Raw genomic sequence first — 144,179 nt, 5'->3', positions numbered from 1 at the left:
GTCCTTGGAGCGCAATATTGCGGATCAAAACACCGAACTCGCCAAGGCTCGTCAAAGCGCACAAGATGCCCGGGTTGAAGCCCAGGGCGCTCTCCAGGAGATTCAAGAGGCCAAGAAGATTGCGGCGGGTAAGGCCTTCATTATGTAGAGCAAATACCTGAAGAAGAGGTATCTCTTACTAACCCGGATTTGGAGTTCTCCAAGAGCGTTTGCGGATTTGCCGCGCAGTGTTGCCGATGCTGTGGAGTTCTTCCGAGCCGAAGAGGGGAGCTCGACGGAGAAGCTGTTCTGGTCGCAATACCTTGCGCCAGAGCATCCGGTGCCCTTAAGTGACCAACTAAAATAGCTGGTCGAACTACATAGGGTGGCCGAACTAGCCATGAAGGATTTAACAACCCGGCTGTGGCCTGCCGAAGCTATACCCAGCGGCTACTTCGGGCTCGTGAAGCGGCTGGTCAATGCCTGCCCCCGGCTTGACGTCATCAAGCGGTCGGTCTGCATCGTGGGTGCGCGGATGGCCTTCGCTCGCGTCAAGGTGCAGTGGGCAAAGATGAACGCCGTCAAGCTCGCGACCGAGGGACCGCCCGCTGGCAAGGAGCACCGCACGCCCGAGCGGTATTTTGAAGATGTCCTGGAGGGGTCCCACATTGTGGCGGCGCAATGTGCAAAAGACATTATGTTCGAATGAATATATTCGTGTTATCTTTGCTTTGTATGATGAAACGAGATCGTTATGTAATATAATGCTTGTTATTATTTATTTAAAATTTTACCTCCCGTGTGGCCGTTTTTATTGAATCGGAGAGTTGGCCAGTCGTCGGCTTCAGCCCCCACGTGGGTAGCACGGGGGTGTTCGGGATGGGATCTAAACAATCTTGATCCAAAATTTGGTCCTCGAAGGAGGTGTTTAGCACAACGAACCAGGCAATCGGACTATGTGGCTTTATCACCCTCACTTAGCCATAGGAGTTCGACAATAAAAATGTAGGTGCAACCCCTAGTTAGCATTTAATCAGGACTAGGGTGTTGTAAACACCTGATCGGACTAAGGCCGATCTGTCGCATAATGCCGAAAAAATCGCAAAAGATTTGTAACCTTCGAACAGCTGACCGGCTCACGCCACATCATGATAGTCAGTTTTCGGCTTTCTCTACTAATGTGCTCATCTGGATAAACCAGGACACAATCGCAGTAGTTCTTACTTTACTACCCTAGCCGATAGAACGGAACGTAAGGTAGTAAGCACAGGAGCCGGGCAACCCAACTATTGACCAAAGACATGATTCGGAGGCAATGCATATAATGCTAAAATTCGGGGCCCCGAACTGTACTGTAAAAGTGTTCGGTCTTTGTTGCCATAGTATGGAGCGTAGTGAAGCCCCTGGTAAATTAAAGCGTACGAAAGTGTATGTGTGCAATCGAGAAGAATAACAAAATAAAATGAAGTTGTAAGCTAGTGCCACATAAGTTGGGCCGCAAACAGTGTTCATTATAGTTATATTAGTACGTCAAAGCGTATTTGTACAAATAGTGCGAGAAGCACCCGGGCTATTTGACATGCCAAGATCAAGGGGGGAGCTTGCATGTGGGTCCTAAAAACAGATAGAATGATCGTCGAGGTCGACATCCAGAAATCCCCCCACGCGTCTGTGCTACTTGCCGGCTTGGTGTATCCATCCTTCGAAAGGACTGATTATCAGACCACTGCTAGGGGCCTATGGAAAAAGAAATCTAAAAGAGATAAAAATAAAAGTGAAAATATGTCTGTCCAGGGAAGGTCGAAGCCATATTGTGGACCACAGTTTGGTTATGCCTCCATCTCTGCCCATGGTATATTGAGTGCGTAGTTATGTACGCGCGGTACGTATGCCGCCATTTGGTCAGGATTGAGATGGAGGCCGGATTGCTAGTCTGACTCCTGACGAGTCGGACTGTCAAGCTGCGGAGTAGTCCGGGCTCGTTTGACGGTGTCCGGGAGCTTGGCCGCTGAATTAAAATTCTGCTTTAAAAGGCCGCGCTGTACTTCCCCTGCCAGGGCCGCGGTGTGTTCTTCAGTACGAAGGGAATGCTCCGTGTTTCCATTGACTGTTATGACCCCACGTGGTCCGGGCATCTTGAGCTTGAGATAAGCATAGTGTGGAACCGCTTTAAATCGAGCGAATGCGGTTCGTCCGAGCAGTGCGTGATAGCCACTGCGGAAGGGGACGATATAGAAGATCAACTCTTCGCTTCTAAAGTTGTCTGGGGACCCGAAGACAACTTCCAGTGTGATTGAGCCCGTACAACGGCCCTTGACACCTGGAATGACTCCTTCAAAGGTAGTTTTGGTGGGCTTGATCGTTGATGGATCAGTGCCCATTTTGCACACTGTATCCTGATAGAGCAAGTTGAGGCTGCTGCCACCGTCCATGAGTACTCGCGTCAGGTGGAATCCATCAATTATTGGGTCGAGGACCAGTGCGGCCGAACCGCCATGACGGATACTGGTCGGATGATCCCTGCGATCGAAAGTGATCGGGCATGACGACCATGGATTGAATTTTGGGGCGACTGGCTCTATCGCATAGACGTCCCTGAGCGCGCGCTTGCGCTCCCTCTTGGGGATATGGGTAGCATATATGATGTTCACCATTTTGACCTGAGGGGGAAACTTCTTTTGTCCCTCTGTGTTCGGTGGACGGGGCTCCTCTTCATCGTCCTCGCTTTGCGACCCCTTCTCCTTGTTCTCGGCATTTATCTTGCCGGCCTGTTTAAAAACCCAGGAACCCCTGTTAGTGTGATTGGCTGGTTTATCGAGGGTGCCGTGTATCTGGCATGGGCGATCGAGTATGCGGTCCAAGCTAGATGAGCCCGAATTGTTCCTTTTGAACGGCTTCTTCCGCTGGCCGGACTTGGAGCCAATGAATCCGGCGTTGACCGTCGTGTCGTCGATATTATCACCGTTGCTTCGACGCTTGTGTCTATTGCGTCAGGGCTTGCCGTTGCTATTTCTGGCTTCCGAAGTGCCAGGTTTGCTTCCATTGTTATTGCTATGGGCTAGCCAGCTATCTTCGCCCGCGCAAAAGCGGGTCATAAGTATCGTGACGGCTGCCATGGACTTCGGCTTTTCTTGGCCGAGGTGTCGGGCGAGCCATTCACCCCGGCTGCTATGTTTAAAGGCCGCTAGGGCTTTGGCATCCGAACAGTCGACGATCTGGTTCTTTTTGGTTAAGAACCTAGTCCAGAATTTCCTGGCTGACTCTCCGGGCGGTTGAATTATGTGACTTAAGTCGTCGGCATCCGGAGCTCAGACATATGTGCCTTGGAAGTTGTGGAGGAAGGCTTCTTCCAAGTCCTCCCAGCTGCCAACGGAGTTTTCGGGCAAACTGTTCAACCAGTGCCGAGCTGGTCCTTTTAGTTTTAGTGGGAGGTATTTGATGGCATGGAGATCATCACTGCGGGCCATATGAATATGGAGAAGAAAATCCTTGATCCATACCACGGGGTCTGTTGTCCCATCATATGATTCGATGTTTACGGGTTTAAACCCTTCTGGGAATTCGTGCTCCACTACCTCGTCAGTGAAGCAAAGGGGGTGTGCGGCACCTCTATATCAGGCCACGTAGCGACGTAGCTCGGATGGAGTTCGTCTGCGTTCTCGGCCTGGGCGTGATTATGATTGTTGCGTGCGGCAAGGTAGCCGTTGTCGCGTGTCGGGGCACGCCCCCGCGATCCATAGATCGATCTGTTCTGACCAGCTCTACTGTCCATGTCCTACCGCAGGTCATATATATATCCCCGAGCTATTTTATCTCTGCCTTTACGATGAGGTAGTATGGGCTGGTGTTCGGCTTGAGTTACCACTTTGTCCCGGCCACGTCGTGGTCGGTCAGCCGCATTGCATGATGATGGTACGGGCTCCAGCGCGCTCGTCATCGAACTGAGGTAGCAATTTGCGCTTCGGATAACTTTTGGCTGGGCGCTCAAGGCCGTATTCTTCGGCTGCCAGGACATGAGTCCACCTATCGTTGAGCAGGTCTTGATCAGCTTGAAGCTGTTGCTGCTTCTTTTTTAGGCTCCTTGAAGTGGCTATTAGCCGGCGCTTGGAGCGCTCCTGCTCGAGAGGTTCCTCAGGCACAATAAAATCCTCGTTGCCGAGGCTCACCTCATCCTCGGAGAGCGGGAGATATTTACTGTCCTCCGAGTCTTCGTTTATGGCCTGTTCATTAGGGCTATCTTGCACGTCTTCCCTTTCGTCCTGTTTGGAAGTTTGCTCAATGGGGTCTTCATTGTCTTCGGCATCGTCCGGAGTATTCTTTTCTCCTGTGCCGGTATTGTTGTCTTTTCCACGGCGTGACTTGGAGCGGCACCGCTAACGTCGGCGCTTTGGCTGTATCTCAGGAGGTTTATCCTCAGCTAGGTCTTCCTTGTCGTTGCCGCTATTCTCTTTGGGTTTATCTACCATGTACACGTCATACGAGGAAGTGGCCGTCCAGCGTCCGGTAAACGACGGGTTTTGGGCCTCCTCTTCTCCGGCATCGTCGTCCATACCGTCGATGTCTTTGGAGCCATAATCGAGCATGTCGGTTAAGTCCTCGACAGTGGCTATGAAGTGGGAGGTGGGTGGAAGCGAAATTCCCTGTCATCAACCCCTAGTTCGAACTGGATATAATTCAGCTGTGAGTCCCCTGCTAAGGAGAAGGTTTTTAATGAGTTCAGCACATCGCCTAAGGGTGAGTGCCGGAAGATGTCTGCGGCGCTGAATCTGATGCCCTATGCCTGATCGGGCTCGACGGACGCGAGCGTGCATGGTTCGGAACCTATGGCCGGAGATGAATCCGAGGTTCCAGCGACGCAGGTCACGCTCGAGGTTGGGTCTGTGTGCGGCTCCAGCGTCGCTGATTCTGTGGCTCCCGTGGCGGGGTTGAGCTTCCCGAGCTCGGATGGCGCAATCTGCTCCGGATCTAGGGCCGGAGCACTTACAGGTGCTATCTCCTGGGTATGTTCCGATGACAGATTTAGGTCATGCTCATCGCGGTGGCAGGGAGCGGCTGCCGTGGGCTCGAATCCGTCGAAGATCATGTCTCCACAGGCATCAGTGACGTAGTTCAAGCTTCCAAACCTGACTTGATGGCCAGGGGCGTAGCTGTCGGTCTGTTCTAGATGGCCAAGAGAGTTGGCCCGCAGTGCGAAGCCGCCGAATATGAAGATCTGTCCGGGGAGAAAAGCTTCCCCCTGGACAACATTGTTGTAGATGACTGACGGGGCCATCGAACCTCTTGAAGACGACGCAGCAGAACTCTCAATGAAAGCACCAATTTCGGTGTCAAAACCGGCGGATCTCGGGTAGGGGGTCCCAAACTGTGCGTCTAATGTCGATGGTAACAGGAGACAGGGGACATGATGTTTACCCAGGTTCGGGCCCTCTCTATGGAGGTAATATCCTACTTCCTGCTTGATTGATCTTGATGAATATGAGTATTACAGGAGTTGATCTACCACGAGACCATAATGGATAAAACCCTAGAAGTCCAGCCTGTCTGATTATGATTGTCCCTATGGACTAGATTCTCCGGTTTATATATACACCGAAGGGGACTAGGGTTGTACAAAGTCGGTTACAAAGAAAGGAATCTTCATATCCGAACGCCATGCTTGCCATCCACGCCAAGGAGAGTCCCATCCGGACACGGGTGAGAGTCTTCGGTCTTGTATTTTCGCAGCCCAACAGTCCGGCCCATGTCCAACAGGCCGGACGCCCGAGGACCCCTTAGTCCAAGACTCCCTCAGTCCTGGCGGACTATCTGTTCCGAATGACGCTAAGGGACGCGCACCCATGTGGAAGAAGAAATCTATATTTTGGGACCTACCCTACTGGAAAGACCTAGAGGTCCGCTCTTCAATCGATGTGATGCACGTGACGAAGAACCTTTCGTGAACCTGCTAGGCTTCTTGGGCGTGTATGGGAAGACAAAAGATACACCGGAGGCACGGGAGGACCTACTACGTTTGCACGAAAAAGACGGCATGCCTCCAAAGCAGTATGAAGCTCCTGCCAGCTACGCTCTTACCAAAGAAGAGAACAAAATCTTCTTTGAATGCCTGCTCGGTATGAAGGTCCCGTCTGGCTTCTCATCGAATATAAAGGGAATAATAAATATGGCAGTGAAAATGTTTCAGAACCTAAAGTCTCATGACTGCCATGTGATTATGACGCAACTGCTTCCGGTTGCATTGAGGGGGCTTCTACCGGAAAACGTTCGATTAGCCATTGTGAAGCTATGTGCATTCCTCAATGCAATCTCTCAGAAGGTGATCGATCCAGAAATCCTACCAAGGCTAAGGAGTGATGTGGCGCAATGTCTTGTCAGTTTCTAGATGGTGTTCCCACCATCCTTCTTCAATATCATGACGCACATCCTAGTTCATCTAGTCGACAAGATTGTCATTCTGGGCCCCGTATTTCTACACAATATGTTCCCGTTCGAGAGGTTCATGGGAGTCCTAAAGAAATATGTCCGTAACCGCGCTAGGCCAGAATGAAGCATCTCCATGGGCCATCAAACAGAGGATGTCATTGGGTTTTGTGTTGACTTCATTCCTGGCCTTAAGAAGATTGGTCTGCCACAATTGCGGTATGAGGGGATACTGACTGGAAAAGGCACACTTGGAGGAGACTCAATAATATGTAGGGACGGGCATTCTAGGTCTCAAGCACACTACACAGTTCTACAGAACTCTACCTTGGTGACCACGTATGTCGATGAACACAAGAACAGTCTGCGCTCCAAACACCCGAAGCAGTGTGATGACTGGATTACATGTGAACACATCAGGACTTTCGGCAGTTGGTTGGAAACACGTCTCAGAGGTGACAACATTGTTTCCGATGAGCTATACTCATTGTCCAGGGGACCATCTTCGACTGTATTGATTTTCAAAGGATACGAGATAAATGGGAATACATTTGACACGATTGCCCAAGATCAAAAGAGCACCAACCAAAACAGCGGTGTCCGCTTTGATGCAGCAACCGATAGGGGAAAGGACACATATTATGGTTACATAGTGGACATATGGGAACTAAACTACGGACATGATTTTAAGGTCCCTTTGTTTAAGTGCAAATGGGTCAATCTGTCAGGAGGCGGGGTACAGGTAGACCCACAGTACGGAATGACAACAGTGGATCTGAACAACCTTGGGTACACAGACGAACCGTTCGTCCTAGCCAATGATGTGGCGCGGGTTTTCTATGTGATGGACTTGTCTACCAAACCGAGAAAAAGATAAGATAAGGAAACGAATACATCATACGATGAGCCAAAGCGCCACATAGTTCTTTCAGGAAAAAGAGACATCGTGGGATTGGAGGGCAAGACAGACATGTCTGAAGATTATGAAAAGTTTCATCAAATTCCTCCCTTCAAAGTCAAGGCTGACCCAAGCACCCTGTTAAGTGATGAAGAATATCCATGGTTACGGTGCAATAAGCAAAGGACACAAGCGGAGATGAGTTTGAACACACAAGCGCATATCCATGATGTGGCTTTGAATGGTGCATTTTGAACACACAAGAAGTCTGGAGTTCAAATAAGTTCAAAAAATGAAATCCCTTTGTAACAGATGAGTTTTCGTCTGAAACCCTGATACTTCGGAAGAGATTGTCCGTTTTGTACACGAAGTGCATCCAGTTTTTGCTGTAACGCTCTCAACTTTTTTTCACATGCTATGCGGGTGAAATGATGATACCATGCCAACTTTCAACCTTTTCAGAGTTCATTTGAAATGCTTTTCAATTTCAGGGTCTTATAGCTCGAAAAATCAGTAAATGCATGAAAAATAACAATGAAGTCACAAAGGGTTGAAAATTGATGATGTGGCTTTGAATGGTGCATTTTGAACACACAAAAAGTCTGGAGTTCAAATAAGTTCAAAAAAATGAAATCCCTTTGTAATAGATGAGTTTTCCGTATGAAACATTGATACTTCGAAAGAGATTGTCTATTTTGTACACGAATTTGTACACGAAGTGCATCCAGTTTTTACAGTAACCCACTCAACTATTTTGCACATGCTATGTGGGTGAAATGATGATACCATGCCAACTTTCAACCTTTTCAGAGTTCATTTGAAATGCTTTTCAATTTCAGGGTCTTATAGCTCAAAAAACAGTAAATGCATGAAAAATAACAAATGAAGTCAAAAAAGGTTGAAAATTGATGATGTGGCTTTGAATCGTGCATTTTGAACACACAAAAAGTATGGAGTTCAAATAAGTTCAAAAAAATGAAATCCCTTTGTAACAGATGAGTTTCCGTATGAAACCCTGATACTTCGGAAGACGTTGTCCGTTTTGTACACAAAGTGCATCCAGTTTTTGCCGTAACCCTCTCAACTTTTTTGCACATGTTATGTGGGTGAAATGATGATACCATGCCAACTTTCAACCTTTTCAGAGTTCATTTGATATGCTTTTCAATTTCAGGGTCTTATAGCTCAAAAAAAGCAGTAAAATGCATGAAAAATTACAAATGAAGTCGGAAAGGGTTGAAAAATGATGATGTGGCTTTGAATGGTGAACTTTGAACACACAAAAAGTTTGAAGTTGTAATAAGTTATTAAAAATAAAAGAGAGGCGCAATGCTCACCGGCACGTTGCTTAGCTTCAGGCCTTGAGGAAATAGTGTAGACTGCACGGAGCTATGTGTAGTTTTCGTCCGAAACCCTGATAGATCCGTGCAGTCTACACCACTTCCTCAAGGCCTGAAGCTAAGCAACGTGCGGGTGAGCATTGCGCCTCTACTTCATATCGCCTCTGCACTCAGGGCTTATAAACCGCTGTGAGTGCCTCTTGCTTGGCGAGCTGGGACTAAAAAACAGCTGCAGAAAGAATCAACTAAAAAACTCTATTACCGGTTGATGCACGACCCGGTACTAAAGGTGCTCGTGGGTAGCCTTAGAACCGGTACTAAATGAAATGCCTTTGTAACAGCTTTAGAACCGGTACTAAAGGAATCAACAAGAAAGCTTTCATAAACCTCTAGTATTATTGAAACTAAAATTATATAAAATTTATGCAACTAAAATTATCAAATATTTTCTGTTCAAAACATTAAAAGCAAAAAGAATTTTACTAAAATAAATAAAAAAGAGCAAAAAAGAAAAGAAAATAAATAAATAGAAACAAAATAAACTTTAATAAATAAGTAGAAACAAAATAAAATAGAATAAAATAATATAAACTTTAATAAAATAAATAAGTAGAAACAAAATAAAATAAAATAAATAAAAATAGCAACAGTAAGTATTTTGTTGTAAGTAGAATCAAAATAAAAAAAATAAACCTACAAAGAAAACAAAAAAACTGGAAAAAAATAAAAATAAGTGCCACCTACTGGGCCACCACGGCCTGAATACAACTAGAAACACAACCATGGGCCAGGATTCAGGCCCGCAGCAGGCCCAGTAGGCCCACAGGCACATAGTGAAAGATTAGGCCCGAAAGCCTGTAGTTGAGAGGAGCTCGAGAGGGTGGGCGCAGCAACGCTTATAAACCACTCTCGAGCTCTCTCAACTAGCGAGGTGGGACTAAACTTTTGGCCGCGGCGCCGGCAGCACAAGGCCTTTGGTCCCGGTTGGTGGGACCAACCGGGACTAAAGGGGTGCATTGCTGGAAGTAACAGGCGTATGATGCTACGAAGCTCTTCAAAGTTGTTTTGGAACGGAGTTCCTGATAGAATAATTCGCCTTTTGGTACGAATTTCAGCAAAGGCCTTCCAAATGGCGATATTCTGAAGGCTCTTGCTGAACTTTGTTCCAAAAAGCAAATTATTCTATCGGGAACTCCGTTCCAAAACAACTTTGAAGAGCTTCGTACCATTATGCGCCTGTCATTTCCGGCTAATGATGAAGTCATGGTTTTCTTGAATTCTTTGACACTAGACAACGTGACATATAGAAGGGTAGATGAGATCAGGAAAAATATGGACCATTTTCTGCACATCCTAAATGGCGCCATTTTGTTAAATCCCTTGTCGGTCCAGACGTTGAACAATCATGAGAGAGGCGGTCCGCCCAAACCCTAGAAGCGCTGCCGCGCCACCCAAATTTACCAAGTTGAAAGAGCGTTGTCGTCGAGGCCACCCCGAACCCTAGAAGTGTTGCCGAGGCCACCCCAAACCCGAGAGAATCTTCGAGGCCACTAATATGATTCCTTGTTGTGATTAGCTAGCTAGGTCTACGTTTGCAACTAATATATCCATCTGTCATCTTTTGTATAATAATTGCCATGTTGTAATATTTGCACAAACTATGGAGCACTGAGACTTGGAAGCAGAACAAGTGTTGGGGGACATAATCACAGCCGGAGGTGATGTCTCATACTATCTCAACGACACCGATGGTCTGGAAGGAGAGGTTGAAGCAGGCTACGGTGATCGATCAATGGAGGAGGAAGGACATGATTATGATGGCTCCGGTGACCGAACGGAGTCCAGCCAGGTATATATATATATATTAATTAAGCCGGTGCTGACTATAGCTAATTGATGCATTAATTGTTCTGGTATGTACACATATTAACTCTCTTCTTTCTTGTTTTCTAGCCCTCCGGATCGAGCACTCCTTCGGTAACGAGACGAGGCTCAAAGAAAAAGTTGTGCGAGGATGAAAGGTTGACGATCACAGCAATCGCATGGCCAACCAATTGAACCCATCCGGACCAAGGATGCATTTTCTGCTCAGTGCGGGGTTCTTGTTAGGGACATGATCCCGATCAGCATCCACCAATGGTATAAGCCTAAGAACGCAGACCCTGAGGTGTCTTATGTCAACGATAGGCAGAAAGATGATCTTTGGAGCGCGCTGAAGGCAAGTTTCATCCTACCGCCAGAGGAGGATCCGGAGAAGCCAGCAATTATAGAGCCATTGGTCAAGTCTCATGCTCTTAAGAAGATGGCAGATCTATTCAGGAGGTGGAAGAATGAGCTGAAAACAAAGTTTGTCAACAAAGAAAAGACACCAGAATTCACCGGCCGGTTTGAGAAGATCAGATATCACTGGGATGCATTTGTGGCCCACAAGACATCGGACAAGAGTAAGAAGATGTCAGCGACAAACAAGATAAATGCTGCGAAGAAGGAGCATCACCATCGCACAGGGTCAGGTGGCTACCTCAAAGCCCGGCCGTTGTGGGAGAAGGCTGAGAATGACCTGCTTGATAAAGGGGTCGAACCAGAGACATTGAACTAGCCAGACCATTCAAGGACTTGGTTCTTCGGGGTTGGCGGAACCTTGGACCCTGAAATAGGGAAGTGCGTTTGGACGAACAAGCAACTGCGAATACCCGTCACGAAGCTTCAAGACTATATTGCCGTAGCGCAGGAAGGGACGTTCGTTCCCGATAGAGAGAACGATGAGCTCACAATGGCCCTTGGGAATCCTGAGCACCCTGGACGGACACGAGGCACGCCAGGCTCCGTTCCATGGAAGGCTGGCTTTCTGGACGCAGGCGGTTACAAAGGCCAGGAGAGGAGGAGGAAAGTGGAGCAGACCCAACTGCAGGCGCTGCACGCAAGGGTAAAAGCGCTAGAGGAACGAGGAGCAGTTCACAACAAGCGACCTGCCGAAGCTACCCCGCCATCTCCGCAGAGAAGTGAAAGTGCTAGTTATCGACTAGAGGGGGGTGAATCGGCGATTTTTATGAATGTCTTCAAAACATGTGGGTTTCGAAGACAAACGGTAGAAATGAACCTATTGATATGCAGCGGAAGGTAGACTACACTATACAAGCCATAGTCAAGTAAGCAGTGAAGTGAAAGCACGAAGACTATTAGCAGCTAGGTAGTATGGATCAGGATGGAAGATAGTATGAAGCCAAATGACAATAGTCTTCACACAGTGAAGTCAATCAGATTATGCAAGTAGGCAATGACTTCACGAAGACAAACTGTAAGTAAAGAGAGGTAAGAGATAGAACCAGTTGCTTGGAGAGGACAAGGATTTGTTGGCCCAGTTCCAGTTGCTCTGACAACTGTACATCTGGATAGGGAGGCTGAGATTCAACTCAGAAGACCGCGTCTTCACCTTATTCCCCTTGAGCGAAGGACACTTAGTCCTCGCTCAATCACTCTAGTAAGTCTTCAAGGTAGACTTCCAAACCTTCACAGACTTCGTTCACCAGCAATCCACAATGACTCTTGGATGCTCTGAACGCGACGCCTAACCAGCTGGAGGATTCACAGTCCTCAAGTGTAACAAGTCTTCAGATCACGCGGATAGAAAGACTTCAGTGATGCCTAACACTCTTTGGCTCCGCGTTTTTTGGGCTTTGTCCTCGCAAGGATCTCGCTCTCTCAAATGCTTCGGAGGTGGGTTGCTCTCAAACGACAAAATCCGTGCACTAACTCTGAGCAACCACCAATTTATGGTGTAGGGGGTGGGCTATTTATAGCCAGGAGGCAACCCGACCTGATTTGTCCGAAATGACCCTGGGTCACTAAGGAACCGACACGTGTCCAACGGTCAGATTTCAAACACATGCGGCAGCTTGACTTGGGCTACAAGTAAAGCTGACTCATCCAGCTCTGGATAAGATTTGCTCTCATAGTCTTCGCTCGAAGACATAGGATTTGGTTGAGCATCACTTCATTCAATCCGACTTTGTTCACTTGGACCCCACTTAACAGTGCGGTGGTTCCTATGACTCAACAAAGAAGAAAAGGAAACTACGAAACAACTATGTCTTCGCACTCCATAGTCTTCATGCCCGATGTCTTCTCATGTCATAGTCTTCAATGTAAATCTGTTCACATACCACCATTGTCTTCAATGTCTTCATACATTTTTAGGGGTCATCTCTGGTAGGTAAACCGAATCGATATGGGACTACTACCTGTGTTATCCTGCAATTCTCACAAACACATTAGTCCCTCAACCAAGTTTGTCTTCAATACTCCAAAACCAACTAGGGTGGCACTAGATGCACTTACAATCTCCCCCTTTTTGGTGATTGATGACAAACTGGTTGATGTTTTCAACGGGGATATAAGTATGTGAAAGTTTAAGGATTAAGGCAATGTCTTCATAGTTTGCTTTTGAATGCAAATGCACATGGCAGGTTTTACTTTGTGGAGATCCTCTTCAACTTATGAAGACAGTTCATCATGCATAAAAAGATATAATAAAGATAATGACATGCATAATGAAAAATGGACGTCTGCGAAATGACTTCATGCGGAATTTATCATCGCATCACAAAGTAGCAGACGATCATCAAGTTTAAGTGTTAGAACCCAAAGAACCAAATGTATCAACAAAGAGAGTTGTAAACACTTGGAAAATATAGCAACCACCCATAAAGGACCCGCTTGAAGACTATCAACTCATATGCTTCTCCCCCTTTTGTCAGTAAGGACCAAAAAGGCTTGAAGACATAGAGTATCTACTCGTTCCCATCAGGAGTAGATGAAGGTGCAGGGTCAACGTTGGAGTTCGGTGATGCAGAGGGGCCTGGTGCAGTGTTGAGACGCAGTGAAGCCATGGTTGGTGACGTGGCATCGTCTTCTTCATCGACGACTCTCGCAACAACTGTTGTAGCCGAAGATGAATACTCAGAATCTTCTATGGAAGGAGTCCGATGCCAGCTTGCATTCTAGGGAGGTCTGGAGTCAAATTTGAAGTCCTCAGTGAAGCCATCTTCGCAAAGATCGTCTTCAAGACATAGCAGGGTGAGAATCTTCCGGGACCGCCGACAGTCTTCATGAGCAACAAACGAGTTCTTGGTGGCAAGGTTTCGAATGCGATTGACATCCACCAAGATGCTCTGCATCTGACGCTTTAGCCAGTCATGGTGCTTATCATGTTTCTGATGTAAGGCCATAAGAAGCTCTCGGTCATTGAGTACACGAGAACGCTTCCGAGGCCTTTGAGCAATTGTACTCTCAGTAGCTTCGGTGCTTGCATGATGAGGCACACGCATATTGCCAGCCAGAGGATAGACTCGAGTTACAGCATTTGGAACAAGAATACCCTCCATTGGTTGCGAGAAGCTTTGGTGATCAGCATTATGAAGATAAAGTGGCTCCTTGGCAGGCTCGGGGTAGATGGCTTCAATTGATAGATCAACCTCAGGAAAAAAGACAAGATGATTGCGTGCTGAGGGCCGATAGTCAACAGAAGAGTGAAGCTTGATTAGGCGCATCACCCATGGAGTAGAAAACTTCAAGCCAAACAGATCAATCCCGGATGCAGCAAGTTGTCTGATGAAGAAATTCTGGGAGTTGAATCTGATGCCATTGAAAATATAGAAAACGAAATTCTTCATGGCTCCTTCAAGTTTGGCTTCAGCTGAGTGTCCCTTGATGGGCCATAGAGTACGCCTCAGAATGTGATAGACTGTGCGGGGCAGGTACTCAAGGTCCTTGACAAACAATTCCTTGGGAAATTCAGCATCTTGAGGCAATGGCTTCATCATGCTGAGCATCTAACTCATATTTGGTTCGGGCCGCTAAAAGATACTTTGCAGTTCATTATTCTGAAGCTGACAACCAGGCTCATACAATTCACCTGGAGTGGGCGGGGAAGTAAGCTCAATAATGTCTTGAGCTTTGGCTTCATGGTGCACATCGCCTGACATCCACTCAAGGATCCATGTCTTCGGATCCCTGTTGTAGCCACGAATGTGAAGTGTGGCGTAGAACTGCAGCAGGAGCTCTTCATTCTAGTGCTCTTTGTCAGTGACGAACTGTAGAAGACCAACCTCCCTGAAGCAGTCAAGAGCTTCTTCCAGACAAGGCAGCCCAGCAATAGCTTCACAATCAAGATGGATGTGTTGAAAGATTCGCTCTTGATTGTATAGGATGCAGGAGTAGTAGATGTGCTGCTGATAGCTCCTGAATCTATCAGAAGTGATCTTTGGCTTCGAGTATGAATTTTTTGCACTCTCAAAGAAAGTATTGTGTGCCCTGAAGCTATTCACGTTGAACGATCCTGGGGAGGTTGCAGCACCTAGAAGCCTTGGTAGCCTGGGATTTGGCTTCTGGACCTGAGGCCTCTGCTCCACATGGTAGTCATACTGTGGTCCGGGAGCAGTGGGAGGAACCATGATAGGCCACTTCACGGTGACCAGCTGTCCATGATCGAAGGCCTGTTCAATGGTGTGAGGCCTCGGAGATGGAACAGTGGCTTCAGCATTCACTGTGGCTTCAGGTACCACATTAGCTTCAGGCACAACATTGGCTTCAGGCTCCACATTGTCTTCGGCCATGACCACGTCATTGGTGCCATAGCAGCAGTGTTTGTGGCAGCCTCAGTGTGTTCAACCTCCGCGGCTTCAATGATAGGTGGGTCGGGCATAGTCACATTCTCCTCGAGAATGACTTCTTCAGTGACAGGGGTGTGGCAACTCTTGATTTTCATCGGTTGATGCAGCCGGAATCTCTTCAACAGCTTTTGCTTCAGACTCAGAGACATTCGTAGTAGGAGTGGCTTTAGGAAACACTTGGCGTGCTACTGAGCTTTGCTACACTTCTCCTTCTGGAATGCTTGACACGGTGACCTGTGGCCTAGGGCCTTTGCGAAGCCTGCGGAATGCGGGTGACGCCTGTGGTGATTTAGTGGTCTGCACCATGTAGTCGTCATCAAGCACCGGAGTGGTGACTTGAGGTGGTGGAGTTCTGGGAGTCTCATCATGAATGGGGGTGTCTTGTTGGGGGCGATCATCCCACGAATCATCCTGAGCAATTGGCGTCAAAGGACGACCAATGCTGATGAGTTTGCAGTTCATAAGAACAGGCGATGATACCAGTTGCTGCTCGAGTTCAGGAAGGACTTCAGCATCTTCAACATTGTCTTCTCGACCAATGTCTTCAGCTGTGATGGGGTCAACAGCTGGTACTTCTTCATTTTCAGGAGCCTCTGTGAAAGCAGGCTCGTGGATCACAAGTTGACGCTCTTGGTTGGTCGAGGCTGGATGAGCAACAGAAATGGGCTCGACAACAAGAGGCTCAGAGGCCGCAACACGCTCTTGATGGGGAACGTAGCAATAATTCAAGATTTTCCTACGTATCACCAAGATCAATATAGGAGATGCTAGAAACGAGAGAGAGGGAGTGCATCTTCATACCCATGAAGATCGCTAAGCGGAAGCGTTACAAGAACGTGGTTGATGGAGTCGTACTCGCGGCGATTCAAATCGCGGAAGATCCGATCTAGCGCCGAACGGACGGCGCCTCCGCGTTCAACACACGTACAGCCCGGGGACGTCTCCTCCTTCTTGATCCAGCAAGGGGAGAGGAGAAGTTGAGGGAGAACTCCAGCAGCACGACGGCGTGGTGGCAATGGAGCTCGTGGTTCTCCGGCAGAGCTTCGCTAAGCACTACGGAGGAGGACGAGGAGTTGGAGGAGGAGAGGGCTGCGCCAGGCAAGGGTGTGCGGCTGCCCTCCCACCCCTCCACTATATATAGGGGCAAGGGAGAGGGGGGCCGGCCCCTTAGATCCCATCTGGTGGGAGGGGCGGCGGCCAGGGAGGGTGGATTGCCCCCCAAGTCAAGGGGGGCGCCCCCTCCAGGGTTTCCCCCAACCCTAGGCGCATGGGCCCTAGGGGGAGGTTGGTGCCCAGCCCACTTAGGGGCTGGTTCCCTTCCTCCTACAGCCCATAAGCCCCTCCGGGGCAGGTGGACCCTCCCGGTGGACCCCCGGAACCCCTTCGGTGGCCCCAGTACAATACCGGCATACCCCCGAACACTTCCGGTGACCGTATGATGACTTCCCATATATAAATCTTTACCTCCGGACCATTCCGGAACTCCTCGTGACGTCCGAAATCCTATCGGGACTCCGAACAACCTTCGGTAACCACATACTATTTCCCATAACAACTCTAGCGTCACCGAACCTTAGGTGTGTAGACCCTACGGGTTCGGGAACCATGCAGACATGACCAGGACACCTCTCTGGCCAATAACCAATAGTGGGATTTGGATACCCATATTGGCTCCCACATGTTCCACGATGATCTCATCAGATGAACCACGATGTCGGGGATTCAATCAATCCCTTATACAATTCCCTTTGTCAATCGGTATGTTACTTGCCCGAGATTCGATCGTCGGTATCCCAATACCTCGTTCAATCTCATTACCGGCAAGTCTCTTTTACTCGTTCCGTAACGCATGATCCCGTGGCTAACTCCTTAGTCACATTGAGCTCATTATGATGATGCATTACCGAGTGGGCCCAGAGATACCTCTCCGTCATACGGAGTGACAAATCCCAGTCTCGATTCGTGCCAACCCAACAGACACTTTCGGAGATATCTGTAGTGCACCTTTATAGCCACCCAGTTATGCTGTGACGTTTGGTACACCCAAAGCATTCCTACGGTATCCGGGAGTTGCACAATCTCATGGTCTAAGGAAACGATACTTGACATTAGAAAAGCTCTTAGCAAACGAACTACACGATCTTCTCCTAATGATGTGATCCCGTTATCAATGACATCCAATGTCCATGGTCAGGAAACCATAACCATCTATTGATCAACGAGCTAGTCAACTAGAGGCTTACTAGGGACATGTTGTGGTCTATGTATTCACACATGTATTACGGTTTCTAGTTAATACAATTATAGCATGAACAATAGACAATTATCATGAACAAGGAAATACAATAATAACCATTTTATTATTACCTCTAGGGCATATTTCCAGCAGCTCTTTCTTTGAAGACTCCTTCAATTTATTCTTTGATGGTGCATCATTAGAAGCATTCTTGTGCTTGCGCTTCTTGGCTTCGGCTTCAGCTGCCCTTGTCTTCTTCAGTTCTGAAGCTGCTGTGGGGACCTTAGGCTTCGAGCCTGTCATGATGGCATGGAAGACAATGTGAGGTGCTTCCTGCCTTTATGCTTCAGCTTGGGCCACAACAGGCTTCTTCGTTTGTTTGGCAACCATCTTGGGGTCAATGCCAGGACGCCCTAGAGCCTTGCGCTTCTCTGCCTCATTGTGTGCTTGAACACATTTCTCTGCAAATTATTTCATCCGCTCTCTTGAACCTTTTGCTTCTTCACGCTTCTTGTGATACTGTTCTTTAAGCTCAAGCATCATTTTCTTGAAGACTTGAACATCTGCCACACTGATCTTGGCCATGTTCTTCTTGAAGTGAGCCTTCTCATAATCAATTTTGTTCTGCAGCTCGACAATCTTCTGTAGTGACCCGACCTGAATGGATCAAGTCTCTGTGCTTAAGTGTCATCCCTGGATCGGTATGCTGACACACACAGTACTCGAGGATTTATAACAGAGGTAAATCACATGTATAAAATAACGTAAATACTATTACCTCAATCCAAATAGCGGAAGTAACAAGGTTGTGGATTCCCATCAACACCAACGGCAAAGTTGAGTGTAGAAATCGTAACCCTAACGAATCACTTACTCGTCGTAAGATATCCTGCAACATGAAACGTTGCAGCCCGAAAACGGGTCAGCACATGGAATATGCTGGCAAATTCACATCATAGAGAAATGATGAACAAAGGCTATCACTACATGCATATATGGCTGGTGGAAAAGCTCTATGGTTATAATGTTTTTTGCGAAAAGCCAATTTTTCCCTACTTCAAAGGAATAAATTTTATTTAACTATCATGGTGGTTGAAACATTGAGAAGGTACCTCCAACTCAATCCCAATTAAGTATCATCATTAACCCAACAAAATTAATTATAAGTATCACGGTGATGAGATCAAATGATAATCCAGATACTAGATACTCAAGTTGTCCATAACCGGGGACACGGCTAATCATGATCAGTTTGTACACTCTGCAGAGGTTTGTGCACTTTTCCCCACAAGACTCGATCGCCTCCGCTTGATTCTCGCACTGCATGATGTTTGAGAAACGGATGACCGAGACACAGTCTTTCAGAAACAATCACTCTCTACTCTGGATGGACCGGTACACCTACTTTCCCCTACATCTGCTAGTCCACCTCTTCAAGAGATCCTGTAACCTACTCAGCTATGCTAGAGCCCATAATAGCTTGTGGCTGCACACGGAAGTTTCTAGCATGAATAATCTTATGATCCCTTTGAGCCTGGGTGGCGGACCTTATACATACAGCAACACTGGGTTCTCCAGGTGCCTCAATCCACCCAGATGTGAGTTTTAGTTGCCACCTTAAGTTGAACCATTATTAAACATCTCACATCTGTCATGAATATCACTCAAACCCAATCCACGTCTACGAGCATAGCATGGCAATATAATAGCAACGTAGAAGTAACTACCAAGGGTTTGATAAGAAACAGGTAATAGGTACTACCTCAACTACTTCCCAATACCCACAGTTTAATTAGATCCTAATCATGCAATGTGTTTGAGGAAAAAGATCTAATGCAATAAAACTGCGTATGAACGGGATATGATCAAAGTGTTACTTGCCTGCAATGATGATGAAGATGATTCGCACTCAAAACTCATGATAGATCTACTCGTCACACTCCGGTCAATCTATCGCAAGCAAGCAATAGTAACCACACATAAGCAATCACTCAAAGATCAGGAAGAACGAAGAAAACAATTCGGAAAACTTCAAAACCAAGCAATTAACTCTTGCAACATAAAACAATTTCTAACAGTACCAAAATTATGTGAATTTGGCCTTATCAGAAAGTTTAGGTCAACAGCTTCGATTTGCAAAAAGAATCAACTCAAACGGAGCTTCGGAACTCAAGTTATGATCAAAAGAAGATTCAAATTCAAATCTGTTTGAAACAAATTTTAAAACTTTCAAAAACATTTTTAAGTTGATTTACTGGATAGAGGAGATCATAAAGAAGACATGGGCGTTGGTTTCGTTGGATTTGGACAAACGGTTGAAAAGTTGTGATCATTTGAAAACCAGGGGCTAATCTGCAAATAAAAAATTTACGGATAGGTCCCTGACGTAAAACTAACAGAAAAAGAAAAGGACTAAATAACGAACGTTCGTTTTCTAACCCTAACCAGCGAACGTTCACTAAATAACTAGATTAAAAGAAAAACCGGGTTTTAAAACAGAAAACCGAAAAAAAACCTAAACCCTAAACGAAATAAACCGGGCCTGGCGGTTTACCGGATCAGCGGTTCAGGCAAGAAAACCGAACGGCGACGGTTGACGGCAGCAGCGGCTCCGGCGACGGTTGGCGGTGGCGCGGCGGCGGAGAGGTGCGGCGAGGTGGCTCCGGTCGTCGAGGAGGGCAACGGAGAGGTCGGGGAGGGGCGGCGCAGTGCGGCGGAGCCGATGGTGGCGACGGCGGTGGTCCACGGCGACGGGGCGGCGGCTACGGCGTGCGGCGGCAGTGAGATGCGGGAGAGGCGGCGGCGGGGCAGAGAGAGAGAGAGGGGGGGCCCGGGGCGGCGCTATTTAAGGGGGGGAGGGGCGGCGCGGTGGCGTGCGGGAGGGGGCAGGAGAGGAGGAGTCCGGCGGGGAGACGGCTCCGACGAGCCGTGGCGGGCGTCGGGCTGGGCTGTGGCCTGGCTGGGTGCTGGGCCGGCCCAGTTCGGCGGAGGGTTTTAAAAAAAAAAACTCCGACAAACAAAATAAAAACAAATAAAAGTAAAATATTATATAGGCATATAATATATCAAATTTTTCAGAAAAAGATTTCCTACAACGTGGACATTTTGTAAGGTCAAATAAAATTCACACAAATTTTAATAAATCAAACAGTGCTGCTGCCTTATTAAAATCCAATAAAAATCATTTTAAAAATACCAAAATGATTTCAAATTTATTTTTCTCCAATTTTCTGATGTAGGGAATCATGTTACCCTATTTTCTGTATATTTTGTTTTTGGAGAAAAATAATTTGAATAAAACTCAAATAACTCCAATATTGAAAATAATTTCAATGGGACTTTGATTAAATCCTTTGAAACTCCCAACTCATATTTCATTTGTTTTGAAGAAGTCATATTATCTTCTCTCGTGAAAATCATTGAGTTGCCTACAGTTTCAGAATTGGAAAATATTTTCAAATAAAATTCAAATATTTTCAACACCCCTTTCATTTAAATAAATGGAAGAAGTCATGTCATCTTCTCTCGAGGGTTTTGTGATGAAAAGAATTTGAATTCATGGAGATCATAAAAGCAAAATGAAAGTTTGGGAAAATCCTTTTATTCCCTCTCATTTAATTTTCAAAAGATTTCGAATTCCACTCACTTTCAGTCAATCAATCAAACAATCAATCCAATCTATCTGTTTATTATAACATTCCAAAATTTAGAATTTTGGGATGTTACAAACCTACCACCCTTAAAATGAATCTCGTCCTCGAGATTCGGAGAGGCTAGAAAGAAATAGGTTAGGGTTTGGGGGTCTCCTCAAAATCCATCGATCACCACCGGGGTCTGGGGTGCTACCACCCTTAGAATCATTGTTACGGTTCCATCAAAACTCGTATACTCCATCCTTGTTGTTGACAGTGTCAGTCTTCTCAGATTCTCGGAACTACTCTGTCTCTTTGGGTAGCGGCATAACCTTTTCCTCAATATTCTGTCTTTCATCTCGGTAAGGTTATTCCGAGACTGGGTCTTCATAGCTGACGGGTCAGGCGCCAATACTAAACAACTATCGACATCTCATGGTGGTCAAAAATTTACGGTTTCTCCTGCAGGAAATGGGTCTGGTTGATCTTCACCGTATAACCTACGATTGGCAAGAGCTGCCTTGTACAAGGGAAAAAAATACTTACACCATTCTAAGGTTTAAACAAGGTTTAAATCGTCATCACTCTACTATAGGCAAGTCACTCAGATTTACCATCCCGTATAGCAAAGCGAATAATAAGAGTAAGTCGGTATAGTGATCAATCCATCCCGCACCCAAATCATTACCTTGTATATGGTTTAGCGAATCTCGCATTCTAACACTCAGTCATCCTCGCAAGCATTGCAGAATTTCTCTTGTCGACGAACCAAGTTCGGATAAATCCATGGATTCTGCAAGCCAAACAAACATCTATCGTTTCTTCACAACTCTCAGTTTTTGCGTTACTCCTATAAAATCGTCTGTCGATAAAATCGTAACTTCTTCCAGGGTTTTGCCTTCAGCAAGAATGTGCTTGCTTCTTGGCAGGTCCTGGGGCCTGTGGGTTATGGCCCATCTCATCACTTGTAGTTCCTTGAACTTATCATCGGGCAACTGATCCTTAATCCAACATCCAACTTCCTAGTATTCTTAAATCCATCCAATTGTACTGTCTTCCTTCCTTCTATTGGCACCAACTAGGACATGATTACTCAGACTCATCATGGAATTTCCATTGATCCATATTTCCAACATCATACCTCCTTTATATCCAATAGTAATTCATCTCTTCATCCTCGGGGATATCCCACATACCGAGATAAAAAAACTTATACTTATGAAGTCCATACTCCACTTCGTGGAACATCATTATCCTTTCCAGGGTCAAGCGTCCTTACAGGGGAATATTGGCCATCTCTGCATGGCACTTCTTCAACTGGGAAACGTGAAACACATCATGAACTCCTGACAGTCCTTCGGGTGACTCCAACTTGTTGGCCACTTCTCCCATACGCTCCAAAACTCGGTATGGTCCTACAAATCTCGGGGCTAACTTTCCCTTAACTCCAAATAGTTTAACTCCTCGCAGAGGGAACACACGAAGACATGCTCTGTCTCCAATTTCATAGACTACCTCCTTTACATCCAATAATACTCCATACCCTCATATTCTTGGGGTATCCAACATATCGAGATAAAACTCATACTTATTTTGTTCGAAATCCACTTCGTGGAATATCATTACCTTTTTCCAAGGGTCAAGTTTCCTCACAGGGTACTACCACCTTAAAATGCACAATCTTCCATAGACCATATTTCTCATATCCTCGAAAATGGTCAAAATCTTTCTTCATAGAGTAACAACTCATAGAATCCAAATCAATACCAATGATGCTAACTTTATTGATTCTCAAATTATTACAATCTCCTGCATTCCATTACATGCCTCAATCCGACACCTCACTAATAAAAGAAATGTCCACACTACTACTACTATATTCTCGTTGCACTCAACTATTTATCACAAGTCTCCGTCTCCTTGGGGCATTCTCTGGCAAAGTGCCCTGCTTCATCACAACGGAAACATATTACTTCTGACATATCTCGAGGTTTCCTTGTGATTATATAGCCTCCTGGGGTCCTCATCTTCCCTTTTGGGCAATCATTGAAGTAGTGTCCTGAATTTTTGCACCTGAAACATGTGATATGACTCAGGTCTCTCTTTGTAGAAATTGGGTTGTTCCTGGGATCCAATCTATTTCTCTTCCTGGACTTTTCCGTTCCAATCAGGGCTTCTATTTCCTGTGGGTCATACTCTACTTCCTCTGTCGGGAATTCTACTAAATCCCCATTCAGACAATTTTGGGAGATGTGTCCTTCTTCTCCACATGAATAGCATGACTTGGTGCAGGGTTTATTTGGTTCTTCTTTGGGTGTGTCCTCCACCTCTTCCTTCATCACAGATTCCTCTAAACTTTCCATGAGGGCTCTTTTCATTGCTTCTTTCTTCTGCTGGACGGTCCTTTGTACCATGGGGTAGATGTGACACTGAGCAGGGTAGTGGGTAGTCCCTTCACACAAGAAACAAGTGATCTGCCTAGTTGGGCATTCTTCAGCTGGGTGACTTCCTTCACAATTAGGGCATTCATCCTTGTGTTCCTTATGGTTGTGGCCTATTTCTCCACAAGGCTTGTATGCACAAGGTTTCTTCATATCCTTTCCATAAGGCTTCAATTTCTGGGACACAAGACGAGATCTTTGTAGAGTCCACTTAAATTCTTTCCAAGTGGTTACTTCTTGCCATCCATTGATGGTTTGGTACATCCTCCACCAAGTAGCAGCACCTCTTTCAAAACATTGAAGAGCATGCCGGGTCATATCCTTTCCGACTATAGGGTTATTCTTCATGTGATCCTCCATGTTCTGAATCCATCGGTCCGTCTCCAATTGACTCATCGGTCCAGAAAATACAAGCTCATCTCCATTCATCCTCTATTGGGTCCATGGGTTTGGGGTGAGATAAGAGAGGTCGAGAGGGATACACACAATACAAACAAAGTTTTGAAAAGACAGATTTTTTATTGTGGCTGTCGGAAAAACAACAAACAAATGACAGCTCACAAACGTCGCATCTAACGTAGGCTATAACAGGGGTTTGGTCTTCTAAAGGTCAATAAGTCTTCAACGTCGCCAAACTCTTCAAGTCTTGTTCATGTCTCCGATGGCTTCTTCCAATCATGCTTGTCCTTCTCAAGTTCTTTTGCCAAATCATCTCTGTTGACGCGAAGTCTCTCGTGACGTCCTTTAAATTTCGGGAGTTGCGTTCCAAACTTCTGGCTTTCAACATCCTTGACATGAACCATGATCCTACTGTCCTTCAGTTCCTGACGAGTCTCCGTTATCTCGAGTTTTTGCTTTCCCTGCTTGGCTACTTTCAGTTTCTGGGTTCTGAGTTCTTCACGAAACACTTCTTTGTCCAATACAGCTTCCTGCAGGTCCATCCTAAACTTCTTGATGTAATACTCCGGATCCTGGTGATACACCGGTCTAAAGTTAAAACTTCATCTTGCTGATAGGTGCTCCATCAGCCTTCTACCATCCAATCCTTCCATGCATATGCATGCTTAACTCGGCACGGTGACAATAGCATAAGCGGGTAATAACACCATGGTCAGCCGTGTCTATGCCCATGTTACTGCCATGAGCTTTCATTCCATAACTGATATCTCCTGTCTTTGGGTTTTCTTAACAAAAACTTTGAGTTCTAATGCTCCATGTTCCGGTCTTTCTCCGATACACCTTGATCTCGGGCATTGACGGCTTCCATAGTCTGCCAAGTTCCATTAGGGTAACCTTCCTAGGTCATAAACATCTGGCAATTCTTCAGAGCCTTCAAATTCTCCCAGTCTTCGGAGTCTTCAACCGTTGTAGTTCCATTATCATAATGCACGGTAAAATCCTCTTCATTCCGAATGGTCTTAGTTGTCCGATATCTTGTACTTCTTGGAGTGGTCTCATCAGTCGAATCTTCGAGTGGTCAAAAGGGGAAAAGGGTATGGTCTCACTAAAAGGGAATATTTGAATAAGACTCAGAAAAGAAGAGAGGTAAAAGATCTTTTTGAAAAGGAAAGTTTTAGAGAAAATCCTTCCTATGGGCTTGCCAGTTTCTAGGGTCACGTCCTACAGTCAACATGTGCTCTGATACCATCTTGTAGCGACCCGACCCGAATGGATCAAGTCTCTGTGCTTAAGTGTCATCCCTGGATCGGTATGCTGACACACACAGTACTCGAGGATTTATAACAGAGGTAAATCACATGTATAAATAACGTAAATACTATTACCTCAATCCAAAATAGCGGAAGTAACAAGGTTGTGGATTCCCATCAACACCAACGGCAAAGTTGAGTGTAGAAATCGTAACCCTAACGAATCACTTACTCGTCGTAAGATATCCTGCAACATGAAACGTTGCAGCCCGAAAACGGGTCAGCACATGGAATATGCTGGCAATTCACACCATAGAGAAATGATGAACAAAGGCTATCACTACATGCATATATGGCTGGTGGAAAAGCTCTATGGTTATAATGTTTTTGCGAAAAGCCAATTTTTCCCTACTTCAAAGGAATAAATTTTATTTAACTATCATGGTGGTTGTGAAACATTGAGAAGGTACCTCCAACTCAATCCCAATTAAGTATCATCATTAACCCAACAAAATTAATTATAAGTATCACGGTGATGAGATTCAAATGATAATCCAGGTACTAGATACTCAAGTTGTCCATAACCGGGGACACGGCTAATCATGATCAGATTGTACACTCTGCAGAGGTTTGTGCACTTTTCCCCACAAGACTCGATCGCCTCCGCTTGATTCTCGCACTGCATGATGTTTGAGAAACGGATGACCGAGACACAGTCTTTCAGAAACAATCACTCTCTACTCTGGATGGACCGGTACACCTACTTTCCCCTACATCTGCTAGTCCAACTCTTCAAGAGATCCAGTAACCTACTCAGCTATGCTAGAGCCCATAATAGCTTGTGGCTGCACACGGAAGTTTCTAGCATGAATAATCTTATGATCCCTTTGAGCCTGGGTGGCGGACCTTATACATACAGACAACACTGGGTTCTCCAGGTGCCTCAATCCACCCAGATTTGAGTTTTAGTTGCCACCTTAAGTTGAACCATTATTAAACATCTCACATCTGTCATGAATATCACTCAAACCCAATCCACGTCTACGAGCATAGCATGGCAATATAATAGCAACGTAGAAGTAACTCCCAAGGGTTTGATAAGAAACAGGTAATAGGTACTACCTCAACTACTTCCCAATACCCACAATTTAATTAGATCCTAATCATGCAATGTGTTCGAGGAAAAAGATCTAATGCAATAAAACTGGGTATGAACGGGATATGATCAAAGTGTAACTTGCCTGCAATGATGATGAAGACGATTCGCACTCAAAACTCATGATAGATCTACTCGTCACACTCTGGTCAATCTATCGCAAGCAAGCAATAGTAACCACACATAAGCAATCACTCAAAGATCAGAAGAACGAAGAAAACAATTCGGAAAACTTCAAAACCAAGCAACTAACTCTTGCAACATAAAACAATTTCTAACAGTACCAAAATTATGTGAATTTGGCCTTATCAGAAAGTTTAGGTCAACAGCTTCGATTTGCAAAAAGAATCAACTCAAACGGAGCTTCGGAACTCAAGTTATGATCAAAAGAAGATTCAAATTCAAATCTGTTTGAAAACAAATTTTAAAACTTTCAAAAACATTTTTAAGTTGTTTTACTGGATAGAGGAGATCATAACGAAGACGTGGGCGTTGGTTTCGTTGGATTTGGACAAACGGTTGAAAAGTTGTGATCATTTGAAAACCAGGGGCTAATCTGCAAATAAAAAATTTACGCATAGGTCCCTGACGTAAAACTAACAGAAAAAGAAAAGGACTAAATAACGAACGTTCGTTTTCTAACCCTAACCAGCGAACGTTCACTAAATAACTAGATTAAAAGAAAAACCGGATTTTAAAACAGAAAACCGAAAAAAAACCTAAACCCTAAACGAAATAAACCGGGCCTGGCGGTTTACCGGTTCAGCGTTTCGGGCAAGAAAACCGAACGGCGACGGTCGACGGCAGCAGCGTCTCCGGCGACGGTTGGCGGTGGCGCGGCGGCGGAGAGGTGCGGTGAGGTGGCTCCGGTCGTCGAGGAGGGCAACAGAGAGGTCGGGGAGGGGCGGCGCAGTGCGGCGGAGCCGATGGTGGCGACGGCGGTGGTCCACGGCGACGGGGCGGCAGCTACGGCGTGCGGCGGCGGTGAGATGCGGGAGAGGCGGCGGCGGGGCAGAGAGAGAGAGAGAGGGGGCCCGGGGCGGCGCTATTTAAGGGGGGGAGGGGCGGCGCGGTGGCGTGCGGGAGGGGGCAGGAGAGGAGGAGTCCGGCGGGGAGACGGCTCCGGCGAGCCGTGGCGGCGGCGGACTCCCGCCTGGAGGTCGGGGAGGCGCGGGCGTCGGGCTGGGCCGTGGCCTGGCTGGGTGCTCGGCCGGCACAGTTCGGCGGAGGGTTTTGTTTTTTTTTTTTAAAAAAACTCCGACAAACAAAATAAAAACAAATAAAAGTAAAATATTATATAGGCATATAATATATCAAAATTTTCAGAAAAAGATTTCCTACAACGTGGATATTTTTGTAAAGTCAAATAAAATTCACACAAATTTTAATAAATCAAACAGTGCTGCTGCCTTATTAAAATCCAATAAAAATCATTTTAAAAATACCAAAATGATTTCAAATTTATTTTTCTCCAATTTTCTGATGTAGGGAATCATGTTACCCTATTTTCTGTATATTTTGTTTTTGGAGAAAAATAATTTGAATAAAACTCAAATAACTCCAATATTGAAAATAATTTCAATGGGACTTTGATTAAATCCTTTGAAACTCCCAACTCATATTTCATTTGTTTTGAAGAAGTCATATTATCTTCTCTCGTGAAAATCATTGAGTTGCCTAAAGTTTCAGAATTGGAAAAATATTTTCAAATAAAATTCAAATATTTTCAACACCCCTTTTCATTTAAATAAATGGAAGAAGTCATGTCATCTTCTCTCGAGGGTTTTGTGATGAAAAGAATTTGAATTCATGGAGATCATAAAAGCAAAATGAAAGTTTGGGAAAATCCTTTTATTCCCTCTCATTTAATTTTCAAAAGATTTTGAATTCCACTCACTTTCAGTCAATCAATCAAACAATCAATCCAATCTATCTGTTTATTATAACATTCCAAAATTTAGAATTTTGGGATGTTACATCTTCTGAGCCAAGGCCAACTCATTAGCAATGGCTCCGTGGAAGGTGACGCTGATGTCAACTGGTAGCCGAAGATCATCAATGCTGAGGCTCGGATCTTCAAACCACTCGTCGATGAAGTTATTCAGAATATCCACGTCAAAGAGGGGCAGATCCTTGAAGATCTCCGCCTCTTGCTTGCTCTTGATCAGTAGCTCAAGGGCATCATCACCAAGATCTTCGTTGCTTGACAGATCAATGGTTTCATCTTCGTTCCGCAGAATGGCAGTTGGAGTAAGTTCATGCCCAGAAATCTTCATGGGCTTCTTCTTGGGCTTCTCCGTCTTCTTGGAGACACGAGAAAGATCTTCAGATTGCACACTGGGTTCAGGAGGTGCAGTTGCCAATGGCTTCACATGTGAAACTTTTCGTGCGGCGGAGGGCTTTGAAGCCTTTATCTTCTTCTTCTTTGGCTTGGGTGGAGCAGGCGCATCTTCAGAATCTGCGTCATCAGCTGAGTGCTCCACTGTGGCCCTCTGGGCTGTGATGTGAGAGAGAAGGCCATCAAAGTCGTCGAAGGGGCCGATGAAATTGGGATTGGCATCGCGTGTGCCATCAACCCGAGGAGCAGATGGACCAGGGTTGAAGTTGAGGCCCATATCCTTCGTGTTCTTCACAGCAGAATCTTTGGCGAACTGATAGTTGTGCTTGAAAAGATTATATTCACGACACCATAACATACATGATGGGTCGGCATTTTCTGGCTTCGGTCCTCGGACCATTCATGGGTAGAAGCCTTGAGCAATGACTTCAGACTGGGACTTGGGCTGCAGATTTCTGTACAGAATATCTCCCCATGGGCGCTTGATTGCATTCTTCTCTGCATATTCAGGGGTTACGAAGTTGTACTTGAACCATTCCTCTGCCCAATATCTTCGAATCCATTGGATTCGAGTCTTGCGCTGGCCATAGCTCTCTTCAGGATCTGTCTTGTACATTTCAGATAGATCTGGAGGCAAATCCTTAGCAGTATCACCACGGCACTGCATGCCTCCCTTTCTAGCTGACTTCTCTGTTGCCATTATATTCAAACTGAATGGCTTCAAGACAGTGAATGGCTTCCTTTTGCTGGCCAGACAAGAACTGGCATCAGGAGAGTTGATGTGATGCTGTAAGAACTCTGCAAATGAATGTAGACTATGAGAACCAAGGGATTCTCCCACTGACATGTACCTGTGACAACATTAGAGGTGCGAGGGAAGGGGAAGAGGTCATATGCATTCTCAGAAGATTTTGAAGATAAATCAGTTTGAAGACATTGACCTCATAGTGCGAAGACATTCACTTATTTGATGAGAGTTGGTTCCAGATTTGTACGAATCCATGAATAAGTACAAGTGAGGAATCTAACTAGTTATGAAGCATAAGTGAATATACTTGGCATAATATGAGATGCAGATAAAGGCAGATCCAGATTTGGAAGTGAAGAAACCACTTTTGGTTGAAGTGGATGGATTTGACGGATCAAAAGGCAGTAAAAAGTAAGTTTTATTTACCGTTGATGAACTGCTAGACGAGGTGAAGAGAGAGACCGGGTAGTTCAATCTCCCGCGCCCTAACCGGCAGCGGAAGACACCTACGGCGGCGGCGGAGAGGACGAGGTCCGCGGCCGGCGTGAGGACGGCGTCGAAGAAGTCGCGGCAGCTAAGCGCTTCGTCTCCGGCGTCGATGCGAGCTAGCGGAGCCGCTAGGGTTTGTGCGAGGTGGCAAAGTGGAAGAAGAGATAATGACAGCGGTGAGTTGCGTATTTATAAGGAAAGGGACAGCGCAGCATAATTATGCAGGTGCCCCTGGCGGTTCACATCTGAAGGACACGTGGCATGCATGCAACTTATTGGAAGTTGTTCCATGTTCCCACGCACGCCTTTATTGTCGGGTGGTCATTCCGTCTTCTCCGGTATTCAAGCAATAAGGATATGGCATTAAAACAGATTTAAACTTTTGTCACTTTGTCTTATACTGACAAGGATTCAGAGAAGACAATCGACAGGTTTCAATAGAATGCATATGATTTGGATAGATAGAATTTGAGGTAGAAGCATAGAAGGGGTTAGGGTCCGATCACATTCACTTAGATCAAGAAAAATTCAAATATGAAGACATAGCTATAAGTGAATGTTGTAGAGGACAGAACATTAATATATGTATATATCAGCATAAGACCAACTCAACATTGTTGTCACAGCCCTAGAATACCTAAGTGTAATAGTTGCATCAGTGAGCATGCATCATGTTAAATCCAATAAATTGAATTGAGGAATATGCAAAGCCTCAGAAATTACTTAAAAAAAGGACAAGAACCCGTAAAATTGCATTCAATGAAACCAAAATGGCTTTCATTAATGTTCGGTAATTTTGGAAAGGGTTTGGGTCCAAACCAAAATTAGTGAACATTTTTAAGGAATAATTTTGGCATTGAATTTAAATCACTATGGTATTTGAATTTGAATATATATTCATATTATAAGGAATATATTTTCAAATGCTTTGTTATATTTTATGTACATTTGGAGAAGTTCTTTGAGTGACATAAAATATTCAGAGAAGTCTTTGGCATTGTTTGAATTTAAAACAGTGGCAAAATGAATTAATAAAAGGGAAAGAGAACAGAAATAAAACAGAGCAGAGAAAACTTACCTGGCACTTTTTGCCCAACACTGTGAGGCCCAGCCCACGCAGCCATCTACCAGTCATCTCCTAGCTCGCGCCAGGAGGACGAGCGCGTGGCTAGCGCGCGCGAGCACGCTCCCCGGCCACCTCCTGCCTGCTAGCCTGCGTGGACGCCGCGGACGACCTCATTGTTGTCGTCCGGATCCGTCCGACCTCCTCACTCTCCCCCTCACCCTCTCTCTCGCATCCCCGTCGTCTTGGCCGAGGCACTCATCGCCACCGATGCCGTTCGCCACGGCCACAACCATCCCCTCACCCCTCTGTCGTGTCCACCAGCACCGCCGTCGAGCGCCGCCTCCCCAAGCCGAAGGAACCGAGCCCGGACGCCCTGCATCGCCTCCACGCCATCGTCTTTAACCTCGGGCGCCGCCGAGATCGCCGGCGACTGCACCTCGTCCCCAGCCCGTCCCCGAGCCTGCTGAGACCAGCGTCCGACTCCCTTGTGAGCCCTCTGTTGTTTCCCTCGCTCCCCTCTGTCGATCCCGACCCCTAGCGCTGATCCCGACCCCTAGCGCCGATCCCGTCGTTGTCCGAGCTCCGGCGGCCGTCGAGGTCGACGCCGCGCTCAACTCCGGCCGCAACAGCACCTCGCACCGCCACCACTCGATGTGCCGCAGCGCACTGGTTCCACAGAGCTTCTCCGCCGCTCAAATGGTCGTCGGAGGAGCGTTTCCGATACCCTATGGTGCGTTTGACCCCACCGGCGGCCAAACGCCGGTGGGTTTGACCCACTTTGACCACGGCTGGACCCCCACGCCCCATGTGTCTATGACATGTGGGGCCGGCCACTGACTGAATTAGTTTAGGGTTATAATTAGTGCTAATTGCCACTGTTATAGGTTAATCACCCCGCCAACTAACCCTGTGCCACTGACACTGGGACCCACTGCCCAGTGAATCCACGGTTTAAGTCTAAACATTTTTAATTAAAGCTACAGCAACTGACATGCGGGCCCCATGGGCCAAGTTTGACCCGGACCGGCCTTGTTGACCAGATGACGTCAGCATGACCTAGTGCTGATGCAGTAAATACTTTCTGGAATTTTACATCATAAAAATCCAATCTATCCATCTGTACCATTTTCATGAATGTTAGAACAACTTATGGCTGCTGTTTAGGACAAATCATATAAATGGCATTTGAATTTCACATGTGGAGTTTGAATTTGATTCTTTGACTCAAACCAACTTCATTTAATCTGGTTGCTAGTTGCATTAGCTCAAATCACATCATATTACCACGTCATGATCATGCATCATATTGTTGCATTGCATTGATTGTGTTCTTTCTCTGTTGCCGGTGTTTGTCCCCTCTCAGTAGACGACGTTCCGACGATATGATCAATGACACTGATGAAGAGTTTTACTATCTTCAGAAGTGCCAGGCAAGCAAAACCCCCTTGTTCATTCCGATACAATCCCACTCTCTCGCTTCTGCTCTCTTTGACTGCATTAGGACAACAACACTTCAACTGTGACATGTTGCGGTAGTTGAACCCCTTTCCTCTACATGACCTGTCATTGCCAAAGTAAATAGATGAAACCCACTAGCATGAGTAGGAGTTTTTTTAGCCCTGATGTGCCTACTCATTCATGCTTGTTGTCATGCCTGCTACTGCTTAGAGTTGAGTCAGGTCTTATTCATCGGGGATGAATTGGAATGTGGTGAACATGTCCTACTGTTGAGAGCTAAGTGTGTGAACATGATTTGGTAAAGGTAGCGGTGAGAGGCCATGTAGGAGTACATCATGGGTTGTGTCATTGAAAGCGTCCTCAGGAACTGAGTTCTGTGTTTGTGATCCATGAACAGCTACTACCACGCATTGGAATGCTTAAGTGCCCCTCTCGACTTATTAATCGCCTTGATCTCTGTCCAGGAGTTGGAACTAGTTTCTGGTGTTTGTAGGATATGTGTTGGGGGCCGTGCGTAGCGCTGACCCTAGGGTTGGGCTATGATGTGGTAGAGACACGAGGCACGGTGTACCGGGATGCCCGTTTGGTGCCTCGGGAACCCTGCTCTCATCGTTTGGGGCCGTGAGTGAAACCTCGGCCGAATATCCTTGTGGACGAACCCGAATAGGCGATAAACCTGGACTAGAGACTTGTGTGGTTAGTCAGGTCATGGCCGACACCCTCGCTGGGCTTCCGCTTGAAGGTTGCCGAGTACATGTCGTGTAAATGGCGATAAGTGGTCAGAGCGTGTGTGAAGAAGTACACCCCTGCACGGCTAATATGATCTATTTGAATAGTTGCGTCCGTGGTAAAGGACTTCTGGGTTGCCTATACAGTTCATAGACAAGTGAAAGTGGATACTCTAAAATGCGCAAGATAAGCGTGAGTGCTATGGATGGCCTTCTCGTAGGGAGACGGGAGCGGATCCATAGTGGTGTACTGATTAGTGAATATGTGGACTCGTGTGCGCCACCTCAAAAGAGCTATCAGCAGTCGTAGTATAGGATAGCCACTGAGTCAAAGCTGGCTTGTTGTAGTTAAACTCCGCCATCCCTTTGTTGATACTGATGCATATGTAGATAGTTCTGATGTAAGTCTTGCTGGGTACATTTGTATTCACGTTTGCTTAATTTATGTTTTTGTAGAGAGACTTCAGTCTCACTAGTAGTTCCGCGTGGACTTCGATGTTTAGCTTGTTACCTCAGCTATGATCTTGTGCCCTCGGCAGGGTCTTGTAGATAGTCAGGCTTCTCAACCTTTTTCATTTGTAGTTGTCTGTACTCAGACAAGTTAAGCTTTCGCATGTGCTTATTGCTTGTATGACTTGAATGCTGGGTCATCAGACCCATGTTTGTAATATCTGGCTCCTCGGAGCCTAATGAATAAATACTTTGAGTCATAGAGTTTTTTTGTGATGCCATGTTGTATTTGCACATATCGAGCATATTGTGTGTATGTTATTGAAATGCTTGGTATGTGTGGGATCCAACAACCTAGTTGTTTATTCTTGGTGGCCTCTCTTACCGGGAAATGTCTCCTCGTGCTTCCACTGAGCCATGGTAGCTTGCTACTGCTCCGGAACACTTAGGCTGGCCGGCATGTGTCCTTCTTCGTTCCTGTGTCTGTCGCTTCGGGGAAATGTCACGTGTTGTTCCTTTACGTCCTTGTAGCTTGCTACGACTTGGGTTCATACGTTGATGATCGACACGTTCGTTGCTGGGTCATGTATGCCTGTCCCTGTAAGTTAGTGCCACATTGGATTCACGACTAGTCATGTCGGCCCGGGTTCTCTGTCATATGGATGCTAGCGACACTATCATATACGTGAGCCAAAAGGCGCAAACGGTCCCGGTCCAGGTAAGGTGGCACCCGTGGGGATACCGTGCGTGAGCCCGCAAAGTGATATGATGTGTTACATGCTAGATCTGTAGCGACCAGACCTCAAACAGTCTGTGCTGCTGTGCACCAGTGTCATCCCTCGATCAGTAATGCTGACACGCACAGTACAAATGGAGGATTTATAACAGACTAGCAATCACACACTTATTACAACGAATATCTCAAGAGAGAATAAGTATGATAAATATAGCTTAAGGCCATCTAAATGCGATAACAGCGGAAGGCTTCGAAGATAAGTGAATCCATCAACTCCAACGGCATCACTGAGTATAAGACCACGACCTAACGCACCTTACTCATCGTCTGAAAAGTCTGCAACATGAAACGTTGCAGCCCGAAAACGGGTCAGCACATGGAATATGCTGGCAATGTAACACATAGAGAATAATGAACATAATAAGGCTATACTACATGCATATATGGCTGGTGGAAAGCTCTATGGTTACAGTTTTGCGAAAAGCCAATTTTTCCCTACTACAAAGGAATAAATTTCATTTAACTATCATGGTGGTTGTGAAACATTGAGAAGGTACCTCCAACTCAATCCCAATTAAGTATCATCATTAACCCAACAAAATTAATTAAAAGTAACATGGTGATGAGATTCACATGATAGTCCAAGTACTAGATACTCAAGTTCTCCATAAGCGGGGACACGGCTAACCATGATTAGTTTGTACACTCTACAGAGGTTTGTGCACTTTTCCCCACAAGACTCGATCGCCTCCACTTCATTCTCGCACTACATGATGTTTGAGAAACGGATGACCGAGACACAGTCTTTCAGAAGCGTAAACTCTCTACTCTGGGTAGACCGTACCACCTACATCCCCTACATCTGCTAGTCTACCTCTTCAAGAGCTCACACAACCTACTCAACTATGCTAGAGCCCATAATAGCTTGTGGCTGCACACGGAAGTTTCTAGCATGAATAATCTCATGATCCCTTCGAGCCTGGGTGGCGGTCCATAGGATGATCACACGGGTACTCCGGGATATCCAAAAATATAGGCAGCACTGGGTTCTCCAGGTGCCTCAATCCAGCCAGATGTGAGTTTTAGTTGCCACCTTAAGTAAACCATTAATTAACAATCTCAAATCTGTCATGAATATCTCTCAAACCCAATCCACGTCTACAAGCATAGCATAGCGATATAAGCAACGTAGAAGTAGCTCCCAAGGGTTTGATAATAAAACAGGTAATAGGTACTACCTCGACTACTTCCCAATGCCCACAATTCAATTAGATCCTAACCATGCAATGTTTGAGGATTGATCTAATGCAATAAAAACTGGGTATGGAAAAGTATGATCAAAGTGTTACTTGCCTTGCTGATGATCCGGGGAACCTAGAGATTCGAAGTAACAAGCGGCGCACTCCGGGTACTCTATCGCAAACAAACAAGCAAACAATAAGTACTCATCTAATGCACAGGTAAAACTCAAATAAAGATCCAACCAGAAAGTTCAACTTAAGAACTCCGGTTTGCAAAAAGAATCAAATCGAACGAAGCAACGAAAATCAAACGGAGAAAGAAACAAGCCTCGTTTACTAATCTGGATCTAGGTCAAATTTTACAGTAGCAAAAACTTGTTTGAGTAGATTAAACGGAAAGAGAATTTTGAGACGAAACTCTAGGCGCTTGAATCGCCTGATTTCGATAAACGAGCGAAAAGTTAAACGAAAACGAAGATCTGATCAGAAATCGCGATCTGGAATAATCGCGGAAAATCCGACGAAAAAAGAAAAACTGACGAACACGTTCGTTAAAACGAACGGGTCGGTGAACGTTCACTAAGTAATAAAACCGAAAAAATAAACCGATCTATAAAAAACTAGGGTTTAGAAGAAAAAAAATAAACCGAATCGGTTTTTTTTTTAAACCGGAATCGGCGGCGGCTGCTTCGGCTACCTCGGCGGGCAGCTCCGGCGGGGCTCGGGCGGCGACGGGGCGACGGCGGGAGGCGGCGGGCGGCGGCGCTCGGGCTCCGGGGCGGCGGCGGCGCGGGCGCTCCTGCGGGCGGCGGCGGGTGCGGGTTGGGCGGCGGGGTGGGGAGAGGTGGCGGGGCAGGGGGTATTTAAGGAGGGGGAGGTGGCGTGGAGGAGGGGGCAAGGCGGCGGCGGGGCGGCGTGCTCCTGGCGGACTCGGGCGGCGGCGCGCGAGCGTGCTCGGGAGGAAGACGATGCGGGACGGGCCGGCTTGGCTCGGCTAGGCCTCGGCCCAGTCGGGCGCGGGAATTTTTTTTGAAAATATTCGCCGAATCTAAAAAAATCGTAGAAAAATAAATAAAAATCCAAAATTGTTAAAACAAATTTTCCCCGTCTAATTAAAATAATTAGAACAAGGTGAACATTTTCTTGGCCCAAAAATGCAGTTTTGAAAACGTGCAATTTTTTTAATGAAATTAAAATTGCAAATAAAATCCGAATAAAATCAAATATTTGATTTTAATATTTTTCCTCCAATATTTCAATTGTTTTGGAGAGGTCATATTTTCTCCTCTCATTTATTTTAATATAAAATATTTTCGGAGAGAAAAATAATTAAAACCAAAAATCCTCGTTTTATTATTTGATAAAAATCAAATATGAAAAATCGGGAAAATCCCCAACTCTCTCCGAGGGTCCTTGAGTTGCTTAGGATTTATCGAGGATTTGCCAAAATGCAATAAAATATGCTATGCAATGATGATCTAATGTATAACATTCCAAATTGAAAATTTGGGATGTTACAGACCTACCCCCTTAAGATGAATCTCGCCCTCGAGATTCGGGTTGGCTAGAAAATAGGTGAGAGTGGTTCTTCCGTAGATCTTCCTCTCGCTCCCATGTGGCTTCATCTTCCGTATGGTGACTCCACTGGACTTTGCAAAACTTGATAACCTTACCGCGGGTGACTCGGCTGGCATACTCAAGAATCTTAACTGGTTTCTCCTCATAGGTCAAATCACTTTCCAGCTGAATCGCTTCCAGTGGCACTGTATCCCTTAGTGGTATCTCAGCCATCTCTGCGTGGCACTTGTTCAACTGGGAAACATGAAATACATCATGAACTCCTGACAATCCTTCAGGCAATTCCAGCTTGTAGGCAACTTCTCCCATACGTTCCAAAACTCTGTATGGTCCCACAAAACGAGGCGCTAACTTTCCCTTAACTCCAAAGCGCTTCACTCCTCGAAGTGGTGACACTCGAAGATAAACTCTGTCTCCGACTTCGTGAACTGTCTCCTTACGTTTAGAATCCGCATAACTCTTTTGCCTGGACTGGGCTACCTTGAGCCTATCATGAATCAACTTCACTTTCTGTTCAGACTCCTTAATCAAATCTGGTCCAAACAACTGACGGTCTCCAACTTCGTCCCATAACAATGGTGTTCTACACCTCCTTCCGTACAAAGCTTTGAAAGGGGCCATCTTCAAACTGGTTTGATAACTGTTGTTGTAAGAAAACTCTGCATATGGCAAATTGTCATCCCAGCTAGATCCATAATCTAGCGCACAAGCTCTCAACATGTCTTCCAAAATCTGATTGACTCTCTTGGTCTGTATATCTGTCTGTGGGTGAAAGGCTGTACTGAATTCTAGCCTGGTTCCCAAAGTTTCATGTAACTGATTCCAAAACTTCGAGGTAAACTGGGTTCCTCTGTCTGATACAATGGTCCTCGGAACTCCATGCAAACATACGATTCTGGTCATGTATATCTTTGCCAACTTAGCACTGGTGTAAGTGGTCTTCACTGGGATGAAATGAGCTACTTTCGTCAAACGGTCGACTACAACCCAGATTGAGTCATAGCCTGAACGAGTCCTAGGCAATCCTGTGATAAAATCCATGCCTAGTTTATCCCACTTCCATTCGGGTATCGGCAGTGGTTGTAGCAATCCCGCTGGCTTCTGATGTTCTGCCTTCACTCTCTGACATACATCACAAACTGCTACATACTCCGCAATATCCTTCTTCATTCTGGTCCACCAGAAAGTATCCTTCAAATCCAAATACATCTTGGTATTTCCTGGGTGAATCGAATACGGTGAATCATGGGCCTCTTGCAAGATCAACTTCCTGATCTCCGGATCATTGGGCACATAAACGCGGTCCTCAAACCATAAGGTGTCGTACTCATCCTCACGAAATCCCTTGGCTTTTCCTTTGCTCAACTTTTCCTTTATCTCATCAATCTCCTTGTCTGTCTTCTGAGCTTCTCTGATCTTTTCCATCAAGGTAGACTGAATCTCCAACGTTGCTAAATAGCCCCTCGGTACTATCTCCAAACATAGCTCGCGAAGATCCTCGGCTAACTCCTGGGGTAACTCTCCTGTCATGAGTGTGTTGACATGGCTCTTGCGGCTCAACGCATCTGCTACTACGTTAGCCTTCCCTGGGTGATAATGCAATCTCATATCATAGTCCTTAATAAGCTCCAACCATCTCCTCTACCTGAGATTCAACTCCTTCTGCGTGAAAATGTACTTCAAACTCTTGTGATCCGTGTACAACTCACAATGGTTTCCGATGAGAAAATGTCTCCATGTCTTCAACGCATGCACTACAGCTGCTAATTCCAAATCATGTGTGGCATAATTCTTCTCATGGGGTTTAAGTTGTCGTGAAGCATATGACACAACTCTTCCTTCCTGCATAAGCACTGCTCCAAGTCCTCGACGAGAAGCGTCACAATATACTTCATAATCCTTGCGTTGATCTGGCAGAATCAACACTGGTGATGTAAACAATCGTTTCTTCAACTCTTGGAAACTAGCTTCACATTCCTCAGTCCAATTGAACTTGGTGTCCTTCTTCAATAGCTCAGTCATGGGTTTTGCAATCTTTGAGAAATTCTCAATAAACCTCCGGTAGTATCCTGCGAGTCCAAGAAAACTCCGGATCTCTCCAACTGACGTGGGTGATTCCCAACTTGTTACTGTGTCAACTTTTGCGGGGTCTACTGCTATTCCTTCTCCGGATATAACATGTCCGAGGAATCCAACTTCCTTCAGCCAAAATTCACATTTGCTGAACTTGGCGTATAACTGATGTTCCCTGAGCTTCTCAAGTACCAAACGCAAATGCTCCTTATGCTCTTCTTCATTCTTGGAGTAGACTAAAATATCGTCAATGAACACCACGACGAACTTATCCAAAAACTCCATAAACACTTTGTTCATCAGGTTCATGAAATAGGCAGGTGCGTTAGTCAGACCAAATGACATAACGGTATACTCATATAGCCCATATCTGGTGGTAAAAGCCGTCTTAGGTATATCCTGCTCACGAATCTTCAACTGATGGTATCCTGATCGTAGATCGATCTTGGAAAATACCTTAGCTCCTTGTAAGTGGTCAAACAAATCATTGATCATCGGCAGTGGGTACTTGTTTTTGATGGTCACTTCATTCAATCCACGGTAATCAACAACCATCCTCAACGATCCATCTTTCTTCTCCACTAGAAGTATTGGTGATCCCCAAGGTGACGAACTTGGGCGAATATAGCCTTTATCCAATAACTCCTTAATCTGCTTCTTAATCTCCTCCAAATCTTTTGCGGGCATCCTGTACGGTCTCTTAGATATTGGCCCTGTGCCTGGCAAAAGTTCAATCAAGAACTCAATGTCTCTATCCGGTGGCATGCCTGGCAACTCTTCTGGAAATACATCCGGGTAATCCTTCACCACTGGTACTTCCTCCTGTATAACTCCTGAGAAGGAATTCACTTGAGTCCTCTTCGGCACATGCCGGGATACATACTTAATCCTTCTTCCTTCTGGGGTGGTAAGCAAAATCGACTTACTGGCGCACTCAATGTTCCCTTCATACTTTGATAACCAATCCATGCCTAATATCACATCCAATCCTTGCGATTCCAATATTATTAAGTCTGAGGGAAACAGGTAGTTACCAATCCTTAATGGTAACCGTTCACACCATAAACTAGACATATACTCTGATCCTAGCGAGGTTACTAACATGGGTGACCTAAGGGCTTGGGTTGGCAGTTTATACTTATCCACAAATCCCCTTGATATGTATGAATGCGATGCACCAGTATCAAAAAGAACGAGTGCAGTAAATGACTTAACCATCAACTTACCTATTACTGCATCAGGCTGTGCTTCAACCTCTTCCACGCTCACGTGGTTCACTTGTCCTTTGTTGAAAGGGTTCGGCTTCTTCCCAGAGCTTCCATTGCCATTTCCATTCTGGGCTTCAGGACAATCAGTTGCATAATGTCCAGTCTTCTGGCACTTGAAACAAGTAATGTGACTTAGATCCCTCTTGGCTGGGGTAGATGGGTTATTACGGTTCTGCCCGTTGCTTCCTCCATTCCCATTACCATTCTTGGGTCCACTATGGTTGTGCGAACTACCTCCTCCATGGGTATGCTGAAACTGTCCTCCCGGTTTTGGGGCAAAACGTGGCTTCTGCTGAGCTCCAGAGTTGTACTTCCCTTGTCCGTACTTCCTCTTACGGTTTTCAATCTGCTGTTGCTTCCCTTCAATCATGAGCGCTCTATCTACCAACTCCTGGTAGTTGTTGAAAGTTGCTACCATTAGCTGCATGCTCAGCTCATCATTCAATCCTTCGAGGAACTTCTCCTGCTTGGCTGCATCTGTAGCAACGTCATCTGGTGCATAACGTGCTAACTTACTGAAATCCTCCACATACTGGCCTACGGTGCGTCCTCCTTGGCGTAGGTTACGAAACTCACGCTTCTTCATAGCCATAGCTCCTGCTGAAACATGGGCTATACAGAAAGCTTGCTGAAACTGGTCCCATGTGACAGTGTCAATAGGATGTGTGGCTGTGTAATTCTCCCACCATGATGTTGCGGGTCCATCAAGCTGATGTGCGGCAAAACGCACTCTTCCGCATCTGTGCATCCTGCAGTGGCCAACTCCCTTCCAACTTTGCGGAGCCAATCATCTGCAACAATCGGCTCGGTGCTGCTGGAAAACACCGGCGGATTTAGCCTCAAGAAACGGGCTAAGTGATCAACAGGTGGTGGTGGTGGGTTGTTGTTGTTGTTGTTGCCTTGGTTCTGTACTAACACTTGCATCAGGGCATTCTGTTGCTGAATCAACTGGGTGATCTCCGGTGGGAAAACAAATCCGGTGTCACGTCTCGGAGGCATATGATAGGTTAGAAAAGATGAGAGTTTAGAATAGAATGAGGTCTAGAGGGAAAACACAACCCATATGCTCATGAGACAAACACAATCAATATCACTCAATCAATTCAAACAAGGCATACAATCGATCTAACTGGCGTTACAAAAGTGCTTGAACTATACTATATAAATGGGGGAAAACTACTACTGATATGGTGGTCTACTAGAAATTTTGATCAGTCGAAGACTCCATGATATCTACTCCAGCTTCATCAACAAAGTCGTCTTCACAGGGGTCCGAGTCGGTGTCGTCGATGATGATGTAGTTATCTGGGCAAGCGCATTCATCATCTTCTGCTTTTGGCACTGGATTTCCCATGAATACTCCAATCTTCTTCTCCAGGTCGTCATTCTTCCCTACTAGTGCGACGATTTCCTCCAAATAATCCTCGCGTGTAGCCTTGAGTTCTTCCTCCAGCTCCTTGATCTTCGTCAATGCCTTCTTCAGATCTATCTTGTCTGAGCACATCTGGTTCTCCTGACGACGGATGTGTTGGTTTTGCTCCTGGATGAAAGCTGCAATTGATCCATCCTTCTTGGTGCTAATCATCTCCCATTGCTCGTCTCGGCGTCCACAAATCTGATAAATAGTATCCTTAAGCTCCCTGTGGTAGACTTCTCCAATGCGTCCCATAGAGATGTGGGCTGCCATGCTCTTCCCTAAACTACAGGTTGGTGCTTCAAAAGCCAATTTTATAGGCTCAGTGACTGGCGCAAACGTCCTTCCTGGAACTTGAACTTGAATCTTCCAGCTCTCCTCTTCAGGTAATGTGGTGTTGTAGGTTCCGGTGATGCTTGGTGTTCCTATTTTCAAGTACTTAGTGACTTCCTTCAAGTGTCGTCCAAAAGGCGTATCTTCATCTGGTTGCATGAACTTGCTCCTTGGATCCGCCATTCCTAAAAGAGTAGAAAGTGGAAAGGAGTCAGAAATGAGAAGAGAGAAGTGTTCTAGGGTTTAAGCTTAGTGGTCGTGTGCTACAGTCAGCGTGTGCTCTGATACCACCTTTGTAGCGACCATACCTCAAACAGTATGTGCTGCTGTGCACCAGTGTCATCCCTGGATCAGTAATGCTGACACGCACAGTACAAATGGAGGATTTATAACAGAGTAGCAATCACACACTTATTACAACGAATATCTCAAGAGAGAATAAGTATGATAAATATGGCTTAAGGCCATCTAAATGCGATAACAGCGGAAGGCTTCGAAGATAAGTGAGTCCATCAACTCCAACGGCATCACTGAGTATAAGACCACAACCGAAGGCACCTTACTCGTCGTCTCAAAAGTCTGCAACATGAAACGTTGCAGCCCGAAAACGGGTCAGCACATGGAATATGCTGGCAATGTAACACATAGAGAATAATGAACATAATAAGGCTATACTACATGCATATATGGCTGGTGGAAAGCTCTATGGTTACAGTTTTGCGAAAAGCCAATTTTTCCCTACTGCAAAGGAATAAATTTTATTTAACTATAATGGTGGTTGTGAAACATTGAGAAGGTACCTCCAACTCAATCCCAATTAAGTATCATCATTAACCCAACAAAATTAATTAAAAGTAACATGGTGATGAGATTCACATGATAGTCCAAGTACTAGATACTCAAGTTGTCCATAACCGTGGACACGGCTAACCATGATTAGTTTGTACACTCTGCAGAGGTTTGTGCACTTTTCCCCACAAGACTCGATAGCCTCCGCTTGATTCTCGCACTACATGATGTTTGAGAAACGGATGACCGAGACACAATCTTTCAGAAGCGTAAACTCTCTACTCTGGGTAGACCGTACCACCTACATCCCCTACATCTGCTAGTCTACCTCTTCAAGAGCTCACACAACCTACTCAACTATGCTAGAGCCCATAATAGCTTGTGGCTGCACACGGAAGTTTCTAGCATGAATAATCTCATGATCCCTTTGAGCCTGGGTGGCGGTACATAGGATGTTCACACGGGTACTCCGGGATATCCAAAAATACAGGCAGCACTGGGTTCTCCAGGTGCCTCAATCCACCCAGATGTGAGTTTTAGTTGCCACCTTAAGTAAACCATTAATTAACAATCTCACATTTGTCATGAATATCTCTCAAACCCAATCCACGTCTACAAGCATAGCATAGCGATATAAGCAACGTAGAAGTAGCTCCCAAGCGTTTGATAATAAAACAGGTAATAGGTACTACCTCGACTACTTCCCAATGCCCACAATTTAATTAGATCCTAACCATGCAATGTTTGAGGATTGATCTAATGCAATAAAAACTAGGTATGGAAAAGTATGATCAAAGTGTTACTTGCCTTGCTGATGATCCGCGAAACCTAGAGATTCGAAGTAACAAGCGGCGCACTCCGGGTACTCTATCGCAAACAAACAAGCAAACAATAAGTACTCATCTAATGCACAGGTAAAACTCAAATAAAGATCGAACCAGAAAGTTCAACTTAAGAACTCCGGTTTGCAAAAAGAATCAAATCGAACGAAGCAACGAAAATCAAACAGCGACAGAAACAAGTTTCGTTTACTAATCTGGATCTAGGTCAAATTTTACAGTACCAAAAACTTGTTTGAGTAGATTAAACGGAAAGAGAATTTCGAGACGAAACTCTAGGCGCTTGAATCGCCTGATTCCGATAAACGAGCGAAAAGTTAAACGAAAACGAAGATCTGATCAGAAATCGCGATCTGGAATAATCGCGAAAAATCCGACGAAAAAAGAAAAACTGACGAACAGTTAAACGAACGAACGTTCGTTAATAGCGACAATCCGACGAACACGTTCGTTAAAACGAACGGGTCGGTGAACGTTCACTAAGTAATAAAACCGAAAAAAATAAACCGATATATAAAAAACTAGGGTTTAGAAAAAAATAAACCGAATCGGTTTTTAAAAAAAAACCGGACTCCGCGGCGGCGGCTTCGGCTACCTCGGCGGGCAGCTCCGGCGGGGCCGGCGAGGGGCGGCGGGGCTCGGGCGGCGACGGGGCGACGGCGGGAGGCGGCGGGCGGCGGCGCGCGGGCTCCGGGGCGGCGGCGACGGCGCGGGCGCTCCTGCGGGTGGCGGCGGGTGCGGGTTGGGCGGCGGGGTGGGGAGAGGTGGCGAGGCATGGGGTATTTAAGGAGGGGGGGAGGTGGCGTGGAGGAGGGGGCAAGGCGGCGGCGGGGCGGCGTGCTCCTGGCGGACTCGGGCGACGGCGCGCGAGCGTGCTCGCGAGGGAGACGACGCGGGACGGGTCGGCCTGGCTCGGCTGGGCCTAGGCCCAGTCGGGTGCGGGATTTTTTTTTAATATTCGCCGAATCTAAAAAAAATAGCAGAAAAATAAATAAAAATCCAAAATGTTAAAAAAAAATTTCCCAGCCTAATTAAAATAATTAGAACAAGGTGAACATTTTCTTGGCCCAAAAATGCAGTTTTTAAAACGTGGAATTTTTTTTAATGCAATTAAAATTGCAAATAAAATCCGAATAAAATAAAATATTTGATTTTAATATTTTTCCTCCAATATTTCAATTGTTTTGGAGAAGTCATATTTTCTCCTCTCATTTATTTTAATATAAAATATTTTCGGAGAGAAAAATAATTAAAACAAAAAATCCTCGTTTTATTATTTGATAAAAATCAAATATGAAAAATCGGGAAAATCCCCAACTCTCTCCGAGGGTCCTTGAGTTGCTTAGGATTTATCGAGGATTTGCCAAAATGCAATAAAATATACTATGCAATGATGATCTAATGTATAACATTCCAAATTGAAAATTTGGGATGTTACAAGATCGGTGTGACTTAGGATCGTGGTCCTGACAATTGTGAAGATAAACGTGAAGTCAAATCAATGTTGAAGACAAACCAAATGCGAATATTATGCAATTGTGACGCCAATTAAAACACTTCAAACAAGAGTTTGGTGGTGGCGCTACCCATCGTATAGGAAGTATTAGACCCAGAAACGGCGCACAATTATCGTGGCACTCCGAAGTCAAATTCCGCAATAATGTATTCACACTTAGAGTGTATGTCTTCATTGATTGAAGATATACGTTACTTCGTGTGTTGCACATCTAAGTCATCAACATGCATAAGCGTTAGGATGTGTGTCCAATCACAGGACATTTGAGGATTCTAAGATATTTAGCTCACACCGCAACTTGCAAAACCTTTTCTCATCCGAAGGCTCGTGAAGACATCTGCCAATTGCTCTTCAGTGTTGACCTGAATGATATCAATATCTACCTTCATGACATGATCTCTGAGAAAGTGATGACGGATCTGAATGTGCTTTTTCTTCGAGTGCTGGACTGGGTTGTTGGCAATCTTGATGGCGCTTTCATTGTTGCAGTAAAGTGGAACTTGCTTCAGATGGATGCCATAGTCCTTGAGAGTTTGCTTCATCCATAGAAGCTGAGCACAGCAAGAACCAGCATCAATGTATTCAGATTCAGAAGTGGAGAGAGATACGCAGTTCTGCTTCTTTGAAGACCAACACACAAGGGATCGTCCAAGAAAGTGACATGTGCCTAATGTAGACTTGCGATCAACCTTGTCACCAGCATAATCAGCATCTGAGAATCCAACTAGATCAAACTCTAAGCCCTTTGGATACCATAATCCTAGTGTTGGGGTGTAAGCAAAAAATCGAAGAATTCGCTTCACAGCTAAGTGATGCAACTCCTTTGGTGCCGCTTGGAATCGGGCACACATGCAAACGCTAAGCATTATATCTGGCCTAGATGCCACAAATAGAGTAAAGAAACAATCATGGAGCGGTATACCTTTTGATCGAACTCTTTACCATTGTCGTCGGGACCCAATTGACCTTTGGTTGGCATTGGTGTCGTGTACCCTTTGCAGTCTTGCATTCCAACCTTCTGCAGGCAATCTTTGAGGTATTTCTCTTGAGATATGAAGATGTCGTTGCTTTGCTGATGGATTTGAAGACCATGGAAGAATTTCAGCTCACCCATCATGGACATCTGATATTGCTCTTGCATCATGTGTCCAAACTCGTCACTATATCTCTTGTCAGCGCAGCCGAAGATAATATCATCCACATAGATCTGGCATACAAACAGTTCACCATCGTATGTCTTCATGAAGAGAGTGGGATCCAAGGAACCAGTTTTGAAGCCTTTGCTCTTCATGAAGTCTTTGAGTGTGTCATACCAAGCGTGAGGGGCTTGTTTGAGGCCATATAGTGACGTATTGAGCTTGTATAACATGTCAGGATGTTTTGGGTCTTCAAAGCCAGGTGGTTGTGCAACATATACTTCTTCTTCAATCTTGCCATTGAGAAAAGCACTCTTCACATCCATTTGGTACAGAAGGATGTTGTGGTGGTTGGCATAGTCTAACAGTATGCGAATGGCTTCAAGCCTAGCCACCGGAGCAAATGTTTCATCAAAGTCAATCCCTTCAACTTGAGTGTATCCTTGAGCAATGAGACGAGCCTTGTTTCTGACAACTTGACCGTGCTCATCTTGTTTGTTGCAATAGATCCATTTGGTGCCTATGATATTGTGCTTGCGAGGATCACGACGCTTAACCAATTCCCACACATTGTTCAGCTCGAACTGTTGAAGCTCTTATTGCATAGCTTGAATCCATTCCGGTTCCATGAAGGCTTCAGCAACTTTCTTGGCTTCAGATATAGAGACAAATGCAAAATGCCCACAGAAATTTGCTAGCTGTGTTGCTCTTGAACGAGTGAGTGGACCAGGTGCATTGATGCTATCAATTATCTTCTCAATCTGTACTTCATTTGCAACACGAGGATGAACTGGACGAAGATTTTGCCCTTGCTGATCATTGTCTTCGTCTTCAGCAGTGGCGTCAGGCTGAGCAGTGTCTTCAGGTTGGTTAGGTGCAGAAATGATGATTTTTTCTTCAGCCTGTGCTTCTGAAGGTATGATTTCTCCAGTACCCATAAGCTTGATCGATTCACTTGGTGGGACTTCATCTATACATTTGGCAGGTGCTCTCTTTGCGAGCCGTTAGTCTCATCGAACCGCACATCCACAGTTTCAACCACTTTATAGTGAAAGAGGTTGAAGACTCTGTAGGAGTGTGAATCCTTTCTGTAGCCAAGGATAAAACCTTCATGTGCTTTCGGTGCAAAATTTGAAGTGTGATGTGGATCCTTGATCCAGCACCTAGCACCAAATACTCTGAAGTAACTGACATTTGGCTTCTTACCAGTTAGGAGCTCATAGGATCTCTTCTTTAGAAGCTTATGAAGATAAACACGGTTGATGACGTGGCATGCAGTATCAATGGCATCAGGCCAGAACTTCTTTGGAGTCTTGTACTCATCAAGCATCGTCCGAGCCATCTCAATGAGTGTTCTGTTCTTGCGCTCCACGATGCCATTCTGTTGAGGTGTGTAGGGAGCAGAGAACTCATGAGTAATGCCCAATGTATCAATGTAAGTGTCGAGGCCAGTGTTCTTGAATTTTGTGTTGTTGTCACTTCTGATGTGCTTGATCTTGATGCCATAGTTCGTCATGGCACGATTGGCGAATCGTCTGAAGACATCCTGCACTTCATTCTTGTAAAGGATTATATGCACCCATGTGTATCTTGAATAATCATCAACAATGACGAAGCCATAGAGGCAAGCAGTGGTAGTAAGTGTAGAGTAGTTAGTAGGGCCAAATAAGTCCATGTGAAGCAGCTCGAAGGGACGAGATGTCATCATGATTGTCTTCGAGAGATGCTTGGCCCTTGTCATCTTTCCAGCTTCGCAGGCACCACGTAGATGATCCTTATTGAACTTGACGCCCTCGATGCCTACGACGTGTTTCTTCTTCGCGGGTGTGTACAAGTTCCTCATGCCAGCATGCCCTAGCCTTTGATGCCAGAGCTAGCACTCTGAAGCTTTTGCTAGAAGACATACTTCCAACTATGGTCCTGCTGAGAAATCTACCATGTAAAAAACGTCTTTTCGATATCCTTCAAAGACTCGATGTCATGGATTTGTCACGGTAGATGTCCTAGTGTGAGGACTTAGTCGTGAGGCCAACGCATCTACGTGGTAGCTTGAGAGGGGTTGAGCGGAATCGAGAAGCGCAACACAAGACAAGGGTTTAGACAACTTTGGGCCCTAGGAAACATCATCCGGTAACAACCCTACATGCTGTTTGTGGCTAGGTCTCATTATCATCACGAGGGAGTCGCCGTAAACCGGCTCTCCGAGTTATGCCTAACCCTTCAAATTGTCCCGCCCTCTTGGGGTGCCCTGCCCCTCCTTATATATGTTGAAGGGGCGGGTTACATGTAGAGTCCAACTCGGATTAAGACTTAAACTATTCTGACTTCTCTTCATGGGCTTCTTAACATCTTGGGCTTCATAACGTCTCGGGCTTCATAACACCAGGCGATTCTATCTGCCGGGTTATGAGTGTCAACCGAGTTATCACTGTCTGCCGGGTTATGACTGTCTGCCGGTTTATGATGGTCTGCCGGGTTATGACTTCCTGCCGGTTTATGATTGTCTGCCGGGTTATGACTTAACACCTGCTGGGTTATCATCTGACTTAACACCTGTCGGGTTATCATCTAACTTAACACCTGCCGGGTTATCATCTGACTTAACACCCGCCGGTTTACCAAGTCCCAGCCGTGTTATAACTCCGGCCGGGTCATACCGCGGGGTATATTCCCAACATTGGCCCCCAGTTTAATTTGGATTTATCCATGTTAAAGTGATCTTGATCATCCTTAAGTCCTTGTCATTTCCTTCTTCTAGAAAATCCGGGTCAACAGGCCAGCTTCATAATCAATTTGCTGACATTGGTTTGTCACAGAGAAATATTGTGAAGAATAATTCATTTGATTCAGCTCCCAATGCTTAACAAAAATGTTGGTCCTTGAAATACTCATCTGATCTTCAGCCGGCTTAAGGATGTAGAACTTGCCGGTTTATCATTGCCAAAATTGCCGGTTTATAAATATTGATGGCACCGGGTCATAACTATTTGTTAACATCAGCTTTGAAAATATACCTCTTATATGCCTATCACTTGTAGCCCCCAAGTTTTAAGAAGGTGACGTAGTAACAGCTTAAGAGTTGCTTCAATATGAATGTGACAAGCTTGAAGAAATCCAGGTTGTTCATCTCAATCACTAGTCAGAACTGAGTATTTCACATATGTAGCCCCCAAGTGTCGGGTTGTCATGCTTGCAGCAACCTGGGACTTGTTAATTGCCTGATGCTCATAAAAACTTCAACCAGTGTAGCCCCCAAGGGCCGGGTCATTATGCAAATAATGAGCAGGGACTTTGAAAATATGATCATGTAGACTTTAACTACAACGTGTAGCCTCCAAAGGCTGGCTCAGTAAGATAATACTGAGCTGGGACTTTATATATACTTCATTGAAAATAACATCATATGATGTAACTCCCATCATGGGGCTTGAACCCACGTCCACAAGGTTAAGAGCTTTGTGCTTTACCAATTGAGGAGTGGACCCTTCAATATAATGGATTAAGACTTGTGTACCTTGAATTGTTGACAGGAGCAATTGGTAGCCCCCAAGGGCCGGCTCATTACAATGTGATGAGTCGGGTCTTCAATAAGGTGATGAAAAAATGACTTTGCATTAGCCCCCAAGTGCCATGGTGCATGCTGGCAGTGACATGGGACTTGCATAGTTGTTGTAATCTCAATTTGAATAATGTAGCCCCCAAGTGTCGGGTTGTAAGCCTGCAGCAACTCGATACTATTCCTTCCATTGTAGAATAAATCATATCCATCGATAAAATAATAGCCATTGCGCTAAAGCGACTTTGAAAACCTCAATCATAATACTGGTTATTGATAACCATAATAAAAATCTAGCCATGTTGGCTATTAAAGATGTGAATAATATAACCCAGTTTGAATACCGGTTCCTGTGATATTTGATCACATTGTTGGTTTTACCAACCCAGTAGAGTAAGGGTGATAACCCAAAACTTGAATACTGGGAATTATCATGTATTACCGGTTTATGAATAAAACCGGTCCGGGTCAGTAAACACCAGATATTAGTGTACCTCTTACTGGTGATGTATAGTCAAAAACCAGGCTGGGTTAGTAAACACCGGTTTATCTTTACCTCATCAAAATAAACCGCCAAAAGAAAGATTTCAGAAGAAAACATGCAAAAAGGCGAGGCTTTTCATGGGCTGCCAGGCCACTGAGTTAAACCATTTTACAAAGCCTTATAAGATGGCCCTCACATTAACCAATCATCATTTTAACTATGACAAGTTCAGGGTCTTTATAAGATTGACTTGTCAAACGTTCGACTGGTCTTACCAAGATTACCTGGGCGGAGTGGCTTACTTAAAAAGGCAGGATAACCCGGGGTTTTAGGTGAATACACCTGGCTTCCAAGACTGGCTTTTATAGCCTATTACAAGGTTATAGACTCTTTGTTCTTGTATAAGCAAAGAGCCCCCGAGCAATATTTTTGAGCTGTGCTCAATGGGTGCCTATGTTTGAGTTGTGCTTTTGCAACACTCTCTTTGCCCCTTTGACTTTGGGTAACAAGCCCCCAAGTTTTTTTTATGTGGCCTATAAGCCGGATTAAAGGGTAATCATAACTTTCCTCTATAAAGCAGAAGCTACCATGTGATCAATAATATGATAAGCCAATAAGGAAGGATACCCATGTTGAACCGCGCACCATGGCAACAGGTCCTCTTCGGTAACCTTCAACTTTTCGTAAGAGATAAATTCTTCTTGAACCGGGATTTTGAACCGGATATTGAGAGCGTCAGAGCTTTGCAAGAGATAGTTTCCTCTTAAACCGGATTTGAACCAGATACTAAGGACTTCAGCGATGTGTGGGAGACGGGATTTCCCTTAAACCGGACTATAAACCGGAAGCATCATTGTGAGTCGGAATATTTCTGACGGCCTTTAAATTTTCATCAATATAACAGTAGCCTCCGGGACCGGGTTATCTTTCCCTTCAACATCCTAGGGCACTTGAATTTGCTGAAACTAGCAAGACTTGCTGAGTCATATCATCGTAGCCCCCGAGTCTTAAGATGACTCAAGGAGTTGTCTTGAGATTCTCCGTACTTGACAATAGAAGAAGGTATATATCATTGGTGTTGATAACGCGATGTAAATCCACAAAAGGTTGAGGTGACTGCGGCGGGTTATAAATGATCCCGTATGAGCCGTGTCAGCAACTCGGCCAATGGTTCCTTCCAACTAGCTGTTTGAAGTTAACCAAATTATAGTGGCAGCGATTTGTGCGCATGTCCATTGAGCCATCCAGCGGCGGCTGATGATAATTTGCCCCCAATTTGTTGGAAGAAAACCGGGCTACCCAAGCAGTGACTTGCTCATACTCAATAGACAACTCATGCAGACAGGTGCGGCCTGGTGTGTTGATGTGGACCAGACCGCAAGGGCGGTAGCGTAAGCGCTTCCGTTGAGAACGGCAGCACGGATAAATGTTAGTGCAAAATGACGATGCTATGCATTCCATATTCGCGATATAACTCCACTTCGGCGGTGAATAATTGTCCTGATGTATTTGGATGACAGATGATCTTGTCGTCTCTGCCATGATCATGGAACAAAAAATATTAAAAGGAAAATAGTTGTTCTCGGAGGAATTTTAAGGTACATTGAAAAAATAAATAAGGTGTATAGCACCTGATATTTTCCCGGGACGTCGAGCTAGCAGTGTACGTCGTTGGTTTTCCAACTGGTCCGAATTTTACTGCTTCCACGATTTTTTTTAGCTGCCATTCCTTGACTTTTCCTTCGTTTCCTTCTTTTCATCCAGAACGAGCGCAGAGGAAACATGGCTCCTTCTCTGGCAGAGCGAACGACGAGAGCCCGCGGGGCCGTAACTGGTCATAGCAGAGGCGGCCCGGGGCAGAACCGGCGCGGGCGCGGGGCGGTCTAGGCCACAGCAGCGGGGGCAGCGAGGCCATGACGAGGCGGCACGGTCGGTCCAAGGCGGCAGCTCAAACAAACAGGGCCTCACCGGGGCTTTGACCCGGCGGCCACTCAGTGGCGACATTGAAACGGCGGCCGTAACAGTGCACAGCAGCAGCTTGTAGAAGATGAAGATCGAGGCGGCCGGCGGTTTTTGAAGGTAGCATGGCGACTCGGCATGAGCTCGCAACAGGGGCGGTTCAAAACGAGGTAACGGTGGCTCAGCATGGTGCAAGGCGCGGCGGCTCAGGGAGGCCCCCAGTGAGATGGAGCACGGCAGCTAGGTGGCAAGACGACAGCGACGATAGCGTCCGGCGGTTTAGGGCGGAGGCGGCCGAACAAAGGACCGCTCAAGGCCATGTGAACAGAGGTGAGATCCGGCGGAGCACGGGCTGGTCGTGGTGGCTCAACCGCAGTAGAAACAGGGCGGGGTTGACCCGGCGACAGAAATCGGGCAGCGGCGATTTAATTTGTAGCATGAGCGGTTTAACGCGGGGTGGAGCCAGCTTGGTGCAAACTGCAAAGGCGGAGCCAGCATGGGCAGGTCACGCGCTGCTGGAGAGCGGGCGGGAAGAGCCGGGTTATAAGGCGGAGGCGCGCTGCTGACCCGGCAGCGATGGCGGCGACTGCTGCGGCGAGGTGACGCAGCCACGGCGTCAGGTACCGCGGTTTAGCATGCTGTGAACCCGTGCAATGAGTCGTACAGCACATCCATCCCCACCTTTCGGGTCATAGCTGGCGGCGCTGGATGAGTCGCGGCGAACCTCGGCGGAGGCAGCGGTTCATCGGAGCAGTAGGCCCTGGCTCAAGCGGTGGCTCAGGTAGGGCAGAACCGGCGCCGGCCACGGGCAGCGGTGACCCGACGGGGCAGCTGCTGAAGCGGGATGGGACAGCAGATCGGTGTCGGGCAGAGGTGACCCGGCGCGGAAACAACTCGGCGGATCAAGGTGCAGTCAGGCGGAGGTGAGCACGACGGCGGACCGGCGCGAGGGCCGCACCAAGCAGCTCTTTGGTGACGCAGGGCCGGCGGCCAGTCGATGCAAGGGCGGCCTGGGGCCGCAAGCCCGGGCCACTCGGAAACGGCTCCGAGTCGGGGCGACTCAGCAGCGGTGAAACGCGGTGTAGAAAAAGCAAGGCCATAGTGGCGGCGGTCGGAGGCGCGCCTGGCGATGGTGACCAAGCGGAGGCCGGCTGGTCGTGGCAGAGGCGGAGTCCATGTCACGACCGGGTTTTCAATAAAAATATTTATTGAGAAACCGATCCCTTTTACGGACCAATAGAGAAGAATCCTTCTCACTGGTAGACAATATCTTGATCACAAAAGAGAAACCAGGAGTACTAAATATAATACAAGGTTGAGCGGAGACTGCTCAACAATTTATTACAAACGCGCCAATAATACACTTAAAGGCGGATAGGGTGGCATAACTACTAACTCACGATAAAAGCGGTGGTGGAAATATCACAGCGAAGTGGGTGACATGACTCCTGAATCTAACAGCTCTTCGAGCGTCGGAGTGAGGCTCGAGGATCCTTATTGTGGGTGGCGGAAGCGTATATAATACAAGTGACCAATATCCAGGATCGCACGGGACTGACTGGGATTCCTCTAGGCGTCGGACTCACTATCAAACTCTTCATCCATGAGATCGCCTTCGTCAACATCTGGCCAAATCAACAAGGCAGGTGAGTACTATGAAAGTACTCGCAAAACAGTTCGGACATAAGATATAACAAATGTAAACATGATGCATATGAAGAGATTAATAGAACGTACTCAAACAACGAGATGGCAATGCATGGGAAAATAAAAGGGAAGTCGGGCGGTAGTCCTCCCGAAATCCCAATGCAGTACTGAAGGCCAATCGAGTGTCTGAATGACTCCTCGAAAGGATACAAATGAAATAGCAATGCCGCAGTCGGGCGTCAAGGCGACACCACATAAAGGGCTTATAATAGAAAAATAAATAACAGTGCGTGCCACAGTCGGACGTCTGAAGCGACATCACATAAAGGGCTTATAATAAAAAAATAACAGTGCGTGCCACAGTCGGACGTCTGAAGCGACATCACATATAGGGCTTATAATGGAAAAATAAATAACAGTGCGTGCCACAGTCGGACGTCTGAAGCGACATCACATAAAGGGCTTATATCAAAAGTAAATGACTGGCGTGCCACAGTCGGACGTCTTGAGCGACATCACATAAAGGGCTTATACTTCACAACTTAATAATTCAGTAGCTCATGAATTTAATTCATTTCAAGGGAATATTCAAGTACGAGATAAACAAAAGGTTAGTCCATCCACAGGAATAACAATCCAACGGGTATACTACTCAAGCTTGTTCACCGGGGATTTACCACGAGGACTGACATAGATATGGATATGTGGGCCATGGTCCTTGACCATGGACACGATGACTCGGAAGGATTTGACTCTGCAGAGTTTGTACTTTAACCACAGCCAATGGTCTTGTCCGCACAGACATGGATGCCCCCTGATAGCCGTGGAGGTGGCACAAGGTGAAAAGTTGTCTAACCAATCTGCTAGTTATTTTTTTGACCTAGTCTAGAGTATTGGCATATGCAAATATCGATTGTTCAGTCTTTAAGATGTTGATTGAGACACCAATTCGTTTCTGGGTAAAAATTCTTGTCCTTTACTTTATTTGTTGGGCTCAGCAGCGTCTGAATTGCCGCATTATCTTGTTGAAAGCATTGTCTCTTTGTTGTCGGGTTAATTTTCATTGCCTGGTCTTGCCAAGTAGGACGAAAATCCTTGTCTAAGTCGTCTTCGACCGGACGTGCGATGATGATGCGAGGACGTTTATCCCTTCTTCGAGGCGTTGCTTCGAAAGAAGTCTGACTTAGTCGTAGGTATCTATTTCATGTCTCATAATGGTCCATTTATAAATTGTACAACTTTGTGCTAAATTAGCGACACTTATTTTTTAATGGAGGGTGTAATAAATAAAAATGGATGTGTGCATTACGATGATGCAGAGGCCTGTTGGAAATATGCCCTAGAGGCAATAACAAATGGTTATTATTATATTTCTTTGTTCATGATAATTGTCTATTGTTCATGCTATAATTGTGTTATCCGAAAATCGTAATACATGTGTGAATACATAGACTACAACGTGTCCCTAGTAAGCCTCTAGTTGACTAGCTCGTTGATCAACAGATAGTCATGGTTTCCTGACTATGGACATTGGCTGTCATTGATAACGGGATCACATCATTAGGAGAATGATGTGATGGACAAGACCCAATCCTAAGCATAGCTCAAAGATCGTGTAGTTCGTTTGCTAGAGCTTTTCCAATGTCAAGTATCTTCTCCTTAGACCATGAGATCGTGCAACTCCCGGATACCGTAAGAGTACTTTGGGTGTGCCAAACATCACAACGTAACTGGGTGACTATAAAGGTACACTACGGGTATCTCCGAAAGTGTCTCTTGGGTTGGCACGGATCGAGACTGGGATTTGTCACTCCGTATGACGGAGAGGTATCTCTGGGACACTCGGTAATGCATCATCATAATGAGCTCAATGTGACTAAGGAGTTAGTCACGGGATCATGCATTGCGGTACGAGTAAAGAGACTTGCCGGTAACGAGATTGAACAAGGTATTGGGATACCGACGATCGAATCTCGGGCAAGTAACATACCGATTGACAAAGGGAATTGTATACGGGATTGATTGAATCCTCGACATCGTGGTTCATCCGATGAGATCATCGTGGAACATGTGGGAGCTAACATGGGTATCTAGATCCCGCTGTTGGTTATTGACCGGAGAGGCGTCTCGGTCATGTCTGCATGTCTCCCGAACCCGTAGGGTCTACACACTTAAGGTTCGGTGACACTAGGGTTGTAGAGATACGAGTATGCGGAAACCCGAAAGTTGTTCGGAGTCCCGGATGAGATCCCGGACGTCAAGAGGAGTTCCGGAATGGTCCGGAGGTGAAGAATTATATATAGGAAGTCCAGTTTCGGCCACCTGGAAAGTTTCGGGGGTTATCGGTATTGTACCGGGACCACCGGAAGGGTCCCGAGGGTCCACCGGGTGGGGCCACCTATCCCGGAGGGCCCCATGGGCTGAAGTGGGAAGGGAACCAGCCCTTAGTGGGCTGGGGCGCCCCCCATGGGCCTCCCCCTGCGCCTAGGGTTGGAAACCCTAGGGTGGGGGCGCCCCACTTGACTTGGGGGGGAAGTTTCCCCCCTTGGCCGCCCCCCCCCCCATAGATAGGTTCTTGGCCGGCGCCCCCCTCCCAGGGGGCCTATATAAAGGGGGGGAGGGAGGGCAGCAATACTACAGCCTTTGGCGCCTCCCTCCTCCCCTGCAACACCTCTCCCTCTCGCAGAAGCTTGGCGAAGCCCTGCCGAGATCCCGCTACATCCACCACCACGCCGTCGTGCTGCTGGATCTCCATCAACCTCTCCTTCCCCCTTGCTGGATCAAGAAGGAGGAGACGTCGCTGCTCCGTATGTGTGTTGAACGCGGAGGTGCCGTCCGTTCGGCACTCGGTCATCGGTGATTTGGATCACGGCGAGTACGACTCCATCAACCCCCGTTCATTGGAACGCTTCCGCTCGCGATCTACAAGGGTATGTAGATGCACTCCTTTCCCCTCGTTGCTAGTATACTCCATAGATGGATCTTGGTGATGCGTAGGAAATTTTAAAGTTCTGCTACGATCCCCAACAGTGGCATTATGAGCCAGGCCTATGCGTAGTTACTATGCACGAGTAGAACACAAAGCAGTTGTGGGCGTAGATGTTGCCAATTCTTCTTGCCGCTACTAGTCTTATCTTGTTTCGGCGGTATTGTGGGATGAAGCGGCCCGGACCGACCTTACACGTACGCTTACGTGAGACAGGTTCCGCCGACTGACATGCACTAGTTGCATAAGGTGGCTAGCGGGTGTCTGTCTCTCCCACTTTAGTCGGAACGGATTCGACGAAAAGGGTCCTTATGAAGGGTAAATAGAAATTGGCATATCACGTTGTGGTTTTACGTAGGTAAGAAACGTTCTTGCTAGAAACCTATACAAGCCACGTAAAAAAAACTTGCAACAACAATTAGAGGACGTCTAACTTGTTTTTGCAGCATGTGCTATGTGATATGATATGGCCAGAAGATGTGATGAATGATATATGTGATGTATGAGATTGATCATATTCTTGTAATAGAAATCACGACTTGCATGTCGATGAGTATGACAACCGGCAGGAGCCATAGGAGTTGTCTTTATTTTTGTATGACCTGCGTGTCATTGAATAACGCCATGTAAATTACTTTACTTTGTTGCTTAACGTGTTAGCCATAGAAGTAGAAGTAATCGTTGGCGTGACAACTTCATGAAGACACAATGATGGAGATCATGGTGTCATGCCGGTGACGAAGATGATCATGGTGCCCCGAAGATGGAGATCAAAGGAGCAAAATGATATTGGCCATATCATGTCACTATTTGATTGCATGTGATGTTTATCATGTTTTGCATCTTATTTTCTTAGAACGACGGTAGTAAGTAAGATGATCCCTTATAATAATTTCAAGAAAGTGTTCCCCCTAACTGTGCACCGTTGCGAAGGTTCGTTGTTTCGAAGCACCACGTGATGATTGGGTGTGATAGATTCTAACGTTCACATACAACGGGTGTTGACTAGCCTAGCATGTACAGACATGGCCTCGGAACACACGCAATACACTTAGGTTGACTTGACGAGCCTAGCATGTACAGACATGGCCTTGAAACACGGAGGACCGAAAGGTCGAGCATGAGTCGTATAGAAGATACGATCAACATGGAGATGTTCACCGATCTTGACTAGTCCGTCTCACGTGATGATCGGACACGACCTAGTTAACTCGGATCATGTTTCACTTAGATGACTAGAGGGATGTCTATCTGAGTGGGAGTTCATTGAGTAATTTGATTAGATCAACTTAATTATCATGAACTTAGTCTAAAATCTTTACAATATGTCTTGTAGATCAAATGGCCCACGTTGTCCTCAACTTCAACGCGTTCCTAGAGAAAACCAAGCTGAAAGATGATGGCAACAACTATACGGACTGGGTCCGGAACCTGAGATCATCCTCATAGCTGCCAAGAAAGATTATGTCCTAGAAGCACCGCCAGGTGAAGCACCAATCCCAGAGAACCAAGACGTTATGAACGCTTGGCAATCACGTGCTGATGATTACTCCCTCGTTCAGTGCGGCATGCTTTACAGCTTAGAACCGGGTCTCCAAAAGCGTTTTGCGAAACATGGAGCATATGAGATGTTCGAAGAGCTGAAAATGGTTTTCCAAGCTCATGCCCGGGTCGAGAGATATGAAGTCTCCGACAAGTTCTTCATCTGTAAAATGGAGGAAAATAGTTCTGTTAGTGAGCACATACTCAGAATGTCTGGGTTACACAACCGCTTGTCTCAGCTGGGAGTTAATCTCCCGGATGACGCGGTCATTGACAGAATCCTTCAGTCGCTTCCACCAAGCTACAAGAGCTTTGTGATGAACTTCAATATGCAGGGGATGGAAAAGACCATTCCTGAGGTATATTCGATGCTGAAATCAGCGGAGGTGGAGATCAAAAAGGAACATCAAGTGTTGATGGTGAATAAAACCACTAAGTTCAAGAAAGGCAAGGGCAAGAAGAACTTCAAGAAGGACGGCAAGGGAGTTGCCGCGCCCGGTAAGCCAGTTACTGGGAAGAAGTCAAGGAATGGACCCAAGCCTGAGACTGAGTGCTTTTATTGCAAGGGAAGTGGTCACTGGAAGCGGAACTGCCCCAAATACTTAGCGGACAAGAAGGCCGGCAACACCAAAGGTATATGTGATATACATGTAATTGATGTGTACCTTACCAGTACTCGTAGTAGCTCCTGGGTATTTGATACCGGTGCGGTTGCTCATATCTGTAACTCAAAACAGGAACTGCGGAATAAGCGGAGACTGGCAAAGGACGAGGTGACGATGCGCGTCGGGAATGGTTCCAAGGTCGATGTGATTGCCGTCGGCACGCTACCTCTGCATCTACCTACGGGATTAGTTTTAAACCTCAATAATTGTTATTTAGTGCCAGCTTTGAGCATGAACATTGTATCTGGATCTCGTTTAATTCGAGATGGCTACTCATTTAAATCCGAGAATAATGGTTGTTCTATTTATATGAGAGATATGTTTTATGGTCATGCCCCGCTGGTCAATGGTTTATTTTTGATGAATCTCGAACGTGATGTTACACATATTCAGAGTGTGAATACCAAAAGATGTAAAGTTGATAACGATAGTCCCACATACTTGTGGCACTGCCGCCTTGGTCACATTGGTGTCAAGCGCATGAAGAAGCTCCATGCAGATGGACTTTTGGAGTCTCTTGATTACGAATCATTTGACACGTGCGAACCATGCCTCATGGGTAAGATGACCAAGACTCCGTTCTCCGGAACAATGGAGCGAGCAACCAACTTATTGGAAATCATACATACCGATGTGTGCGGTCCAATGAGTGTTGAGGCTCGCGGAGGATATCGTTATGTTCTCACTCTCACTGATGACTTAAGTAGATATGGGTATGTCTACCTAATGAAACACAAGTCTGAAACCTTTGAAAAGTTCAAGGAATTTCAGAGTGAGGTTGAGAATCAACGTGACAGGAAAATAAAATTCTTACGATCAGATCGTGGTGGAGAATATTTAAGTCACGAATTTGGTACGCACTTAAGGAAATGTGGAATCGTTTCACAACTCACGCCGCCTGGAACACCTCAGCGAAACGGTGTGTCCGAACGTCGTAATCGCACTCTATTGGATATGGTGCGATCTATGATGTCTCTTACCGATCTACCGCTCTCATTTTGGGGCTATGCTTTAGAGACTGCCGCATTCACTTTAAATAGGGCTCCGTCGAAATCCGTTGAGACGACACCGTATGAATTATGGTTTGGGAAGAAACCTAAGCTGTCGTTTCTAAAAGTTTGGGGATGCGATGCTTATGTCAAGAAACTTCAACCTGAAAAGCTCGAACCCAAGTCGGAAAAATGCGTCTTCATAGGATACCCTAAGGAAACTATTGGGTATACCTTCTACCTCAGATCCGAAGGCAAGATCTTTGTTGCCAAGAATGGGTCCTTTCTGGAGAAAGAGTTTCTCTCGAAAGAATTGAGTGGGAGGAAAGTGGAACTTGATGAGGTGATAGTCACCCCTTCCGAACCGGAAAGTAGCGCAGCGCGGGAAGATGTTCCTGTGGTGCCTACACCGACTGGAGAGGAAGTTAATGATGATGATCATGAAGCTTCGGATCAAGTTACTCCTGAACTTCGTAGGTCCACAAGGACACGTTCCGCACCAGAGTGGTACGGCAACCCTGTCCTGGAAATCATGTTGTTAGACAACGGTGAACCTTCGAACTATGAAGAAGCGATGGCGGGCCCGGATTCCGACAAATGGCTAGAAGCCATGAAATCCGAGATAGGATCCATGTATGAAAACGAAGTATGGACTTTGACTGACTTGCCCGATGATCGGCGAGCCATAGAAAATAAATGGATCTTTAAGAAGAAGACAGACGCGGATGGTAATGTGACCATCTATAAGGCTCGACTTGTCGCTAAGGGTTATCGACAAGTTCAAGGGGTTGACTACGATGAGACTTTCTCACCCGTAGCGAAGCTGAAGTCCGTCCGAATCATGTTAGCAATTGCCGCATACTATGATTATGAGATATGGCAGATGGACGTCAAAACGGCATTCCTTAACGGCTTCCTTAAGGAAGAATTGTATATGATGCAGCCGGAAGGTTTTGTCGATCCTAAGAATGCTAACAAAGTATGCAAGCTCCAGCGCTCCATCTATGGGCTGGTGCAAGCATCTCGGAGTTGGAACATTCGTTTTGATGAGATGATCAAAGCGTTTGGGTTTACACAGACTTATGGAGAAGCCTGTGTTTACAAGAAAGTGAGTGGGAGCTCTGTAGCATTTCTCTTATTATATGTGGATGACATACTATTGATGGGAAATGATATAGAATTCTTGGAAAGTATAAAGGCCTATTTGAATAAGTGTTTTTCAATGAAGGACCTTGGAGAAGCTGCTTATATATTAGGCATCAAGATCTATAGAGATAGATCAAGACGCCTCATTGGTCTTTCACAGAGTACATACCTTGACAAGATATTGAAGAAGTTCAATATGGATCAGTCCAAGAAGGGGTTCTTGCCTGTATTGCAAGGTGTGCAATTGAGCACGGCTCAATGCCCGACCACGGCAGAAGATAGAGAAAAGATGAGTGTCATCCCCTATGCCTCGGCCATAGGGTCTATTATGTATGCCATGCTGTGTACCAGACCTGATGTAAACCTTGCCGTAAGTTTGGTAGGAAGGTACCAAAGTAATCCCGGCATGGAACACTGGACAGCGGTCAAGAATATCCTGAAGTACCTGAAGAGGACTAAGGATATGTTTCTCGTTTATGGAGGTGACGAAGAGCTCGTCGTAAAGGGTTACGTCGATGCTAGCTTCGACACAGATCTGGATGACTCGAAGTCACAAACCGGATACGTGTATATTTTGAATGGAGGAGCAGTAAGCTGGTGCAGTTGCAAGCAAAGCGTCGTGGCGGGATCTACATGTGAAGCGGAGTACATGGCAGCCTCGGAGGCAGCACAGGAAGCAGTCTGGATGAAGGAGTTCATTACCGACCTAGGGGTGATTCCCAATGCGTCGGGCCCGATGACTCTCTTCTGTGACAACACTGGAGCTATTGCCCTTGCAAGGAGCCCAGGTTTCACAGGAAGACCAGGCATATCAAGCGTCGCTTCAACTCCATTCGTGAAAGTGTTCAAAATGGAGACATAGATATTTGTAAAGTACATACGGACCTGAATGTAGCAGATCCGTTGACTAAACCTCTCCCTAGAGCAAAACATGATCAACACCAGGACGCAATGGGTGTTCGATTCATCACAATGTAACTAGATTATTGACTCTAGTGCAAGTGGGAGACTGTTGGAAATATGCCCTAGAGGCAATAATAAATGGTTATTATTATATTTCTTTGTTCATGATAATTGTCTATTGTTCATGCTATAATTGTGTTATCCGGAAATCGTAATACATGTGTGAATACATAGACTACAACGTGTCCCTAGTAAGCCTCTAGTTGACTAGCTCGTTGATCAACAGATAGTCATGGTTTCCTGACTATGGACATTGGATGTCATTGATAACGGGATCACATCATTAGGAGAATGATGTGATGGACAAGACCCAATCCTAAGCATAGCTCAAAGATCGTGTAGTTCGTTTGCTAGAGCTTTTCCAATGTCAAGTATCTTCTCCTTAGACCATGAGATCGTGCAACTCCCGGATACCGTAGGAGTACTTTGGGTGTGCCAAACGTCACAACGTAACTGGGTGACTATAAAGGTACACTACGGGTATCTCCGAAAGTGTCTGTTGGGTTGGCACGGATCGAGACTGGGATTTGTCACTCCGTATGACGGAGAGGTATCTCTGGGCCCACTCGGTAATGCATCATCATAATGAGCTCAATGTGACTAAGGAGTTAGTCACGGGATCATGCATTGCGGTACGAGTAAAGAGACTTGCCGGTAACGAGATTGAACAAGGTATTGGGATACCGACGATCGAATCTCGGGCAAGTAACATACCGATTGACAAAGGGAATTGTATACGGGATTGATTGAATCCTCGACATCGTGGTTCATCCGATGAGATCATCGTGGAACATGTGGGAGCCAACATGGGTATCCAGATCCCGCTGTTGGTAATTGACCGGAGAGGCGTCTCGGTCATGTCTGCATGTCTCCCGAACCCGTAGGGTCTACACACTTAAGGTTCGGTGATGCTAGGGTTGTAGAGATACGAGTATGCGGAAACCCGAAAGTTGTTCGGAGTCCCGGATGAGATCCCGAACGTCACGAGGAGTTCCGGAATGGTCCGGAGGTGAAGAATTATATATAGGAAGTCCAGTTTCGGCCACCTGGAAAGTTTCGGGGGTTATCGGTATTGTACCGGGACCACCGGAAGGGTCCCGGGGGTCCACCGGGTGGGGCCACCTACCCCGAAGGGCCCCATGGGCTGAAGTGGGAAGGGAACCAGCCCTTAGTGGGCTGGGGCGCCCCCCATGGGCCTCCCCCCTGCGCCTAGGGTTGGAAACCCTAGGGTGGGGGGCGCCCCACTTGACTTGGGGGGAAGTTTCCCCTCCTTGCCCCCCCCCCCATAGATTGGTTCTTGGCCGGCGCCCCCCCCCCCCTCCCAGGGGGCCTATATAAAGGGGGGAGGGAGGGCAGCAATACTACAGCCTTTGGCGCCTCCCTCCTCCCCTGCAACACCTCTCCCTCTCGCAGAAGCTTGGCGAAGCCCTGCCGAGATCCCGCTACATCCACCACCACGCCGTCGTGCTGCTGGATCTCCATCAACCTCTCCTTCCCCCTTGCTGGATCAAGAAGGAGGAGACGTCGCTGCTCCGTACGTGTGTTGAACGCGGAGGTGTCGTCCGTTCGGCACTCGGTCATCGGTGATTTCGATCACGACGAGTACGACTCCATCAACCCCGTTCATTGGAATGCTTCCGCTCGCGATCTACAAGGGTATGTAGATGCACTCCTTTCCCCTCGTTGCTAGTATACTCCATAGATGGATCTTGGTGATGCGTAGGAAATTTTAAAATTCTGCTACGATCCCCAACAAGGCCTTAGATTTAACCTCCTTTCAAAAAAGAACTTGCAATGCAAACATGGCAACATCAATAGTCTATCGCAACACGATGGCACGACCGCTAGCTCCCTAACCACCATCCCTCAATCTCTCACTAGCACCGTTCAGGTTGAACTTGATATAATATGTATGGATGGCTTCCAGGGATCAACCGAACATCAGGTTGCTTCACCTTTTTACACATTCCTTAGGGCTCCTTTGATTGACCCCTTCTTAAACATTCCTTAGGGCTCCTTTGATTTATCCCTTTGGTATCTTATTTCTTATCCCTTATCCCACTTTGGATAAGAGATCAACCAAAGGAGGATGTAAGTATTTGGCAAACGTTTAACACCGGCTGACCGGCCGAAGCCAGCGCCGGTCTCCTCGCGTAGTGGGCTCAAAGCAGGTGGCCCACGCACCGCTTTGCGTTGCCCTTATCTCATCCACGGGATGCTCCTCCACTCATTTTTCCAACCCAAACACAATCTATCTTCCTCTTTCTCTGTGCTTCCTCCAAATAACACAAATCCATGGCAAAATAAATCACGCACAGCTTGCAGCTCCGGCGAGAGCAGCATCTGCTGGTCGCAAACACGCGCCACTCGCGCTCTGCCCCAGTAGCACGCCGCGTGCAGCTCTGGCGAGGGCAGCATCTACTCGCCGCGGCCTTCCCCAGCAGATGGCTTGCTACAGACGAAGATATGCGCGCCCCGCTCCGCTTGCAGGAGAGGGCAACCTCCAACAGAAGATGATGCAACCTCGGCTCGGCAGAGCTACAATCATAGGCTCGCGGAGCTGCAACCAGCCACACAAATGCTGGAACCGGCGACGGCCGTGCTACAACGGCTTCGGCGGCGATCCAGCTTTGCTGGAACCAGCTACTTTTTTTACTGGAACCATCATTAATTTTTGCTACCACCCACCCACCCAAATTTTTGCTACCAGGTGATTTTTGCTGCAACCGATGAACCATTTTGCTACAACCGTTTCGATTTTTTGTTACTACCGTTGTTTGTCAATTTTTGCTACATCCATCTTCTGTTTTTCCTGTCTTTTTTGCTACAACCATATTTTGATTTTGCTGGAACTGAAGACATTTTTTGCTACATCCACCCATGGCGGTGTTGCTCAACGGCGGCAATGGATTTTTTTTCTTGCTACAACCGTCTCGGATTTTTGCTACTACCGGAGATGCCATTTGCTACCACCGGAGTTTTTGCTATTACCAGTCTTCCTGGAAGCATCAGGAGTTTTTGTTACCCCTTTATTTTTGTTTTGTTTTTGCTGGAACCATCCTAAAAATTTGCTACCAGCGTCTTTTGATTTTGCTGGAACCAGCATTTTTCGCTTCGGTGTCGGCGGTGAAGGCGGGTGGTGTTTTGATTCGCCGCCGGCAGCGAGGCTGCGAGCGCCGGCGACGAGCAGGGGCAGTGGTGGTCCAAGCGAGAGCAGCGCAGGCTAGCGTGCGGGATCCCGCGAGCGGCGGCGGCGCTTGCTTTTTTCTCCTCTTTTTTCCCGTGGGGGAGGATGACGATAGAAAATGCGGGGCAGATCTGACGGTTTCGTGCGTCCAGATCGAGCGGCTCTAGTTTGACCGGCCGAAACGTTCCGCCGGTGCGCCGGCGCAGAGTACTGCCCTAAGTATTTTGTGAGCCCATTTTAAACATTGTTATTTCTATTCCATGTCTATTTTATTCCCATAGTTTCCATGAAAAGAAATAAGATAGTTTGGCTTTGTTTTGTGCCTTCTCTCAGGCCAACCGACTGCTCTATGAAGACCTGGCCTCTTTTATGGGTTATGCTTGCTCTACCTTGCATCGACCAATTCAGTCGAAATAGAAATAACAATGTTTCCTTGTAAAACTCTTAGGGCTCCTTTGAATCAATGGAATTTAATAGATTTTTCGGAGAGAAATCCTTTGGAATTTTTCTTATCTTGGCCCTTTGATTCATAGGATTGGATCCTATTGGAATTTTTCCTATGAAATCTTTTGTACTAGATTGAAATATAACATCTAGTCCAGCATTTTTGTACAATTCCTTTGTTTTTTCTGTACAATCAAACATTCCTTCCTAATCCTATAGGATTCGAGTGGACATACCTCTCCAATCTTATACTTTTCCTATTTGTGTGTTTTCGAATCCTGTGATCCAAGAGACCCTTAAGAAACACTAGTATACATAACTTACAATGGACACATGATGGTTAGCCTGACACCCTACTTAAGGCTACAAACAATCCTTGTGTTGAGTTAGCGGTAGGTGTTACTAGTACGATGCACAACCTTGGGTTGGGTCGTGGAGCGACTGGACAGCAGATTGGGGAGCTTGTACTTGTTTCACATAGCCGCAGGACTACAAAGGCTTCCCATCCGAGGCAACTGCCACATCAGTTAAACTGACAGGCCAAAGAGATAAACTAGCCACATACAACCTCTCAAGTTGGGATGTGTGTTTCTCACCAAATAGCAGATTATGGAGTTTGCACTTGTTTCCCGACACCCGCATCACCACCAAGGTTTCTTCCCATTCGGGGCAATCGTTATGGCAATTAAAGGGAGATGCCGAGTAGATAAACGAGTCACATGACTATTTGTATGGTTTCTCACTAGTACAAAACAGGGCTTTCGTCACAGGGCAATATTCACATTAGTCCCGGTTCAGTCACGAACCGGAACTAATGTGAGCATTGGTCCCGGTTCGTGCGGCTAAGGCATTAGTCCTGGTTCACCTGGGCCCTTTAGTCCCGGTTGGTGCCACGAACCGGGACTAAAGGGTGCGATGCCCATTAGTACCGGTTGGTGGCACCAACCGGGACTAAAGGTTAGTCCTTTAGTGCCGGTTGGTGCCACCAACCGGTACTAATGGGCTTTGAGGCATTAGTACCGGTTCATGGCACGAACCGGTACTAAAGGGCCCATCAAACTCTACCCCCCCCCCCCCCCCCCCGCGTTGACCGCCTTTTCAGTTTTAGAAAAAACAAAAGAAAATGATGGAAATGTCAAAAAAGTAAAATAAAATAAGTTTCCCATGTGATATGTGGTCTAATTGTTGGGAAAATTAACAAATATGAATTTCGACTTTATTTGCAAAATCTCTCTGGAATTTCTTAAAATGGGCATAACTTTTGCATACGAACTCGGATGAAAAAGTTTTTTATATGAAAAATCATCTACTCGAAAAGTTACATCCGAATTTAACCGGGGACCCCGTTAAACATTTTCAAAATCCTCAAAAACCTAACAGAAAAAATATACGGGGCTTTTAAGATCTGGAGAGGCAAAAAAATTCAAAAAATTTCAAATTGTGGTCAAACTGTGGTCAAACAATGGTCAAACTAATTATTCTAGAATATTAGTGTTACTAAATAATTATTTCAGTTTTTTTGAATTTTGGTCAAATCTGGTCAAACAGTGGTCAAACAATGGTCAAACTAATTATTCCAGAAATATTAGTGTTACTAAATAATTATTGTTTTTTAAAACAATAGTTTCAAACTCAAACAGTGAAATGTGTCACTTCATGCTCAAGCTAAATTCCTGAGGGTTAATAGAATTGACATCTTACTATTGTCAGGAAAACAACAAGTGCAGACTTGGAAACAAGGGAGAATAGAACCCGGAAGTTAAGCGTGCTCAGGCTGGAGTAGTGAGAGGATGGGTGATCGTTCGGGAAGTTAGATGATTTGGAATGATGAGGGGTGGTTAGAGATTAGAGGATAAATTGAGCAGTGATGAGGGGTGATGATTAGAGATTAGAGGTTAAAATAATTCAGAAATTTGAAAATCAAAAAAAAATTAAAAAAGTTCGCAAATAAAAATTTCAAAAAAAAATCATAAAATTTCCTTTAGTCCGTCCACGTGGACGGCATTTAGTCCCGGTTCGTGTAAGAACCGGGACTAAAGGGGGGAGGCATTAATAATGACCCTTTAGTCCCGGTTCAAAAACCGGGACTAAAGGCCCTTACCAACCGGGACAAAAGCCTCCTTTTCTACTAGTGTCTACCGATTTTCTTATAGTAAAATATATCCCATGTCTTTCAAGCCTCTGCAAATTGTATCGGCACAACACATGCCTCCAACTCTCTGGATGTATGGATTGTCACCATTCATCGTTGCTAGAGAAATGAAATTGGATCTAAAAGGCAAGGGAGATATTGATATTTATTGGTTGGGATTTAGTGACATGAAGGTGCCTCACTAGCTCACCGTACTGCTTGACTTGTATGCGCTTCTACTATTCCAGCATATGCAATATCTTTTTCTGGTGAGCTAAAATTTGCTATCATCACCTTTATGTGTGGTAAAACCACATATTTACTGGCTTGTAGGCTCTCAATTTTTGCACACTTCCCAACCACAACCATGCATATTCATATAATGGGTTTAAGCCTACAACCAATCTACCGTATCATGTTGTGGTGAGCTCTTGGGAGGTTTCAGTGTTATGTACCACCCCTTCGTTTCAAGATGTTTTGGTATACCCCATTGATCATATTGAAGAAAATAGGATCCACACCAGAGATACGAAAAGATAACCCACATCATAGTGAAATAACATGAGAGATCTATTCTTCATTAGATCAGATGTAGGGTGTACAAAGAACTAGACGACAAATGTTGACGAATAAATGCAGGTGTAAGAGAACATAAAAATCTAGTAAACCAGATGGGTTAGGGGGTGCAGATAGATTATGCTGCCCATTGGCTGCAGGGAAAATGGCATCAGTTTACTCGTTGCAATCAGCAGCACTAAGGGAGGCCAGCTGAACCAGCCACTGAGCGGACACCCGGCACAGCAGCATGCATGAAGGATAACAACTAAACAAGCGATAAATCACGACTCACAGGCTGTGTAGTGCGTCAAATGCCTTCTGGGTGGTTGGACTTTTGTACGGCGACCTCTCTCTATTAGGCCTAAGAGAGGTTGGTTGTAGCGCCTTTCAATACATATGCCTACCTTTGTTGGGCCTTCTCGCTTAGACTATAAAAGGAGACAAAATCCGTACTACGGAGGACCAAGATGGGAAGCATTCCTCAAATGCCAGACCCTAGCTATGCGACCATAAAATTGGCGCAAGTTCTCCTTCTGGGAAGATCGCCGTGGAGGGCGTTGTTGCCGCAGCCAATAGCCTGTAAGACACACTCTTCGAGATTTTGTCATCGTTGATGGCTTTGATGCCATGGAATAACAAACTTAGGTCTCGTGCCCAAAAGCTTGGAATAATTGAGCGAGAGAATGCCTGTGTCGAAGCATGAGTGGTATTTTAGGCCTGTAATAATCAATGCATTTTTCATTTGCCTTGTCTTATACATTTGACATGACTGCTTAGATGATCCGTGAAGGGCGAGCCTGATCTAACCGAGGCTGGTTTTTGTGTGGGTGTGTTTTACATTGAACTGATAGTCATGCTTGTGATGTTCCATTCTCCCCCGAGATCACCGTCTCCTTGAATTTATGCTATGGTGCTCCCTTAGTCCCTGTAGTTTTCTCCTCCTCTCCCTCTCCCATGCAAAAGGTTTTTATGCCTACTATCACCAGTGTAATAAACATAGTGTTTGCCGTTAGCTTGTTGTGTTGCTCTAGTCATGTGAAATATCTATGAACTGTCTTGTTCTCCATTCGTTCTTAGAAGCTGGAAAACCATAGTTTTCACTTCCGACGAAGTTTCCGAAATTTCTCGAAATTTCGCTCATTTCGAGCGTCCTCGAAACATTTACGTTTCGTTTAAATTATTTCAGTATTTTAAAATTAAACGTATAAGAAAGAGCTGGAATCTAAGTTAGTTGTATCCATATGCTTAGCAGAGTGGTTGGCTGGTGTTATTGCACCACTTTAGGGCCTTGTTTCGAATCCCAGAGGCGCACAATTTTTTTACTACTTTACTATTCCTGCTATACGAAAACTTAACAACAAAATTATGTCACTGGGATTCGAACCTGGATCTACAAAGATCTACAAAGACTGAAGTAGCGATCGCACCATTCGGATAGACGAGTTCTGGTGAAAAATTCGTGCTAAAAAGACACTTATTCAATACTTTGTGTTCGAATTTATTCAAATTTAATTAAAAAATTCGTTAATTTGCTCGAAATGGTTTTTGAAATTTCCGAAATTTCGGTGCTTTCGAGGGTGAGCGGAAAAAAATTGGTTTCGAAAGTGAAAACTATGGCTGGAACACAATTTGGTAGCAATTTCCTGATGAAAGTGTTGCTTTGTATGGTTGGTTTATGCACTCTACTCTGCTGATTTGGGCTGCCCTGCATCACCCAAAATGTGTGGAAGGCAAGGAGCTTTGAACCCTTCATGTGGCTAGCTACATAGTCTCGGCTGAACAGTTGGAGGGCCATCCCGCACGGCTAGGTTGAATTCTCTTGTTTTGGATGCTGGCATGTGTGTCTTTCTGCCCAGGCCAATTGCCTTGTCCTTCACAGCGTAAGGTCGAAGAGATAAAACCGATTAACCCAGTTCTTCCCTTTATCGTAAAATGGTTCCTTATGCCTTTCAAGCCTACGCAAATTGTGTAATATATAGCGGATGCTTTCCAGGCTCTGGATATATGGACTATCTATGTTCATCATTGCCACAGAAAACTGGAACTGGAACTAAGAGGCTCGGGTAGACCAATATTTGTTTGTTGAGTATGTGTGACATGGAGGTGTTGCTGGCCCACCGCATTACATGGCTTGTGTGCGCTTCTAGTACCATGTTAGCACATGGGATGCTCTTGTCTATCCAACTTTGATTTTCTATCCTTATCTGTGTGTGTGATAAAACCATATATTGATTTTTCCATATATATGCTCTCCTCTGTTGCATGCCTTCAAAGCATAACCCGGCACAATAGGAAAGTGAGAACAAACCTCTGGAATTTTAGTCTAGACGTCAAACACATTGAGAAAATTATTGCTACGTATTCCACCATAGATGCGCGCAAGTGCACATGCACACCTATCCACCCACACACGCGTGTGCCCTCACATGCACGCCCCACACCCCACTCATGCCGCGGAATAGCGAATGAATAAGAATCCAGTAATAGACTCCATCTCATTATGTAGAAAGAGCAAAGTTTGAGAAGCAAATTGCGACTAACCCCCCCCCCCCCCCCCCACCCCCCTATCAAATGTGGTACCAAACCTCCAAGCGTGACAACTTTCTTAGCTCTATTCAAAATTGCAGATAGTTCATAACCTAGTAAGTGAAAAACAACTTCTTTTGCAAAATATCTGTAAGTTTGTAGTTGAATTTAATTGAACGCATCAAGCCACTCTATTTGCTCACAATCACAAAAAAATAAAAATTGTCCTCTGCCTCATTTTCTTCCCCATTGATTGTCCGCTACTCAATTGCATCTAAGCACGCGAACCAACCTGTGGTTGGATGGTTAGAGGGACTGTGGTATCCCCAGCCCACCAGGGTTCAAGTCCTGGTGCTCGCATTTATTTCTGAATTTATTTCAGGATTTCCGGCGATGCGCAATCAGTAGGAGGAGATGTTCCCTTGCGTTTGTACTGTGTTAAGAAAAAATTGAATCTAAGCACAAAGAAAAAAAATCCAAGAGATAAACCTTATGCGTTTAGCAGACTACTATGAACATTGCAGAGTTCAAATTTAAATAGTGATTTTCTTAAGAGACTGTACTCGGTGATACACTGATACAGTTAGCATAAACAAGTGACACGAGTTTGTATTGTGAAGTGATTAACAGTCCTTGTCCAACAGCTCATCCGCTGACTTTTATAGCTAGATTTAAAGCAAAGATCCAGCATGTATCACATCACACATGCATACTGCTTCCTTTGAGAAGCCAACCCGAACGGTTGGAGCGACGGCTCAGAGCAACAGCAGCCAATGGAGGTCACCAAGGTGGACGTCCGCAGGCTGGAGCCTGGCCGGCCAAGCTGGGAGCAAGCCCGGGAGGCGGCAACTGCGTCTGCTGCGTGCATGCAGCCGCACGACTCGCTCGACCAGAACAAAAGACCAGGACTCCGGCGCTCGTTGGCTGCCCTCCCCCTGCACCTAGAAGGCCAAGCAGCGGAACGCCTCTGCCACGGGAGGCCAACCAAGGCTACGATCCATTCTGACTTCCTTGCCGTGAGCCCGTGACCATGTCCATCCGTGTATGTGCAGCGACAGTATCGTGTCGGCGGCCAGGGACGCCTTCGAGCTATAGCGGACGGCGGAGAGAATGGTCATCGAGGGCCTTGGCGTCCAGGAGGAGCCCATGGACGCGCACATGGGCGTGCTCGCCCGCGTCTTCCGACTGTCGCGCTACAGCATGCCACCAAACGCAGAGACCGGCGTGTCTCGCGTGCCCATACAGGCGGACCGCAACGACAATGTGATCACCATGATCATCCAGCACGAGGTGGAGGGCCTCAAGGTGACGCGAACGGGAGCTGGCTTGGCGTGCCGCCCGATCACCATCGGGCGACCTTCAGCTTCGTGGCCGGCGAGAGAAGTTCACTGTAAGACAAGAGCCCTTCTCTTGCGGTCCTACTGTTAGAATGGTCGCATGCAGTTCCGTATGATCAGAGGAGGAAGCCTACATCGGTTACATCTCAGTTGGTATAAGCTTAGATAAGAGTTTCTTATCTAGGAGTATGTTACATATTGGTTGGAATCAGCAGCAGTAGTTGCCTTCCGCAACAGAGCAAAATGATTTCGGTGTCCAATAAGTGCAATCCAAACAAAGTAGGTGTACTACTCTAGCAAGTGGAGGTTCGGATCACAAAGTTTTACAGAACCATAAGGCGGGACTGTACTTGTTTACCGCAGCTGCTGGCCCATAAAGGTCTCTTCATGTGCAGGCCAAACGCCATCCTCTCCACTAGGTGAGGTTGTACAGATAAATCTGGTTAACTGAGTTAGTCCAACTGCTGAACAATGTGTTCCCGATGCCTTTCAAATCTACACGATTCTATGCGTATGAATTTGATAAACACTTTTCACTCTTCGGATTTGTGGACAGATCTCTATCCATCTTGCTAGAGGGAACTGCAAATAGAACTGAGAGGCTCTAGAGAGATTGATATTTATCAATTAGGGAGACATGAAGGTGTCTCGCTGGCCCACCACATTATTTCAGCACATGGGGTACTCTTCGCTAGTCGATTTTCATATGTTATGTTCACCTTTATATGTAGTAAAACCATATATTGAGTATGTCATAAGCGATTCAGATGGACCTTTTTTTGAAACGATTCAGACGGACATAAAAAAGGTCACCTATTCTTGTATTTTAGCCATGTGCTTCCCCCTTGGTGCTTAAGAGCATCCACAACAGGACCCCCCCCCCCCCCTGCCCGCCCCAAACGTTTGGGCGGACTGCCTGGTCAGCGACGGACGGAAATTTCATACCCAACCAGGCTCCCCATAGCTGGCCCAAACGTCCGGACTGACCGGAGACGAGGAGGCCGGGAGGAAGACGGAGAAGAGGGGAAATAACGTGTGTGACTGACCAGTGGGACCCCGTCCACGTCCACAAGTCAACACATTGACTAGGACTAGTTTTTGCCACATTATCCCAACAGATGGGTCATGCCCGTCAGGTTTGTTATTGGACACAACTCATTTCTGAATCAATGTGTTTTGTTACTCATAATGCGGAGTTGGTGGTCTTTTGTGATTTTCGGTAAAAATGGTGGTAAACCATTACCCTAACCACAAATGTAGTGGTTTTCATCAATTTACTCTGTCGATGACAACAGTGGTGAAGACTGGTCAAGCAGACTGTGGCGGAGACGACGACACACGATGTTGCCTGACTTCGAAGGAAGACGACCCGTGTTGACGAACGTGAGCTGTTGCGTGGCACTTCCCAAAACCTTTAGTCGAGACCAACGAATGGGAGGAATGATTCCAAAGACCTGCTCTCCCGCTCGTCGGAGTATTTGGCGGTGGTAGGTGAGTCATATATATCAGAGAACCCACGCGTTATCGTCAAGAAACCGATGCCCGGCGCGATGAGGCGATGTGAGCGCAAGCGTGTTGTGTTCTCTTAGTGGAGTGGGAAAAGTCCATTATTCAAATTGGTTTCACACCAGCATTCTCGGGGTGGGACTAAAATTTGCACCTCCAATTGCCATCTGTTCATGGGCCTTTGAAATTTATTTGGAACTTTTTGAAAATTCAGATGGGCCAAGCCCATAATAATTCTAACACGAGCTGCAGCGAACGGTGGAGGGGATGATCCTCAAGGCATTGGCGTCCGGGAGCGCTCGGCCACACGGTTCTGCTCTGCGGCTCACAATGAGACTGGTGTTTCCATGCAATGCAGGCGCAGGGACTCGAGGTGAGGGTCAGGGACGGGAGCTGGCTCGCCGTGCCGCCAGATCCAACGACCTACACCTTCGTGGTCAGTAAGATGTTCACGGTACCGCCCTCTCTTTCGCGATTGCAGCCTCATGTCGGGATGTGAGTAAATCCGGCCAGAGAGTTACACTCGTGTAGCTCAAGTGCTGGACAGCGAAGGTCTCTTCCGCCGGGGCCAATCGCCATGTTGGTTACAAGGTCAGGTCGGAGAGATAAAACAGGTTAACCCATTGTACCCCTTTGTCGTTAGACAATTCCTGGTGCCTTTCAAGCCTACGCAGTTCGTGTAACTAACTAAATATGACGAAAGCTTTCCACTCCCTACATGGCGGGATGCATATGGACGATGTATGTTCATATTGACACAGAAATTGGGCTTGGAACCAAGACTCCCGGGAGGTCGATATTTATCGATCGAGTATATGTGACGCTACATGGCTTGTGTGCACTTCTTGTAATGTGTTAGCACATTGGGTTCTCTTTCCTAACCAGCTTTGATTTTCCTTTTCATCTGTATGCGTGATAAAGTCATATTTTTTATTTTTTGCGAGTATGATAAAGCCATATATTGACTGCGCCATGTGCTCTCATTGGTTGCATGCCTTCCAACCAGAATCCGACACAATTGAAAAGTGAGACCAAACGTATGGAATTTTATTCTAGACACCAAATATGTTGCAAAATAATTACTAGGTATTCCACTAAGACACGGCTAAATCACATATTGGCTTAGACGTCTTGCTATACTACTAGTAGTAGATCAGGGATATCCCTTCATCGCCGCTGTCAGAGGCTGGCGTCGGGCAAGCCCTGGACGCAGCCAAGGAAAGTGGCGGTAGGGAGCTTGCCGCGCTCACGTGGGTGCCTAGATGGGATCCGCCTGATCCGTCCGGCCGCTCAGAGGAGCTCTGCGCCTACGCATGGATACGGGGCGAGCTCCTGGATTGGATCTGGCCGTCCCGTCTGATCCATCCGGTGGATTGGGACACTGCGGGTGCTCGACGGTCGGACTCGCCTGGAGGTGCCTGATCTGTATCGGGGCACCTTGTAGCATCGTCCCCTGCTCGGTGTGCTTATCCGTACGGATTTGGGTTGCAAGACTGCCGATCCTCGACGCGGTTGGAGCTAGAGGTGGGGATTCAGATAAGGAAAAATCCCTAGCCGACATGAACTCAAAAGAAAAAAAACAAGTTGCGGACAACAGAGGACATGATATCACGTAATGAATGAGACCAAACTATATCTCATCGAAATGAGTTCTAAGCGCTCCCATAAAAATAAAACAGATATATACTACCGGTGTACTAGGCTAATAATTTTTTTTTCTGAAGTGTTACTAGCCGAAACTAGAACGTTAAACAAGTGGCCCGAGTTGGTGTTGCAAAAAATGACAAAAAATATTGTTTTGCCCGGTGAGGTGCAAGCTATCCTATAGCTCACCCGCTGATGGTTACATGTCTTGATAGTAGAGACAAAAGATCCACTACCACTAGTAGAAAACAGAGCAATAGGCCCGGCATGATTTTGGCCGGGGACTAATGGGACCATTAGTCCCAGTCCCAAAGGCTACGAGCGGACGATGTCACGGCCATGTTTAGTACCGGTTCGTTTGTGACCTCTAGTCCCGGTTGGATATACCAACCGGGACTAAAGAGATGATGGCAGGCTGGTGTTAGACTGGGATACAAACCGGGACTAAAGACATTCCTATATAAACCCCTGCTTTGTCCAGCTCTCTTTTTTCTCCTTTCTTTCCTATCTGTTCTTCCCCTAGCTCGAGCTCATCCTTCATTGTTGCCAAGATTTGTCAAGATTTGAGGCGCCACATCTATCCAAGTGTTTAAAATGTTAGCAACTTTGTTCTTTCATCTCTCACTGCTCGTTTCATGCTCTATATGTAGCGTTATTCGTGGATTTTGGTTTGGGAGTAATTATGTGGTAGTTTATTTGATTTGTATGCAATATGAGCTCAAATTAATTTCTTAGTTTGCATATGTGTAGTTGTGGTTTACCTAGTGCCTTCCCATCCTGACCGCCGTCGATCATCCGTGCCGTCCAGTCGCCGGCACCACCTTGGTGAGGCTCTTGTACTTATCCATTTTGTGGGAAAAAAATCTTATTTGTATGATTTAGATAGTTGCTTGTATAATTTTCTTACTTGTATGACTGTTTCTTATATGGAGTGTCATGGTTTTGATATCCATCCCCGTCGGCCCTCGTCCGGTTTATGATTAGGATGTGGTATAATATGTTTTATAACTATTTGTTGCATTTCGTGTTTATGACAATTGTGCCCATCAAGTTGACATAGTTATTTTTATCTAGGAGGTATGTCAACCCGAAATTGCAACCGACCCTCTTGTCCAGAAGTTAAATTTATGTGAAAAAAATGAGTATTTGAAAGAAAATTTGAAAAGAATTCAAGAAGAGAAGATGAAATTGGAGTTGTATGTTGCCGATGTCGTCGATGATCACAAGATCAAGATGCATGCAATGCGCTTGAAGATTAGAAAGATTAAAATATGCCGTTAATAAAGAGGCTTGGTATCATTATGTTGTTGGGTCAATTATTACCTTAGTTGTGATTTTGATCCCATTTGTTGTTGCATTTAAATGCTTTAGCTAGATAGTTGTATGTTGTTTTATGAGAATAAGTGTGTATGAACTTTATGTATGTACGATGACCGACGCTCCCCCAGTTCATTAATGACGTGCATAGTTTTCTGCATGCGGCTGAGGCAAACCAGCGGGATGGTTTTATGTGTTGTCCATGTGGCGTCTGTAAGAATGATAGGAATTACTCTAGCTCAAAAGTCATTCACGTCCACCAGTTTACGTCCGGTTTCATGTCTGTCTATAACTGTTGGACCAAGCATGAAGAAAGAGGGGTTCTAATGGAAGAGAATGGAGAAGAAGAGGTTGATGACAACTATCCTCACTAGTAGAAAAAGGGCCATTTGTCCCGATTCGTAAGGGCCTTCACTAATGCCCTAGGCCTTTAGTCCCGGTTCTTACACGAACCAGGACAGATGGGCCTCCACGTGGCCGCTGCGGCGAGCCCAGGCAGGAGGGCCTTTGGTCGCGGTTGGTGACACCAACCGGGACCAAAAGGCATCCACGCGTCAGTAGCTGGCAGGAGCTGAGGTTTTTGTTTTTTTAAAGGGGCTGGTTTAGGGGTTTTGGGGGTTAATTTAGGTTGTTAGCTAGCTAATAGAGAGAAGTGTCCTCTCTTATATCTCCGTGCTTGGTTTATCAACACTACTGCTATGCCTAAACATGACTTAGATTGAAGTGAAGGCAACATGTGGTGCATGTCGAAACTAATACTAATCCTAACCTTCTCAAGTTTGGATTGTACTACTTTCGACATGCACCACATGCATGTTTCCTTCACTTCAATCCAATCCATGTTCATTTCACCCGCTGATATATAATAACTCTTCATGCTCGCATCATGCATCATCATAATAGCAAGTCCTACTAATCATCATCATACAACTTCTACTCGTTATTAATAACAAGTCATATGATCATCATCCTCATAGTCATCGAACCAACCCTACTTAATTGTTCTTCGCACATGATCATCAGTATTAGGTAGGACCTAAATACCCTCTTTAAGGTAAAATAGCATAAAACAATATAGACCCTGACTCTCCATTATGGAGAATGGAGATCATCCTGTCTCCAATTCTTGCGCTTCACTTCCTTTTGCTTCCAAGAACCTCCTTACGACTGTCCATACATTTTTTTCATTCTTTGATTAGCATGTCTCCACTTCTTTTAGAAATCCGGTATGGACAGTTGAGATTCGTAGGATGACCTGGATGTATGTTCAAAACATCAAGGCTACCATTCTGATACATCAAATGAGGCACACAATCCGTTAGGATTCTCTGTTGAAAAACATAGTAATAACTTCATAGTTAGCAATGATGTACTAGTTTTAGAAGTATGCAAAAGATGCACGGATGTCGTAATAGTAAAAAATCTTACCAGGGTATACCGTGGTTCAACACATGAACTAGTGGCACGTATTGACCATAATGTTGAGGAGTTTGATTGTAGATATTGTAATTCTCAATATCAGTACAAAATCCGATCAGATGATTTTTCTCCTGATAAGTTATTTCGGAGCCATCGGTGTAGTGGGTTTTGTCTACCATCTTCCGCACATTCTTTGAAGAATGAAAATAAGCTGTCAATGGAAATAAGCTGTCAACTATTTTGAAATAAACAATATAAATAAGTTAATAACTATGTTTGAGAAACTCACGTAGCGGTAGAATTGGAGGCGTATCAACAAGGACCCAAATGTCCATATTGTCTTTCTTGATTTCAGGATCACCAAGATCCATGGTGACAAGCATATCCTCATGAAAACCATACATCTTGCAAAGTGCTTCCCATTTTTTGCAACCAAAATGGGTTACGCTCTCAGAATTGTACAGTTTTACTTTGAAATCCGTACCATGATGGGTCCTTAGGTGAATTTTCTTTGTTTCCATACTTTCATGGTCTTCAAAACCCATCCTCTCCAAGACATAGCGTCTTGCATGGCATGGGATAAGCTAGTCGAATTGTAAAAGATGAAAATTACACATTGAAATAGTTGAAGTCTTGCTTAATTACGAAAAAAACACTTGACGTCGTTGCGTACCGTTTCAACATCGAAGGTCTCCTCGAGCTTAATGTTGAAGCGCCGATCTTCGTCTAGGTGAGGCCTGTCGCATAGACCTCGGTCGTCGTGGCACCAGTCGCACTCCCCCGGGAGACTTTCGTCGTCCGAGTACGACATTTCCTATGTTCATAATTCAAATATTAAACATCTACAATTAAATATATGTACTAAAAAACCTAAGTTAGATCATTATTATTCATCACGGTTTGACTATCGGTCTGTCGAGTCTTTTCTTGAAAACTCTCACCTCACGTGGTGTACATATTCGGCCGTCGGTGATGGTAGCTCCTCCTTTCATTCCCGAGTGCATTACACCAAATTGTCTAGCACACGGGAATGAAGGAGAAGCTACCCCCACGACAACAGTCGGGATTCTTCGTCCTCTCATATATATATGGTTGGAGACTCTCGCTCACTGATTCCTCTCTGACATTTGCGACCGTCGATGATGGTAGCTCCTCCTTTCGGTCCCGAGTGCAGTACACCAAATTGTCTAGCACACGGGAACGAAGGAGAAGCTACCCCCACGACAACCGTCGGGATTCTTCGTCCTCTCATATATGGTGGAGACTCGATAGACTTAAAGTCAACCCGAAATATCGTTTAATTATCTTTTTAAAAAAGGACATATCGAGCGCCTGAAATTTGTCGGCGGAAATGTACATGGAGATTTGGCTGGTCTCACCTCGATGTCAGATCAGGGGGGTCGGTGACGGGGACGATGGCGGGGATGATGGAGGGGGCTCCTAGATTTCTGCAAAACCAAAAACCCTATAAGCTATCAACTAATCAAATGCATACGCCACGCATAGTGCTCTCCAATTTTAGCATTCAAAGTAGAAGTACATCATCTCTTGCATTCAATAAGCAAAACCAAATCGTAAAATAAAGTAGTATTCAAATTAGCATGCATTCAATTATAAGCAAAACTACATCATCTCTTGCGTCCGTACATCGTTGAATATTATCACTAATACACCTCGAATACTATCATACATATGGCATCGCTAACACGGCTAGAACCGTAGCGCCCGATGGGTATCGGCGCGGGCGGTGGACACCGAAAGAGAAGGAACCATCACAGGATCATAGCTCCAGTGAGATCCCTGAAGAACCTGCCAGGTATTGTCGAAGCTGGCCTCCAACGCAACCATGTAGCGACGGACGTGCTCGTCCTCCTCGCTGACACGGTGACGTACCACCTCCGCGGTGTCCAGAAGCCTCGGCACCATCACTGGCCCACACGACCGCCACCAAACAAGGATCGGGTCAACGACGGGCTGGCTCCTCACCAACCTATGCCCCTCGGAAGGCAGCACCTCCCAATACCAGCCCGGCGGAGCCCAGTCCCGGACATGGCCCCTCTGATCAAGCCGGCCTCCTCCGCCGAGTCGACGACGAGGATGCGGGATAGGCATCGTCGACGTCGATGCGGGAATAATTTCTTGAACTAAAAAAATAAACTAGTTCTATTAATTTTCTTGCTAAAAATAAACTACTTCTATATATAGTAAAATAAAGTAGTTTTATTAAATCAACTAGTTCAACTACTAAGCACTTACTATAAATAAAATAAAGTTGTACTTACTAAAAATAAACTACTTCTATATATAGTAAAATAAAGTAGTTTTATTAAATCAACTATTTCAACTACTAAGCACTTACTATAAATAAAATAAAGTAGTACTTACTAAAAATAAACCAGTTTAACTAGTTCTATTATATATCGACCTCCCCCCCCCCCTCATGTCGAAGTTATCGGGGAGGGGGTATATCGACAACGACATACCCGATAAAAAAAGAAGAGGAAGAAGAAGAAAAAAAAGAGGAGAAGAAGAAAGGAATAGAGGAGAAGATTGAAGAAAAAAAAAGAAAACAATAGAGGAGAAGAAGAAAGGAATAGAGGAGAAGAAGAAATAATAGAATAAAAAAAGAGGAGAAGAAGAAAGGAATAGAGGAGAAGAAGGAAAAATAGAATAATATATTATTCTATTTTTTCTTCTTCTCCTCTTTTTTTTCTTCTTTTTCATCTTCTTATTTATTTCTCCTCTTCTTCCTCTCTTCTTCTTCTTCTTCTTCTTCTTCCTCTTCGTATTTTCCTTTTTCCTCTCCTGCTTTTTCTTCTCAATATGAACATATACATAAATGAATTTGATCATACACAATTTTCCTATACATACACAATATGAACATATACATAAATTGACTAAGAAAATTCTATGAACAAAAAAATCATAAAAATTCTATGAACAAAATTACAACAGATAAAATCATAAAAATTCTATGAACAAAATAAAAATTCTATGAACAAAATTACAACAGAAAAAAATCATAAAAATTCTACGAACAAAATTACAACAGAAAAAATCATAAAAAATCTATGAAATAAATTGACATATTCTTTGCATATGAACATACAAACATTTGCATATTCAACAATATAATATCCCCAAAAAAATCTATGAACAAAAAAAAAACATATATGCATACACATATATCCATACACCAACATTACATTATACATCAACATATATGCAAAAAAACATATATGCATACGGCGGCCGCGTCCAAGGCGGCGGCGCGGGGGGGGGGGGGGGGGGGCAGGGCAGGGGCGGCGTCGGCGACGGCGACGGGGCAGGGGCGGCACGGACCGGGGCGGTGAGACGGCGCGTGGCGGCGCGCCGACGGCGTCGGGGCAGGGGCGCGCCCGGCTACGCGGCGCGGCGACGGCGTCGGGGCAGGGGCGTCACACGGCGACGGCGTCCAGGTAGGGGGCGGCGGCGCAACGATGACGTCGGGGCAGGGGAGCGCGCTGCGACGGCCTCGGGGCAGTGGGAAGAACAACTGAATCGAAAATTTCACAAGTCCTGCTTATATACACAGCGAATTGGTCCCGGTTCGTGGCAGCAACCGGGACCAATGACCCCCTTTAGTCCCGGTTGGTACCACCAACCCGGACCAAAGGTCTCTTTTCAGCAGCCCAAAGGGCGGGAAGCAGAGGCCTTTGGTCCCGGTTGGTGGCACCGACCGGGACTAAAGGGTGGACATTGGTCCCGGTTGGTGCCACTAACCGGGACCAAAGGGGGGCACTGGTCCCGGTTCGTGGCACCAACTGGGACCAATGTCCTGCGCCTGCCAAAGTCACGGTGCGGTGGGATGTTTAGTCCCACCTCGCTAGCCGAGGAGCGGCAGGACCTGTTTATAAGCCCTGCCCTGCCATCTCCATTGAACTCCACTAAACTGCAGGCCTCTGGGCCTAATCTCGCACTGCTATGCCTATGGACCTGCTGGGCCTTCTGCGGGCCTGAATCCTGGCCCATGGATGGGTTTCTAGTCGTACTCAGGCCGTGGTGGCCCAGTAGGTGGCATTTTTTTATTTTTTCCCAGTTTTTTCTTTTCTTTTTTGCTTTATTTATTTTATTTTGTTTCTACTTACAACAAAATACTTACTGTTGCTATTTTATTTATTTCAGGAAAATTATTTTTGCGTATAATGTTTTGAGCAAAAAATACTTTGGTAATTTTAGGTCCATAAATTTTATTTATGTTATTAAAGTTTATTTTATTTTATTTTATTTTATTTCTACTTATATATTTTATTAAAGTTTATTTTATTTTATTTGGTTTCTACTTACATCATCAATTTTCATCCCCTTCTGACTTCATTTGTTATTTTTCATGCATTTACTGATTATTTTGAGCTAGAAGACCCTGAAATTGAAAAGCATTTCAAATGAACTCTCAAAAGGTTGAAAGTTGGCATGGTATCATCATTTCATCCACACAGCATGTGGAAGAAAGTTGAGAGGGTTACGGCAAAAACTGGATGCACTTCGTGTACAAAACGGACAATCTCTTTTAAAGTATCAGGATTTCATACGGAAACTCGTCTGTTACAAAGGGATTTAATTTTTTTAAACTTAGTTGAACTCCCGACTTTTCAATTTGTTCAAAATGCACCATTCAAAGCCACATCATCAATTTTCAACCCTTTCTGACTTCATTTGTTATTTTTCATGCATTTACTGATTATTTTGAGCTATAAGACCCTGAAATTGAAAAGCATTTCAAATGAACTCTGAAAAAGTTGAAAGTTGGCATGGTATAATCATTTCATCCACATAGCATGTGCAAGAAAGTGGAGAGGGTTACGGCAAATACTAGATGCACTTCGTGTACAAAACGGACAATCTCTTTCGAAGTATCAGGATTTCATACGGAAACTCGTCTATTACAAAGAGATTTCATTTTAAAAAAATTATTTGAACTCCTAACTTTTTGTGTGTTCAACATGCACCATTCAAAGCCACATCATCAATTTCAACCCTTTCTGACTTCATTTGTTATTTTACATGCATTTACTGATTATTTCGAGCTAGAAGACCCTGAAATTGAAAAGCATTTCAAATGAACTCTGAAAAGGTTGAAAGTTGGCATGGTATCATCATTTCATCCACACAGCATCTGGAAGAAAGTTGAGAGGGTTACGACAAAAACTGGATGCACTTCGTGTACAAAACGGACAATCTCTTTCGAAGTATCAGGATTTCATACGGAAACTCGTCTGTTACAAAGGGATTTAATTTTTTTAACTTAGTTGAACTCCAGACTTTTTAATTTGTTCAAAATGCACCATTCAAAGCCACATCATCAATTTTCAACCCTTTCTGACTTCATTTGTTATTTTTCATGCATTTACTGATTATTTTGAGCTATAAGACCCTGAAATTGAAAAGCATTTCAAATGAACTCTGAAAAGGTTGAAAGTTGGCATGGTATCATCATTTCATCCACATAGCATGTGCAAGAAAGTTGATATGCACTTCGTGTACAAAACGGACAATCTGTTTCTAGATATCAGGGTTTCATACGGAAACTCGTCTGTTACAACAGGCATTTCAAATGAACTACGAAAAGTTTGAAAGTTGGCATGGTATCATCATAATAGTTGTGGCGAGAAAGTCTTCACTTTTGCTTCGCTTGTGTCCTTTCTTTATTGCGCCGTAACCATGGATAATCTTCATCGTTTATCAGGATGCTTGGGTCAGCCTTGACTTTGAAGGGAGGAATTTCATGAAACTTTTCATAATCTTCAGACATGTCTGTCTTGCCCTCCACTCCCACGATGTCCCTTTTTCCTGAAAGAACTATGTTGCGCTTTGGCTCATCGTATGATGTATTCGCTTCCTTATCTTTTCTTTTTCTTGGTTTGGTAGACATGTCCTTCACATAGGTAACCTGTGCCACATCATTGGCTAGGACGAACGGTTCGTCAGTGTACCCAAGATTGTTCAGATCCACTGTTGTCATTCCGTACTGTGGGTCTACCTGTACCCCGCCTCCTGACAGATTGACCCATTTGCACTTAAACAAAGGGACTTTAAAATCATGTCCAAAGTCAAGTTCCCATATGTCCACTATGTAACCATAATATGTGTCCTTTCCCCTCCTGGTTGCTGCATCAAAGCGGACACCGCTATTTTGGTTGGTGCTCTTTTGATCTTGGGCGATCGTGTAAAATGTATTCTCATTTATCTCGTATCCTTTGTAAGTCAATACAGTCAAAGATGGTCCCCTGGACAACGAGTACAGCTCATCACAAACAATGTTGTCACCTCTGAGACGTGTTTCCAACCACCTGCTGAAAGTCCTGATGTGTTCACATATAATCCAGTCGTCGCACTGCTCCGGGTGTTTGGAGCGCAGACTGTTCTTGTGTTCATCGACATACGGGGTCACCAAGGTAGAGTTCTGTAGAACTGTGTAGTGTGCTTGAGACCAAGAATGCCCGTCCCTGCATATTATTGAGTCCCCTCCAAGCGTGCCTTTTCCAGTCAGTCTCCCCTCATACCGCGATTTAGGGAGACCTATCTTGTTAAGGCCAGGAATGAAGTAAACACAAAACCCAATGACATCCTCTATTTGATGGCCCATGGAGATGCTTCCTTCTGGCCTAGCACGGTTACAGACATATTTCTTTAGGACTCCCACGAACCTCTCAAAGGGGTACATATTGTGTAGAAATACGGGGCCCAGAATGACAATCTCGTCGACTAGATGAACTAGGACGTGCGTCATGATATTGAAGAAGGATGGTGGGAACACCAGCTCGAAACTGACAAGACATTGCGCCACATCACTCCTTAGCCTTGGTATGATTTCTGGATCGATCACCTTCTGAGAGATTGCATTGAGGAATGCACATAGCTTCACAATGGCTAATCAGACATTTTCCGGTAGAAGCCCCCTCAATGCAACCGGAAGCAGCTGCGTCATAATCACGTGGCAGTCATGAGACTTTAGGTTCTGGAACTTTTTCTCTGGCATATTTATTATTCCCTTTATATTCGACGAGAAGCCAGTCGGGACCTTCATACTGAGCAGGCATTCAAAGAAGATTTCCTTCTCTTCTTTGGTAAGAGCGTAGCTGGCAGGACCTTCATACTGCTTTGGAGGCATGCCGTATTTTTCGTGCAAATGTTGCAGGTCCTCCCATGCCTCAGTTGTATCTTTTGTCTTCCCATACACGCCCAAGAAGCCTAGCAGGTTCACGCAAAGGTTCTTCGTCACGTGCATCACGTCGATTGATGAGCGCATCTCTAGGTCTTTCCAGTAGGGTAGGTCCCAAAATATAGATTTCTTCTTCCACATGGGTGAGCGTCCCTCAGCTTCATTCGGAAAAGCTAGACCGTCGGGACCCTTTCCAAAGATTACGTGTAAATCATTGACCATAGCAAGTACGTGATCACCGCTACGCATGGCGGGCTTCTTCCGGTGATCTGCCTCGCCTGTGAAATGCTTGCCTTTCTTTTGACATTGATGGTTGGCCGGAAGAAATCGACGATGACCCAGGTACACATTCTTCCTGCATTTGTCTAGGTATATACTTTCGGTGTCAGCTAAACAGTGCGTGCATGCGTGGTATCCCTTGTTTGTCTGTCCTGACAGGTTACTGAGAGCGGGCCAATCGTTGATGGTTACAAACAGCGACGCGTGCAGGTTAAATTCCTCCTCACTAGTAGGGAAAACCCTAGTAGTAGCGCGGGTTTTGAGGCTATCAGCAGCGCGGGCAGCCGCGCAACCAATAAGGCGCTATAGCTAACTGTTAGTAGTAGCGCGGTCTGTACCCGCGCTACTACTATGGACTATAACAACATCGCATTTCCGGAGCGCGCTACTATTAATTAGCTGTAGCGATTTCCTGGCCCCGCGCTACTGCTATATCTTTCATCATTTTCCCCGCTTCCTACCCCGTTTCAGCTTCAATAAACTGCAATTTCCAGATACTAGGTACTACTAGATATCAATTTCATAAAGCATTATAGGTATTAGGTAGTACTCCCTCGGTTCCAAATTACTCCTCGTGGTTTTAGTTCAAATTTGAACTAAAACTACAATGAGTAATTTGGAACGGAGGGAGTACTAGATAACAATTTCATATATACTCAACATGCATCCTCAAGCAGTACAAGGTGATCATCATATGTAGTTCTAGATGATATCAAGGACGATCATCATATTTAGTTCTACATGATATCGACATGATCATCATATGTAGTTCTAGATGATATAGCCACACACACACACACATATGTAGTTCTAGATGATATCGACGATGATCATCATCCTCAAGCCTGGGTGGTGGGTGTTCCTGATAGTAATTAGGATGGCCTGTCCAACACGAAGATTCTTGCCAACGAGGAATCTCTTCCACCCAACCGAGTTTAAGTGTGTGCGACCGTCTATGTCCATGCGGTAAGTACAGGTGGTGACGGAGCCCCTTGCGGTAAGGCGTAGTCCAGCTGAGCCTTCTTCATCAGGCTCGATACCACAACTCACAGATAGGTTCTTTGGCAATTTCTGAATAAGAAAAACATATCAATTAATAAATAGCCTCGCACATACTCTTGCAAATATATTTCTATTAAGTCTAGATTTCTACACCATCAAAAGACACAGTACTACGCATTTGTACTAACTAATCATGAATTCTACTAATAAGTATATATGGATTATCTACACTATTACTACTTCCTTGGATTCTACACTAATAAGCATGTGATCAGACTCTACACTAAAGCATATCATCGACTAGATTCCACAAAGCATATCATTGGACTCTACACTAAGCATATCATCGGATTCACTAAGCATATCATCGGATAATTTGCATTTGTAAGTATAACAATAAAGCATATATATATCATCAAATTACTACAGTCAGTACGTATAACATACCATTTCATGCTGATCGACCATGGTACTTGTCAGGCGGGTCACGAATGGCACCCCGACAAAGTCATCACGTGGCGGAATTATGTTCCATAGGTTGCACACCTCCTACTCACTCAGCCTCATTCTTTGAGCTACGATGGCTTCATGAAGTGGGTTCTCATCATCTTCATCGAGTGGGTCGTCATTATCTTCATCATCTTCGTCATCTTCGTCATCTTCATTATCTTCCACCAGGTTGAGATAAATGACAGCCAGCTTGGGTCTTTCTGCTCTGAAGGAGAAGCTGATCAACTCACCACCAGTAAGACGCATGCGGGCAAGGAAACGGGCCCATCCATCTCCTCCAATCTGCGACATATTGCGTCCTTTCTCGACCTCCATAGAGTACGGCCCCCCAGGAGCCTGAAATGTCACAGTGTCTCCTGTCAGCTTGTTGAATTTCAACCTCACATTGCATGGGGCGATCTGTGTACAAAAAAGCAAAATGACACAATGCAGTAATGCCAACACTAAAAATAAAATAGTTGTTACATTTCATCTAATTTCTTGCCGCCGCATGACGAAAACTCGGCTGGAAGTAGATGCCGAACAGCTTGCCAGTTGCAAGGCTGCTGGCGCACCTTGACTTGCACAGTCGACATAGTGGTGGTGGTGGTGGCGCCATTTTCCTAGCAATATGAGCAAAGGATTAATGATTCACTTCACAGGAAAGAAAAACGGTGTCATGTGATATTTTCGGTTCTTCCGCGAGAAGCAATTTTATGGACAAAGCATTTCGGTGGCACCTATTGCCGAAAAAACCTTTCACAAATATCTACCAAATAAGGGTACCACCTACCAAGACATTTCATCTCATTTGGCCCCTATTGCCTAACATAATTGATTAAAAAAACAAGTGGCAAATTTAACTCAATTGGCAACTACGTTTTTCCAAAAAATAACTTATTACAAAAAACAAAAGCATGTACCTATCCATGTACAGAAAAAAATAACAATAAAATGGTGCATACTAAATCAACTAAATCAACTAGCCTACTAAATCCACTAGCATACTAAATCAACTAAATCAAAATGTTCTAAATCAACTAAATCAACTAGCCTACTAAATCAACTAAATCAAAATGTTCTAAATCAACTAAATCAACTAGCATACTAAATCAACTAAATCAAAATGTTCTAAGTCAACTAAATCAACTAGCCTACCAAATCAACTAGTCTACTAAATCAAAATGTAGTAGGGAGGAGGGGTTGTGGATGGAGGAGGGAGGAGGGAGAAGGAGGGGCGACTCGACGAGGGAGAAGAGAGTAGGACGGAGGAGGAAGACGGAGCGAGGAGGGGCCGGCCGGCGGCGAGTGGAGGGAGGACGGAGGAGGAAGGCAGAGCGAGGAGGGGCCGGCCAGCGGCGACTGGAGGTAGGACGGAGGAGGAGGCCGGTACTGAGTCCAGCGACGAGGAGGAGGTGACGGCGGCGCAGATCGGAGGAGGGGCGACGGGGGAGGACCGGCGTGGGGGGTGAGGGGGAGATCGAGTGAGTGTGAGTGTGAGTGGATCGGATAGAGGAGAGTGGGGGTGGAATGGCTTAGCAGTAGCGCGCTATAGCAAAAGGCGCTACTGCTAAACGACCTAGCAGTAGCGCCTTTCACAAAGAACGCGCTACTGCTATGTGTCAGCATGTAAAAATAGACATCAAAAATACATTGATCATCAATGATCTTTTTGTGTACAATCTGATTTGTCAATATGAGTCCTCATCAGTTTAGGACCTGGTGAAGACTCATATTGCGCCCACAAATTCTACACATAGAGTTCAATAAAGACCAAGTGCTTGTGAAAGTTTGAGAAGTAACATATTTAAGGTGGTACAAACTCTCTTCACGGAGCGAGGTGGGACTAAATTTTTTAGTAAACTTAGCTGTAGCGGTTATTTAGCAAATGCGCTACTACTATGATTCGTAGCAGTAGCGCTCTTCATATTAACGCGCTGCTGCTAGAACTAGCCTCGCGGCAGTGTCGTGGCAATTATAGCAGTAGTGCATCTTAGACAGGGCGCGCTACTGATACATTTATTTCAGAAGCGCATTTTGTGCGCACGCGCTACTGCTAGTTAGCAGCAGCGCCTTATTTTAAAGCACGCTGCTGGTAAGATTCTGTGTATAGGCTTTTCCCTAGTAGTGCCTGTTTGTGCTCATCCCACACACGTACACCGTTTCCATTCCACAGTTGTAAAACTTCTTCAACTAATGGCCTTAGGTACACATCAATGTCGTTGCCGTGTTGCTTACGGCCTTGGATGGGAACTGGCATCATAATGAACTTCTGCTTCATGCACATCTAAGGAGGAAGGTTATACATACATAGAGTCACGGGCCAGGTGCTGTGATTGCTGCTCTGCTCCCCGAAAGGATTAATGCCATCCGCGCTTAAACCAAACCATACGTTCCTTGGGTCACCTGCAAACTCAGCCCAGTACTGTCTCTCGATTTTTCTCCACTGCGACCCGTCAGAGGGTGCTCTCAACTTCCCGTCTTTCTTACGGTCCTCACTGTGCCATCGCATCAACTTGGCATGCTCTTTGTTTCTGAACAGTCATTTCAACCGTGGTATTATAGGAGCATACCACATCACCTTCACAGGAACCCTCTTCCTGCGGGGCTCACCGTCAACATCACCAGGGTCATCTCGTCTGATCTTATACCGCAATGCACCGCATACCGGGCAGGCGTTCAAATCCTCATACGCACCGCGGTAGAGGATGCAGTCATTAGGGCATGCATGTATCTTCTGCACCTCCAATCCTAGAGGGCATACGACCTTCTTTGTTGCGTACGTACTGTCGGGCAATTCATTATCCTTTGGAAGCTTCTTCTTCAATATTTTCAGTAGCTTCTCAAATCCTTTGTCAGGCACAGCATTCTCTGCCTTCCACTGCAGCAATTCCAGTACGGTACCGAGCTTTGTGTTGCTATCTTCGCAATTGGGGTACAACCCTTTTTTGTGATCCTCTAACATGCGATCGAACTTCAGCTTCTCCTTTTGACTTTCCCATTGTGTACTTGCATCGACAATGACCCGGCGGAGATCATCATCATCGAGCACATCGTCTGGTTCCTCTTGATCTTCAGCAGCTTCCCCCGTTGCAGCATCACCGTACTCAGGGGGGACATAGTTGTCATCGTCCTCTTCTTCTTCGCTGTCTTCCACCATAACCCTGATTTCTCCGTTCCTCGTCCAAACATTATAGTGTGCCATGAAACCCTTGTAAAGCAGGTGGGTGTGAAGGATTTTCCGGTCAGAGTAAGACTTCGCATTCCCACATCTAGGGCATGGACAACACATAAAACCATTCTGCTTGTTTGCCTCAGCCACTTCGAGAAAATTATGCACGCCCTTAATGTACTCGGAGGTGTGTCTGTCACCGTATATCCATTGCCGGTTCATCTGCGTGCATTATATATAATTATGTGTGTCAAAAGTAAGAAAATTAGACAAGTATCTATCTAAAGTAAGAAATTTTTTTCTTTCAGAAAGAAGATAAGAACAAGAGGCTCACCACGGTGGTGCCGGCGACGAGATCGGCGCGGGCGATCGACGGCGGTGAAGACGGGGACGGGGCGTGATGGACCGCTAAACCTAGACAAATCTCGGAAAAAATGGAGCTCCGAGGTCGAGCTCCGAGAGGGGAAAGCTTAACTAGTGTGGCTAGGGAATTTCATCGAACACGTCATGTGCATAGGAGGTGAGCTAGAGCACCCAAATGCCCTCCCCTCGCTGGCCAGAAAAAACAGAACATTGTGGAGTGCTCTGCCACGGCGATGGGGTATATATAGGCAACTTATTTGTCCCGGTTCGTGGCAGGAACCGGGACTAAAGCCCCCCCCCTTCTGTCCCGGTTTGAGTCACAAACCGGGACCAATGGTTGTGGGCCAGGAGCGCGGCCCATTGGTCCCGGTTCGTGCCTAGAACCGGGACAAATGGATCCAGACGAACCGGGACCAATTCCCACGAGGCCCCGTCCGGCCCCCTAGGCTCATGAACCAGGACTAATGCCCCCCATGGGTCCCGGTTCGTGCAGAACCGGGACTAATGGGCTGGCCAGGCCCGAACCAAAGCCCTGTTTTCTACTAGTGCCTAGGTTCCGTGAATACGATGGTACTATAATGGGGGAAGAAGCTGAAGAAGAAGCATCAGATGAGCCCGCTGATGATCCTGGTCGGGCCATTGCCGATGCAAAGAGAAACTGCGTAAGTGAAAAGGAGAGGTTGAAGTTGGAGCGCATGTTAGAGGATCACAAGAAATTGTTGTACCCAAATTGCGAAGATGACAAGAAAAAGCTGGGTACCACACTGGAATTGTTGCAATGGAAGGCAGAGAATGGTCTATCTGACAAGGCATTTGAAAAGTTGCTGAAAATGTTAAAGATGATGCTTCCAAATGACAACGAATTGCCAGACAGTAGGTACGAAGCAAAGTAGGATGTTTGCCCTCTAGGATTAGAGGTGCAGAAGATACATGCATGCCTAATGACTTCATCATCTAACGCGGTGAGGAGTACCAGAATTTGAATGCATCCTCGGTATGTTGTGCATTGCGCTATAAGATTAGCCGCGATGACCCTGGTGTTGTTGAGGGCGAGCTCCCCAGGAAGAGGATTCCTGCCAAGGTGATGTGGTATGCTCCTATAGCACCATGGTTGGAACGTTTGTTCCAAAACAAAGAGCATGCCAAGTTGTTGCGATGGCACGAAGAAGACCGTCAGAAAGACGGGATGTTGAGAGTACCCGCTGATGGGTCGCAGTGGAGAAAAATCAAGAGAAAGTGGCCGGAGTTTGCACATGATGCAAGGAACTTATGGTTTGGTATAAGTGCAGATGGCCTTAATCATTTTGAGGAGCAAAGCAGCAATCATAGCACCTGGCCTGTGACTCTATCTATCTATAACTTCCTCCTGGGTTGTGCATGAGGTGGAAGTACATTATGATGCCAGTGCTCATTCAAGGCCCTAAGCAACCCAACAACGACATTGATGTGTACCTAAGGCCATTAGTTGAAGAACTTTTACAGTTGTGGGATCTAAAAGGTGTATGTGTGTGGGATGAGCACAAACAACAGGAATTTGACCTACGAGCGTTGTTCTTTGCAACCATCAATGATTGGCCTGCTCTTAGTAACCTTTCAGGACAGTCAAATAAGGGATGCAATGCCTGCTCTTAGATGAGGCTTTGAGCTAGAGTATATATTTGGATAAAAGTAAGAAGAATGTGTACCTTGGACATCGTCAATTTCTTCTGATCAAGCATTTCCTGAGAAAGAAAGACAAGCATTTCAAAGGTGAGGCAGATCACCGGAAGAAGCACTAGTAGAAAAAGGGCCATTTGTCCCGATTCTAGAGGGCCTTTAGTCCCGGTTCTGGAACCGGGAATAAAGGGTCGTTATTAAAGCCTCCCCCCTTTAGTCCCGGTTCTTATACGAACCGGGACTAAAGGCCCTCCACGTGGCCGCTGTCTGGAGCTCCACCTTTAGTCCCGGTTGGTAACACCAACCGGGACTAAAGGTATTTTCACGGAAAAAAAATTGAATTTTTTTTTAATTTTTTAATTTTCAAATTTCAGAATTATTTTACAATTTAATCTCTAATCACCCCTCATCACTGCTCAATTTAACCTCTAATCTCTAATCACCCCTCATCATTCCAAATCATCTCACTTCCCGGCGGGTCACCCATCCTCTCACTACCCCAGCCTGAGCATGCTTAACTTCCGGGTTCTATTCCCCCTCGTTTCCAAGTCTGCACTTGTTGTTTTCGTGACAATATTAAGATGTCAATCCTATTAACCCTCAGGAGTTTAGCTTGAGCATGAAGTCACACGTTTCACCGTTTGAGTTTGAAACTATTATTCTAAAAAATTATAATTATTTAGTAACACTAATATTTCTTGAATAAGTAGTTTGACCATAGTTTGACCAGATTTGACCAAAATTCAAAAAAACTGTAATAATTATTTAGTAACACTAATATTCTTGAATAATTATTTAGTAACACTAATACTTCTTGAATAAGTAGTTTGACCAAAGTTAGACCAGATTTAACCAAAATTTAAAAAAAACTGAAATTTGAGCATAACTTGTTTTCCTTTTAGAATATGAGGATTCTAAAAAATTGCAAACTGGCCTTAGGCCATCAAAAAAGGATGCGGATTTTCGTGCTGAACATTTTGATATATTATACGTTTTTTCCGACATCGTGCAAAAGTTATAGCCGTATTACATTTTCATGACATTGTTTTGCAAAACATGTCCAAATTTAAGTTTTTTAATTTTCCTAACTAATAGATGCAGTAATATAACTACATCTCGAAGGATTTTATTTTTTGAATTTTTTATCATTTTCTTTTGATTTTTTCAAAACTGAAATGGCGATACACAGGGGGTGGGGGTATTGTTTGAGAGATGGCCCTTTAGTCCCGGTTTGAGACACGAACCGTGCCCTTTAGTCCCGGTTCGTGTCTCAAACCGGGACTAAACGGCCCATTTGAACCAGGACTAATGCCTTTAGCCGCTCGAATCGGGACTAATGCTCACATTAGTCCCAGTTCGTAATGCAACCGGGACTAAGGTGTATATTGCGCTCGAACCAAAGCCCTCTTTTCTACTAGTGAAGTCTCACCACCATACTGGTGATCATATACTTGATATGGTCAAGGATTTAAAAGTAATCTTTGGAAAGGGTCCTGGCGGACAATCTGTTCTGAATGACGCAGACGGACACGCACCCATGTGGAAGAAGAAATCTATATTTTGGGACCTACCGTAATGGAAAGTCATAGACAATCGACGTGATGCACGTGACGAATAATCTTTGCGTGAATCTGCTAGGCTTTTGGGGCGTGTATGGCAAGACAAAAGATACACCAGAGACACGGGAGGTCCAACAACATATGCACGAAAAAGACGGCATGCATCCAAAGCAGTATCAAGGTCCTGCCAGCTACGCTCTGAAGGAAATATGCCCTAGAGGCAATAATAAAGTTATTATTTATTTCCTTATTTCATGATAAATGTTTATTATTCATGCTAGAATTGTATTAACCGGAAACATAATACATGTGTGAATACATAGACAAACAGAGTGTCACTACTATGCCTCTACTTGACTAGCTCATTGATCAAAGATGGTTAAGTTTCCTAACCATAGACATGAGTTGTCATTTGATAAACGGGATCACATCATTAGGAGAATGATGTGATTGACTTGACCCATTCGTTAGCTTAGCACTATGATCGTTTAGTTTATTGCTATTGCTTTCTTCATGACTTATACATGTTCCTATGACTATGAGATTATGCAACTCCCGAATACCGGAGGAACACTTTATGTGCTACCAAACGTCACAACGTAACTGGGTGATTATAAAGGTGCTCTACAAGTGTCTCCGAAGGTACTTGTTGAGTTGGCATAGACTGAGATTAGGATTTGTCACTCCAACTATCGGAGAGGTATCTCTGGGCCCTCTCGGTAATGCACATCACTATAAGCCTTGCAAGAAATGTGACTAATGAGTTAGTTGCGGGATGATGCATTACGGAACGAGTAAAGAGACTTGCCGGTAACGAGATTAAACTAGGTATTGAGATACCGACGATCGAATCTCGGGCAAGTAACATACCGATGACAAAGGGAACAACGTATGTTGTTATGCGGTTTGACCGATAAAGATCTTCGTAGAATATGTAGGAACCAATATGAGCATCTAGGTTCCTCTATTGGTTATTGACCGGAGACATGTCTTGGTCATGTCTACATAGTTCTCGAACCTGTAGGGTCCACACGCTTAAAGTTCTGTGACAATCGGTATTATGAGTTTATATGTTTTGATGTACCGAAAGTAGTTCGGAGTCCCGGATGTGATCACGGACATGACGAGGAGTCTTGAAATGGTCGAGACATAAAGATTGATAAAAAGTTCCGGGTGATCTCGGGATTTTACCAGAGTGCCGGAGGAGTTACCGGAACCCCCCGGGGGTTAATGGGCCTTGTTGGGCCCTAGTGGAGAGAGGGAGGGGCCGGCCAGGGCAGGCCGCGCGCCCCCTCCCCCTCTGGTCCGAATTAGACTAGGAAGGGGGGCGGCGCCCCCCTTTCCTTCTCCTTCTCCCCCTTCCTTTCCCCCTCCTAGTAGGAGTAGGAAATAGGGGAGTCCTACTCCTACTAGGAGGAGGATGATACGTCTCCAACGTATCTATAATTTTTGATTGTTCCATGCTATAGTATATTCTGTTTTGGACATTATTGGGATTTATTATACACTTTTACATTATTTTTGGGACTAACCTATTAACCGGAGGCCCAGCCAGAATTGCTATTTTTGCCTATTTCAGAGTTTCGCAAAAAAAGAATATCAAACGGAGTCCAAACGGAATGAAACCTTCGGGAGCGTGATTTTCGGAACGAACATGATCCAGAGGACTTGGACAGTATGTCAAGACATCAAACAGGAGGCCACGAGGTAGGGGGGCGCGCCCTCCACCCTCGTGGGCCCCCTGTTGCTCCATCGACGTACTTCTTCCTCCTATATATACCTACGTACCCCCAAACTACCAGAGACGGAGCCAAAAACCTAATTCCACCGCCGCAACCTTCTGTACCCGTGAGATCCCATCTTGGGGCATGTTCCGGAGCTCCGCTGGAGGGGGCATCGATCACGGAGGGCTTCTACATCAACACCATAGCTCTCCAATGATGTGTGAGTAGTTTACCTCAGACCTTCGGGTCCATAGTTATTAGCTAGATGGCTTCTTCTCTCTTTTTGGGTCTCAATACAATGTTCTCCCCCTCTCTTGTGGAGATCTATTCGATGTAATCTTCTTTTGCGGTGTGTTTGGTGAGACCGATGAATTGTGGGTTTATGATCAAGTTTATCTATGAACAATATTTGAATCTTCTGAATTCTTTTATGTATGATTGGTTATCTTTGCAAGTCTCTTCGAATTATCAGTTTGGTTTGGCCTACTAGATTGATCTTTCTTGCAATGGGAGAAGTGCTTAGCTTTGGGTTCAATCTTGCGGTGTCCTTTCCTAGTGACAGTAGGGGCAGCAAGGCACGTATTGTATTGTTGCCATCGAGGATAACAAGATGGTGTTTATATCGTATTGCATGAGTTTATCCCTCTACATCATGTCATCTTGCTTAAAGCGTTACTCTGTTCTTATGAACTTAATACTCTAGATGCATGCTGGTTAGCGGTCGATGTGTGGAGTAATAGTAGTAGATGCAGGCAGGAGTCGGTCTACTTGTCTCGGACGTGATGCCTATATACATGATCATACCTAGATATTCTCATAACTATGCTCAATTCTGTCAATTGCTCAACAGTAATTTGTTCACCCACCATAAATACTTATGCTCTCGAGAGAAGCCACTAGTGAATCCTATGGCCCCCGGGTCTATTTTCCATCATATTAATCTTCCAACACTTCGCTATTTTTGGCGCCGTTTTTATTTTGTTTTCTTTACTTTGCATCTTTATCATAAAAATACCAAAAATATTATCTTTATCAGATCTCACTCTCGTAAGTGACCGTGTAGGGATTGACAACCCCTCATCGCGTTGGTTGTGAGGATTTATTTGTTTGTGTAGGTGCGAGGGACTCGTGCGTGGCCTCCTACTAGATTGATACCTTGGTTCTCAAAAACTGAGGGAAATACTTACGCTACTTTGCTGCACCACCCTTTCCTCTTCAAGGGAAAACCAACGCAGTGCTCAAGAGGTAGCAGAGGACTCCTCCTCCTGGCGCCCTACAGGGCCGGCCGGCCTCCCCCTTGCTCCTTTATATACGGGGGCAGGGGGCACCCTAGAACACACAAGTTGATCATTGATCTCTCCCAGCCGGGTGCGGTGCCCCCCTCCACCATAATCCACCTCGGTCATATCGTAGCGGTGCTTAGGCGAAGCCCTGCGTCGGTAACTTCATCAACATCGTCATCACGCCGTCGTGCTGACGAAACTCTCCTTCGAGCTCTACTGGATCGTGAGTTCGCGGGACGTCACCGAACTGAATGTGTGTTGAACACGGAGGTGTCGTGCGTTCGGTACTGAGGATCGGTCGATCATGAAGACGTACAACTACATCAACCGCGTTGTCATAACGCTTCTGCTTTCGGTCTACGAGGGTTTGTGGACACACTCTCCCCTCTCGTTGCTATGCATCACCATGATCTTGCGTGTGCGTAGGAATTTTTTTGAAATTACTACGTTCCCCAACAGTGGCATCCGGGCCAGGTTTATGCGTAGATGTTATATGCACGAGTAGAACATAAGTGAGTTGTGAGCGATACAAGTCATACTGCTTACCAGCATGTCACACTTTGGTTCGGCGGTATTGTTAGATGAAGCGGCCCGGACCGACATCACGCGCACACTTACGCGAGACTGGTTTTACCGCCGTGCTTTGCACACAGGTGACTAGCGGGTGTCAGTTTCTCGAACTTTAGTTGAACCGAGTGTGGCTACGCCCGGTCCTTGTAAAGGTTAAAACAGCACCAACTTGACAAACTATCGTTGTGGTTTTGATGCGTAGGTAAGAACGGTTCTTGCTCAGCCCATAGCAGCCACGTAAAACATGCAACAACAAAGTAGAGGACGTCTAACTTGTTTTTGCAGGGCATGTTGTGATGTGATATTGTCAAGACATGATGCTAAATTTTATTGTATGAGATGATCATGTTTTGTAACCGAGTTATCGGCAACTGGCAGTAGCCATATGGTTGTCGCTTTATTGTATGAAATGCAATCGCCATGTAATTGCTTTACTTTATCACTAAGCGGTAGCGATAGTCGTAGAAGCAATAGTTGGCGAGACGACAGCGATACTACGATGGAGATCAAGGTGTCGCGCCGGTGACGATGGTGATCATGACAGTGCTTTGGAGATGGAGATCAAAGGCACAAGATGATGATGGCCATATCATATCACTTATATTGATTGCATGTTATGTTTATCCTTTATGCATCTTATTCTACTTTGATTAACGGTAGCATTATAAGATGATCTCTCACTAAATTTCAAGGTAAAAGTGTTCTCCCTGAGTATGCACCGTTGCCAAAGTTTGTCATGCCGAGACACCACGTGATGATCGGGTGTGATAAGCTCAACGTTCATCTACAATGGGTGCAAGCCAGTTTTGCACACGCAGAATACTCGGGTTAAACTTGACGAGCCTAGCATATGCAGATATGGCCTCGGAACACTAAGACCGAAAGGTCAAGCGTGAATCATATAGTAGATATGATCAACATAATGATGTTCACCATTGAAAACTACTTGAGTTCACGTGATGATCGGTTATGGTTTAGTTGTTTTGGATCACGTGATCACTTAGATGATTAGAGGGATGTCTATCTAAGTGGGAGTTCTTAAGTAATTTGATTAATTGAACTTAAATTTATCATGAACTTAGTCCTGGTAGTATTAGCATATCTATGTTGTAGATCAATAGCTCGGGTTTTGCTCCCCTGTTTTATTTTTGATATGTTCCTAGAGAAAACTAAGTTGAAAGATGTTAGTAGCAATGATGCGGATTGGATCCGTGATCTGAGGATTATCCTCATTGCTGCACAGAAGAATTATGTCCTTGATGCACCGCTAGGTGACAGACCAATTGCAGGAGCAGATGCAGACGTTATGAACGTTTGACAAGCTCGATATGATGACTGCTTGATAGTCTAGTGCACCATGCTTTATGGCTTAGAATCGGGGCTTCAAAGACGTTTTTGAAACGCCACAGAGCATATGAGATGTTCCAAGAGTTGAAATTAGTATTTCAGACTCATGCCCATATCGAAAGGTATGAGACCTTTGACAAGCACTTTGCCTACAAGATGGAGGAGAATTGCTCAGCTAGTGAGCATGTGCTCAGAATGTCTGAGTAGTACAATCACTTGAATCAAGTGGGAGTTAATCTTCCAGATAAGATAGTGATTGACAGAGTTCTCTAGTCACTATCACCAAGTTACTAGAACTTCATGATGAACTATAATATGCAAGGGATAACGAAAACGATTCCCAAGCTCTTCGTGATGCTGAAATCGACGAAGGTAGAAATCAAGAAAAGCATCAAGTGTTGATGGTTGACAAGACCACTAGTTTCAAGAAAAGGGAAAAGGGAAGAAAGGGAACTTCAATAAGAACGGCAAGCAAGTTGTTGCTCAAGTGAAGAAGCCCAAGTCTGGACCTAAGCCTGAGACTAAGTGCTTCTACTGCAAAGGAACTGGTCACTGCAAGTGGAACTGCCCTAGATACTTGGCGGATAAGAAGGATGGCAAAGTAAACAAAGGTATATTGGATATACATGCTATTGATGTGTACTGTACTAGTGTTTATAGCAACCCCTCGGCATTTTGATACTGGTTCAGTTGCTAAGAGTAGTAGCCCAAAACGGGAATTGCAGAATGAACAGAGACTAGTTAAGGGTGAAGTGACGATGTGTGTTGGAAGTGGTTCCAAGATTGATATGATCATCATCGCACACTCCCTATACTTTCGGGATTAGTGTTGAACCTAAATAAGTGTTATTTGGTGTTTGCCTTGAGCATGAATATGATTTGATCATGTTTATTGCAATACGGTTATTCATTTAAGTTAGAGAATAATTGTTGTTCTGTTTACATGAATAAAACCTTCTATCGTAATACACCCAATGAAAATGGTTTGTTGGATCTCGATCGTAGTGATACACATATTCATAATATTGAAGCCAAAAGATGCAAAGTTAATAATGATAGTGCAACTTATTTGTGGCACTGCCGTTTAGGTCATATTGGTGTAAAGCGCATGAAGAAACTCCATGCTGATGGGATTTTGGAATCACTTGATTATGAATCACTTGATGCTTGCGAACCATGCCTTATGGGCAAGATGACTAAAACTCCGTTCTCCGGAACAATGGAGCGAGCAAACTAACTTATTGGAAATAATACATACTGATGTATGCAATCCGATGAGTGTTGAGGCTCGCGGCAGGTATCGTTATTTTCTGACCTTCACGGATGATTTGAGCAGATATGGGTATATCTACTTGATGAAACATAAGTCTGAAATATTTGAAAAGTTCATATAATTTCATAGAAAATCATCGTAACAAGAAAATAAAAGTTTCTACGATCTGATCATGCAGTAGAATATTTGAGTTACGAGTTTGGTCTTCATTTGAAACAATGCGGAATAGTTTCGCAACTCACGCCACCTGGAACACCACAGCGTAATGGTGTGTCCGAACATCGTAACTGTACTTTATTAGATATGGTGCAATCTATGATGTCTCTTACCGATTTACCACTATCGTTTTGGGGTTATGCATTAGAGACAGTTGCATTCACGTTAAATAGGGCACCATCTAAATCCGTTGAGGTGACCATATGAACTGTGGTTTGGCAAGAAACCAAAGTTGTCGTTTCTTAAAGTTTGGGGTTGTGATGCTTATATGAAAAAGTTTCATCCTGATAAGCTCAAACCCAAATCAGAGAATTGTGTCTTCATAGGATATACAAAGGAGACGGTTGTGTACACCTTCTATCACAGATCCGAAGGCAAGATCTTTGTTGTTAAGAATGGATCCTTTCTGGAGAAGGAGTTTCTCTCGAAAGAAAGTGAGTGGGAGGAAAGTAGAACTTGATGAGGTAACTATACCTGCTCCCTTATTGGAAAGTAGTTCGTCATAGAAATCTGTTCATGTGACTCCTACACCAATTAGTGAGGAAGCTAATGATGATGATGATGTAACTTCAGATCAAGTTACTACCGAACCTCGTAGGTCAACCAGAGTGAGATCCGCACTAGAGTGGTACGCTAATCCTGTTCTAGAGGTCATGTTACTTGGCCATGACGAACCTACGAACTATGAGGAAGTGATGATGAGCCCAGATTCCGTGAAATGGCTTGAGGCCATGAAATCTGAGATGGGATCCATGTATGAGAACAAAGTGTAGACTTTGGTTGACTTGCCCGATGATCGGCAAGCCATAGAAAATAAATGGATCTTCAAGAGGAAGACGGACGCTGATAGTAGTGTTACTATCTACAAAGCTAGACTTGTTGAAAAAGGTTTTGACAAAGTTTAAGGTCGTGACTACGATGAGATTTTCTCACTCGTAGCGATGCTTAAGTCTGTCCAAATCATGTTAGCAAATTGCCACATTTTATGAAATCTGGCAAATGGATGTCAAAACTACATTCCTTAATGGATTTCTTAAAGAAGAGTTGTATATGATGCAACCATAAGGTTTTGTCGATCCTAAAGGTGCTAACAAAATGTGCAAGCTCCAGCGATCCATCTATGGACTGGTGCAAGCATCTCGGAGTTGGAATATACGCTTTGATGAGTTGATCAAACCATATAGTTCTATACAGACTTGCGGTGAAGACTGTATTTACAAGAAAGAGAGTGGGAGCACTACAGCATTTTTGATAAGTATATGTGTATGACATATTGTTGATCGAAAACAATGTAGAATTTTCTGGAAAGTATAAAGGAGTATTTGAAAGGAGTTTTTCAAAGAAAGACCTCGGTCACTACTAGAAAAAAGGTTGTTAGTGGCGCACCAGTTTTTGATATTAATGACGCACTATAGGTGCGCCACTATTAACACGCCACTAGTAACAAAATGTGCAAGCTCCAGCGATCCATCTATGGACTGGTGCAAGCATCTCGGAGTTGGAATATACGCTTTGATGAGTTGATCAAACCATATAGTTCTATACAGACTTGCGGTGAAGACTGTATTTACAAGAAAGAGAGTGGGAGCACTACAGCATTTTTGATAAGTATATGTGTATGACATATTGTTGATCGAAAACAATGTAGAATTTTCTGGAAAGTATAAAGGAGTATTTGAAAGGAGTTTTTCAAAGAAAGACCTCGGTCACTACTAGAAAAAAGGTTGTTAGTGGCGCACCAGTTTTGATATTAATGACGCACTATAGGTGCGCCACTATTAACACGCCACTAGTAACAAAATGTGCAAGCTCCAGCGATCCATCTATGGACTGGTGCAAGCATCTCGGAGTTGGAATATACGCTTTGATGAGTTGATCAAACCATATAGTTCTATACAGACTTGCGGTGAAGACTGTATTTACAAGAAAGAGAGTGGGAGCACTACAGCATTTTTGATAAGTATATGTGTATGACATATTGTTGATCGAAAACAATGTAGAATTTTCTGGAAAGTATAAAGGAGTATTTGAAAGGAGTTTTTCAAAGAAAGACCTCGGTCACTACTAGAAAAAAGGTTGTTAGTGGCGCACCAGTTTTTGATATTAATGACGCACTATAGGTGCGCCACTATTAACACGCCACTAGTAACAAATAGTAATGGCGCACCACATAGTGCGCCATTACTATGCCTAGAAGTGCGGCATTACTATTTGACTTAGTAATGGCGCACCACATAGAAGTGCACCATTACTAACAATTTTTTTTCAAATTTTTTTTCAGAAATGTTTTTTAATTTTTTTTCAATTTTTTTCTTTTTCTTAATCTCGAGTCACTATGGCTTAATCTCGGGTCAATATGCTTAATCTCAAGTCAAATCGCACTCCGTGGTCAAACTTCCCGGAAGGTCACCCATCCTCACACTACTCCAGCCGGAGCACGCTTAACTTCGCAGTTCTATCCAACCCCAGCACCAGCTCACTTAAAAGGCACTTGTTGATATATCTATCATATCAATCCTATTAAACCTAGTTGATGTCTAGGACTTTGTTCATGTTCATGAGTGTGATGAAATTTTGAAAAAATATTTCAAACTTTCCGGTCATATTACGTATCATATTTTGCATTTTTTCCAAAAAAAATCAAAACCAATTTTTTTTCTGTTACTAGTGGCGCACCTAGCAAATGGTGCGCCATTACTAAGTTTGATTTTTTTTCCATTTTCCCCCTCTGGATCTTAAAAGCCCTGTATCTTTTATTCTGTTAGGTTTTTGGGGATTCTAAAAATCTTCAACTTAGTAATGGCGCACTTCTCACCTGGTGCGCCATTACTATTTTGGTTACTAATGGAGCACCTATATTTGGTGCGCCACTGCTATATAGCAGTGGCGATGGTGCGCCATTAATGTCCATATTAGCTATAGCCGTTTTTCTAGTAGTGGGTGAAACTGCTTACATATTGAGCATCAAAATCTATAGAGATAGATCAAGACGCTTGATAAGTTTTTTCAATGAGTACATACCTTGACAAGATTTTGAAGTAGTTCAAAATGGAATAGTCAAAGAAAGAGTTCTTGTCTGTGTTACAAGGTGTGAAATTGAGTAAGACTCAAAGCCCGACCATAGCAGAAGATAGAAAGAGAATGAAAGTCATTCCCTATGCCTCAACCATAGGTTCTATAAAGTACGCCATGCTGTGTACCAGATCTATTGTATACCCTACACTGAGTTTGGCAAGGGAGTACAATAGTGAACTAGGAGTAGATCTCTGGACGGCGGTCAAAATTATCCTTAGCGGAATAAGGATATGTTTCTCGATTATGAAGGTGACAAAAGGTTCGTCGTAAAGAGTTACGTCGATGCAAGCTTTGACACCGATCTGGATGACTCTAAGTCTCGATCTAGATACATATTGAAAGTCGGAGCAATTAGCTAGAGTAGCTCCGTGCAGAGCATTGTTGACATAGAAATTTTCAAAATACATACGAATCTGAATATGGCAGACCCGTTGACTAAACTTCTCTCACAAGCAAAACATGATCACACCTTAGTACTCTTTGGGTGTTAATCACATAGCGATGTGAACTAGATTATTGACTCTAGTAAACCCTTTGGGTGTTGGTCACATAACGATTATTGACTCTAGTGCAAGTGGGAGACTGAAGGAAATATGCCCTAGAGGCAATAATAAAGTTATTATTTATTTCCTTATTTCATGATAAATGTTTATTATTCATGCTAGAATTGTATTAACCGGAAACATAATACATGTGTGAATACATAGACAAACAGAGTGTCACTAGTATGCCTCTACTTGACTAGCTCGTTGATCAAAGATGGTTAAGTTTCCTAACCATAGACATGAGTTTTCATTTGATAAACGGGATCACATCATTAGGAGAATGATGTGATTGACTTGACCCATTCGTTAGCTTAGCACTATGATCGTTTAGTTTATTGTTATTGCTTTCTTCATGACTTATACATGTTCCTATGACTATGAGATTATGCAACTCCCGAATATCGGAGGAACACTTTGTGTGCTACCAAACGTCACAACGTAACTGGGTGATTATAAAGGTGCTCTGCAGGTGTCTCCGAAGGTACTTGTTGAGTTGGCATAGATCGAGATTAGGATTTGTCACTCCGATTGTCGGAGAGGTATCTCTGGGCCCTCTCGGTAATGCACGTCACTATAAGCCTTGCAAGAAATGTGACTAATGAGTTAGTTGCGGGATGATGCATTACGGAACGAGTAACGAGACTTGCCGGTAACGATATTGAACTAGGTATTGAGATACCGATGATCGAATCTCGGGTAAGTAACATACCGATGACAAAGGGAACAACGTATGTTGTTATGCGGTTTGACCGATAAAGATCTTCGTAGAATATGTAGGAACCAATATGAGCATCCAGGTTCCGCTATTGGTTATTGAACGGAGACATGTCTCGGCCACGTCTACATAGTTCTCGAACCCGTAGGGTCCGCACGCTTAAAGTTCTGTGACGATCGGTATTATGAGTTTATATGTTTTGATGTACCGAAAGTAGTTCGGAGTCCCGTATGTGATCACAGACATGACGAGGAGTCTCGAAATGGTCGAGACATAAAGATTGATATATTGGAAGCCTATATTTGGACATCGGAAGAGTTCCGGGTGAAATCGAGATTTTACCGGAGTGCCGGAGGGGTTACCGGAACCCCCCGGGGGTTAATGGGCCTTGTTGGGCCCTAGTGGAGAGAGAGGGAGAGAAGGCCCGGCTAGGGCAGGCCGCGCGCCCCCTCCCCCTCTGGTCCGAATTTGACTAGGAAGGGGGGGGCGGCGCCCCCCTTTCCTTCTCCTTCCCCCCTTCCTTTCCCCCTCCTAGTAGGAGTAGGAAAGAGGGGAGTCCTACTCCTACTAGGAGGAGGACTCCTCCTCCTAGCGCGCCCTACAGGGCCGGCTGGCCTCCCCCCTTGCTCCTTTATATACGGGGGCAGGGGCACCCTAGAACACACAAGTTGATCATTGATCTCTCCCAGCCGTGTGCGGTGCCCCCCTCCACCATAATCCACCTCGGTCATATCGTAGCGGTGCTTAGGCGAAGCCCTGCGTCGGTAACTTCATCAACATCGTCATCACGCCGTCGTGCTGACGAAACTCTCCTTCGAGCTCTACTGGATTGTGAGTTTGCGGGCATCACCGAGCTGAACGTGTGCTGAACACGGAGGTGCCGTGCGTTCGGTACCGAGGATCGGTCGATCGTGAAGACGTACGACTACATCAACCGCGTTGTCATAATGCTTCCGCTTTCGGTCTACGAGGGTACGTGGACACACTCTCCCCTCTCGTTGCTGTGCATCACCATGATATTGCGTGTGCGTAGGAATTTTTTGGAAATTACTACGTTCCCCAACACGCTCTTACCAAGGAAGAGAAGGAAATCTTCTTTGAATACTTGCTCAGTACGAAGGTCCTGTCTGGTTTCTCGTCGAATATAAAGGGAATAATAAATATGGCAGAGAAAAAATTTCAAAACCTAAATTCTCATGACTACCACGTGATTATGACGCAATTACTTCCGGTTGCATTGAGGGGGCTTCTACCGAAAAACGTTCGATTAGCCATTGTGAAGTGATGTGCATTCCTCAATGCAATTTCTCAGAAGGTAATCGATCCAGAAATCCTACCAAGGTTACCAAGGCCACAGACTTGGCGTCGTGCGAGGGTGCTCGAAGATGATTGCTGGGAGTAACGGGGTTGTGTCGCCCCTAGTCCACTGGGACTGGTTGGGGATACAAGGGTGGAGCCCCTATTGTGGTGGCGCCATCCCGGACTCTGTGCCTCATGCCAACCTAGGAGTGAAAGGAACGACCTTTTTCTCCACCTACCATGGTTGGTACATCATGTTGTAGTTAATGGGTGATGTTTCGGACAGGGTTGCCGGGTTGGCGGCTCCGAATGGTTGTCCGCATGGTTGTCTCTCCGACGGACATCATGGCGGCGATGGTGGCTTCCCTCTTGGTTATGTCGGTGGCGAGAGGGGTAGCGCTTGGTAGCTCGGGCACGTCCTCTATTTGATGTCGCCTAGGTCTGGATCTGGCGGTCTGAGCACGTCGGGCTTGCTCTGGGGTCCTTGTGGTGGCATGGGTGGGGTACCAAGCGAAAGTTGCGCGCTTTTGCACCGCTGACGACGACGCTTGCAGGCGCAGCTCTATTCTTGAAGACGTCGGCATGGGTCTCGTCGCAACATTATAGTTCTCAATGCAGACTCTAGTCCGGTGTGACTGCACAGCGATGATGTTTTGCGCCGTTCTCCCTCATGAGTACATTGTCGAGGAGATTAGGTTTACGAGGATTTAGCGTGGTGTTGTCATCATTTCTGCCAGTGTTACCCTTCGGTAGCATAGTTTCTACATGATTCGGTTATTCTAGGGCTGCTTTGTAACAGGTTCACCTCACTTCCTTATATCATTGCGCCGTATACTTTGTTCGGTGTTTTATGTGTAAAGTGGGGTGAGAGCCTATTTCAAGCTAAATATCTGATTTTAAAGTTAACAGGGGATTTGTTCCATTGACCACATTTGTGGGGGAAATTATACTTTACTCCACAAAATAAATACACGAGTATATAGCCTATGAGATCCAAATAAGTTAGCCTAATTATTTGGTCTGGTTCAGTACATGAGACCGCTGATATGGGGTACTTTGTTACATAGTATGCCGTGCTATGCGGGGAAAATATAATACGTGAAGCTATGTGGAGCTGGGGAGTGGGTGCCATCTTGCACATCGCCTAATAGAAAACTGCTCGTTGTAGTTACTTTTCCCCCTCCCCCTAAAAAATGATGACGATAGGCCAAGGTCGACCGGCCTAAATTTCAGCCGATAGGCGATGGCCGTCTAATTACAATAACAGTAACAGTCCAATTGTGCTCCCCACCACCCGGCACATCGTGGCTATCCTCCCTCGCCATGCGCTCGTGGACAAAGCTCACGCACGCACCTCTCCAGCGCTCCCAGAAAAACGGTTGTCCCTCCCCGTATGTCACGCGTGTTGCTGTCGTTGTCTCCCCGTGCATAGATCAAGGCACCGGGCGCGCCGCTGTGCATCACCAGCGACGTCGCAAGAGCATGGCCGGTCCCAGTATCACCCCGCCATGGTTCCAGCATCTGAACACCGTGGTTGTAGCACCCCCGCCGGCGTGGTCATCACCGGAAGTTACGGTTACCACCTGCACCACCATGGTTGCAACATCTAGACACCACGGTTCCAGCATCTGGTTACCGTGGTTGCAGCACCCGGTGGCGTGGACACCATTAGCAGTTGCAGGCTTCCAGCATCTGGACGCCACCATTCCAGTATCGCGACACCATAGTTGCAGCACCCGTGCCGGCGTGGTCACCACCGGCAACTGTAGGCTTCCAGCATCTAGCTGTTGTGGTTCCAGCATCTGGACGCGATGGTTCCAGCATCTGGGAACCATGGTTGTAGCGGTGACTGCCATGGCAACCACCGGTTCCAGCATCGTGGTCACCGGTTACAGCACCTAGGGGACATTAACGCAACATCTCCAATGGTCGATTCTAGCAAACGACAACGAGGTTGTAGCACCGCCACCGGCTGGCTCCAGTATTTGTGCGTCACGGTCGTAGCACCCTGCTACTCGTCGTGTCAACTGCCGCACGAACACGGGCCATGCAGTGATGGGGGCTACTGGGCTGGCTCACCATTCCGCCTATGTTCGCGCCATGCAGTGATGGGGCCTACCAGGCTGGCTCGCCATTCCGCCTAGTCTGACGACCTTCAGTGGCCGGCGAGATGTTCACAAGACAAGATCCTTTCTCACGTGGAGTCTACCTCCAATTCTGACGCCGTTTTAAGTATGTCGCAGGTTGTGACCAACGGGAGTGTGTCGCCGTGCCTCCATCGCGTCAGGACACCTAGCAAGGGCGAGCGCGTTTCTGCAACGTCGTGTTGAGCGCCATGGATGCGCTCCTGGACGGCAACCATCGTCTAGGGTACTGTCCATGTAGGAACGACGACTACAATTGGTTCCGGTACTCGGATGAAGGTCACGGATTTGGTGATCTACCAAAAGCTTTCTGCAGGGTAGACAAAGGTGTTTTTCTTACATTCCGTCTAAAAAAGGAGGTAGACAAAGATGATGTATCGCCCATGCTAGAATGATCACAGTTACGTGTCACAGGAGGAAGCTCACGTTGGCTACACCTCGGTTGGAATAGCTAACAAATACTTTCTATATTTTTTTTGCGCATATACCTCTTATTTCTATTTGAAAAGCTGCTTAGAATTTCCAGAAGTTACCTTCTCCGATAAAAGCAGAGTAAAATGATTTTAATGCCAAGAGATGAACCAAAGAAAATAATCTAACGAGCCAAAGTGCAGCCTCATTTCGGGATGTGCCTATATCAGGTCAGACAATGAGAGACATTGTAGAAACTTTCCATTCAGCAGAGATTGTACTGGTCTCCCGTGGCTGCTGGCGCGCTAAACTCGCTCCCTGTCCGGAACGATCACTATACTCTCCACATGGGAAGGTCATAGAGATAAAACTGCTTAATAACCTTCGCCCTCTCCATGTGGAACGGCTGATCTTTATTAACCAGTCACATGGATACGACGTAGTAAATATGTTCCAGATGCCTCTCAAGCCTACGCAATTATATGGACGATCTCTCTGCATTGTTGCTTGAGGAAATTGGTACCGGAACTGGAATTGGAATGGATGAAAGAGACTGGTCTCAGTCCATCATTTCTAGAAGGAAACCGGAACTGAAATTGATTTGGATGGGAGAGACGGCTATTTATTGCTTGGGTATGGTGACATGAAAGTGTCTCGCTGTCCCACTTCATTGCATGGCTTGTGTATGTTTCCACTACTATTTTAGCGATGTGTTACATACTTACATTTCTCCAGTTAGTTTTGATTTGTACCTTCACCTTTATGCATAGTACAACCATATATATGCGTTGTGTCACAGGCTCTCAATGGGTGCACCCTCCACCCTATTATCAAATAGGCTACAAAATCAGGTTCAGGTGTGTCAGGCAACCACAAAGCTTGGCTTTTGTGGACGGCACCGACACAGAAAGAGGCGAAACCATGTGCTGAATCAATCAACCAAACATACTTTAAGTTGATATATCATTGTCAACCAAGCGTGCATTTAGTGGATATCTGTAGCTCAATCTATCAAACTATCGTATTCCATAAGTGGTTTCCTTATGTTGTCATTCTCCCTGAGGGCTTGTTCGGTTAATCCTCCTCCCAAGAGGATTGGAGGGGATTGGCAAGGATTGAGATGTATTTTGACTTGTAAGAGGTTTAAATCCTCCTCAAACAGCTTCAATCCCCTCGGATCCACACGCAACCGAACGAGGCTTGAATATATATGGTTAATCTTCAGGGTGATGTGAAAATTTTGATGAGGTACATGAGATGATGTGAGCCAAAGATACATGGAACGACACTAGTGTAGCTGTTACTGTCCACCACGCCAACACTTTAAAAGGAAACATATTTATAAAAGAATCGTCATCTCATTCTATCCATAGTCTTGGACCCGGATGAAATACGATCCTTAGACCATCCCAAAGCTGTTTGGCTACTATCACGCATGTCACTTTCATATGATCCAAAAAGCTGAAGTAATTTTTATAATTTTGAAAACAATTTAAGCTGTAATCACATGAAATAAAGATAAAGGAGAATTGCAAAACGGTCATCCCAAAGCAGTTTGACTAGCGTCGTCCATGTCGCTTCCACATGATCCAAAAAGGAAGATAAATCTTGAAGAAGTTTTTAAATTTTTGAAAACAATCTAAGATGGGATCAAAACAAAGAAAAATATAGCAAAAATTGCAAAATGGATAAAATTAATTTAAAACATATTACACGAGTTTTTGATTTTCTTTATATAGACTAGATGAGCTCCTACACATTGACGTGGGAACTGTAGCAATTTATTTCGTCAGTTATACGAGCATGGATATTTAAATTAATAATGTATATTGCACATCTTGGATCGCATCATATGTGCGCATAGTTACCAGTAAGGAGTTTAAAAACAGCCTTCGGAATTGCCGTGGAAGAAAATTAGGCGTAGAAGACACATGCATGCATTTAATTAATTTCTAAAGCTTACTGGGATGATGAGGTAGCATAGCCGCATGTGCTTTAAAAAATTACTAGGGGCTAGCTATTTAAATATAGAAGATTAATGGGTAGAGGATAAGTGCCCACTTAACGGTAAAGTTTGAGAGGCTTGGTCCATTATGGACTAATGTGGCTCCACTGTTAGTGGTCTCCACTACAGGCCCAAGTTTCCCAACAAGCATCACCTCTCACATCAGTACACGTTGTACCCCTTAAAAAAATCAGTACACAATGTACTTGTCTCTTGCGGCTCCAGGACCTCAGGGCTCTCTCTCCCTGTCCGGGCCAATCGCCACATCCTCCACATGGTCAGCTGTTGGTGATCGAAGTGGTTAATAGTCTTTGCTTCCCTACTGTAGAATTGTTCCAGATGCCTTTCAAGCCAACGAAAACCGTATAGGTATAACAAACACTCTCCACTGCTCGCTGGATACATAGATGATTTATATTCATCGTAGCTAGAGACACTGCATGGATAATATACTACTTAGTGACAGAAAACAAAGCATGTGTACAAGTTAAAGCATAGACTGGCCCTCCCTGGATTATTTTTGTAGCTCCGCCACTTGCTAGAGAACATTGAAATTGGAGCTGAGAGGCACAAGAGCAACCGATATTTACCGGTGGGGAATGTGTGACATGAAGGTGCCTTGCTTGCCCATTGTTGAAGTCAAGTCCCGTGCTGCAAGTATTTTTCAGTTTCCTTCAGTAAGCTAGCTCTGAATAATAAAATTGTACACTTGGTTTTCAGTTTCCTTCAGTAAGCTAGCTCTGAATAATAAAATTGTACACTTGGTTTAGAAAGTAGTAGTTTCAGGCCAAGTCGTTTTTCTCTTGTAGTGCCAGAAACGTAATGTGTTTACGTTGCGGCAAGATTAGCGGATCAGTGAGTTTAGTGGTTGGCCACGATCTGATTGCGTGGGATGGCGCGTGATAGAAGGATCGTGGGCGATCTTATCGGGCTGTCTGTTGGGGATAGCTCTGTCTTCTGAATAAAAGAAAGAAGTCCAGGAAAGATGCAGTTAAGGGCGTCGCAAAATCTCTCGCGTTCGTCTCTGTGTGTTCATCTCCTCCACCGTGGCCTAGTAGAGTGATTAGTCCAGCTATTGTGTGTATGATTCTGGTCTAAAAATCTGACAATTGGCATCAGAGCCTTAGGTTCTTTAGGGTTCTTGTGGTGTTTGGCGGCGGCGGCTGCAGCAGGAGGTGATTGGCGGCGGCGATGGGAGACACCTCTCCGTCGAAAGGCGATGGGAACAAGAGCGGGAGCGGTGGAAAGTACACACCGCCAGCGGCCAGGAAGGCATGCGCCAGTGACGCGGACGGCAGCGCTGTGGCGCTCGCTACCCCGTCGAGAGCCACGAATGTGCCCATTCAGTATCCAATGCTGACGGACACGAACTACTCCTTGTGGGCTGTGAAGATGAAGGTGTTGATGAAGGCGCTGCGCGTCTGGTCGGCAATCGAGGGCTCCGGCAAGTTTGATCAGGCCACCGACAAGGGGGCGTTCACTGCTCTGTCTCAATCAATTCCAGATCATGTTATGATGCAGGTTGCAGACTGCGACACCGCACAGGAGGCGTGGGAGCTGATTCGGTGCGCGCACGTCGGCGAGGACCGCGTGAAGAAGGCACGTGCGCGCCAGCTCAAGAGGCAATTTGATCGCCTCGACATGGGCGATGGGGAGACGATCCCGGAGTTTGCCAGGAAGCTCACCACGTTGGTGAGCGAAATCCGCTCCCTCGGTGTCACCCTCGGCGAGGAAGCCGTGGTGGAGAGGTTGTTCAGCGCCGTCCCAGATCGGTTTGCCGACATCGTCAACACCATCGAGCAGTGGGGCGACCTCACGACCATGACGGTGCAGGAGGACGTCGGGCGGCTCACGGCATTCGAGGAGAACCAACGCGGACGGCGGCAGAGCCGTGGCGGCAAGGACGAGCAACTGATGCTCGTTACACGTGCGTTGGAGACACTGATGAAAGGCAAGAAGATGATCGACAGTGGCGGCGGGACTAGCTCAAGCGGCAAGAAGGGTGCTGGGCATGAAAAGGCACGCGGTGAGCGTGTCCAGTCCAACGGCAAAGGAAAAGACAAAGAGAAGGTCAAGAAGCACAGAAAGTTTGACATAAGTAAAGTAAGGTGCTTCAACTGTAATGATATGGGACACTTCCAGTCAGATTGCCCTGAGCTGAAGAGGGAAAAGGCAAACCTTGCCGAGAAAGAAGGTGATGATGAACCGGGTCTTCTATTGTCTGTTGCGTGTGAACTCACTGAATCTGAATCTGTGCAGACCCCGACTGAGTACGTCATGCTACATGAGGATAGGATTGTGCCGAAGTTGACAGGCACACAGAACATGTCATGGTACCTCGACACTAGTGCTAGTAACCACATGACAGGCGATGTGGGGAGATTTGCTGAGCTTGACAGTGCCGTGAAGGGAACGGTAAAATTTGGTGATGGGTCAACAGTGGACATCTGCGGCCGTGGGTCAGTCCTATTTCATGGTCAGACCGGAGAGCACAAGCTGTTGACAGAGGTATACTTCATTCCAAGGCTAAAGAGCAATATAATCAGTGTAGGGCAGCTAGATGAGATTGGTTGCAAGACTGAAATTGAGTTTAGAGTGATGATAGTACTTGATAGACAGCGTAAGCTACTGGCCAGGGTGAAGAGGTCACACAATCGACTGTATATTCTGAATATCAATCTTGCACATCCTGAATGCCTCTTGACAAAGACCAAGGATGAGTCCTGGTTATGGCATGCCCGCTACGGCCATATTAATTTCCATGCATTGAGGTCCCTCTCGTCGAAAGGAATGGTGTCAGGTGTTAGATGTGTATAGTCTCTCTTGCACTTTACCATACACATGTATATGTAGTGGCCCTTGGCCCTCCTGTGAATTTAGTTGCCCATTCCTAACATGGTATCAGATGCTTAGGTTCCTCTCCCGCTCCCGCACGCTCGCAGCTCCGTGCCTAGCTCCCCCGTCGCCGGCCTCCCTCTACCTCGTTGCCGGCGCCGGCCACCTCCTCCCTCACCCCTGGCTCTCTCCCTCCCCGCCGCCACGCCGTCTCGCCCCGGCCTGCGCTGCCCCGAGCTCGGTCGCGGCCTGCCATCGCTGTCCCGCGCCGCCTCGAGCGTGGCCGCAGCCTGCCGTTGCCGCCCGTGCTCGGCCGCGGCCGGCAGCCACCTCCCCGTGCCTCCCCGCGGCCGGCAGCCACCTCCCCGCGCCCGGCCGCGACCTCCCCGCGCCCTGCCGCCCCTGGCCGCCTCCTGCTGCAGCCGGTGGTGCCCAGGGCCGGCCCCTCCCACGCTCGCCCTCCCCCCCCCCCCCCCCCCCCCGCTTCTTCCATCGGGGCTGGATCGAGCCAGCGCGAGCCCGATCCCGATCTGGATCGGGGTCTCCTGTAGCAGTTGACCAAAAAAAAGAGCTCCTCATGTCTTCTTCGGGCTATGTCGCCGTTCCTCGGTGCTCGGTGATCTTCGATGGCACCAACTATGCCGAGTTTGCGGGCTTTATGCGTATCCACATGCGCGGTCTCCTTCTGTGGGGTGTTCTCTCTGGCGACTGTTGGGAATCGTAGCATAATTTTAAAATTTTCCTACGCTCACCAAGATGCATCTATGGAGTGTACTAGCAACGAGGGGAAGGGAGTGCATCTACATACCCTTGTAGATCGCGAGCGGAAGCGTTCCAATGAACGTGGATGACGGAGTCGTACTCGCCGTGATCCAAATCACCGATGACCGAGTGCCGAACGGACGGCACCTCCGCGTTCAACACACGTACGGTGCAGCGACGTCTCCTCCTTCTTGATCCAGCAAGGGGGAAGGAGAGGTTGATGGAGATCCAACAGCACGACGGCGTGGTGGTGGATGTAGCGGGTCTCCGGCAGGGCTTCGCCGAGCTTCTGCGAGAGAGAGAGAGAGGTGTTGCAGGGGAGGAGGGAGGCGCCCAAGGCTGTAGGTTGCTGCCCTCCCTCCCCCCCTTTATATACGCCCCCTGGGGGGGCGCCGGCCCTAGAGATGGGATCTCATGGGGGGGCGGCAGCCAAAGGGGGGAAGGGGTTGCCTTGCCCCCCAAGGCAAGGGGGAAGCCCCCCACCCTAGGGTTCCCAACCCTAGGCGCATGGGGGGAGGCCCAAGGGGGGCGCCCCAGCCCACTAAGGGCTGGTTCCCTTCCACTTTCAGCCCACGGGGCCCTCCGGGATAGGTGGCCCCACCCGGTGGACCCCCGGGACCCTTCCGGTGGTCCCGGTACAATACCGGTAACCCCCGAAACTTTCCCGGTGGCCGAAACTTGACTTCCTATATATAATTCTTCACCTCCGGACCATTCCGGAACCTCTCGTGACGTCCGGGATCTCATCCGGGACTCCGAACAACTTTCGGGTTTCCGCATACACATATCTCTACAACCCTAGCGTCACCGAACCTTAAGTGTGTAGACCTTGCGGGTTCGGGAGACATGCAGACATGACCGAGACGCCTCTTCGGTCAATAACCAATAGCGGGATCTGGATACCCATGTTGGCTCCCACATGTTCCACGATGATCTCATCGGATGAACCACGGTGTCGAGGATTCAATCGATCCCGTATGCAATTCCCTTTATCAATCGGTATGTTACTTGCCCGAGATTCGATCGTCGGTATCCCAATACCTTGTTCAATCTCGTTACCGGCAAGTCTCTTTACTCGTACCGCAATGCATGATCCCGTGACTAACGCCTTAGTCACATTGAGCTCATTATGATGATGCATTACCGAGTGGGCCCAGAGATACCTCTCCGTCACACGGAGTGACAAATCCCAGTCTCGATCCGTGCCAACCCAACAGACACTTTCGGAGATACCCGTAGTGCACCTTTATAGTCACCCAGTTACGTTGTGACGTTTGGCACACCCAAAGCACTCCTACGGTATCCGGGAGTTGCACGATCTCATGGTCTAAGGAAAAGATACTTGACATTGGAAAAGCTCTAGCAAACGAAACTACACGATCTTTTATGCTATGCTTAGGATTGGGTCTTGTCCATCACATCATTCTCCCAATGATGTGATCCCGTTATCAATGACATCCAATGTCCATAGTCAGGAAACCATGACTATCTGTTGATCGACGAGCTAGTCAACTAGAGGCTTACTAGGGACACGTTGTGGTCTATGCATTCACACATGTATTACGATTTCCGGACAATACAATTATAGCATGAGCAATAGACGATTATCATGAACAAAGAAATATAATAATAACCATTTATTATTGCCTCTAGGGCATATTTCCAACAGCGAGGTCCCCTGTCTGCCTTGCCCTGTTGCTCCAGTGGCTCCTACCCCGCCAGCACCGCCGGTTCTTGCTGCTGATGCTTCTCAGGCTGATCGTGATGCCGCCAAGGCTCTCGATGATACTGCAGTTGATGCCTATGATCAGCAGATGTCAGCCTATTCGGATGCCCTTTCTGCCTATCGTGATGATCTGTCTGCTTACACTCAGTGGTGCAATGATGATGCTCGTGCTGCTGTTGTTCTTACTGCGAGTGTCCTTCCTAAGTTTGCCTCGGAGTTCATGGGACTTGGCACGGTCGCAGCGATGTGGTTTTATCTCTGTCAGCGCTATCATCCCTCTGGTGATTCTCTCTACCTATCTGTGGTGCGTCAGGAGCATGCACTCCAGCAAGGTGATTCCTCTGTTGATGAGTTCTATTCATAGTGCTCTGCCATCTGGCGTCAGCTTGACTCTCTTCGGACCGTCGTTTGTGGAACTTGTCGTTGTTGTCAGACTACACGGTCCAATTTGGAGTTTCAGTAGGTTCATGAGTTCTTATCTCGTCTTCGCTCTGAGTTCGAGCCTCGCCGTGCTCACCTGCTCGCTCGTGGTCGTGTTCCTATCTCGGAGGTACTTGCTGAGCTTCGTGCTGAAGAGACCCGCCTACGCTCTGCTGGGTTACTTGTGGTTCCATCAGTGTTGGCCGCCCGAGCTCCTATTCCACCTGCTCGCCTCACCGCTCCACCGCTCCTGCCTACTCCTTCAGGGGGAGTGGGTCGTCCTTCTTATGCTGAGAGGGGCCGGTCGCGCCGTGACACCTTCTGTGGCTACTGCTCTCGGCCAGGTCACCCAGAGTCTGATTGCCGTGAGAAGAAGCGAGACCAGAGGCGCTCCTCTTCCAGTGGGACTCCTGGATCCTCCTCGACCCCGTCACTCACTGACCAGGACATTATGAGGCTCAAGCGTCTCTTAGCTTCCTCAGGCTCTTCGTCGACCGGTTCCGCTGCTGCTGTGACTGCAGCCACTGCTCCACCACCGCAGGCATCTACACAGTCAGGTACATCTTCGTGGGCTCTGGATTCTGGAGCCTCTTTTCATATGTCTTCTGATTCTTCCATGTTGTCTTCTCTCCGACCTCTTGATTCGCCTGTTAATGTTCTTACTGCTGATGGCACACCTCTTCCTCTTGCTAGCCGTGGTCTTCTTTCCACTCCATCTTTTTCTGTTCCTAGTGTTTCACATGTTCCTCGCCTCACCATGAATCTTTTTTCCGCTGCCCAACTTACTGATTCCGGTTGTCGTGTCATTCTTGATACCGAATCTTGCTCCATTCAGGATCATCGCACCAAGGCTTTGGTTGGTGCTGGCCCCCGGCGCCGTGAGTTAGAGGGCCTTTGGGAGGTTGACTAGCTTTGTGTTCCTTCCGCTGCCACCACTTCAGCCAGCTCCCATGCTCTTGCCGCCTCTTCGTCTGCGTCCTTCCAGCAGTGGCATCATCGCCTTGGTCACATATGTGGCTCTCGCTTGTCTTCTTTATTTCGTCAGGGCCTCTTAGGGTCTGTATCTGGAGATGTTTCTTTACATTGTAATGGTTGCAGACTTGGCAAACAGACCCAGTTACCTTATCCTACCAATGAGTTAGTATCTCAGCGTCCTTTTGACTTAGTTCATTCTGATGTATGGGGTCCTGCTCCCTTTGATTCGACAGGTGGTCACCGCTACTATATCTTGTTTATTGATGATTTCTCTCGCTACACTTGGCTCTACTTTATGAAATCTCATAGCGACGTTCTCTCTATATACAAACGTTTTGCTGCCATGGTTCACACCCAGTTTTCCATGCCCATTCGTACTCTTCGTGCTGACTCCGCTGGTGAGTTTATCTCCCAGCTGTTGCGTGGTTTTCTTGCGGAACAGGGTACTCTTGCCCAGTTCTCATGTCCTGGTGCACATGCTCAGAATGGCGTTGCCGAACGTAAGCATTGTCATCTACTTGAGACGGCTCGTGCTCTGATGATTGCCGCTTCTCTCCCACCCCATTTTTGGGCTGAGGCTGTTTCTGCATCCACCTATCTCATCAACATACAGCCATCGACTGCTCTGCAGGGTGGTATTCCTATGGAGTATCTCACTGGTCGCTCTCCTGACTACTCAGCTCTTCGTATGTTTGGATGTGTGTGCTATGTCCTTCTTGCCCCGCGAGAACGCACAAACACTTCTGTTCGGATCCTTTTCCTGTTTGATAGTGTGGATGCACTCGAAAGCAATGAAAGCATTATCAGTAATCAGTCTACCTGGAACGAAAGCACTCTGCTCCGGAGCAATGATCTCATCCAAAAAAGGCCTTAGCCGGTTCACCAGGCATTTGGAAATCACCTTATAAATCACATTGCATAGACTTATGGGACGGTACTCTGCAAGTCTAGTTGGGTCCTTTACCTTTGGAATCAGAACTATAGAAGTAGCATTGACACCCTCAGGCATGATACCCGACTCAAAAAAATGCCGCACTGCCTCGATCACCTCCTCCTTCACAGTGCCCCAGTGCCGTTGGAAAAACCTAGCAGGAAAACCGTCAGGACCGGGCGCTTTTAGGGGCCCTATCTGGAAGAGGGCGTCACTGATTTCCTTATCCGAGAAAGGCGCACACAATTTGTCGTTCATGTCAGCAGTAACTTTTGGCTGGAAAAGGTGAATAACTTCCTCTGGATCTATATTGGGGTCTGCTGCGAACATAGTCTCAAAATACTGTTGTGCCATTTTCAGCATAGTGCTTTGTTCCTGCTGCCATACTCTATGACTATCTCTCAACCCTTTTATTCTATTCTTCCGAGCTCGCAACACAGCTTTACCGTGAAAGAATTTTGTGTTGCGGTCCCCTTCTTTCAACCATGCGATACGTAATCGTTGGAGCCACAACATCTCCTCGTGATACAGCAGCTCATTCATGGCGTCCAATTCCCTCCTCGGTTCCGCTCGGTCCGTGTTCATGTGCATGAGCTCTTCTAAACGCGATCGAGATTTTTCCAACTCTCTAGTAGCATTCCCAAATTTTCTGTTGCTCCAGGAGTGTAGTTTACCCATCACCTGTCCAAGAGCCAAGTGAACATCACGAAGATTTTTCTTGCTACCCGCTGCTTTCCATGCCTCTGCCACAACTTCATCTAGGACCGGCTCGCGCTCCCACGTCAGCTCATACCGGCGGCAACAGGTGGGCCTTGGCGCCGTGTCTGGAGTGCATCGGACCAAGACTGGGCAGTAGTCCGAGCACGGGGAGACGAGGTGAACCACCTCTGCATCTGCATGCAGGTCACGCCACGAGTTCGTAGCCATAGCTCGATCCAACCGCACTTGGACATTGGCCCGTCCTCCTATGCGGTTATCATATGTGAAGGGGTAGCCTGCAAAACCCAGATCAATAAGTCCACAAGTTTCTAAAGCATCTCTGAATATAAGCATTTGTCCTGGAGCTCGCGGTGTCTCTGACATATGTTCATAATCCCACATCGCCTCATTGAAATCTCCGACAAGAAGCCAGGGCAAGTTGCTTGCCCCGTTCATACGGCATATCGCATCCCACATAATGTGTCTATTTTCCACTCTAGGTTCACCATACACAAAAGTGATACGCCAAGGTGGCTCGCTATCTGACACACGCACATGGACATTGTTCCATCTATTATTAGCCTCTTTGACCTCCACTGTTAGGGAATCATGCGAAAACAGAGCTAGACCACCACTACGGCCATCACTACTAACTCCTTCAAAACCAGCAAGGCCTAAACGAGAACGAAGACGTTGCATTTTTTCTTTGGGTTGTCTAGTCTTTATCTAATATTAAAAGACGGAGGCTTTCATAGTTCTCCATACGTCACCACTTTATATCCGTCGATTTTATCTTAACCATAAAGATTGACGGTTGAGATTTAAAAGCATATCCACCTAAAGTTTGGTCTAAGAACGGAGGATCTCCTTTTTACTCTCATCTGTCGTCTCTTTGGCCGAACCTCAAAACAACGCAACAAGAAACACACGGTTGTGGAATCAATCAACTGTACGTATATACACATTCTGCATGAATGGAATCCGTGGAAACTAATAGGCGCGAGCTGAGGGTGAGCCTTGGAGGCAGTACCAACCGTCGCAACCTTATCGGAGAAGTGCCCGCAGCCGCAGCAGGGCGTTCCGTCAGGGACGAACCTGTCTCTAGGTGCTGCATGCTGAGTACTCGCCGACGCATGTGCCTTGTGCGTAGGCTGTGCCATCGATGGTGCCGCCGGCGCCTGCGGCGACTTGGTCTGTCGAATTGGACCACAGGGCCGTGCTGAACAGCAAGTATAGGAAACGCCGCACGACGGTACTGGTGGCCCAGGCACAGATGTCAGCCGCCATTAAAGGAGCCATTAGAATTTCCTGTCCTGTATCTCAACGAGGAAGAAACCGATGCGGTTTTCTATTAGTGACTGGGCTGGGCCTCCCTTTTAGGCATCAATGTGTAATTAAAGTAGTGGTGGGCCGGTCGGTGGGCCAGGGAGCGCACCTTTTCAGCAGGAATTAGCGATCTGTTGATGTCTGCTTGGTCCTGTCGCTTCCAGCGGCAGAAATTAAGTGACGCATGTAGCTCAGCGGAGTGGGCCTTGTTATTGGTAATTTGTATCACGAATAATTCATGTATTTTCAAAAAATTGATTCTATGTCATAAACTACAACCGATTGTTCGGTCGTCATTATTTTGTGATGTACATTTTGACATCCTACTTTAGCTATACTGTATTTTATAGGCTAATTGTATTTTCATCGGGCTAATTATACATTTTATTTGACAGAATGTACTCCGCATGTTTCGCCATTAGAAAAGTTTAGTTCATCCCCTGCCATGGCGGGGAGCGTATTTTGGCTGGGCGTCTCTAGACAAAAGACACAAGATATCAAACGTTGGTTATATTTTATTTTGTGTGTTCTGTCTGGAGACGCCCATAGCCGGTCTCATGCTACCATGCCCAAAAACCGAGTTGCGGAAACAAAATTACTTTGCACCTATGGGCTGTCTAGGTGGCTCGATTAAAGGGAAGTCGTGTCTCAAGTTTTCTAGCTGATATTGTCATTAGTAACTTTGCATCTAAAAATATTAAGGCCCCGTGTTTTAGGCTCGCCCGGGCCCTGGAATCTCAAGGCAGGGCCTATCTGCTCCCCGTTATGGTAAGAATAATAAGAAACAAAAAAGGCTTTTAAAATATCAGTTCATAAAATCCCTGGTGTTTTTGGTTAGGGTTGTTCAATTGGTGACTGCCTTTTCTACTGTATTCTGTTGTGTCGGTATCTAGAGGTCGTGAACTTGATTGGCTAGAATATCATTTCAATGTTTTATTTCTTCATAATTGTTATGCAAGCTTAGCCTCCTAGGTGATCCTTGCATAGGTCTACTATAAATAAATCGATTCTAGATGCATCAAATAAGTTAAAGGGATTCCCAAGTGTAGTGCTTAACATTCCGATTTTTTACTACCATAGCGAACTTTCGTTTGTTCGCCGTATGAAAGGCCCACTGATCTGCCGATGAAAATTTGGTTACAAAAAAGACATAGTGAAAAAGTACCAAAACAACTCAAGCATGCATCCCAGGACGTTTGGGATCCCCCTTCTTAAGAAGCTTCACCCACGAGTAAGGTATGTATCCCTCATCAAACTATTCTTATGCTTTATTCGATAGTTTCATCATCATGGGCTCATTTGGGAAATCTAAAATTAATTGTTTGCATTCAAAGTTTATACAAATGTTATCTATACATTATTTATAATCATTATAGATACTATATTCTAAGTGATTCCATTTAAAGGCAACAATTTTGTCATCCCGTTGCAATGCACGGGCTCTTTTGCTAGTTTCACACAAAAATACTAGCTTCGGGGAATGAGCACAAACCAGTGCTACCAGATCAGGAACTGTACGAAGGTTCCCCGCCCATCGACGGTTCCAACTTAAGCAATTCATTGCTCCTGACGGGGCGCCATACTCGGCCACGTCAGTTCACCGGCGGCCCCAAGGCCGGTTGCCTCCAAATCCGCCAAATGCACCACACTACTCGCCATCTCCTCCATATGTGTCTCTGAATTCAGTCCCTGTTGCTCTTGGTTAATGCATCCTTTCTTCAGAATACCACCTACACCCTCTTTTTTTAAGTCCATCATAGCTAGCCCTTCCACGACATTAGGAACCTCACTCCCCATGACATATTCCTTGCCCATCGTACGTCATCGGTCGTTCCTGTGCTGCGCTCCCGCTGTATGATTGATCTCGCACTCTAGAGCCTCCCACCGCCGTCACCGTGGCTTGCGCAACAGAGCTATCCATGGCTGCAACCTTGGTTCCACCATCGGACGGCTTCGGGCGGGCGGCATCCGCAAGGGGAGCCCCATAATCGCCCCCACCATCTTCCGGCTTATCCTTAGCTGCAGCAGATTGAATCCCTAGGAGTTGCGTGGTCAACAGTTTTGCACTAGGAGAGCTCGCCTTGGTCTCTCGCGTTGGTAGAGAGGCACGATTTGGAGGTTCACGCTCGTGATTAGAGGTTGTAGATCCAGGCACCACGTCGAAAGGTTTCATAGGAGAGCTGCAGGCTGATTTCCTGGCGTTGCGGATAGGATATCTACCCTCGACGCACTCCTTGGATCCGAAACGCGGGCCGCCGCGGTCTCGTGGAGTCCACGGCGAACGAACGGACTGAGCCGCAACGTGGCCATAGGCCGGGCGTAGTCCAGCCATGGCAAGGGGTCCGGCAGGGGCCTTGGCCCCGTCGGAAACGGGGCGGCGGCTAAGGTCTCTTTTTGTCAAGGCTGATTGCCAGCTCCTTTACTAGACGAGGTTGGAAAAATAAATTGTTGTAACAAACGGAACCTTGTTTCCGTAAAAAAAGAGTCATGGTAGGCGAAAAATAATAATTCGCAATAAGGTTACTAGGCAAAACAGTTACAGTGAACAAGTGGCCCAGTTCATGCTGCAGAAAAAAGACAAAGAAAACGTTGCGTCCTGTGATGAGCAAGCTGTCATTATACAACTCATCCGCTAACGGTTACATAGATCCAAGAAGCATCACACCACATATTCATACTCCCCAAGAAGCCAAACCTACAGCACATGAGCTCGAAATGAGCGGGTAGCTATCTGATGGAAATTTAATAAAGAAAGTAATCTCTAAATAAACAGAGGATGCTCTGGTTCTGGTAGACAGACGGCCCAGATACTTTCCCCCACCCCGAACCCCCCGTTGATTCTCGTCTCCCTCCGACTCCGACCCGCGCATCTGGGGCTCCGCCGGCGGCCGGACTAGATGAGTGAGTCCCTCGCTTTCTCTCCTCCCTCACTCCCTCCGTTCTTCTCTCTGCACACACACAGGGCGAGAGGCAGAGCAAGCTCCGTTAGCGCGCGGTAGCGGGGCGGCTGCTTGCCGGCGGGTTGGTAGTAGCAGGGGCAGGTTCTTGGCGTTTGACATTTCTTTAGGCGTGCTTTCCGGCTGCAGGAGCAGGAGCTTCAGGGACAGCACTTGGTTGACGCGCGCATGAGCTTCACGGCAGCACCTTGAATTTCCTCCCCCATATCCCAGGTTATTTGGCCCCGACCCTGGATCCTACTCTTCTTCTTAACACTAGTGCTTGGCAGAGAATGTCCATGCTGTTGATTTGTCATCTAAATGTTGCCGAATTGTTCTTGCTCAAGCTTTGGCAAGAATGTGTGAACATGCCTAGGCTTGGAGGAGCACCTTCCTTCCTTCCGGTTCTGACAACTCTTTAGGGACTGCAAATTGCTTGTTTGTCCATGGAGCGAGCAGCAAGTAGCTCCGTACGTGTCTGCACACCAATGGACACAAAATTAGGATGCTTTGATAGACAATCAACACTCGAGAGATTTATTTAAAGAAAGCAAATAAGCAGGGGGTGCTTTGGTAGACGGCCCAGATACTTTCCCCACCCGGAACCCCCCATCGATTCTCGTCTCCCTCCGACCCCAGCGGCGGCGCACGTCTGGGGCTCCGCCGGCGGCCGGACTAAATGAGTGAGTCCCTCGGTTTCTCTTCCCCCTCCCTCCGTCCCTCCGTTCTTCTCTCCACACACACACAGGGCGAGAGCCAGAGCAAGCGCGAGCTTGGCCGGCAGCGCGCGGTAGCGGGGCTGCTGCTGCTTGCCGGTGGTGTGGCAGTAGCAGGGGTAGGTTCTTGTCGTTTGTCATTTCTTTAGGTGCGCTTCCTGCTGCAGGAGCAGTTGCGGGAGCTTCAGGGACGGCGACACGAGGCTGACGCGCGCATGAGCTTCACGGCAGCACCTTGATTTCCTCCCCAGATCCCAGGTTATTTGGCCCGCCCCTAAATCCTAATGTTCCTCTTAGTACTAGTGCTTTGCAGAGAATCTCCATGCTGTTGACTTGTCATCTAAATATTGCCGAATTGCCAGCATAGAATGTCCATGGTTTTACAACGAGACAAATATGTTAATTTATACTCCCTCCGTCCCAAAAAGTTTGTTCCTCAAATGAATGTATCTAGCACCAAGTTAGTGCTAGATACATCAATTTCAGGGACAAATTTTTCCGGACGGAGGGAGTATTCAACAAAAATGTGTGAACATGCCTAGGCTTGGAGGAGCACCTTCCTTCCTTCCGATTTTGACAACTCTTTGGGGACCGAAAGTTGCTTGTTTGCCCATGGAGTAGCAAGTAGCTAGCTACGTACGTGTTTGCGCACCGTTGGACACAAAATTAGGATGGGGTAATCGGAGGCGATTTTTGGTACATCTAGTGAAGTTTGTTCGCCCGTATTGAGAGAGAATTTTCGTCGATACACAAGGGCACCTGAGCGGGAGAAAGGGAACTGCTGAACAACTTACCTGTCCCATCTTGGCAACCTTGTATGCCCACGCTTCGCGCACTCCTTGATAATTGGAAACTATAGCCTGTACATATGATCATTTTCCAATCAAGGTTGCAAGTTATTTGGAATTCTAGGAGCATCGTGTGTACAAATAAACTGAGGAAATACAGGAACACAGAATTATTACAGAAGCCAGTCAAACAGAATAACATTGTCTTCATCAGAAATGCAAGTATTGTGCTCCTGTTTTCGTTTTTAATCCTTTTTTGGCTTTTTTTTACCTTTCATTTAATTAATCATAGCTGTATTACATCCAGTCTATCTTGTAACTATTGCAACTTTACTCAACAATTCTTTGTCTTGCCCCCTTTGTTATTTGTAGGACATAATGGCGGATATCCCGTTAGGCTGTTACACTATAAAGTCCCATGGAGCCCAAATTGCAAGACTCCACATGTATGACTGGATAATACTTGTCCTCCTTGCTGTCATAGATGGATTGTTGAATATAATTGAGCCTTTTCACCGTTTCGTTGGGAAGGACATGATGACTGACTTGAGATACCCCTTACAGGGCAATACTGTGCCCTTTTGGGCTGTTCCGGTGTGTTCTTGTGCTGCTAATTTTGGACTTCCCATTGTTTACATCATTTTTGTGCCATTCAATAAGATAGTTCCACTTTTGTAACTCACATGATTTGCAGGTCATTGGAATCGTCTTACCCTGTGCCATCTTTGGTGGAATTTACTTCAAGAAGAAGAATTTCTATGATTTGCACCATGGCATACTGGGTATCTACATATTCTTAGGCATATGAATATGTTGACATTGTATGTACAAGAAATAATTCGAAACACGTGTTTTTGTAGGTATTCTTTATTCGGTGCTCATAACTGCGGTGATTACTGATGCAATTAAGGATGGAGTTGGCCGACCGCGTCCTGATTTCTTCTGGCGCTGTTTCCCAGATGGAAAGGATGTAAGATTACTAGCCAAGAACTTCACTTTTTCCAGTCACAAGTTCATCTTTGTTGACCTGCCCATTGTTCAGTTCTTATCATCTATGGAGCCCATATTGACCAAAACTCATCGAAGGACTCTTTTTCAGCTTTATGACAATGTCACTACTGGCGTTCTGTGCCATGGGGAGAAGAGTGTCATCAAGGAAGGTCACAAGAGCTTCCCAAGTGGACATGCATCATGTAAGTCATTTAATATACCTAATGTTTCCTTTGGAAATACTGGTGTCAGGCATTTGGTCAGCTATGCCTATGGAATTCTTTAAAACTCAGTTACATACTTGAAGTTGTTTTTTACACCCTTGTGATAATCCTTTTTGACACAAACCATGCTGGGACCTGGGAATAAGTGATGGTACCTGTATTTTTGCGGTTGGTTGGGCTGCTTGTGTTAGCTGGCTTAGGAGGCCTTAGTGGCAGTCACTGAACCAGGGGAAGTCTGATGGGTGGCTAGGCCACAATTGGGCACGAGACAGCCTGGTGCGTTGGCTACATTGGTGCGATGTGGCAGCGAACCAGGAAGTGCCCCATTTCAGTTTAGATGCTTTGGTTGCTGCTTGGTGTAGTAGTTGTGTGGTAACTAGTTCTGGAACTACTCCACAGCATAAAAACATTGGGTTTGTCATGTGTACCATTTTGTGGAGGTATATATGTACATCTTATAATGGACAATGCCACATAGGTCATGTGTTTGATTAGAGACCCCACAAAATTGGCCTAGCCTTACAATTGGGTCAGTCTTTTATTACCCACATGTACAATCTATTTATGTTGTAGTGCTGTTACAATTGCGTCAAATAGGTCATGGCTAGATCACCTAACTAGACCATCGATAAAATAACCTGTTTTCTTTCACCTTGTGCTAATAATCAATCTATTCCAGGGTCTTTCGCCGGCCTGGGCTTCCTCACGTGGTACTTAACTGGGAAAATCACGGTTTTTGACCGTAAAGGCCATATCGCAAAGCTGTGCATCATTGTTCTGCCTCTGCTTACAGCTGCGCTCGTTGCCGTTTCTCGTGTGGACGACTACTGGCATCACTGGCAAGATGTGTTTGCAGGAGCTATCATAGGTTCGTTTGCCATCTGTCGTAGTTGCGTAAATTAGTTATACAGGTGACCTTCTAGATGCGCATAATTGATTAATAAAAATAAATATACTCCTGTTGCCCTTTGCAGGTCTCACAGTGGCCTCATTCTGTTACCTGCAATTTTTCCCATATCCTTTCGACGCAGACGGTGCCTCCCCCTTTTACCAATTTACCAATGGAGTTTTGAGTCTTCCATGGTTTCTCAATGATAATACTTAGCAAGTAACGATTTCCATTGCAGGATTGTGGCCTTACGCATACAACACCCTCCAGCTAGCCGAGGCGGGCATTGCAGCAAACTCCTTCAGCGTGCGGCCCACCGAGGAGATGGTAGAAGAAGGGCAAGGTGAGGGTGGGATCGCCCTGAGAGACGCCGTGCGGCCCATGGAGGAGACGGTAGAAGAAGGGCAAGGTCAGGGCAGGATCGCCCTGAGAGACGCCCTGAGATGTGAAGAAGACTAGGACTGGAAAGATCCGACGACACCCTAACTGCAATGATTTTCCTCAGGCTTATGTTTTCGGCGCACATCGCAGGCGGCTATCTGGGAGCTGTTTTTCTCATGCACAGTTTGGTTGCTTGGTTTTCACCGTTTGTTTGCTAGAGGTTGACTTGATTGGATAGTTTGGCCAGTGAGGATCTCGGCTGTATATTACAACCTAGTTAGTGTTAGTGTGGTGGGTGAGACATTGTGCATTAATTATTTCTTGGTCTTTCTGATGGCTGTTTTTTCAGAAAGCGGTATGTATGTATATATGATTTGCTTTGATTTTATCAAGTTTGATTGGGTTGCTCAACTTGGGTGAATTGCAACCAGAAAAATTGGTTTGAATGCAGGAATTCTCATACAGGTAAACTTTGCGCCCACTTCAGATCATCGGTTGTTTCTACTACTACCTCTGTCCGGATTTATTAGGCTCCCTCATATTTGGGTCAAAGTATAATGCTGGTTGTCTATTAGGCTCCCTCATATTTTGGGTCAAAGTATAATGCTGGTTGTCTTCCAAAGTGGTTTTCATTGGTATAATTTTTGTGAGATGTAAAAGAGGGCCTAATAAAACCTTGTGAAATGTTATTTGCAAGGAAACCTCATGATCTTGTTCCAAGGGAAATGGTTTGTTGAGCCTTTGTTGCTTTTGATACTATTTGCTCAAGGCAGCACCTTCCACTGCCAAACATAAATCAGCACTTAAAGATTCTTAAGATATGAAAGAAGCACTGTGAACTATGAAAATGCTACCAAATCTGACAGTAGGTCCAATAGTGAGCCATGTATAAACATCCATTCCAGCACACACACCAGGGCAACGAAAATTGACGGAAGATAACTTAGGACGATAGGCACTTAGAATCACGAAGCAAAGAACCTAGTCATACAAAACCCAGTTCTCATACTACAGAAAGTTTCAAAAATATCTTGGTACGTTGGAGGTGTCTCTCCACCCTTGTAAAAAGATTTAAAGACACATATCTTGGGGTAGCATACCTACTGGTCGCTGATGGTCACTTCGACCTCGACGCCGGGCTCGATGGTGATAGAGGTGATCTGCTTGACGACGTCTGGGGAGCTGACGAGGTCGATCACCCTCTTGTGCACCCGCATCTCAAACCGATCCCAGGTGTTGGTCCCTGTTTTACCACAACCGGATAACATTATTATACTCTGTTTACTTTCAAATCATCATAAGCAACTACAGCACAGCAAGATTAACAGATGACAGATTTGTGATGGGCTGAGCATCAGGTTTAAAAAGCTCGATTTTGAAACATCAAGTGTATCAGAATAATAATCATATGAATCATCATTTGCTCAGCCCACATCAAGTGCAACTACTTCATCATTCTAGGTAAATTAAGATGTTGAATGACTAAAACTAGCATGCTATAATCATATGGTACTGGTTAAAAAAATGTGAACAGAAGACTACACTTGAACGCATCACTTGCAATGCCTACCAGAAGGAGCAAGTGTATAGAAGAAAACAAACATTAGACAGGCTAGCCATCAGTCTTAAAAAGCTCGATTTTGTATTCCTCAAAGAAAACCTCGGGAATATGTTGTTTTAGCATCATCTGACCAGCCCATCATAAACACAACCCAAAAATTAACATCACATATGAGCAACAGACATGGGTAAGACCTCTGATAGATTCATTGTGCTATGGATTTCAAATGACAAACAGAAGACACCTACGCAGGATGACCAACAACAACAGACTCTCACTAGATTAACCAAGCATCAGTTTTAAAAAGCTCGGTTTAAGATACATCAATGATGTGAAATCTCAGTAGCATCTCCTTGTAACATCATGTGCTCAGCTGACAAACGATTCAGATGCAACCCCTCTACATTATACACCACACCAACACACTGAGCTGCATATCTAGATACAAAAGAACAAGGCGGTACGTCGATGGCATGCTGGGCATCAGTTTTAAAAAGCTCGATTTTTAGATCATCAAAGACCGGAAAGGCCTCAGCGGTCTAAATGTTTCACATCCTCTGCTCAGCACACCATCATCATCACGGGAATTCTTTCCTACCGTCTAAACAGAGAGCTACCCACAAAAACATAGCGACCCACAAAGCAAATGGGATCAAGCAGAGATTGAGGTGGGTACCTTCTCCGCAGGGGGACTTCCTGGTGGTGATGTTGAGCACCTTGGTGGGCATCCTGACGGGGCCCTTGACCTTGAGCTGCTTCTCCTTGGCGCCCTTCACCAGATCCGAGCACACTGCAAGACAACACGCGTCAGATCGGAGACGCACAAAGCACACGCGTCAGATAGGTTGAGTGAGCGTATGAACTCCATTCGCAGAAAAAAAAAAGTGAGTGTTTGAACTGGGAGATCCAATAACACCCAGTCGGATCCTGCAGGTGCAAACTGAGAATAGTTCCCATGGGCACAAAAAACTGACTGACGAATCAAGCATTGTATGTAATGGACCAAAAGTTATGCTTCAAACTGTTAACCATGGTTGCTACTCAGGAATGACAGAGAAGTCCTGAATGGTGAAAGTTACCCTGCGAAAATGGGGCAGCGCCCCAGTGGTCGGTCATTGCCCCCCTGGATGATGATGATGATGAACAAAATAAACAACTAAAAGCATACATCCTAGAAATGCCACTGCTCGACTCTGAATTCTGAAAAAAAATCAGCAGCGCCTCCTCCAAGCAAAAAGGCAGCAAAAACATAGGTGCCGCGCGGGGCATTCGGCCATTCGACCACCTGATATACATAGTTTCCCACGTTGCCAATCAATCAGATGATTCTAAGTCTCACCAAAACCAAAACCAAAATCTCACTGCAGGCAGGCCAGCAGAAATCAGTTTACGCAAATTTTACTTTTTTTTTAAACCACCGTAGAATGCATGCAAATTTTACACAAAATAAAAATTGGGATGAAACCTCGCAGATTCACACATCATAAACCAAATTTGCTATTCCATAACATCTGGTCATCATAACCATACACAGGTTCTGCACAACCAGTAAAAAGTCCACAGCAGCAGCACAATGATTACATGATGAAACTCTTGTCGTGCAGCGCATTCATCCCAAGTTTTCGCTGAGCGAGAGGCCGTGCAGGACTCCAGTGCTACGGCAAGGCCTCTTCTACCTCTGGAACGGTATCGGTGCACGTCCTGGCCATGTCTCGATCTTCTCGAAGTACTTGATGGGGACAACGCCGTCGAAGCCCTCCGTCAGGATCACCTTGTTGTCTGAGATGTATAGCTTCATCCCGTCTGGGAAAATAATTCAGAAATCAAATGTCAGCCTCTAGTCTAGAGAACCCAAATGATTTGCTGGTATTTACATGCGGCAGCCATACCTTGCAGTGCCTTTCTGACATTCAAATATATCAATATGTTTGCGCCACTCCGCATACCTGAAGAAGGCAAACCGTTAGTCCCTGACAAGGCAGGGGTGGAAGAAACATTAGACCACGAGCTGGGAATAAATAATGATGGGGTATGAGTTGACGATGCACCTAAATAATGGAGAACAGCAATAACTGGGAGCATATCAGATTTACATTGGAAAGATAAATACGGATAATTTCAGCATGATTTTACTTCGAAGAACAGCATTAGTCCTTCTATTTGTTTCCATAAGAATAAACTCAATAATAGTATGTTTGAAATGGAAAATCGTACCACTAATAACTCCTCCATCTGATGGTAAACCACTTGAGAAATGTACATGTAGCCTTGCCATACGTTTAAGCCCATGTTTCAATATTGAATCAACATTTTTCCTGTAAGTTCCATGGACACAGACTGTGGATAGAAAAAAATTAGAACAAACGCCAGCCATTCAGGAGAGGATGCAAACACGAGTGTTAAAATCAAATACCTGAGACTTCATCAGCCGATAGAATTGGTTTCAACAAGCTCTCTGATGTAACAGTCTGCAAGAGGTTTACTTGATTATTATAAAGGCAAACTTGATTCACTAATTCCACTAAGCAAATACAATTCACTTGATGCTAGAATAAGGTAGCAGATCACATGCCACAAACCACCCCAACACGGAAACAGAAAAGGAACTCTGCTCTCAGAAATATGCAAAAATAAGAATGAAGATACATTGGAATTATGTGTCTTCTGATTAAATTAGGGTATTTGGCATATGACCACAAGAACTGTGATGGAACATGTAACAATGAAGACAAGTCTCTGACTTAAGATCAGATATGATTTCTTTCAAAACATACCCACAGGTTACAAAGCTACATTAGTACAATCCTGTAATAGCTTAGGCATCAGAGAGGACAGGAGGTCTTAAATCTTAATTACTAACATGGAAGCTCAACCGTAGTGCTACAGAAGAATATACACTAGCTGTATGCCTGTATAGCACACCAAGGAAGCCAGACCAGGATAAGTCCAAGCCATTATAAGCACGATGAATTGCAACTTCATTCCTAGTACGGGCCAACAAGGACCGACGATATAATTCTCATGACTAGTTATTAATAACAGGAAAACTACCACCGAGATTATACTACTGTAAAAACATTCACATCTCGAGCTAAAGCACACAATGCCCCATATGGAATTGATTCAAAAAATAGTCTGTATGAAAATCCCAAAGAGGGTGCATGCCACTATTAGGGCTCCTTTTATATGTCTAATTTTCTCAGAAGTTACAGAAAAACAATGGTTACAAGGCAGATGATCATGAACATGATAAACACACCATACTTGTAGAAAAAAGAATACATTAGTGCGGAGGGTTCAGGCAGAGAACATACTGTCACAGTGTGCCCCTGGTTAGCTCGAATCAGCAGCTCGCCATCCTCCTCCAACAGACCAAACCTCTGCTTGTTGTCTCGCCTGACTGCCTACAAGCAAAATTGCAGAATTTTACTCAAAGTAGCTTACAACTCACAACAAGTTCAATAGTAACCTGGTTAATTTTATAACTTAGAGATATTTCCCAATTTAAGCTCAAGGTGCTAGCTAACAAGATGAAAACAACATGTAGCCACAAGTACACCATGGTGCTTAGAAAAATCATCTACTGTTAAGCAGGAAGATGAGGCATGAGCAATATTACCTCCCTGATTTCATCCACCGTGTGGGAGTTGAGCGGAACCTTGGCGAAGGTCTCCAGGTTGAGGCGGAGCAGGTCGCGGACCCGCACATACCCGTCGCTCCTCATGTTCAGCCTCAGCTCCGGCGCCATGTGCCGCAAGACCCTCGTCCTGAGAAGAGAAGCACAGAAGCACTAGTGAGTACCCGGCTAGCATCGACACGATTGCAGAGAGGGGACCGGGGCTTTGTGCCGGTGTACTACAGGAGGCGGCCGAGGGCATCGATGCGGTTTCCGCCGTTGCCTCCGCCACCGCCGCCGCCACGTCCACCCGGTCGCCTGCCACCGCCATGTCCACCGCGCGGCTGGTGCGTGGAGGCGAAGGCGGCAGCATTGGAGCGGTAGCCAGAGGAGGAGGAGGAGGAGGGGTTCATGGTGAGAGGGAGGCAGAGGGTTGAGGGGAAGGAGGGGTGGAGGAGGAGGAGGGCGCGTATCGGGGAGGAGATTGTGGCGGCAGTGAGGGCTCTCATAAGCAGCAGAAGCGGCGGCAGTGACACGACCGGCGACGCGCGGCGGCAGCCGGACAACCCCTGGTGATGTGGGCGGGTGAGCTCAGCCGGATTGCTGCCTGGGCTTGCGCTACGGTAACCTGGAAGATTAAAGACATGAGCAGTTGTCAATTACAAAAAATCAAATTCCACGCAATTAATTTCAAAAGCTAAAAAGGAAAAGTTATAAAAGTGAATGGTAACCAGATTAATGTTCACAGCACAATTTCTCTCTTTTATTTGTTAATTATGTAACCTTAACTTGAAACTTGTGACATATAGTGAACACACCATGTGAACCTACTTGAATTTCTTTGTCAGATCTTTGACGCCAATATGGTTGCGCTCACGTGGGTTGGACATACAGATGGCAAGACAGCGGTTAGGCAGAATGGTAAATGTATGTTGAGAGCATATGAGAACCACGTTGCTGTTCAGAAACTAGTAATACGAAAGTGAGAACCAGGCAAAACTACCCTAGGCCTAGTGATTACCTTAGGAAGCACTATATAATAACAAGTAAAACACAGATGAAATCCTAGACATCAATCTTGCAATGTTGGAAGAAAGTAACACTGCTAGACATAGAAGCAACGTGGGGCGCACCTCACGGGCCACAATTATGCAGGCAAGTCTGGCTAGATTCTGGAGTAGGAAGCGGCAGTAGATAAGCTCGATGGACGCACCTCACGGGCTCCTCCCGGGCCTGGAAGAACGAGGCCGCCGCGGCGGAGGCGGAGAAGGAGGCGGGCACGCGCGGCGGAGGAGCAGCGGGGCGGCGGAGGGGGACGCGCGATGCATCCGAGGGGACGGCGTGGGAGGCGCAGCAGGAGGAGCGGCGTGCGGGCGGCGGCGGCGGCGGCGGAGCGGGAGATGCGATGTGGGAGAGACGGAGCGAGGGGAACAAATCCTGCGTGCCCGAGCCGCAATTTTCTTTTTCTTCTCTCCTTTTTTTTCTTGAAGTGTTTTCCGACCGAGCGAGACCGAGGTGCGATTTTTCTTCCTCTCTTTTTCTGACGGTGCAGGCCCGAGCCCGAGGTGCGATTTTTTCTTCTCTTTTTTCTTTTTTGGAACTGACATTTTTCCATAGTGTATAATTAAATTAATTAAGAAAATACAAGCCTACGAGTTTGCTTTCTTCGAGTTCTTATATTGTTTGGGGTTACCAAGATGCCTTTCCGTTTATATTTTGTATATACTCCCTTCATTCCGAAATATAGGTCGCTGGAGGAGAAAACGGTGGAATTTACATCGCTGCCCCTAGTATGAATCGGTATCCCCATCGTCTTCTTCCTCCATCCGAGGATTTGAAATTCTCCGCCAGGCCATCGTCCGCCCGCCCGCCCCTGCTTCTCCTCCACGCGTCCAGGTCCCAGGCGCTCCCAGGCCCAGGTCCCCTACTTCTCCTCAGCGCTCCCAGGCCCAGGTCCTCGTCTCCAGCAGCAGCGATCCAAGGAGGGTCCTCGTCTCCCAGAAGGAGCACGCGGCAGCAGCAGTCCCAGGTCCCAGATCCAGATCTAGCAGCAGCGATCCCAGGTCCTCAGGGCCTTCTCCCGATCCTTCTTCTCCTGGGCGTGCTCCTTCTCCTGCAACAGCAGCAACAACAGAGTTTAGAGCCATACTGATCAGCAGCAGCAACAACAGCTGTTGGGTTCTTCTGCAGGTGGAGTATGGCAGCAGCAGCAGCAGTAGTTTAACAATAGCAGCAGCAGCAGATGTTTTAGAGCAGCAGCAGCAGCAGCTTTTCATTTACTATTTTTTTTATTTAACAGAAAAGGTTTAATGAAAACTTTCATTTACTGAATTGAAAAGGTTTAATTAACAGAAAAGGTTTAATTGACTGAGAAGAGATGAGAAGAAGGTTGCTTGTACTCCTACACTAGTCCTACACTAAAACTGGCAGAGAAGAGAGTAGAAGAGGAGTAGAAGAGCAAGCAGAGAAGAGAAGAGAAAGGAAATAAGACAGAAGAAAGAGAAGAGAGAAGAGAGCAACTAAACTACTCCTGCAAGAGGGCAAGAAGAGAGACAATTGTTAGAGTGACAATTAAAGACCACACACAGTGAGTACTACTGCAAGAGGGCAGTACTGGAAGGCAAAAGATAGAGAAGTGAGAAGAAAGAGAAGAGAAGAGAAAGAGAAGAAGAGAGAAAGAAGAGAGCAAGAAGAGAGAAGAGGGCACTCCAATAATAATGCTACACTTGCAATCCTAATCCTCACTAGTGCAATCTGGAGAAGAGAGGAGAGGAGTAAGAAAGCAAGAGGAGTAGGAGAGAACACAAGCAAGAGTTCTACACTAAACTACTGCAAGCAACCAAGCAAGCACTACTGAAACTAAAGCAGATATTTTACAGATACTTTACGATAATGTTTTTTACAGAACTAAAATCACAGATGCAAGCAAAACTACAGCAAAAAACTAAAACATGTTTTCTCTGTTTTCAAAAACAAAGTGTTTTGCTTGTCCTGCTCCTACATATCACCAATCAACTTGTTTACTCCTGCAGATCAGCAAGCATTAATTAAAATTTCATTTAAAGGAGTAATTTTAATTAACTGAAAAGTTTCATTTGGTTTTAATTAAAGGAAAATTTTCATTTAGTTTTAGTTAAACAAAACGTTTCATTTACTCTTATCTGAAAGGAGTATCTAGTTAAAGGTTTCATTGACTGACAAGAACAGCAAGCAAATGATTGAACAACAAGTTTCAGTTAATTTACTTGGAGTAGTAAAACTTAGTGTCTAGAGCAAAGCATTTGCACCATTTGCCAGATCTGTAGCTACTATTATTTTACTGTATGTTTTTCTCTGTATTTTCATCAGAGCATTCAGAAGCATGCAAACAAAAGTTTCAATACAGACAAACAAATTTGTTTAAACAATTTGCTGGAGTACTCCAAGACACTACAGCAAGCACTAATCCTTGCTGGAATGTCATTGTTCGGCACGATGCAATTTGCTGGAGTACAACATGATGCAATTTTGTGGAGTACTCCAGTACTACAACAAGCAATAATCTTTGAGCATGATTTTTCAATCATGCTCAAGCACTAATCCTTGCTGGAAATCTCTGACATAAATTCAGTCATGCTAAAGGGCTAAGAAATTCAGTAATGCTCACACAAGCAAGGAAGTAGGAGTACATACCTGACGCAGGGCCTGGGAAGAAGTAGCCATGGCTCCCAGAAGGACTCATCAGGCCTTGAATTCCTCTGAGCAAGATGACCACATGAGCAAGATGTTTAAGTACGTCAATGAAGAAAAGGGAATAAATCCATGAGCAAGATGGTTAACATGAACAGTTAACTGAAACTAGCAGTATATGAGCAAGATGTTTACCAAGTGATTGTACAGCAAGACTGCAGCCAGTACTACAGCAACGTAAGAAGAGAAGATTCAAATCCATGATGGCGGCCATCATCTGCCCCTCCCTCTCGTTCTCCATTTTCACTGTTGGTATCCAACCAACCAAGCAAAAGAGACAACTGTTTCAGATCAAACAAATCGACCGGCAGGAAGAAAGACTACCAGTACCAGGAGTACTTACAACGGGAGGAAGCAGCTACTCCGCGACGACGACGACGTGGCATGGCGGGGCAGGGCACCGCGAGGACGACGACGTCGCTCCAGACCCGCCGCTCGGGTGCCGCTCCACATCCACGCCTCTGTCGCCCATATCCAGCGCTAGCACATCCACATCCACGCCTCTGTCGCCCAGATCCAGCGCTAGCACATCCACATCCACGCCTCCGTGGAGTAGAAGCTCGTCGCCGGCGCAAAAGATTGGAATTTGTTTACCTCCGGGGTGTGAGTGGAGGCGGGGTGGTGGAGAAGTGGCGGTGGAAGAGGGAGAGGCCGGTGAGCTACGGGGAGACGGGGAGGCCGGCAAGCAACGAGGAGGCCGGCGAGCTACGGGGAGAGGGGGGAGGTGGGCGAGCGACGGAGAGGCCGGCTAGTGCAGCTGGGCGAGTGGGAGAGAGTGAGCGCGGGCAGTGCGGCTGGGCGGTGAGCGAGCGAGTGGAGCGACGCGGGGGGCAAAATTGGAAAGTGCCGATATTTCGTTACTAGACAAAAGTTGAACTAAAAAAGCCCCAACGACCTACATTTCGGAACAGAGGGAGTATATACGTATTCCTCCGCTCATGAAAGGATCATATCGATTCCCATTCACCCCGCCCCCGCCATCTTATTTAAGCTTTGGAGTCTGCCATCAATGGCTGCCACAAATAGTACTGCAGCCATCTTGCTTGTGTGGATGCAGCCAGCATTACCGCCCATGATAATTCGGGTAAATTTATCAGTTATCTTGAAAAAATTATGCCCTATTAGCAATCGAACGTGCGTCTGTGGATGGCACCGCACCAACTCACGTGCGAGCACCCTGCCGCCAGGGAAAAGCGCTCCTACCCAGGCTCCACTAGGGTTTCTCCTGCCCCCCCCCCCCCCGCGTCGGTCTGTCTCGTCTCCTTTGGCCTTGAGGCCATGGAGGCGTGCTGGATCGCAACCCTTGCGGCGGGAAGGCTTCGGTTTTGGATGCTTTTCTGAGTTTCTTTTAGGGTTTGTGTCCTACTTAGAGACAAGAGGCGGCAGTGGCTCTTTGAAGATGAAATAAGGTTCTCCTCGCCTACCCAGTGGTGCTTCTAGCGTCATCAGAGGGTGTGTGTGGAGATTTGTCTCCGGCGAATCTCGCGGGATTCAATCGGCATTTGTCTTCGGTGGATCCGGTCCTTGTTCGTGTGTGTTTGTGTGTCTACAGGTTGGATCGTTCCGATAGAAGCTTCTCTTCAATGACGGCGGTTGTTGTTCCGGTGCGCTGGTTCTATAGGGCCTTAGCACGACGACTTCCTGACTGTCTGCTAAAACAAGTTTTGCCTGGCTCTAGCGAGGGAGGGGCAATGACGGTGGCGCGCCTTCGGCTCGCTTCAGTGCTTTTAGTCGTCGCTAGTTGTTCTGAGGATTTGGATGTAAACTTTATTATTTCTGGTATCCGTTGTGCTATCATGATTAATGATGAATAGATTGGAAGTTTTCCAAATAAAAAGGAGAAAATTTTATCTCCTCTTATCGAGGTTGATTTGACATTTCCATTGTGTTCGAGATGCAAATCTTCTAACCCTATGTTTGGATGTATTGTGTCTACACCACTACACATTGAATCTTTGTGTTGGTTGTTCTTTGCGAATTAAGATGACTTCTTCATCTTCTGTATCATGACATTTTTGTATTTTTCTTTACTGATTATTACGGTTCTAAAATGTAATGAGAAAAAAATAACAATCTTCAGTTTCCATTAAAAATATACTATGAGGTATAATATATTGCACAATATCTTTTCTTCTACTTATAAGGGTTGGAGTTGGTGGTGAATTCACTTGTAAGACCAACAATCTTCACCAATAAATAAATGCACCCTTACCCACATGTGTGAAACAACCTTCCAAGAGACATAAATAAACAAATATGCTTTTACTCACATGTGGGACCTAAAACAAATTAACAAGTACACTACTACTTTATGTGAGACCAACACTTGAAGAATACACAAATAACACAATGCAAAAGTGTGAATCCAACTCAAAATTGTGCTATTAAGCTGTGAGCTTACTCCTCATATTTTAGTTTCGTAGCAACGCACGGCCATTGTGCTAGTACGTAGAAATGTTTAGATCTGTGTCTCAAGTGTCCTCACCATGGCGGGATATAAGTATACAATACAATCAGTTTTAGGAAAAACTTTGCGTGGGTAACGCTTCGTCTTAGCAAGACCACTAAAAATGCTTATTCCAGCATAAACAAAAGGTTTTACGCTCTTTTTTGCGAGAAACGTCCTATCTATTCATCTTCAATCATGGCAGTACAAAGAACAACAGAGGTAATAAAAATTACAATCATGTGTGTAGACCACCTAGGGCGACTACAAGCACTGGAGCGAGCCCAGATAGTTGTTCATTTCCATTTTCCAAAAGCAATCCTATGAAACTTTTGAAGATCAACATATTTCTATGTTTAGTTACTAAAGAAATATTGATAAAAAATGACACTATGGAGATAGAAGTTGTCACTTTTGTAAATTTGAGTCATTTGACAATTTATTCTTGCATGTCGACTAGTAAAATATATTTGGAGAGATCTCCGATGTGCATATGGTTTATATTATGTACATAGGAAACCTAGAGGAATTGTTTGGTTCATGAATTATTTCTGTTCACCAAAAATGGGGGAAATTAGCAAAGTTAGGAATGACAGATGTAATACTGGCAAGATAGTGAACTTTCACCAATGCTTCCCCTCCAAAATGGTCAGGGGCCGACATATCTTAGCTGAAGTAGGCCTGACTCGTCATTTTTCTAATTCTTGAGTATATTGGATTCTGGGATTTCAGACTTCTCATGTGACTTGTGGGACTGATCGCTTATTGCAACCTACATTTGGTTTGGGGCAAATGAAAAAGTGGCCCAAAGACAAAGTTTTTAGTCAAATTGTGGAGAAAGAGGATTTCGACCTGACCGTGAAGGTTTCCATCCGATCACTAGCTCTCACATTAGATGAATGAGCCTCCAAAAACCTTTTTTGTTTCAATTTGAGGTGCATGAGCCATTCTTTTACGTATGCATCCTCTTGGAAGTGAGCTAGATGCTTTGTGCAACATCAACGCGTTGTACTTAACATCTCCTTTAGTAGTATTTTCCTACTATACAAATAATATTTCTTCTATGGATCCTTCAATTGTATTAGCAAAAATGAAGTTTCACTACTAGGGAAAACTCTAGTAGTAGCGCTTGAAATATGCATAGCAGTAGCGTTGGGTCCAGCGCTACCACTAAGGTGTTGGGGAACGTGGTAATTTCAAAAAAAAATCCTACGCACACGCAAGATCATGGTGATGCATAGCAACGAGAGGGGAGAGTGTTGTCCACGTACCCTCGTAGACCGAAAGCGGAAGCGTTAGAACAACGCGGTTGATGTAGTCGTACGTCTTCACGATCCGACCGATCCAAGTACCGAACGCACGGCACCTCCGAGTTCAGCACACGTTCAACTCGATGACGTCCCACGAACTCCAATCCAGCAGAGCTTCGAGGGAGAGTTCCGTCAGCACGACGGCGTGATGACGGTGATGATGTTGCTACCAACGCAGGGCTTCGCCTAAGCACCGCTATGATATTACCGAGGTGGATTATGGTGGAGGGGGGCACCGCACACGGCTAAGAGATCAATGATCAATTGTTGTGTCTCCAAGGGGTGCCTCCCTCCCCGTATATAAAGGAGTGAAATATGCCCTATAGGCAATAATAAAGTTATTATTTATTTCCTTATTTCATGATAAATGTTTATTATTCATGCTAGACTTGTATTAACCGGAAACTTAGTACATGTGTGAATACATAGACAAACAGAGTATCACTACTATGCCTCTACTTGACTAGCTCGTTGAATCAAAGATGGTTAAGTTTCCTAGCCATAGACATGAGTTGTCATTTGATTAACGGGATCACATCATTAGAGAATGATGTGATTGACTTGACCCATTCCGTTAGCTTAGCACTTGATCGTTTAGTATGTTGCTATTGCTTTCTTCATGACTTATACATTTCCTATAACTATGAGATTATGCAACTCCCGAATACCGGAGGAACACTTTGTGTACTACCAAAGGTCACAACGTAACTGGGTGATTATAAAGGTGCTCTACAGGTGTCTCCGATGGTACTTGTTGAGTTGGCATAGATCGAGATTAGGATTTGTCACTCCGATTGTCGGAGAGGTATCTCTGGGCCATCTCGGTAATGCACATCACTATAAGCCTTGCAAGCAATGTGACTAATGAGTTAGTTGCGGGATGATGCATTACGGAACGAGTAAAGAGACTTGCCGGTAACGAGATTGAACTAGGTATTGAGATACCGACGATCGAATCTCGGGCAAGTAACATACCGATGACAAAGGGAACAACGTATGTTGTTATGCGGTTTGACCGATAAAGATCTTCGTAGAATATGTAGGAGCCAATATGAGCATCCAGGTTCCGCTATTGGTTATTGACCGGAGACGTGTCTCGGTCATGTCTACATAGTTCTCGAACCCGTAGGGTTAGCACGCTTAACGTTCGGTGACGATTTGTATTATGAGTTTATGTGATTTGATTCCCGAAGGTAGTTCGGAGTCACGGATGAGATCGGGGACATAACGAGGAGTCTCGAAATGGTCGAGACGTAAAGATCGATATATTGGACGACTATATTCGGACATCGGAAAGGTTGCGAGTGATTCGGATATTTTTCGGAGTACGAGAGAGTTACGGGAATTCGTATTGGGCCTTAATTGGCCATACGGGAAAGGAGAGAAAGGCCTTAAAGGGTGGCCGCACCCCTCCCCATGGACTGGTCCGAATTGGACTAGGGAGGGGGGCGCCCCCTTCCTTCCTTCTCCTTCTCCCTTCCCTTTTTCCTATTTCATGTGGGAGGTGGAATCCTACTAGGACTACTCCACACTTGGGCGCGCCCTATGAGGGCCGGCCTCCTCCTCCCTCCATCCTTTATATACGTGGCCAGGGGCACCCCATAGACACAAGTTGATCAGTTGATCTTTTAGCCGTGTGCGGTGCCCCCCTCCACCATAATCCACCTCGGCCATATCGTAGTGGTGCTTAGGCGAAGCCCTGCGTCGGTAGCATCATCATCACTGTCATCACGCCGTCATGCTGACGGAACTCTTCCTCGAAGCTCTGCTGGATCATGAGTTCGAGGGACGTCATCGAGCTGAACGTGTGCTGAACTCGGAGGTGCCGTGCGTTCGGTACTTGGATCGGTCGGATCGTGAAGACGTACGACTACATCAACCGCGTTGTCATAACGCTTCTGCTTACGGTCTACGAGGGTACGTGGACGACACTCTCCCCTCTCGTTGCTATGCTTCACCATGATCTTACGTGTGCGTAGGAATTTTTTGAAATTACTACGTTCCCCAACAGTGGTATCAGAGCCAGGTTTATACGTAGATGTTATATGCACGAGTAGAACACAAGTGAATTGTGGGCGATACAAGTCATACTGCTTACTAGCATGTCATACTTTGATTCGGCGATATTGTTGGATGAAGCGGCCCGGACCGACATTACACGTACGCTTACGCGAGACTGGTTCTACCGATGTGCTTAGCACACAGGTGGCTGGCGGGTGTCAGTTTGTCCAACTTTAGTTAAATCGAGTGTGGCTACGCCCGGTCCTTGTGAATGTTAAAATAGCACATACTTGACGAAATATCGTTGTGGTTTTAATGCGTAGGTAAGAACGATTCTTGCTCAGCCCGTAGCAGCCACATAAAACTTGCAACAACAAAGTAGAGGACATCTAACTTGTTTTGCAGGACATGTTGTGATGTGATATGGTCAAGACGTGATGAGATATAAATTGTTGTATGAGATGATCATGTTTTGTTAAAGTTATCGGCAACTGGCAGGAGCCTTATGGTTGTCTCTTTATTTGCATAAGATGCAAGTGCTATGTAATTGCTTTACTTCATTGCTATGCGATAGCAATAGTTGCAAATGAAGGAAATATGCCCTAGAGGCAATAATAAAGTATTATTTATTTCCTTGTATCATGATAAATGTTTATTATTCATGCTAGAATTGTATTAACCGGAAACATAATACATGTGTGAATATATAGACAAACAGAGTGTCACTAGTATGCCTCTACTTGACTAGCTCGTTAATCAAAGATGGTTATGTTTCCTAGCCATAGACATAAGTTGTCATTTGATTAACGAGATCACCTCATTAGGAGAATGATGTGATTGACTTGACCCATTCCGTTAGCTTAGCACTCGATCATTTAGTATGTTGCTATTGCTTTCTTCATGACTTATACATGTTCCTATGACTATGAGATTATGCAACTCCCGTTTACCGGAGGAGCACTTTGTGTGCTACCAAACGTCACAACGTAAATGGGTGATTATAAAGGTACTCTACAGGTGTCTCCAAAGGTACTTGTTGGGTTGGCGTATTTCGAGATTAGGATTTGTCACTCCAATTGTCGGAGAGGTATCTCTGGGCCCACTCGGTAATGCACATCACTATAAGCCTTGCAAGCATTCTGACTAATGAGTTAGTTGCGGGATGATGTGTTACGGAACGAGTAAAGAGACTTGCCGGTAACGAGATTGAACTAGGTATCGAGATACCGACGATCAAATCTCGGGCAAGTAACATACCGGTGACAAAGGGAACAACGTATGTTGTCATGCGGTCTGACCGATAAAGATCTTCGTAGAATATGTGGGAGCCAATATGGGCATCCAGGTCCCGCTATTGGTTATTGACCGGAGACGTGTCTCGGTCATGTCTACATAGTTCTCGAACCCGTAGGGTCCGCACGCTTAACGTTACGATGATAGTTTTATTGAGTTTTGGTGTACCGAAGGAGTTCGGAGTCCCAGATGAGATCGGGGATATGACGAGGAGTCTCGAAATGGTCGAGACGTAAAAATCGATATATTGTACGACTATATTCGGACTTCGGAAAGGTTCCGAGTGATTCGGGTATTTTTTGGAGTACCGGAGAGTTACGGGAATTCGTATTGGGCCTTAATGGGCCATACGGGAAAGGAGAGAAAGGCCTCAAAAGGTGGCCGCACCCCTCCCCATGGTCTGGTCCGAATTGGACTAGGGAAGGGGGGCGCACCCTTCCTTCTTTCTCCTTCCCCCTTCCCTTCTCCTACTCCCACAAGGAAAGGAGGAGTCCTACTCCCGGTGGGAGTAGGACTCCCCCCTATGGCGCGCCTCTCCCCTTGGCCGGCTGCCTCCCCCTTGCTCCTTTATATACGGGGGCAGGGGGGCACTCCAGAGACACAACAATTGATCCTTGAGATCTCTTAGCCGTGTGCGGTGCCCCCCTCCACCATATTACACCTCGATAA

General features: G+C 45.7%; 3 protein-coding genes, 2 non-coding genes and 3 pseudogenes across 27 annotated transcripts; 2 read left to right on the top strand and 6 right to left on the bottom strand.

The window, feature by feature from the left end:
- The first annotated feature begins 72,446 nt into the window (after positions 1 to 72,446).
- LOC123076078 (probable 2-oxoglutarate-dependent dioxygenase AOP1) lies at positions 72,447 to 108,935 on the top strand (annotated as a pseudogene).
- Positions 108,936 to 123,371: 14,436 nt separating this feature from the next.
- On the top strand, positions 123,372 to 127,965 carry LOC123077031 (lipid phosphate phosphatase 2). Of its 19 annotated transcripts, XM_044499227.1 has the most exons (12): positions 123,376 to 123,531; positions 123,698 to 123,800; positions 123,914 to 124,249; positions 124,450 to 124,540; positions 125,443 to 125,516; positions 125,602 to 125,664; positions 125,765 to 125,852; positions 125,931 to 126,040; positions 126,170 to 126,263; positions 126,964 to 127,152; positions 127,259 to 127,318; positions 127,412 to 127,965. In XM_044499227.1, the coding sequence occupies exons 6-12, from the start codon at positions 125,605 to 125,607 to the stop codon at positions 127,630 to 127,632; spliced, it is 822 nt and encodes a 273-aa protein (XP_044355162.1). In that variant the 5' UTR covers positions 123,376 to 123,531; positions 123,698 to 123,800; positions 123,914 to 124,249; positions 124,450 to 124,540; positions 125,443 to 125,516; positions 125,602 to 125,604; the 3' UTR covers positions 127,633 to 127,965. The 19 variants fall into 19 exon arrangements, with proteins under 19 accessions (XP_044355159.1, XP_044355162.1, XP_044355163.1 ...); XM_044499228.1 differs by lacking the exon at positions 123,914 to 124,249 and having other exon boundaries at positions 124,456 to 124,540; XM_044499213.1 differs by having other exon boundaries at positions 123,377 to 123,531; positions 124,456 to 124,540; positions 125,443 to 125,664.
- Positions 127,966 to 128,482: 517 nt separating this feature from the next.
- Positions 128,483 to 129,942, bottom strand: LOC123076077 (40S ribosomal protein S20-like; the record flags this gene model as incomplete). Its single annotated transcript, XM_044498514.1, has 2 exons — positions 128,483 to 128,797; positions 129,792 to 129,942. Coding segments are annotated over 2 exons (294 nt in total), but the record flags the coding sequence as incomplete, so codon positions are not given.
- LOC123081136 (small nucleolar RNA SNORD36) lies at positions 128,903 to 128,980 on the bottom strand. Its single transcript, XR_006438649.1, has one exon. It is a non-coding gene; the product is annotated as a small nucleolar RNA SNORD36 (small nucleolar RNA).
- LOC123081138 (small nucleolar RNA SNORD36) lies at positions 129,168 to 129,247 on the bottom strand. The gene has a single exon (XR_006438650.1). It is a non-coding gene; the product is annotated as a small nucleolar RNA SNORD36 (small nucleolar RNA).
- LOC123081137 (uncharacterized) lies at positions 129,403 to 129,486 on the bottom strand (annotated as a pseudogene).
- Positions 129,593 to 129,678, bottom strand: LOC123081141 (uncharacterized; annotated as a pseudogene).
- Positions 129,943 to 130,599: 657 nt separating the features above from the next.
- LOC123077035 (tRNA 2'-phosphotransferase 1) lies at positions 130,600 to 137,229 on the bottom strand. 5 transcript variants are annotated; one of them, XM_044499232.1, is made up of 11 exons: positions 136,804 to 137,229; positions 136,596 to 136,706; positions 136,404 to 136,468; positions 134,509 to 134,844; positions 132,975 to 133,359; positions 132,735 to 132,882; positions 132,430 to 132,519; positions 131,529 to 131,583; positions 131,330 to 131,452; positions 131,005 to 131,085; positions 130,600 to 130,918 (listed from the first exon to the last, which is right to left on the bottom strand). In XM_044499232.1, the coding sequence occupies exons 5-11, from the start codon at positions 133,238 to 133,240 to the stop codon at positions 130,788 to 130,790; spliced, it is 894 nt and encodes a 297-aa protein (XP_044355167.1). In that variant the 5' UTR covers positions 133,241 to 133,359; positions 134,509 to 134,844; positions 136,404 to 136,468; positions 136,596 to 136,706; positions 136,804 to 137,229; the 3' UTR covers positions 130,600 to 130,787. The 5 variants fall into 5 exon arrangements, with proteins under 5 accessions (XP_044355167.1, XP_044355169.1, XP_044355166.1 ...); XM_044499234.1 differs by lacking the exons at positions 134,509 to 134,844; positions 136,404 to 136,468; positions 136,596 to 136,706; positions 136,804 to 137,229 and adding an exon at positions 133,865 to 134,233; XM_044499231.1 differs by lacking the exons at positions 134,509 to 134,844; positions 136,404 to 136,468; positions 136,596 to 136,706; positions 136,804 to 137,229 and adding an exon at positions 133,945 to 134,232.
- Between the last annotated feature and the right edge of the window lie 6,950 nt (positions 137,230 to 144,179).

The sequence above is a fragment of the Triticum aestivum genome, chromosome 3D (assembly GCF_018294505.1).
Source record: "Triticum aestivum cultivar Chinese Spring chromosome 3D, IWGSC CS RefSeq v2.1, whole genome shotgun sequence".
NCBI lineage: Eukaryota > Viridiplantae > Streptophyta > Magnoliopsida > Poales > Poaceae > Triticum > Triticum aestivum.
This window is presented reverse-complemented; position numbering and strand designations above follow the sequence as displayed.

Coding starts and splice junctions, on each gene's coding strand:
- LOC123077031 (XM_044499221.1), top strand. CDS start 125,449: ATGGCGGATATCCCGTTAGGCTGTTACACTATAAAGTCCCATGGAGCC. Junction 126,041..126,169: donor GTTTCCCAGATGGAAAGGAT/GTAAGATTACTA, acceptor ACTCTTTTTCAG/CTTTATGACAATGTCACTAC. Junction 126,264..126,963: donor CCCAAGTGGACATGCATCAT/GTAAGTCATTTA, acceptor AATCTATTCCAG/GGTCTTTCGCCGGCCTGGGC.
- LOC123077035 (XM_044499232.1), bottom strand. CDS start 133,240: ATGAGAGCCCTCACTGCCGCCACAATCTCCTCCCCGATACGCGCCCTC. Junction 132,883..132,974: donor GATGCCCTCGGCCGCCTCCT/GTAGTACACCGG, acceptor TTCTCTTCTCAG/GACGAGGGTCTTGCGGCACA. Junction 130,919..131,004: donor TGTCAGAAAGGCACTGCAAG/GTATGGCTGCCG, acceptor TTATTTTCCCAG/ACGGGATGAAGCTATACATC.